This window comes from Gastrolobium bilobum, unplaced genomic scaffold, assembly GCF_033153095.1.
Source record: "Gastrolobium bilobum isolate Gb01-03AN ecotype WA unplaced genomic scaffold, APGP_CSIRO_Gbil_v1 utg8959, whole genome shotgun sequence".
Taxonomy (NCBI): domain Eukaryota; kingdom Viridiplantae; phylum Streptophyta; class Magnoliopsida; order Fabales; family Fabaceae; genus Gastrolobium; species Gastrolobium bilobum.
Genome location: NW_026899316.1, coordinates 156,656 through 285,936, shown reverse-complemented (window position 1 = coordinate 285,936; position 129,281 = coordinate 156,656). Strand labels below are relative to the sequence as shown.

Below are 129,281 nucleotides of genomic sequence, written 5' to 3'. Positions count from 1 at the left end.
GAGCTTTGCCTAGCAAATCATAAAGACAAGCAAAAAACTGATTTCTGCACTGTTGAGAGAGCCGCTTGAATAGGTGGGATTGCTCTGAGAAATCGGATAAATGAAGACAGAGACACATTATCGAAGGTTGTAATAAAACCAAGGTGTTTTTACAAAGATAGTTTTGTAATTTTATTAAGTTTTCCCATTAATATTTTATCTTCAATCAAACACACATTCAGAAATTTAATTCAAATTTTCTGGTAAAATTTTGCCCAACCAAACAACTTTTTTAAAACTTTCCTATCTAACTCATTTTTCCTGAGATCCCTAGTATTTACATTTTCCTAGTATTAAAAAAAAATTCCCCAACCAAACACTACCTGAAGACTTTTTCTGTTACAGGATCAGTGTAAAGCTCTTAAACTTAAAATTTTGGAAATGATGGTACTCTAACAAATTTAGTGAATCAACATTTAAAAAAAGGGACAGGATCTGTTTACAAACTTTTTTGAATTTTTTTACAAATTACACTATATTCTCTCGGGAGAACATAGTGTAGTTTGTAAAAGTTTGTATTCTCCCGGGAGAATATAGTGTAGTTTGTAAGTATAATGACCCAAAATGGTAAATCATAATTAGAGATTTAATTTAAGGATTTAAATGCCATAATTAGGTTCAGTGAGTGATTCCGAGTATTTTGACTGTAATCATGACGATGTTATGAACAGTGCGTTCTGTCGGATAATTCGCAATCTTGGGAATTAACCGGTAGAGGTTAAATAAGGAAAATGATTTGAGAGACATAATTTGACAATTCTGAGGACAAATATGAGTTCGGAATGAAAAATTGTATAGTCTGGCACTTTCCGTGAAAATCTCGTGAATAGTGTTTCTACCGGGTATTTTGTACTGTTGTTGAGCAACCGGTAGAGTCCAGAAAATAAATAAATGATGGAATAAGAGTAAGAAAGTCCAATATATGCCATACAAGTCAAACTAGGCCCAAGAAAATGATAAGTTTATAAGTGTTAAGTTTCAAAAATAAATAAAGTACAGTTAGTGGTTCACAGTGCTTTTCGTCAAAAACGGTGCAGAAACTGTACTGTGAATTATGAATATTGTTTCTTGGGAAATAAAAATGAATGTAAATGTGGACAGAAAAATAAAAATAAGTTCGTAGCTTTAAGTTAAGTTCCGGGTCATTTTAAGTAAAATACGCGATAGAAAAATATCTGTTAAAAAAGGCCACATGTGCTAGCCTTATAAGTGACTCAGTCTCATTATCCCAAATCAGTTTCTCTCTCCTCTCACCCTCTCAAACCCAAGCCGCACCATTGGAGAAAGGGGTAGGGTTTTGAATTTCTCCTTCTTGATTCTCCATCATCTCTACTCCAAATTCAAAGACCCACCACATGAAATTGCTTGTAAACCACCCAATGAACCCATTCCAACCATCAATTTGAGGTTTTGTTGAGTGTGTGAAGAGTTATCCTCTCCTCCAAATTCGTGCACTATTCATCAAGAAGGCAAAAATGAAGTTTTTGGTGGAGATCCTTTTGGTAAAGGACTTCTAGGCTTTGGGGTAGTTGTTGGAGGTAACAAACCTCTATTCTCATGATGTTGTCTTGATTATTTAAGTTATAAATTGATAGATATGTTTTGATGGGAGAGTATTATGAGTTAAAAATTGATTTGTTGATGAATCCTTGGTACCTTGGATGTAAGTAATGAAAAGGAGCATTTTGATGCATGTTAAAAAGTAGAGAAAAATCATATGTTTTCCCTCCTTATGTTCGGCCTTTAATAGGGTAATAAGAGTTATAATGCAAATTTTTATTGTATGTCTGAAGAGGTAAAATATGTTGGAATGTAGTGTAAATGGATGAATTGGTGGAAATGCCAAAGTTGGAAAAAAGTCCTACAAATACTTGCTCTATGTTTTGAACTATAGGATGTTTAGGGGTATATATATATTGGTTACATTTTATTCTAATAAAATGTGTTGCATTTTAATGTACCCATAGATGAGTTAAGAAGTGAAATGACAGGAAAAATGGTTGAAAAATACCTTGAGTCCCTAAGGGTATGCCCGCGACTTTAAAGAAAATAGCGTGATTTATGTGGAAAATTCTTAAGGAAATGCTTGATTAAATTAAAGAACGTCAACAGGTATATAGAGGTCTAGACTTGTGTATTGGCATAGAATTGGCAAAAATATAAAGAAAGGAAAATAAGCGATAAAATGTATGCTTATGAAATAATCATGGCATAGTATCATTTTATTGATGCATTGTAAATTATTCTCTAGGTGTGCCTAGGGATTGAGAAGGATCGGAAATCTCTTGAAGCGATAAAAGTAACTTGTTCCACAAGTAAGCGTATCGGTAAAGCTTCAAGAGGTAAGCTCTATGTTTAAGGAGTCTTTTCCTACTTGAGTGCTCCACCATAGTTAGTGAACTATGGTTGGACTCTATGACTGTATTGATACTCTGCATAGGTGCATTCATATAGAGTTATTTGATGATATGATATGTTATGATATGAAATGATATGAAATGATCTGATATGACATGATATGATATGACTGGTTCTGATATAAATTCTGTATTGACTTCTGGTACACTGATGTCTTCTTAGGACTTTCATGAGATTGACTATGTACACCTCTGAGATACTCTGGTTCCGCTTGGGGTCATCCCTTGGGAACACGTGCGTTGAATTCCGCTTGGGGTCATCCCTTGGGAATTACAGCGCACACCTCTGTTATGATATGGTTATATGTTCTGTTCTGTTATGATATCTGTTATATGTTGTACTGGTATACTCTATATCTTACTTTCATGCAGGAGTGAGCCAGTGGTATGGAGAATTCTCTATAAACCTGGAGCTTACTGAGATTTGAAATCTTACCCCTCGTTGGGGCAACATTTTCAGGTGCACAGACTTCCGGTGAGCCTTCGTTAGGCAGGGACACGACACGGGGCTGAGACGTTTGACGGATCAGTATTTTGAGTAGCTGTAGGCTACTAATCTTTTTAGAGTGTACCTATGTATTTCGTATTTCCGTAGTGATGGATCATTATGTTAGATCCTGTATTTTGTATATGACCTGTATATGTCTTGTACATGTCATTCAGTGGATGCATGTACCTTTTGTATTCAGGCATGTTGATATGACTATGTAGTATTCAGTTATGTTTCTGTATTGGACTGCATGTTGTTAGATTAGTGGCACGGAGCCAAATTCTGCATGCTCCCATGGATGGGTATCTGATTATATTGCATGACTGGTACTTCTGAATATGAATATTATTGAATTGTCTATCAGGAATTCTTGGGAGTGGGATTGGAAAATCCCCAGTCGTCCGATTTACAGAGGTTACTCTGTCCGATTTTTTTGTTATACTTTGTATGAAGCTAAGAAGAAAAAGAAAAAGTTAACCCGTATTTCCGTAAGATAAGTCTTCTGCTGTATCTGTTTATATCATATGTATGTTAATTGAACCGGCTCGAGACGGAGATGTTACATTTATGGTATCAGAGCGGTTTCTCTAGGAGAGCCTGTGAAATATTGCATAAATTGTTCGGGTTATTATGTTCTAGAGTGTTTTCCTTGGAGTACTATGATATGCATGTCTGATCACTGAGTGTGAGCGTAGCTAACTCATTCCTTTGTGTGAAATATGCAGAATTATGGTTCGCCCAAGAAGGACTCCGGATCCTCCTATTGACCCGACAAATCCAACTATAGCTGATTTGGCTAGGCCTCGTGTAACTCATCGGGGTGGTTCTTTACAGCGAGATCCAATGATAACGGCCTTAACTGAAATGCAGCAAAATATGGCTGCAGCTAGGCAGCGAGAGCTGGAAGTAATGATGAAAGCAAATCAAGATCTGATAGAGGCTAATAGGGTGGCCAATCAACAAATGATGGAAGCAAGCAGACTGGCAAATGTTGAAATGATGAGATTATTATTGGCTGAAGTAAGGGCTGGTGGACAAGGTCCACAGCCACAGCCACAACCACAACCACAACAGCTTGTCCCTCCTTCTGAAAATCCCATTGTGGTGGAGGGTGAAGGAAATAATGATATGAATGAAGAATCTAGTCACAGGGGTGGTGTGACACAGCCAACCACTAATAGAGAGCAAAGAGAAAGAATGTTTAATGCCTTCCGAAAACATTCACCACCAAATTACAAAGGAGGCATTGATCCGATTGCAGCAATTCAGTGGTTAGAGGAGTTGGATCGCATTTTTACTGTCATGGAGTGTGATGATCAGCAGAAATTGTTGTATGCTTTTTATATGTTGCAGAATGGTGCAGCCGATTGGTGGAGAAATACCCGTCAGCCCTTGGAATGTCTGGGTCATGTTATTACTTGGCCTTTATTTGAAAGGCAATTCTTGCTGAAATACTTCCCGGCGGAAGCCCGGATAAGGAAGAAGGGTGAATTTGAAGAACTAAAGCAGGGTCAGATGTCTATTGATGAATACTTGAATAAGTTCAATAAGCTGGCCAAATACTCTCATTTCCAGAGAGCTCCACCTACAGAGGATGACTTGATTTTTAAATTTCATAGAGGATTACATGATAACATCTCTGAAAAACTTGCAAGTGACTCATTTGATACTTTTGCTGCACTTGTTAAAAAGTGTAAAAATATTCAAGAATATTACAGAAGGAAGCACAAGGACCAAGCAGCTTCTAATTCTGGTCCTAAAAGTAATACTGGAAATTCTAAGGGAAAAGGTTTGTAGGTGAAGCAGTCTGATGGTAAGTTCAAGAAGATAGGGAATTCAAAGCAGGGGAATTTTAAATCTGTTCCTCAATGTTTTATCTGTGGAAGAGCCCATGCAGGGGTCTGCAGGAAAGAAAAAGGGCTTTGTTATAAGTGTGGTCAACCCGGGCATTTTATTAAAGACTGCCCCTTTAGTGGGGGACAGGTTTCTGCAATTCAGGCTACCCGGCCCCTATGATGATTGAGGAGCCATCTCTACCTCCTACTGCCCGAGTGTATGCAGTGACTCAGCCAGAGGTTGAGAAATCCTCTACTTTGGTGCCAGGTATGATTTCTATTAAAGATGAACTACTTAGTGTATTATTTGATTCTGGTGTCACACATTCTTTTATTGCTGATTATGTAGCCGACGCATTTGGTCTGCCTTTGACAATAATGAAAACTCCTATGCGTATTGTTACGGCTGTGGGGAATGTTTTTAATGAAAAGTATATTTGTGAAGATGTGAAATTCAAGTATGAAGGCAAGGAGTATTCTGCCGATTTTATTGTTTGCATCTTGCATCTGTAAATCTGATTTTGGGAATGGACTAGTTGTCTAAATACTGTGTGAAGATTGACTGCTGTAGTAAAACCATTTCTGTTTCATCTCATGATGAAGAAGGGAAGTCTCCTTACTTATCTGTACTTCGGGTTATAAAAGCCTTAAAGGAAGGAGATTCTGGGTTTATTACGTTAGGAGGTCTGGTAGGCGCCATTAAGGAGCCAATTTCTGGTATTCCGATTGTTTCTGAATTTGAGGATGTCTTTCCGGATGAAATTCTGCACTTTTCTCTAGAGAGGGAAATTGAATTTGCAATTGACTTATTGCCTGGTGTGGGACCTATCTCTCTTGCCCCAAACCGGATGTCACCTCTGGAATTATCTGAATTGAAGAAGCAGATTGAAGACTTATCCAATAAAAATTTTATTAGGCCGAGTGTGTCTCCTTGGGGAGCCCCGGTGATCTTTGTTAAGAAGAAGGATGGGTCTATGAGATTATGTACAGACTACCGGCAGTTGAACAAGGTTACTGTTAAGAATAAGTATCCTTTGCCGCGGATAGATGATTTGTTGGATTAGTTGCGGGGTGCGACTGTATTTTCTAAAATTGACCTCCGGTCCGGGTATCATCAAATCTGGATAAAGCTGGATGATGTTCCGAAGACAGCTTTCAGGTCCCGTTATGGGCACTATGAATACCTGGTTATTCCTTTTGGGCTTACAAATGCACCAGCCGTTTTCATGGGTTATATGAATCGGATCTTTAAAGCCTATCTGGATCAGTTTATGGTGGTCTTTATAGATGACATACTGATATATTCAAAGAGTAAAGAAGAGCATTCTGAGCATCTAAAGGTTGTTTTGCAGATTCTGAGAGAGCATCAGTTGTATGCTAAACCGTCAAAATGTGAATTCTAGCTTTCTGAGATACAATTTCTGGGCCATGTCATCTCATCTGAAGGAGTGGCAGTGGACCCGAGCAAGATTGAAGCAGTGGTAGAATGGGAACGTCCTAAAAATGTTACAGAGATCAGGAGTTTTCTTGGTTTGGCTAGATATTATAGGCGTTTTATTGAGGGATTCTCACGGATGGTATTACCTTTGACACGGTTGACCCGTAAAGGGAACCCATTTGAGTGGACCCAAGAATGTGAAGTGAGCTTTCAAGAGTTAAAAAGGAAGTTGACTACAGCTCCAGTATTGATATTGCCGGATCCTACAAGTAAATTTGTGGTGTATTGTGATGCTTCTAAGTTTGGGTTAGACTGTGTGTTAATGCAGTTCCGTCAGGTGGTCGCTTATGCTTCTCGGCAGTTGAAACCGCATGAGGAGAATTATCCGACACATGATCTTGAGTTGGCAGCCGTAGTGTTCGCATTGAAAATATGGCGACACTTTCTATACGGGGCCGATTTTATTGTTTACAGTGACCACAAAAGTTTAAAATATCTGTTTGATCAGAAGGAGCTGAATATGAGGCAACGCCGATGGGTGGAATTTCTGAAGGATTATGATTTTGAATTGCAATATCACCCTGGTAAAGCCAATGTAGTAGCTGATGCTTTAAGCAGAAAGGCGCTTGGTATGGCCAATTTGATGATTTCCGAGTATAATTTGATTGAGAAATTCAGGGATCTCCACATTCCTGTGAATACAGAAGATAGTCCGCATTTATTGACTACTACGGTAGTCCAGAATTCATTAGTTGAGCGGATTGAAGAAGCTCAATTGCTTGATGAAGAGATTCAGTCTATGAAAGAGCAGGACTTTGTGTCCACTGATAGGTTCGGTCTTAAGTTTTACAAGGATCAGATCAATGTTCCAAAAGGTCAGATGGTAGATGAGGTATTGACTGAGGGTCACATGGGTAAGTACACTATCCATCCTGGTGCTACCAAGATGTACCAAGACTTGAAACGAAATTTCTGGTGGTCGGGAGTGAAGAAAGACATTGCTCTATTTGTGAGTAAGTGTTTGACATGTCAGAAAGTTAAGATTGAGCATTAGAGACCTTCTGGATTACTGCAGCCCTTGGATATTCCGGAATGGAAATGGGTCAGTATTTCTATGGATTTTGTAGTGGCATTACCGAGAACTCAGGCTGGTTTTGATTCTATCTGGGTAGTTGTTGACAGATTGACAAAGTCTGCACATTTCATAAGGGGATCATGTATTTATCCGTTTGTCTCCGACTACGGGTGTTGGGCGTGCTCTAGGAGTGAGGAAGTTGAGTCCTAGGTTCATTGGGTCCTACCAGATTATGAAGAGGGTCGGACCTGTGGCTTACCAGCTTGCCGCCACATCTGTCAAATTTGCATAGTGTTTTTCACATCAGTCAACTTCGAAAATACGTGCCGGATGAATCCCACATTGTACAACCGGACAATATCGAAGTAAGAAAAGACTTGAAGTTTGTTGTGGGACCGTTGAAGGTTCTAGCACGTGATGAAAAAATGTTGAGGAAGAGGACTATTCCCATGATCAAGGTACAATGGGAAGGATTAACTCCTGAGGACGCTACTTGGGAGCGGGAGAATGAGATTCTCCAGCAGTACCCTGAGTTTGACGTCAGGTATATGTTATATTTGATATTTGATTTTGTGGGCAAAATCCTTAAAAGGTGGGGTGAATATAATGACCCAAAATGGTAAATCTTAATTAGAGATTTAATTTAAGGATTTACATGCCATAATTAGGTTCAGTGAGTGATTCCGAGTATTTTAACTGTAATCATGACGATGTTATGAACAGTGCGTTCTGTCAGAGAATTCGCAATCTTGTGAATTAACCGGTAGAGCTTAAATAAGCAAAATGATTTGAGAGACATAATTTGACAATTCTGACGACAAATATGAGTTCAGAATGAAAAATTGTATAGTCTGGCACTTTCCGTGAAAATCTCGTGAACAGTGTTTCTACCGGGTATTTTGTACTGCTGTTGAGCAACCGGTGTGGAACCAATGCACTCCATGAAAAGAATATAAAGGTTCAACGATTTCGATGATAACAAACAAGCATGGAAAGAAAGCTTCAAGGAGCAACCATCAAAAAGAAGTCTAAACAACATCAAGACTCAAGCTTCAAGAGACGTCACTAAGTCCAAACTCAGAGTAATATATTGTAGGACTTAGGATTATTCGTAAATTGATTCTTTACAAGAATGAAGCTCAAAGTTTTTTTTTTAAATACATGCATTAAATCATCGTTTGACATTCAAATACATTCTTAACATGAAAACATACTTTTCAACATTCATAAAATGTTCAAACAATATTTGAAAATGATGTGAATCAAGAGAAAACCATTTTAGGGCGAAAACCAACCTTTCAACAGGTTGGTAATCGATTACCAAACAATGGTAATCGATTACCCTTCATGGTAATCGATTACCCACTCAATGGTAATCGATTACCTACTGTACAGAGACAAAAATAACGGCTATAAAACGGCTAGTTTGCGAAAATGAGTAGGAAAAAGGCCATGGGGGCCCTCTATAAATATAGACTACTGTTCCCATTGATGGGACACACTTATTGATCATCATTACTCATTAATTCTCATCCTATTTGCCTTATTCTTGTCTTCTTGATCATAAATCCTATTTGAGTTTTATTCTTGTAAGAGTGTCATATACCCTTGTTCTTCAACTTGTGTTATTTGTACTTTGAGAGTACTTAGTCATTATTAAACACCTTCCTTGATTACTTGAGTAGCTAGGGGAGTGAACCCTACACACTTGAAAGGTCACCAAATTCCTAAGAAAATTTGGAGTGAAAAAGTGTAAGGCATCAAGAGCCCGAAGTCTTGAAAAGTTGTAGTGGTTTGTCAAGCACCCTCAAGCTTGATAGTTAGTGAAAAGAATTGATCGAGTGGCTTCAGTCTGGACGTAGGTCCAGTGGTGGTGACCGAACCAGGATACATCTAGTTTGCAATCTCTCTAACCTTAATCTCTTTATTTAAGTATTAAAATTGCATCTTAGATTGTCTTTATATATTCACTTGCTTACTTTGTTGATCACTACACTTGCTTTTACTATTAGACACTTCTTTATTAAATCACTTTATTGAAGAAATAGTCTGTAAAACATCAAAGGAGGTACTTTGCGAAAAGATTTTGTAAAACTCAATTCACCCCCCCTCTTGAGTATTGAAGCCACCTGTCCAACAACCGGTAGAGTCCAGAAAATAAATAAATGATGGAATAAGAGTAAGAAAGTCCAATATATGCCATACAAGTCAAACTAGACCCAAGAAAATGATAAGTTTATAAGTGTTAATTTTCAAAAATAAATAAAGTACAGTTAGTGGTTCACAGTGCTTTTCGTCAAAAACGGTGCAGAAACTGTACTGTGAATTATGAATATTGTTTCTTGGGAAATAAAAATGAATGGAAATGTGGACAAAAAAATAAAAATAAGTATGTAGCTTTAAGTTAAGTTCCGGGTCATTTTAAGTAAAATACGCGATAGAAAAATATCTGTTAAAAAAGGCCACATGTGCTAGCCTTATAAGTGACTTAGTCTCATTATCCCAAATCAGTTTCTCTCTCCTTTCACCCTCTCAAACCCAAGCTGCACCATTGGAGAAGGGGGGTAGGGTTTTGAATTTCTCCTTCTTGATTCTCCATCATTTCTACTCCAAATTCAAAGACCCACCACATGAAATTGCTTGTAAACCACCCAATGAACCCATTCCAACCATCAATTTGAGGTTTTGTTGAGTGTGTGAAGAGTTATCCTCTCCTCCAAATTCGTGCACTATTCATCAAGAGGGCAAAAATGAAGTTTTTGGTGGAGATCCTTTTGGTAAAGGACTTCTAGGTTTTGTGGTAGTTGTTGGAGGTAACAAACCTCTATTCTCGTGATGTTGTCTTGATTATTTAAGTTATAAATTGATAGATATGTTTTGATGGGAGAGTATTATGAGTTAAAAATTGATTTGTTGATGAATCCTTGGTACCTTGGATGTAAGTAATGAAAAGGAGCATTTTGATGCATGTTAAAAAGTAGAGAAAAATCATATGTTTTTCCTCCTTATGTTCAGCCTTTAATAGGGTAATAAGAGTTATCATGCAAATTTTTATTGTATGTCTGAAGAGGTAAAATATGTTGGAATGTAGTGTAAATGGATGAATTGGTGGAAATGCCAAAGTTGGAAAAAAATCCTACAAATACTTGCTCTATGTTTCGAACTATAGGATGTTTAGGGGTATATATATATTGGTTACATTTTATTCTAATAAAATGTGTTGCATTTTAATGTACCCATGGATGAGTTAAGAAGTGAAATGACAGGAAAAATGGTTGAAAAATACCTTGAGTCCCTAAGGGTATGCCCGCGACTTTAAAGAAAATAGCGTGATTTATGTGGAAAATTCTTAAGGAAATGCTTGATTAAATTAAAGAACGTCAACGGGTATATAGAGGTCTAGACTTTTGTATTGGCATAGAATTGACAAAAATATAAAGAAAGGAAAATAAGCGATAAAATGTATGCTTATGAAATAATCATGGCATAGTATCATTTTATTGATGCATTGTAAATTATTCTCTAGGTGTGCCTAGGGATTGAGAAGGATCGGAAATCTCTTGAAGCGATAAAAGTAACTTGTTCCACAAGTAAGCGTATTGGTAAAGCTTCAAGAGGTAAGCTCTATGTTTAAGGAGTCTTTTCCTACTTGAGTGCTCCACCATAGTTAGTGTACTATGGTTGGACTCTATGACTGTATTGATACTCTGTATAGGTGCATTCATATAGAGTTATTTGATGATATGATATGATATGAAATGATATGATATGATATGAAATGATCTGATATGACATGATATGATATGACTGGTTCTGATATAAATTCTGTATTGACTTCTGGTACACTGATGTCTTCTTAGGACTTTCATGAGATTGACTATGTACACCTCTGAGATACTCTGGTTCCGCTTGGGGTCATCCCTTAGGAACACGTGCGTTGAATTCCACTTGGGGTCATCCCTTGGGAATTACAGCGCACACCTCTGTTATGATATGGTTATATGTTCTGTTCTGTTATGATATCTGTTATATGTTGTACTGGTATACTCTGTATCTTACTTTCATGCAGGAGTGAGCCAGGGGTATGGAGAATTCTCTATAAACCTGGAGCTTACTGAGATTTGAAATCTTACCCCTCGTTGGGGCAACATTTTCAGGTGCACAGACTTCCGGTGAGCCTTCGTTAGGCAGGGACACGACACGGGGCTGAGACGTTTGACGGATCAGTATTTTGAGTAGCTGTAGGCTACTAATCTTTTTGGAGTGTACCTATGTATTTCGTATTTCCGTAGTGATGGATCATTATGTTAGATCCTGTATTTTGTATATGGCCTGTATATGTCTTGTACATGTCATTCAGTGGATGCATGTACCTTTTGTATTCAGGCATGTTGATATGACTATGTAGTATTCAGTTATGTTTCTGTATTGGACTGCATGTTGTTAGATTAGTGGCACGGAGCCAAATTCTGCATGCGCCCATGGATGGGTATCTGATTATATTGCATGACTGGTACTTCTGAATATGAATATTATTGAACTGTCTATCAGGAACTCTTGGGAGTGGGATTGGAAAATCCTCACTCGTCCGATTTACAGAGGTTACTCTGTCCGATTTTTGGTTATACTTTGTATGAAGCTACGAAGAAAAAGAAAAAGTTAGCCCGTATTTCCGTAAGATAAGTCTTCCGCTGTATCTGTTTATATCATATGTATGTTAATTGAACCGGGTCGAGACGGGGATATTACAGTAAGAGTTTGTAAACAAAAAAGTTTGTAAATATAACCTGTCCCTAAAAAAAAATGCTAATTAGTTTTTAAATATTTTCTAAAATAAAATTGCTTAATTTTTTATTTTAAATTAAAATAAATTAATTTAAACACGATGTAAATTTTGTCTCACAATTTTTTTATATGTAAAAATATTAAATGTGTTAAAGAAAATACTAAAGTGAAATATTTTTTAAAATTTTAAGTAATGAGATATTTATTTTAAATTTAATAAAATTTATATATAAATTATTTAAAATTATACATATTTACTTTAAAAAAATTATTCAATAAACTTAACTTGAAAATATTAACCTTGTTTCATAAACTTAAATTATGAATTGGACTAGACAGTTTATTACTTTTTGAAAATATTATAGTTATCACAATTTTAGACTTATAAGTTTACAACTTATTTGGTTATTGTTAGATTAATTTGAAATCAATAATTTAAAAAAGGAAAATTTTAATTCCATTAATTCCGAATTATTCTAACTATAACCAAATAAGTTGTAAGAGTAATGAAAATATAAAATGATGGTAAGTACAACAACTCTTTCTTAATTTAATAAAGTTATAAATTTTGTTAAACTGTAGCAAATTTGGTTATATTTTTTTTTATGATTTTAGCTCATATTTTATTTATAAAAAAATGCTATAATAATATTTTAGAGCTTTAATTCTTCGTAAAATAATTTTTTAAAAGTTTTTGTATACTAAAATTTTATCATGTGGCATAAAGTATAACTTGGACTTTTTTTATCATATATAATGGTGTAATATAAATGTTAAAAAAATAACAATTAAATTATATATGTTAAAAAAATTACTATGTTTATTCCATATATAGAGTATTAAAAACATGTTTCTACATTTATTAGATTAATAATATCTATATTTAAAATTTTATTAATATCCAATTAACTTTAGATCTCGAGCAGAATGAAAAATATATATATATATATATATATATGTATAATGATAAAAAATAATTTAATTGACTTCCCTATAATTGAATTTAATTGAAGAATCGGTAAATAAATAAAAAAAATACTATTTGAATTAGAAATATATCATTATATAATTATACAATTTTTAATGGATTATAATTACGATAATATACAATATTTATATGAAACACGAAATAGCAATGCCATGGAAGAACTTGTTAAGTAAAATTATATACGAATGGACTAATTAATAATCACTGTATGAATCAATTAGTCTAGACTCAAATCTGTTGATAACTCTCGAATGAGAGTTAATTTGATATATGTATGATAAATTTGCTCAATAAATTTTATATAAAGTTTCTTAATTGCATGATAATTGATCTGAATGTTGCATATTCGTGATTAAGTGCTTTAAGATAATTAAATATGGAAAACAAGACAATATTACTTGATTTTTGTGTAAGAATAAATGACTAGTTGAGTGCTTTGTCTTTGCAGAAAAAGTTGACGCCCGAATGCTGTAGCAGAGAAGCTGACAAAGTAATAATATAGCAATTGGGACGACATAACAAGAGGATAGGGGAACAACTGAAATTCAAATTTCAAAAGTTTTAGTTATTTTTCCAACAAACGAATAAAGCACCAGCAAACAAGAGATAAGGACGTTTTTGAAGATCAAATCACATCTTACATCCCAACAATCAAGGATAACAAACTCTTATCTAATCAGCAACAATATTGGCAGAGTAAATTCAAGAAGATCAATATTTTATCCAATCAAGTGCCAACAGCCCTAAAAAATAAGGATAAGATAAGGTTGCAACAACACAATTCATGGATTTTCGCTCCAAAAGCTGAGGTCCAAGTAACCAACCACTTTTTCTATTTAAAGAGGATTGTCGTACGAATTCAGAAGGCTGGAACGAAAGAATGTAGTACCTCATCACATTTAGAGAGAGAGGGAGAGTTCCCCGGAAGTTGAAGTCAGAAAGCAGTGTCTTGCTATAGCATTGTTGAGGAGAGGAACCTGGTCGCGACATAATTTTGATGCAACATTGTTTAGTTTTCGAATTTGTCTCAGTGTTTTCTCTTCCCTTTTCTTTAATTGTTTTTTATTTCCACCATGAGCTAAATTGCTCCTTGGGTTGGGTGATAAAAGTACCTATAATGGATGCCTAAGCTTTGTTGCTATGAATGTTTGATTAGTTTTTCAACAAGTTTGCTTATTTGTATTCATGCATGCATGTCGATAGATACATATATGACATTGAGAAGGTTGAGGCCGAGAGGTTTCCGAATCCAAACCCTTGTTGAATTGTGTGGATTAATTAGGTGAAGAAAATTAACTTGATTAAGTTGTGGGTAGAGAGATCATTTATACCACATAACCTTTGAATTTGGTAATTAATTTGGCCATAGAGATATGAGAATTAGTTATTGGGTATATATGTTAGGTTGGTCAAAAGCCTAGTACTTTAATGTTTGGTTATTAATTAAGTATTGTTATAATATCATTTCAGTATTGTTGTATCAGGGAAATTGAACGTGACATATATCTCATCCATCACTTTAATGTCTTAGAATTAACTTACTGTTTTTTAGTTTAATTATCTTTTATTTTACAAACCCCACCATAAAAATTAATCATTTTATAGTTTCTTTACTTAAATAATCGTTGCTTTATAAATCATCTCCATGAGAACGATCTTGGACTCATACATTCCTCTATTGTTTGTGACACGTGCACTTGTGTATTTATGTGATTCATTTAATTGATTGCACATTGCACAACAAGTTTTTTAGCGTCGTTGCCGGGGATAATTGTATAAAGTTATTTTTATTTGAGTAAAGAAATTTTCTCTACTTTCTATCTTTTCTTTTCTCTTCTTTCACCTTTTTTTTCCAGGTATTAATTGCAGCGTATGAGCAGTTCTTCATCCGAGCAGGAATTGAATTTTGATCCTGAGATTAAAGGGACGTTTCGAGCAAAAAGGAGACGACAAAGATGCAATACAAGGAAACGGTGAAGGAAGTGGACCTATACCTACCAATGAAGGTCAAGCTCAAGTTGAGATTCCAATCAAAGCACATGCAATTCATACGCTCAATAATTTGCATTCTGGAATCGTTCAACTTGATGTAGCAGCCGAGCATTTTGAGCTGAAGCCAGGGATGTTTAACATGCTGCAGACCATTGATCAATTCAATGGACTGCCTAGTAAAGACCCTCACCTTCACCTCAAGAATTTTATGGATGTAACAGACACTTTCAAGATCAGATGAGTCACATTTGATGCTCTGAAGCTGAAGTTGTTCCCATATTCCCTCACCAACAAAGCTAAAGCATGGTTGAGCTCTTTACAACCACACTCAATCCGAAGTTGGGAGGAGTTGGCTGACAAGTTCTTAATGAAGTTATTTCCTTCTATGAAGGCAGCCTAATATAGTAATGCTATTTCAACCTTCAAGCAATTGCAAAAGGAATCATTTTATGAAGCTTGGAATAAATTTAAAGAGTTGTTAAGGAAGTGCCCCAACCATGGCATTCCCTAATGGATTCAAATGGAGACATTCTACAATGAACTTAATGGACCAACAAAGAGCATGTTTGATGGATCATCTGGAGGAGCCCTTTTAGAAAAGACATATACAGAAGCATATGCAATTTTTGAAAGGATGATAGTCAACAACTATTAGTGGCCTATGGAAAGAGCGAGTTCAACACCAAAGAAGGTTGTTGGAGTTCTCGAACTTGATGCTGTAACATCACTGTCAACACATATTTCAGCTTTAAACAACTCTATCAAGACGCTGAGTCTGTCTACCGAAGCTAAGGCACAACCAATCAATGCCATAAATGATGCTATATCATGTGTTTTATGTAATGGTCCCGTATCTATGATAATTGTCCATAGAACCGTCAATCTGTTCATTTTGTAGGTAATTACAATAGGAACAACAATTCATATTCAAATACCTACAATTCCGAATGTAAGAATCACCTAAATCTTTCCTATTCTCAAGGACAGCATAAAGGACAACAACAAGTATCCTTAGACGGTGGAAAAATGTTGAGAGTATTTTTCGGGGAATTTTACCCTTTGTATATCGTGCCCTACCTTTGCACTGTGCGAAACAAAATCAATTTGCTCGACTGAAACTCCCCTTTACTTATCCAGTGTTCATAAGCTTTCAATTTGCTCTGAAACTTGGCTAATCGAGTTGCTCGTAGATGTTCGTCGCTGTGTTTGACACCGCATTCGAACTGCTTCCACGGTGAGTTCTCTTCCTTGGCTCCCTCTCACTCATACGAGCTGTCTCCACGATTTCTCACTCGTGTGTGTACATGATATGGCATTATTTTCTCTTTCTATATGAAAATGGGGATGGCTTGTTCCCATTTGTATTTGGTCATTCGAGATCCAAGTCCAACATTTTGTCTTTTTTCTTCTTCTTTTCCAAAAGTGGAGTTGCGTATAAAGGAGGTGTGCCTTATTCATTTCTTTTGTTCCCATTTGTATTCTCTATGTTCTATTATTTACAAGTTATGGATTTGTGTCTCATGACCTTTACCTACATGGGTATTTGAGTGCTTCCATAAAGTTTCCTGGGGATTACACTGTTGGAGTGGTGATTGCTTTTTTATGTGAGTAACTAGTTCAAAATTCAAATACCTGATCAAATATAAAATTCAAATAACCATTTTCTAGCATAATTTGAAGAAATTATGGCTATCCATATAGATTTTCATCATTTACACTATTTTTCTCCCTATTATTTTCTTTCTTTTTTCCGTTATATGAGTTATAGACCAGATAGTTTAAATTGACTGCAGCTGGCCATCAAACAAGGTTATAGGCATTTTGATGTTGCTGTTGCATATGGGGTAGAGCAGTCAGCAGGGGAAGCCATTGCAGAAGCACTTAAACTTGGACTTATTGTTTCTAGAGATGAACTCTTCAGTACTTACAAACTTTGGGTCACTGACAATCATCTCGAACTTATTGTTCCTGCTTTATGCATTGTGGTCTGTGGAGTAGTGCAGTTCTCTATCATACAAATTGTAATTAAACATCTGGTGACTTGGCTTTATGCAGGATTGTGGGCAGCCTGGATTTACCTTGGCTGAAAGAAAACGACTTGGTAGTTGGTACTAGGATTAAGAGAGTGAGTAATCTCATTATTCATTTTGTTCAATGATTTTTGTTACCTTTGCATCAACATGGCAAAACCTGATACGTGAACATGTTATCATGCAGGATTGGATTCTTCCTTTCACTCAAAGTTGTGACACAGAAAGTTGCAGTCTATCTAACTTGATGATGAGATAGATTGTATGGATCCATTTGATGTTTGTTCTGTCATATAGCATTTGGTACAATTTGTAATGCTTGATTTATAATCAATTTTCATAGAAAAATGATTATTGAGAAAAAGTACATTCCGAAGTTTAGTACCAAAATTTCTGCACAAGAATAACTACATGGAGCTAAGTTATCATGGTCTGGAAATCCAGTTGGAAAGTAAGAATTTGATTTTATTGAGTTTTATACTGTGTCAATTGATTCTCAACATTAATGCTTCTTAAAAATTAAACGGGTGATTACATGAAGCACTTGACTCGGGAGTCATCTCATAAAGCATCTGACTCGTTTTATCAAGACATCAAATCCTAATCTCATGGTAAAAGTGACTTTTTTTATTCAAATCCTTTTGATTCATTTTCATTTTGATGTCTTGTCTGTAATTCATTTTGTTTATGCACTATTATTTCTAGTTGGAAAACATGGCTCGTTTTCTTTGTGAGTTGGGAGTGATGCATTATGCCACCTTTAAGTATTGCCCATCAATGGTTGTTGCCTCAGCTCAACAATCTTTGCAGCAAGATGCACTCTGAATAAGAGCCCCATTTAGAATGAGACTCTTAAGCTACACACTGGTTACTCAGAAGAAGAACTTATGTAAATATCCCTCCTGATATCCTTTAGTATTGTTATTCATTATTATCATTATCATTATTCAATTGTTGAATAATTCTAGTTGAGTTTGTTGGTTCCAAACAGGGTCCGTGCTAAACTACTGGTGAACTTTCACTCTTCTGTTGTTGGGAATGGAAAGCATAAGGCTGTGTGCAGGAAGAACTCTGATCCTAGGAGAGGGTTTGTTGCAGTGCTTCCACCTGCTAAAGTTCTTCTCCCTGAAAGTTCTATCTCAATTTGCCCAAAACATTTTTAGAGTTTTATGTGGGATTATGCAATAATCATTTGTTATTGTATACCTTTTATGTGCGATTTGGCAATAGAATTCATTATATTTTTCTTTTTTACAAGTTCATTTGTACTCGTTTTATGTGGTATTGGGCATTGTATTATTTTTGTGCTCTTTTACAAGCCTATTTGCGCATATGAGTAACACAGAATTTGTCTTACAAATTGCTAGTTTTCTTTTTCTATTTTTCCTCACCTTTCTTATGGGTTCTCAAATCATTTTAACACAAACTCCCTCTAAATTACTTAACCCAAAATTTGATCAAATGATACGAATTTTAACCCTTTCTACACTCAATCAATAGCAGAAACCAAGTAATTTGGCAGTTTCAATCAATGGCAGTTTAAAAATTAAGTTTTTTGTAATCCGAACCGAATTATACCGAATTATTTTATCTTATTTAATATGGCTTTAATTTTCCCGAATCGGTATATGATTAAAATCAGTTTGTGCTTAACTACCATAAAATACTTAATTTTTAAGCTTCTTATATTTGTTTCAAATTACGATAAATATAATTTTTTAAGTTTTCATTTTCTCAAGAAAACATTTATATTTACATGTATAAAGGCAATATTTATTCCGTATCACATCATGCGTTGATATCTAGTATCTCCGAAAACATCTTTCATGCTCACGCAGTACTAGATTTAGAAATGTAAATGATTTTTACCATTTTACCCACCTTTTATGATTATTCTCATTTATATACTTTTTTTTTTATTTTTAATAAAGAAATAAATACTCCTGTAATAAATAAGTAAAATATGCTCGAAATTTACAAACCAAGAGCACATGTATCAATTGTGTATTAATTTTATGCGAATATTGTATTTATTTTACTTTCTATAAAATCTATAATTTTTATTATAAGTGTTAGCGTTGCTAAGTTTTATTTGAATGATTTATTTTATAATTAAATAAATCGAAATTAAATGTTTATGTTTTATGTTTTCTTATCTGGGATGAATTTAAACGAAATTAATTAAGAGTTTTTAAATGAAATTAAAATTTTCTAATTCATTTTATCAAAATTAAATGAATTTATTTAAAAAATCATGTTTTTTTTTTGTTTTATAATTTTACGACAAAATGCAAGAGAATTGCTGTCGTGTTGATTTTTTGTAGTTGAAGTCATCGTTAACTGCATTAAATCGATTGCACAAAAACGACGTTTCGTAAACATCCAGCTCGTCGTGACCGCACCCAATAGATATCGTTTTAAGCATAAACTTCCAAGAACCTGACCAGACCCAGTGCCCATTCCATGCCCGTCTTTGACGAGTGCTTCTTTTTTCCCCCTTTCTAGAAACACGAATAAAATAAGGGTTTGAATTTTATGATTTAAAAAAATATAAATTATGTCATTTTAAAAAGATAAAAAAATAAAATCATAAAGAAATAAATGTTTTTTTATAATTTAAATTTTAAATAAAACAAAATATTATTTTATATATATATTTTAAAAATATAAATTTACGTCATTTATTCTCCTAAAAAATAATTGTATGTAATCTTTCACGTCATTGGAAAAATGATAAAGCTAACAAACCCCATAAAGTAGAAGCAGAAAAAAGGCACACCAACTTAGATTCATGCTTTTTAAAAACGAAAAAAAAAAAAGAAGGTCAAAATTCATTTCGATTGCGTTTTTTCAATTAGCTGCAACAACTTCTCAACTCGTCGTAACTCATGGTCAGAGTCACACTTTTTTTTCCCTCCTTTCTCTCTCCTCTCTCATAACATAACCACAATGATGAACAAACCATTCCTCTGCTTGCACGTCCTCTTTGCCTTTCTCGCCGTCGCCGGAGCCTCCTCCGTCGACGGCGCTGAGCTCGACTACTCCAAGCTCTCCGGCGTTATAATCCCAGGCTTCGCATCTACCCAGCTCCGAGCATGGTCTATTCTCGACTGTCCTTACTCCCCGCTCGATTTCAACCCTCTCGATTTGGTTTGGCTTGACACCACGAAAGTACGTCGCCATCTCTCTCTCTTTCCGTTGTTTTACGTCGTTTTGCATCCTACTGCATGAGGATCGAATATTGCCGTATTTGGCTACGGCAAAAAAAAAAGAAAAAAGAAAAGCACGAGAGATTTTTATTTTTTTTTCACTCCTTGATCGATTTGTGATAGTTTTGTCAATTCCTTACGTGTCTATATGTTGACGAAGATGTAAGTTCTGAAAGGATATAAAAACATTGAAAGAATTTGTGCATTTTTGTTCTGCTTGGAACCTAGCTCCAACACTGTTGTCTCCTCTGTTTGTTTTTCTATGTCTGAAATTAGCATTACGAGAAATGACTTAAAGAGTTAAATGTACAGTATACGAGTGTAGTGTTTTCAATTCATTTGTGCTTGCAGCTTCTTTCTGCTGTCAATTGCTGGCTTAAGTGCATGATGCTGGAGCCTTACAACCAGACAGATCACCCTGATTGCAAGTCCCGTCCTGATAGTGGTCTTTCCGGTATTACAGAACTTGATCCAGGTTATATAACAGGTGTGTTTTGAATCTCTCCATGCTGCGTATAATATGCATTTGTCTTGTATTTATCGTAGTTTTTGTTATTTTATGGTTTGACGATGTAATTTTTTATTGGCAGGTCCTCTTTCGTCAGTGTGGAAAGAATGGATTAAGTGGTGTATTGAATTTGGCATAGAAGCTAATGCAATAATTGCTGTTCCTTATGATTGGAGATTGTCACCATCCATGCTTGAAGAGCGGGACCTTTACTTTCATAAGCTAAAGTATGTCTACTACATCTTTGCATATGAGTCACTGTAGTTCAGGCAATTATTTTCTGCTATGATTTGGATAAAATTGCTTGCTTGTTACAAGTTGCATTCAAATTTTAAGGAAGTATTATTGTATCTAACTAGATCATCTATCCCAATAGTATAACAATGTTTTCATTTGGCTGTTTTTTACATTTTGCTAAGGGGCTGCCAATTCGTTTCTGCTAACCAATTAATTTTCCAGTGCTTAAAGGTTACTTAAATGCATACATGATAGTGATAAATCTAGCTGAATTGTCTGTAAAATTTTCTGTTTGCATCTATGCAACCTTCATAAGCAAATAGTATCTCCATTATAGCTTTAGTCTATGTTTGGAAGTTTTAGAGAGAATGGCATGAATGGAAAGGGAAGGGATGGAATTGAAAATAGTTACCTTCTCCATGTTCTTGTATGACTTATGTGGGAAGAAAGCAGAGGGTAAAAGGTTGCAAGTGTAAAATTTTAATAGAACCCTTACACTCTATTTAAATAACCAAACTTATGGTTTAGAATACTAAATGTTTAAAATAAAATAAAAAAACTACTTCCCTTCATAAGCCCCTCAATTTGGAGGGGAACTACAAGTGAGTGTTGGAGGAGGAATAGTTCTCCACACATTCATAAATTTTTGAACTCCAAACTAAGGAGTTGTTTCCATCTCACCCTACTTATTACCCCTCATCTGAATTAATTCTTAGATTTCAAATTCTTCAAACAAAAATAATTGCATGACTGACAATGACATAATAAATTGGTCACACTGTCTGTTCTTGAGAATTAGAGTCTGATTTAATCTAAGACTAAGAGTATTCTTAATGACTTTAGTTTATTCTCCATGTATCTTTGTAAATCTTGGCATTTGGTGATTCTGATAATCCATATAAACACGGAATTTACAAATATACACATGCACATTTGAAATGCTCTAGTATGATATATTGATAAATATTGGTTAACAATAAATGGTTAAATTCTAATAGTATCTGTACACCAGAATTTGGATGCACTATTTCGAAGCTGTAAGTCAATTTTATTTTATTTTTCCTCAAACTGTCAGGCGATTAGATGAAATTGAAATTGACTTGTTAGTTACCGTGAGGATATTTATATTTTTGAAATTGTATTTCTCTTTGCAGATTGACATTTGAAACTGCTTTCAAACTTCGTGGTGGCCCCTCTTTAGTTTTTGCCCATTCACTGGGTAATAATGTTTTTCGATATTTCTTGGAGTGGTTGAAGCTAGAGATTGCCCCAAAACATTATATCCAATGGCTGGATCAACATATTCATGCCTTTTTTGCCGTTGGTATGATTGATTTGTGTGCATTTGTTACCCTTTAAAGGTATTGCTGATAATGATAGTTTAAAAAGCTGATTTTCCTTCTTTGGTTTGTTGTCTCAGGAGCTCCCCTTCTTGGTGCAACTGAAACCATTGAAGCAACACTTTCTGGATTCACATTTGGTCTTCCTATTTCTGAGGTTACCTTTTATTTTTGTAACTTCTCTTTTCATTTGAAGGGATTAGTATTTCACTATTTCTCATGGTGTAGAAGATAATTTTATCTTCTACACACACATAAAAATGTGTGGGGTTCATGTTTTCTTTTTTTCTCTCTTCTTGTCACATGGCCCCTCATGGGCCCCACACACTTTTATGTGTGTGTAAGAGATAAAATTATCTCCTACAACATGAGAAACATTAATCTTCACATGTTGCCAATTTGCCGTCACCCGTTTTTTGCTTTTAGTTCTTCTTGATCACTAAAAAGACAAGCTAGAGCTATGCGCAGCTCCGTAGGAATTTTGTGACTTTAATAGGATGCATGCAACATCTCATTATGCTTTTGTCTTATTACGGCAGCTGGACTTGGGAACTATGTAATATCACATCTAATCAGTAACTTTTGGCATCCAGGCATTGCTTGGGCTGCTTGCATTATTCAGCCGCTTATCAGCATCATAGAACTTCCTTGTTCATTATTCATTTGTGGTCTTGCCTTTTCTCCATAATGTGATTGCAACACATAAATTGTAAATTTCCAAATGTTCTCCCTATTGTCATGTCCCGCTTCTAAATATTCACCTATATGATGGGAGCATGACATGGATGGATTTGGAAAATTGCCTATACTTGCCATTTGAAGTGGGCAGAGTGTCCTAGATTCTGGGATTTAGAGCTTGTACACTAAATTTGGAGAGAGATTATGTTCATTTTCAACTAAAAATTTAGGTTAAATTCAAAGAAATAATTTGCAGTAAGGGGGAAAACAGAGAAGGAAACTTGCGTCTTGATGAAAATGCCCATTATCATCCTATGCTTGAGAAACTGGAAACCAAGCATTTTACTATAAAATTACTTAAATTTCTGAAAAATGAAAAAGAGAAAGATAGAAAAAGAAATACTCCGGATTTTCTAAACCTAGCCGGCATGTATTTTTTTCCACTAAAACCAATTTTTATTATAAATCTATAAGAGAATTGCGAAATTCCAAGATATTTATAGTGTTCTTCAATTAAGCAATGCTGAACTGGTGAGCTACTTCTCTTATACATGACATGCTTCTACGTCCTTTCTTGGTTGATTCAAATCCAAAACTCTTTAACCCTGAACTGCTGATAGAAAAATCTTTCAGATGACATGAAACCTTCTCTCCTTGCTATTATGCATGCATGCTAGAAAAGACTTGTCTGAATAGCTAGCTGGATGTTCTGTAGAAAATAGCAGCTTGAGTTCTTAGTTGTGCGTCATGATTGTCAGGAAGTGATTGAAGTTGCATCTTGTTATTCTATCATCCTCCGTACCCGGTAGATAATCAACACCCAGATAAACATCAAACTGCTATGGGTTGATGGATGGATTGATTTGGACATTTGTTCCATGTTTAATATTGCAGTTTTATAATACATGCTTATCATAATTTTTTTAAGGTATCAGGGAACAGCTCGATTGATGTTCAACTCCTTTTCTTCATCATTATGGATGATGCCTTTTTCCAAGTACTGTAGAACAGACAATAAATATTGGAAGCATTTTTCTGGGGGAAGGCATGTAGGTCATCATCATACATATCACTGTGATGAGCAGGAGTTTCAGTCAAACTTCTCTGGATGGCCAACAAAGATAATCAACATTGAGATTCCTTCAACTCGGGGTAAGATTTGTAAAGAACCATTTTAATTCAAAATTTGAAGCTGTTAGGTGAAGCCGTATTAATGGTTTTATATTATATTTTTCTAACATCATTGATGATTCTTATACATGTGCTAGTGGGCAATCTTGGTATGGTGCTAATGGATTCTAACAACCTATTTGTATTTTCTGCTAGCAGGATTTGATGCATATCCTTCGTTTTCCGAAATACCTCAGGCCAACTTGTCCAACATGGAATGTGGACTACCTACTCAATTATCTTTCTCCGCTCGTGAAATAGCAGATGGCTCCTTTTTCAAGGCAATTGAAGATTTTGACCCAGACAGCAAGAGGCTATTGTACCAGTTAGAGAAGTGAGTGTTATCTCAATAATCATTAGAATATATTTTGCAGGAATATTTTGATCATCTAAAAATATCAAATGCCAAAACTTGAGACTTCTGAAACTTTTTTTTTGTTACTGTATAGAATGTATTAAGTTACCATAAAAATCACTCCCCATTAAACCCCAACTAGCGAGGGTGGAGTATGACAACCCTTATACACAGTGTTACCCTTGCATATTTGCAAAGAGACTGCTTTTTTATTCAAATTTGTGTCCTTTTAGTCATGAAGGAGCAACTTTACCACTATTCCAGGCTTGCCTTGTTGTTCAGGTTTGATATTACTATAAACAGCTTAAATACTTACAACAATGGAAATCATCTGACTGAAAATATGTTCTTACGATATTGTTCTGATGAAGTAAAATATGCAAATAAAACCCCATTTGCCAAAAGAAAAAGTTGTAACTTATTAATTTATAAATATGGTTACAACCAAGAGGTTTAACAAGGAACAGTACATTGGGTGCTTTCATTAACAAGGAATTTATGATTATAAACAAAGAAACAGATGCATCTCTAATATCTGTTTTATTATCTATCCTGAAATAAAGGTTTTGACAAGAATGTTTTCTAAGAGCAAGTTTCCCTTCCTATTATAAAATTTCTAATTTCATGTACTTTCTTTTTTTGGAACATTATTTTACTGATAAGCAAGTTTATATTGTTATTTGTAGTTCTACTATTAAACAGGCATATGTTTGATTGCTTTAATGTTTCAGATCATATCTTGGTGATCCTGTTCTTAATCCACTTACGCCTTGGGAACGGCCACCAATAAAAAATGTCTTCTGCATTTATGGCACTGATTCAAAGACTAAGGTATAATTTATTTCTAATGTATAGCTCAACTGCAAATACTAAAGAATTCCATTTTAGTGAAGTTTGGTTATTGGTTCTTTCAAAAAAGAAAAATCTGAAATTGATAACTTGAAAGTGATGAAACTCTTGCACTAGCTTTACTATTCATTTGAATCCCATTTTGTAGTTTGTTTGAGTTTTGAACTATGTCACGGTTATGTTTTAATTACCATGTCTGACATTGCTATTTTGATTTTTTTTAAGTACCAAATATTGGACCAAAATATATGGTGCACCTGCATGCATAAACAGTGAGTTTTAATTGGTCTTGAAAGCTGCGAAGTGCCCCAATCTTTTAATTTTTTGGGACATCTCTATATGTGTTAAAGTCACATCACAAGTACGAGTGATTTTTTAATTTGATCATTTTATACTCCCCATCATGTTTATTTGCAACTCTTTACGTTATTGCTTTCCCTCAGTATGGTTAGTTTTGTTAAGCAGAGGCCAAATGTAGAAATGATTATTCCGGCCTCTCCATAACCTCGAATATTCAAAGTTCTACAGAAACTTTCGAGACATTCAATGCTTGTTTCTCTCTCTGTGTAAGTCAGTTTAATAGCATTTTCTTCTTTGGTCTTTGCTTCTTTGTGCTCATTGTTGAATATCGAATACTTTCTAGTGGTATAGGGGTGACACTGGTTTACTGATACCATAATAACTTGCAGTTCTCACAGCTAAAATATTTGTCTGTTTTATTTAGCTTCATAAATAATGCACGTTGTCAAAATCTTTGCATGTTAACTATTTTTTTTTCCTGATTTTTCAACATTTACTTGTTTCCTGAGATTCTTTGGGGAGTCTGTTTATCAGAAATTGCGTTATTTTGAATTGTAATTCTGCAATCTGAACTATCAAAAACAGGTTGGTTATTACTTTGCCCCTAGCGGCAAGCCTTACCCTGATAACTGGATCATTACGGATGTCATTTATGAGTTTGAAGGATCTCTAATCTCAAGGTAACGGTCAGTTTTTTATTCGGTAAAAGGGTTTTTTTATAGTTGTAAATGAAAATTCTATTACTCTCTCTCTCTCTCTCTCTCATTCTGTAGTTGTACATAAAGAAGCATTTCATGTTTTATAAAGTTACAAAAATAGTTGCCTCTTCTGCACCTTGTTTTTTTGCTCATATGGTTTTGGGGCCTGGAAGAATACCATCTTTTCCTATCTGCATGTTCAAATTCTTTTCTATTCTTTTCCTATGTTCTCTTCTGTTTGGTTTTTTATCTTTCAAGGGAAAGGGGAAAGGGGGAAGAGGGATTCATAGAGAAGCATATTAACTGTGCAAAACAGTTATCTTGTTAGTTGAACTTGTGTGCAGAATATTTTGACACTGGTAACTCCTTTTTTGCTGTTGTTTTGCAAAGCATTGGTTAATATCCTGTGTCATTTCTGTGCCAATTTGTCATAACCAGTTCCTACAAGAAGGAAATATAGACTAGCTTTTGTTAGTCATCTTCCTTGTTTTTGTTGGGGGGAAGGGGGTAAGGTTTGTTGGTTAAAATTTTGTGTGTTAATTTTGCAAATTAATGTTATCTTTTATAAAACGTGTATAATGGGTAAATAGTTGTTAGTTTGTTACTATTACAGTTATTTTTTTTAAACATTTTTCTGGATATTCTATTTAAACATGTTAAAGTGTTTTTGTCTCAACTTTCAGGTCAGGGAATCTGGCTGAAGGGAACCCTGGAGCCACAAGTGGCGATGAGACGGTAAGCTTAAATTATGTTTCCTTTACTGTGGTTGTGATTATATAGGAAGGCATAATATATTGACCTTCCTGCTTATGTATTTGTACCCTTTTTGGTATTGAGAGCATATCATCTTCATTCAACAATTGGATTACCATAAAGTCAACCCTTTGTAGGTACCATACCAGTCCCTTTCCTGGTGCAAGAATTGGCTTGGACCAAAGGTGAACATAACAAGAGCTCCTCAGGTATTCCAGTCTAAAAATGATTATGTGCGAGCTATGTTTGATTGTTCTTTTTATCTGCAATTAAGTATGATTTGTCATAGTTAGGAAGATTTGCAAACACGTGTCAAATCAATAAATGATTAGTTTGCTGGGACTTACGGTGTTGTATTAATGTTGCATGTCCTTATCTGCTGGACAGATAATTGTGTCCATGAGTCCTAAGCCCATAAGAAGTGTTTGCTGAAAATGTATGATATTGATAAGGAAAACAACATGGAGTTTGTTTTACACTTCATTATGTGTCTAGTGATTTAAAACGTTGCCCCCAAACGGAAAAAAATAAAACAATTTCTACTGTGTTTGCGGGAAACTACTCTAGCATCCAGAGACTCTAACCCTGTTAGTTCTGCATATACTTGTGAATAGCCCCGCTTTAGCGCGCTATAGCGGAGTTGCGTTGCGGTGCAGCGGTTGGCAGCCACTGACCGCACTGCGACGGTCAGGCGAAGTGTAGCGGATGTAGCGGCCACTATTGCGCCGTAGTTTCTGCAAAAGTGTTCTCATCGTAGAAGAAAGAGATTTGCAACTTAGATACAAGTGAAAGTGAAGATGAAGATTTTGATGTTCATGATTTCAATTATGATTATTCCTTAAGTTCTTTTATTTTGACATTTCACTTAAGTGGCAGTTTGAATTTTGAATAATTTTGCCACTTTATTTTGTTGTTACATTATTTAAGACTTTAATTCCTTCAATTTGCTTATGATTTGAATTTTAATGTTTGAAATTATTTATGTTTGAGTTTGAGATCCTTCAAATTTGTTTTTTATGTCACATTTTCACATTTTAAGTTTTGTATTTGTGGAGTACAATTTACTGTATCACTTAGGTACACTTTGCACAGTAGCGTTGTACTGCTACCTGCTATAGCGCTATAGCAGTTTGGAGGGTCAGGCGCTACGCGCCGTTATCCGAGATTAATAAGTATCTAATATAGTGAAAAGGTCATTGAACTTGTTACCTGTATGTTCTCAACCATTTGATTCAGTTTCTGATTTAATAATTTCCTGCAATTAACATCTCAAACTGGAAGCCATCAATTTAAGTCATGCATTTTGATTTATAGAAAACTTTATCTTTTCAGCTTTGATATTTGTTGTTGTCATGCTTCTGTTTTTCATATCTTCATTTAGGTTCGTTTGCATGGATATTATAATTGTATGACAATCTTTTTATTTATCTTTGTTCTGACTTTTCAGTCAGAGCATGATGGTTCAGATGTACAGATTAAATTGAACGTTGAACATCACCATGGAGAAGATGTTGTTTCAAACATGACAAAATCACCTAGGGTTAAGTACATAACATACTATGAAGATTCTGAAAGTCTTCCTGGAAAGAGGACAGCAGTTTGGGAGCTTGATAAAGGTGCATGACCTATCCTTGGAATTGTCATAGACTAACTGATGCTTTTATTTAGGATTAAAATAACGCCAACTAGATCATGATGACCATATAGAAGTCAAGGCTCATAAAATTTATAAACACTTGAAAGAATTCATTAGCAAATGATTAGGGTTTTCAACGTATGAAATTAAATATTGGGCAAGGGAAATTTTTTAATTAAATGATATGTATTATCCCAGGAAAGTATTGTTTACCTGCATGTGTCACTATTTATTGATTTCATAATAAACAATAAATTTGTCTATGCAAATCTTATACAATGAAACAATTGACTGTAAGGATACATAGAAGTAAATTGACGCAATATTCTTGTAGCAAATCACAGGAACATCGTTAGATCACCAGTGCTAATGAGGGAGTTATGGCTTGAGATGTGGCATGATATCCATCCTGATGCAAAATCAGAATTTGTCACAAAAGGTATTTGATGATACTACATTTATAAACAATTTTCAGCGATTCAGCTGAGAATCTCCTATTACTTTTCTCCATTACAGCTAAGCGAGGACCTTTAAGAGATGATGACTGTTATTGGGATTATGGGAAAGCTCGCTGTGCATGGCCAGAATATTGTGAATATAGGTTATTTTCTTTCTCCCCAATTCAAGGTTTGATTTACTTTTTGGGAGGATTATGATTTTGGAAATCTTATCAAACATATTTCCAATTGAGGAAGAATTATCCAAATTCAGAAATAATGATAATTCCATGTTCACAGAATGAGTAATGGTTAAGTAAACTGAATTAACCATAAATCCCAACAGTTTTAAATTTTTCCTTAATTGGAAATTTGGTTGACAAGGCTTTCTCAATTGGAATTATTCGTAACACTTTTTTCCTTGTTGTACTTGTTTTCTGATTTAATTCTTTTAATACATCAGATGTTATCATAATGCAGGTATGTTTTTGGTGATGTTCACCTGGGACAAAGCTGCAGGTTGAGATATAATTCAGCTGATTTGTCGTTGCATTATTTGTAAATAAGAAGGTACTTTCTATTATATTCTTTGTGGTTGCTCTTCTCCATTATTTGGATTGAATATACACTGTTTATATGATTTTAACTTTTAAATAAGATTTTGAGTTGGGTAGCCCTGAGAAATAAGATAGTTATAGATTGCTCATTTGTCATGACTCTGGGACTTGTTGAGTCATTGCCTTAAATCTGCAATTATTCGGTCTTTTGGTGATCTTCTCTCCTTTTAAGTTATTCTCTTGACTAAATTGACTTGCTATTGTCCCCCAATTTGCATGAGTAGTAAAAGTGCATAAATGCATATTTTACTTCCTTGAATAGCTTCTTTACATTGTTATGCAACATCATTGAAGAAATAAGCCATCAAATGCTGTTGCTTAATTATGAAGGTGACATATTTCTACACACCTTAAGCTAAATTAGACTTCTGATGTTAGTAAATTTAATTGATCATAAATTTCAGAATCTAAGATAGAATGCACATTAAACCACCGGGTGCAAGGCAAAAGTAGAAGACAAAAAAGTAGTAGGTTAAAGTCTATAAGTCTATATACTGTAAATAATAATAATAATAATAATAATAACAACATCAACTTTAAACAATAAAATAACATTTTCAGTAAGGCTTAGGTTCTTGCTTTCTTTTCTTATCTGACATTTCATGTTTTCAGTCACAGTCATAATATTATTTGGAATCTAAAATCGTATATATAGATTAGTGGTGCCTTTTTCTTCTTTACTTTTGCTGTTATGATATGCTTTCTCTTTTTTCAACTCAGGTGCTGGTGGGATCACCGCTTAGCAATTTATACTACTGGATGACTCCCTCAATCTGAATATCAGAATCCCTCCTGCGTCTAACAATGATTTTTGGAGTTTGGTCATTCTTCAGCATTCTAGACTTGTGGCCTGTGGGGCCACTGTGTACAAGCAAATTCTTTGTTTGCTTGTTTGGAACTTCTACTCAACCTATTAGCTCGTATTTTATCCACTTCACAATTTACACGGTATATCTTGGCCAGATCTTTGTCAATATTGTACTCTACTATTACTAGCAACGGGAACCTCATTTTGATATACTACTCGGGGCATCTGATATACATCTTCATATGCTCAGAAAAGTTACCAGTTCCTACTTTGTCATCCCTGAGAAATAACAGGCCAGAGTTATGCCGGATCTGTACATCTATATTGGTGTCAATTGGTTGACAGTTTTCTTATTATAGGAAACATACAGGATATAATGATACGCGTAATCCATTTTTTGAAGAAGTTGACGTGGGAAGTGAGAGTACGTATAGACGACAGTAGTGAAGCTGAAAACTTTGTTCTCTGCTTTCATAACACACATTTTTTCACTACAAATTATTCTACCACTACTTTTCACTTTGCTTTAGAATTACACCATAAACATATGCTGAAACTTAGGCTTTGTCTAAGATGTATAATTTGAAGATTGATAATCATGTCTTATATTGTTCGCTTTGATGTTATACGCCCTTTCACAGGGAAAGGAAAAAACAATTTTGTAATGTAATGAGAAACTCTATTTTGTAAACATGATTCATTTTTTCTGTTTCTTCACTTTTATGTTTTTGGTCTATCTTTTCCCCCCCCCTCATCAAGTGAATGGAACATAATACTACTTTTGCATGCAAACCGGGATAACTAATTCCAATCTAATCTAGGCGTATGACAAAATTTTCACATTTATTTATGAAAACTATCGATTTCTAAGATTGATGAGTATTTCTTCGATCTAAACTGCTTAAATTAAATTTAGGATCGTGTCGTGATCTTATGGTTGTATGTGTTCTAGACTGATCTTCACAACCCAATATCGTGGGTCGGCCTCCAGAGGCATATTAATGGGTCATTGTCCTGCATTCCCATAACAAGCACATAGATCTCTCACTTAGTTGTACAACTCCCCATAGTACATGGTGGTGCATTCCCTCCCTCTCTGGAGTGAGGTAATGAACAAAATGGTTATGAATCTTCTCTTTTATTAGTAGTAAATATTTTTCACCTATTTATTCTCATCTTTACTTATGAAAGAGGTATTTTGCATCTATTACTTTTAGGAAAAAGCTACTCTCATATAACATGTTGTTGGAGAGTAGCTCTCTTCCCTATACATTTATCGATTTTCGTGTAACTTAATTTTTATTTATTTTTTATTTTTTTATAAGTGAGATGGCTCTACCCATAATTGTGTTCATGATAGAAGAGAATTACTTTTCTACAATATGAGATTAATAAAGCCCTTAATTTTATGAACAGTTACTCGATTAAAATATAAATCAACTATGCTTAACACATTTTCCTCTCTCAGATATATTTGAAAACACATTGCCGCTGTGCACTAACATATTTGCCCTGAGACATATCTGAGAATACATTATGATGACTCATATGAGAGCCTTGTTCCATACTATTTCCTCTAACAGTACCTCTATAGTAATATGTTTAACCCATCAAGGAATACAGTCTTAGCTCCACTATAGGAACCACTCAATTTGGTGGAACAATGACCAAAATGCCACTGTTCACTAACTTTTTTACCCAAATGTCACGCGAACAGTGTTATTTTCCAATACGCTACGCTTACAAGTTCGCTACAATAGGTAGCGAACTTCATTTGCTGACGTGACACGTTTCTGATGGCCACCTAATTCGCTATTGGAAGTAGTGAACTATGTGGTCAAAATGTCAGTCTGTTCTAATTATTTTCATGACACATGACAGTCTCTCCCAAGTTCGCTATACAGTCTAACAAACTTGGTATAATAAAACTGACAATCTGCTCAAATAAAAATAGGACACGTGGCAGTTTTTACCCAAGTTCACTATACAACCTAGCGATCTTGGTATAATGAAAGTTGGCTCCCTCTGACCACGCCCGTCTATTCTATTCTTTATTGGTAATAGTAATTTTTTCACTTGCCAAAAGTTATTTCCTTCCTCGCATTTTCTCTCTCTTTCTTTTCAAAAGTCCAACTTTTAGTATTTAAAAAAAAAAAAAAAAGTCCAACTTTTACCATAGACACACTAACATTTCACCATCTATTTTTTTTCTTTTTTTTTTATAATGTAATCATCCTCATTTTTTTCTTCCATCTTTTTTTTTCTATCTCTCTCCAAACAAAGAAACTGAAGTGTTGGAAGATATAGGGGTCGGTGTGTGAAGACGTTTTCCTTCCGTACAGTTGAAAAGCAACATGACAACTAGCATGTAGTTCGCTGCACTATGCACTGAACTTGTCCAAGTGAACGCCTAACATTTTTTTACCATAGTTCGCTACTCTCAGTAGCGAACTAGGTACCAAAAAGATGCCACATCAACAAACGAAGTTCGCTGGACATTGTAGCGAACTTGCCCGCGTGGCATATTGAGAAATAATACTGTTCGCGTGGCATTTGGATAAAAAAGTTAGTGAACAGTGGCATTTTGGTCAATGTTCCCAATTTGGTTGCAAGAATGTACGAAGATATAATATGAAATTATTGAAGACCAACACTTAACAGATTGAGCTTTTAGGTGGCGGGATTATTGTTTACATAGTATCATAGCTTCGTGACCAGGGGTCATGAGTTCGATTCTCACTGCCTTCTAATTCCTAGTGGAATTAAGTTAGCACAAGATAAAAAAAAATATGTGCAATATCCACGCTTCAAACTCAAATGATTTTTGCGTGATGAGATATGTCACATAGATATACTATAAATTATTATAGTATCAGTAAACCACCATGATGTAGATGTTCCTGACTCAAACATTATTGCCTCCCGTGGAGGATACCTGTAATTTATCCCAAAAAAAAAATATAATATAAAACTCATTAATCAATGGGAAAGAGTCATTTTAAATGACATAATTTTATGTTATTTTAGATGAAACAACATCATTTTAATGCATATTTAATTAATTTTTAGATTCTCTCTCTTCTATGAAAGTAGGAAGAAAGAGAAAGTAAAAGAAAGAGAATATAAAAAATTATCAATTATGTACCAAAACAACGTTGTTTAATAAACATTTGAAAACCAAACTACAAGTAAATTCAACTTTTCCCTCAGTCTTTTAATAAAAATGCAAGTACTTTAACCTATCTGTGCTATTAATTCGTACAAATCATAAATGTTAATTGTTGCTTTCAAGCAATGAGTAGATAATTCCACAAAATATTGTAGAGGGAGAAGCTTTTCTGCAATATACGGAGCGTGTGCAAAAATGTTCAGTATAGTCATTTTCCGGTTCGTAAAATAAGCCATCACAACACAAGTTCACAACAGAACCCATTGCCCCTTTTGTGTATTAGTAAGCAAATATAAACCTGTAGCATCATTACCAAATATGTTCAAGAATACAACTAGGGATCTTGGGAGAAAGATAAAATGATGCATTAAAAACTTGTCAAGAAAACACGGGCTAGCTGCTCTTTTTTATCTCGAACAAATATTTGAGTTCCATGTAACACCTTCTGTCATCATCTTCAAACTGTAAGACACCAACCAAAGAGTAACAAGCTTATGCATCTATATGGATCAATTGTACAAATTACACGGAATAGAGTAAATCACACGATATTGTTTCTAACAAACTTAAACAAAATGGCCAACTAATGGAAGCTCTTTACTTTTTTCATACATTGGGATTTCAAATTTGTAATAGCCTTTAGCAAATTGAAATATAGTGATTGTAAAATATATAAATGAACATTAAATAACCAACCCTTTAGGTGTGCTTGTAAAATGATCTTTCTTCCAAAATGTCTACCTTTCCATTATCCATTTGCTAAACCAAACACACCCTCATATTGATGCTAAACTAATTTCTTGGCTGGTCTTAATATATGTCTGATGAAGATAAAACTCTCAGTCTCCCTGCTGTTATGACATTACATCTATAATGAAGAATAGCATAATTGACAGTTATCGGATCTTAGTTATTATGAGTTTTGAGTAGCACATAGAAGTTTTCCTATATTTGGGTTGTCTAGAACACCATATACAAACATGCGTATTGAATTGAATTCCCAAAGTTAAAGGAAAAAAAGTAAAAGAAAAATGGATCATAATTTTCAAGTGTTTGACAACATTGAACAAGTTTTAGATCATAGATTTTTAAATAAAATTTCCATAACATTAACTAGATAAAACTTTTTTACTGGAGTTATTCAAAACAAAGCAGATGAGCAACCATATATTTGCCTTGCAGATAGAAAATTCACTATGAAATATATTAAGGTAAGTCCACACATATATTGAAATTATGAACAAAGCATTCAATTGGAAATGTATTTTTACTTCCCCATACCTTAAGTTTAGCTGAGTAAACACCCCTTGCAAGTGCACCAGAGGGAGTGGTGTCCTCTTTCAAGGTATATACATATGGTTCCTTTTGAGGAGCAAAAGTACCCAACATTCCTTTGCTCTGATCAACTGAAAAAGCCCAAGAGTAAGATCAATTTCTAATAATATATGTCAATAAATAAATGCAGTAATTCAACTTCATTTTCATGTGCAAATTATGTTCTCATTTCTATGTTGTACCATACAGATGGCATAAGATTCCTTCATTCAAGAAAACAAGCTGTTGTTTGAAAAGTAACGACGATTAAACATAGCTTGAGACTTTTTTCTTGGAGTTAACCCAGTGTTCTAACATAAATTGCTGGACTGCTAAAACTGAATTAAAATTCAGTATCTCCTAGAAGAAGAGAGGAAGCCCTACCAGACATCATTTACTATTCTACAAGCTAGTTTGCCATTTGTGGTGCTCCCTTTGTCCTTCCAATGGGGTTAATAACACCTAAAAACTTCTCCCCTCAGTAAAACGAGAAAGGACCTTAATGATCACCAAAAACGAAGAATGCTATACAAATAGACCAAATAATCAGTACTATTACCAACTGCTTTTCGAAAATATCAAAACACAATGCCTTAAGGCATTGTATCCGGCAGCTGGAGGGAATTAAGGTTCTAGACCCGATCTCATGAACTCATCAAAGTGAATATTGCATTGATCATTATTTGCATTATCCTATATAAGTGAAGAGCCAGGTTTTAAACTGAGTTATAATAGAACAAGATATTCATAGTTTCAAACCTTTGATTTTTATAAGTCAATCATAATAAACGTACATATTGAAGATTATCTAGCAACAAAGAAAAGTATTAACTACACCACCTTGAAGCCCTCCTTTCCACACAGTGTTGGAGTATGTCAAGCCAGACACAATGTTGTGCAGAACACTAAATTTAAGCTTAAGCTGATAGCGAGACCCCTCCCTGAGAGTGAACAGAGTACGACCATTCTGATTTTCATCCACAGGTAAAGGAGTAACTATTTCACCAAAATCCTCAGAGAGAATTCCAATGGAGAGGAATTTTACTTCAGGCTCCAATTGATCTATAAAAGAAAAAATAAAAAAAAACTAAAGTAGAACCAAGCAAAAAGAGCAATGAAGTATAAAGAAGAATTATAAACAAACTCCTCAAACAAACCTTCTAAATCACTTTCCAAGCAACCTAACAGCTTCTCCTTCCACCTCCTCAGGCTTTCGTCCTCCTGCACACAGGCACACAGCACACGAATCCTCAAAATCAGAAAAATTAGAAGTAAAAATCACTATTTTTTTGTTACATTAGCTTAAATCACTTCATTAACGAGTGATATCATCAACCTATGAGAATCCACTTGGATATCATATGCAGTATTTTTTTAAGGAAAATTCGATACATTGTGAACAATTAAGCCACAGCTGCTTGAAATGGATATTTTGCAAATGGTTTGAGAGACTTTGCAAATACTTTAAATTAGTTGAACCATTTTGCACAAAGCTTGCAAAGTGTTTCACCATTCCATTTTAAATACTTTAACTAGTGAAAATTCAGTTTTGCAGTTCAAGAGAGGATTCTTAACAAAATCCACAAAACCAACAATCCATTCAAAAATAAGAAAAATTCAATCTTCCAAAAAACCCACAATTTCAAAGAAATTGGGGGAAAAAATGCAGAACCAAAGAGAGGTGAAAATCATAAAGACCTTGTCCCTTTCGATCTGCTCCTTGAGAGAAACAAGAGGACCAGGAACAAAGACACCATTTTTATGATCCCCAACGCCTTCAACTTCATCTTCCTCTTCCTCTTCCTCTTCCACCTCTTCCCTACCATCATCAAAAACTTCACTCAGTTTTTCAGTCATTTCTTGTTTGCTTGCATCAAAAACAGAAGCAGAAGAAGGGCCTGGTTCTTCTTGTGCTCTCTTCCCATTCCCACCCTCCATTTCTCTCTCTCTCTCTCTCTCTCTGGATTTTTGGCACAATATTCAAAGAGACAGACACAGAAGTAGTCAACAGAAAAAGAAGTGTTTCATATGTGACTGCCACATTCACATTGTCTTGGCTTTCTCAGTTTCAGTGTTGACTAAACACACTGTACAAATGTTTTTTCAGTGCTTTATCTGTTTTCTATATGTTTCAGCATTTTTCATTCCCATTTGTCCCTACTTTGTCGGCGCAAGAGTAAAACTTTGGTACCTCCAAGGTATCCAAGTGGATACTATCTTTTCTCACATTTGTTAAAAAAATTTATCACTTTTGGAAAAAAAAAAAAAATTTCCCACCATTGAAAAAAAAATTCCTCAAAAAAAAAATGTACCCAATTTCATATATCCGATACACGGAAGCTGATTTTCTCATGTGCTAATTAACATGATCATGTCATATGAGGAGGCAATCATGGATGAGTTAATGGTGATAAGGAAAGAGAGAAAAAAAATATAAAAATAGAAAGTTACATAATCATCACCGTTGATTTAATTATTAATGATTAAGATCCTCCCACCACGTAACATTATCACGTTAAATTACACGTGACAATATCCATTTTCACCTGTACACTCACAAAATTATGGTCCGCGCATGCCTCGCTCACTGCTCCCTCTTCTTTCTGATTTTCGAAACTGCCAATTGCTGCTTTTTTTACACACTCCTTTTGCAATTGGGTCCTTCAACAACATTTTATTTTCAAATAAATATAATGAACAAAAAAATGAAAAAATATAAATAAGAAATAATTTTATCTTCTATATACACATATAAAAATGCTATGTAGAATTATGTGAAGAGAGGAGAGAAAAAAAATAATATAGACCCTATATAATTTTTTTTGGTAAAAAAAACTATTTTTATTTAACATGCACAAGCCGAGTCGGCCGACGGCAACAGCGTGTGTGGTTGACCAAATGCAACCTAACTATTTTCTTCTCCACAAAATGTGTAATGTCCCAAGGGGCGACTTCACATACTTTTATGTGTGTGTAAGAAATAAAATTATTTCTTCGACATACGAAATATTAATTCCAAAAATATATTCTATGAACAATGTATTTTTTAGTTTTTCTATCATTTCACAATTTAAAAATAATAAAATGAAATTCTAATAGTATATTATGTGAATCTCTATTGCAGTATACATCAAGTGCATCATATTTCAAAATTCAAAGAAATTGCATCGGTTTTGTACAAATTTAACCTGTTCAAACTTGTTGAGTTGATTCAAACTTTTTTTTTTGGGTTGGTGGGGTCATCTTGTGAGTCCAAATCTGTTTGGCAAAGAAGAAATTTTTTTTTACCAAGAAAAAAATAATTTTCAAAAAAATGATAAGAATTTTTTTTTTCCTGGCAAGTTACTAAAAAATGTTTGATAGGCCAAAATCTTTTAGGAAATGTTAAGTTAATTCTACTGATGTTGTTGTGTGTTAATTTTTCCACCAAATGAGAAAAACAACTCCACCCCTTCAATGGTAATCTTCCCCAACCATTTTATATAGAAAAGCAAATGATGAGAATTTTTTTTTCATTTTTACTTCACCTCCTACCAAACATAGTCAAATAATTTTTCCTACTCGATTTTTCTATGAATTTTTGTTTCACCTTCTACCAAACACCCCCTTACTATGGTGACCGGGGAGTAATTTTGTCATTTGAAAAAAAATATACCGAAATACTAGTAAGGGGGTGTATCAGTTCATCAACCTATCCAAGTTGATTCAAATCGCAGCGACCGAACCGAAAAATCGATAACCGAATTAATTAAAACCTGAAAAATTGAAAATTGAAAAAAAATCACAAATTTTAATTGAATTGGATCATTTTTTCGGTTTGATGGGTGAGAACCGATCCAATCGAATAGATTAATTTTTCTCTACCTACTTGGGTCTTTCCCTAATCATAGCTAAAAAAATTCTAAACTCAAGACTCATTAACCCATTAGCTAAAACAAAACAAAAAACCTAACCACACCCCATAAGCAAAATCTCGTCTATATATAGTTTCATATCTCATTGTCCAAAAAAGAAAAAGATTATCGTTTAATAATGCTTCAATATTTCAAGAATTTTTTCTACAAAGCCAATACATACAAAATATATGTTATTTGCACAATAATCATCAAACCAATTTTAAGCTTTTCAAAAAACCAAAAACTGATCCAATCCAAACTAAAAAAAATTTGATTGGATTGGATCGGATTTGAAAAAAAATCCAAACGAATGGATGATTACATGATCAAATCGAAGGGATTGGATCAGATAATTTTTATTTTCAAAATCAATCCAATCCAAATTTGGAACACCCTTACTATAATTTGTTTTGGGTAATTATCTATAAATTGAGAATTTATCTCAATTGAAGATGATGTACCATACAACTTTTTAAATTTAGAACTTCAAATGTTACTCTGTTATATTATATTCTTGAAACATTTGACATAGAATATATTATGAATTTCACAAAAAAATCAATTGATGGTAGCTCAGATGAGTGCTCGGGAATTGAGCACAAGAGGATAGAAGCACGTATTCGATCTTATCTAGTACAGTCTTTGAAAAGAGTTTAAAGTTTTAATTCTGGGACCCACACCAAATCTGACTAGTCGTGAGATATCTCAGAAAAAATAAAAATAAATTGACTACAAAACTAGAATTCATACAACCATACGATATATATAATCAAAATAGATGTTAAAAAGAGTTATCTATGGAAAAAAGATAAAACATAGATTATGACTCTCACGCATGAACAAGTATTATCTATAATTTGTTTTGGGTAATTATCTGACAATTGAGATAACTACGGTTTAAATTTAAAACTTGAAACTTTACTCTGTTTTATCCTATAAACACGTGACACATAATAATAAGTATATTTGAAGATAAAGCTAAAATTCATGCAACCATAACATACAGATTAGCGAAACAGATGTTAAAATGAGATATCTGAGAAGAAGTATAAAACAAAAACTAGGACTCTCATGCATGAACAAGTATTATCTATTGTTTTGGATAATTATCTGTAAATCGAGATAAAATTCAAAGCTTCAAAATTTACACTCTGAACGGATTAGACTCACACGGTTGTTAATATTCTGAAAATCTATAAAAGCCTTCATTGATTCTTGCTTTCTCTCCCTGTCTTCCCCTGATTTCGTAATTGTTTCTTGCAGTTCCCATTGCCCTAACACCTGTGTTTAGCTTTCGTTTCTTACATTCCCCACCCATCTGTTAATTAAACCTATCAAATTGAACATGGAAGATCAGTGGCTTACCCTTTCACTCTCCAGAGTTCCAATGCCACAGCCACAGCTGCCGTTACCACCACCACCGTCGTCACTGCCACTCGCAACAACACTCCCTCCCCTTTTTCCATATCCACCATTAGAAGCAGCACCCATGCATCAATTCTCATCACCCCAAGAACCCCTTCAAGAAATACAGTTTTTCCCGCCACCAGAGACTATGTCTTTCCATGTCCACGAGGGGCAAGAGCAAAGCCTATTCGCAAACTTTGATCTTCCACCACAAGAAAATCAAGATCAAGAAGTTGTTCCCTCGTCGACCCACCAAGGACGACGTAAGCGTAAGCTACCGGTTGGGGCCACGAAGAATGGCAAGAGTGAGACAATAACACCACCATACCCTTGGGCTACTTCAAAACGCGCCACCGTTTATAGCCTTGAACAATTGTTATCGCATGGCATGAGGAGAATCAGTGGAACAGTTCAATGCAAGCGATGCGAGGAACAATACGACATTGGATTTGATTTGCAAGAAAAGTTCGATGAGGTTGGTAATTTCACAGCAGAGAACAAGGACAGCATGAGGGATAGGGCACCAGATAGGTGGATGAATCCTGCGCTCCCAACGTGTGAGAGGTGTGGCCAAGAAAATAGCTTGAAGCCTCTCATTACGAAGAAGAAGAAGACAACCAACTGGCTCTTCTTGTTTTTGGGACAGATGCTTGGATGTTGCAAGCTTTCATATTTGAAGTATTTCTGTAAGCACACCAAGAATCACAGAACTGGAGCCAAAGATAGAGTGCTTTATCTCACTTATCTGGGTTTGTGCAAACAACTAAATCCAAAGGGACCCTTCCACACCTAGATCCATTACTATTATTCATAATTCAAGCCTTTTGATTAAGGTCTTTTTCTCCATTGGCTTTTTTTTTTTTCCCAACCGGGTTCATCTAAAACTCAACTTGGTCATTTAGATACTGTAGGATCTTGAGTACCAATAAGAGAAACAGGCTGCTTAATCACAACTCTATGTCTATTCCCATGCTCGTTTTGGATTTTTCTTAATGTTTAAATTTTCTTTTATTGGATAGTGTTAATTGAAATTTGTAGTTGATATATAATATATGGTAAAATCATTTCTGCAGCCGTTTTACGTACAATGTATGGTTATGATTTCTCACATTTAATGCTTTCATCCTTTGTATGATTGTGATTCCTTACATTTAATGCTTTCAAGCATATATATGACAAGTATTTGATTACTGCACTACAACAGCTGCAGAAATGTAAACATCATAATATATACGCTCTTTTATTGGATATTTTATTATTTCGTATCTAAGCTGGTATATTTGGATATTTTGTTATTTTATTCATTTTAAAATTAGACTCCTAATTAATTAAAAAAAAATTAGACTCCTAAGTTTTAAAACTTAATATTTGGTGTATGTAATCTGTGCTTCAAATTTTTATTGTTAATGCTCATATACTTTTTTGGCGGCTAGGAAAACCCATGGTGTAAAAACTATTTTTAGTGGGCTAAGTTTATGGATCTTTTGAAACTTTACCACTCAAACTTCTAAGTATTTGTAGGGTTAAGAACCAAGACTTGACTGCGATTATCAAGTCCTTAGCTATATAACATAACCATTGAGCTAGGGGAGACAACAAACCCAAATGCATCAATGACCATATCTAAATGCTTGACCCAACCAATCAAAATTATTATCTCTAATACCACTATTAGGTGGCTAGATGAAGCCCATGGCCGAAAGATTAGCATCAATAGTCTGATCAATATCCATCATAATAAATGATTTTAATGCTACTTCTAAATTCAAAATCTTAAAACATTGAATTCACCTCCTACCAAACACTCCCTTTCTAGCATTTTGGTATTTTTTTTTTCTTAATTCACAGCATACATAATAAATTCATAAGAATTTAAATTCTCAATTCCGTTATCAAATGAGCCAACATTGATTGGTGTAGTAGTTTATCTTTAATGAATAAAAATATCTTTTTTTAAAAAAAGAAAACAATATCTTGAACAATTATGTATGATTATCTAATTATTATTTGGTAATGGCGTTAAAAAAAACATTTGTAGAAGACTTTACATCAAGTTGTTGAATGATTGGTTTTACTGTTATATAAAAATGGTTAGAAGGTCAAGGCATTTATGTTATAATAATGACCATAATTAGTATTCTCTTTAGGTTTCGTGCAGTATACTAGTTTTCATATTATATTGGGCCATTCTGGTAGGATTGGAGATTGCTTGGAATAAAGGTTTTAGGAACGTATGGGTAGAAGGGGATTCCCTATTAGCTCAGCATCTCATTTTGAAGGAATGCTGCCCTTATCCCATCCTTCCTCTGGACTGATTATGCGTATCGGAGACATGCTAGCAATGCATTGGAACATTCATATTTCACATATCTATCGTGAGGGTTATGGCATAGTAAATTGGTTGGCTGCCTATGCTAACAATTTTTCTTGGGCGGTTCACTTGCTGGAGAATCCTCCTCCGGAGTGTTTGCACCATCTTCTATATAACAATATGGTATAGTTCACTAGACTAAGCTTTGTGCCTAGTTTTTGTTTTTGTCTTGTTTTTTCTTTCCTGATGTTTCAAAAAAGAAGAAGAAAAAATATTACTTCTTGTGCATTTCATCATACTTACTGACCTGGGCTTTACTCACTGACCTGGGCTTTACTCTATGTTTACCTTCTCTCAACATATTTTTGACTAAAATATTCATACACGCCTTTAACTTGTGGATTAATTTTAACTACATCCCTTCAACTAAAAATAACGTTTATACGGTTACTTTTGGTTGAGTTGTAATCCCATCCCTTAAAACTAAAAATACAGTTACTGTCACAACCTCATAGCGAAAGCTTTGATGACATTCGGATCGGAAGACCCTTATAATGCGGTGAAAATAATTCTCTAGTGCTTTTCAAGAACGGGGATTCTATGCTACCCTTTGATTTGTTAAGATATTTTAATGTGATTGGAATGCAAAAGATATATAATAGAATAAAACTCTCTCATTTAGATATTTGAAGATAAAATAGGAGAAAGATTGAATTCTATTATAAATTTAGAAATTATAATAAAAATGAATAGAATGGTAATAGTTATAAATGTATTTTTTTCTTTTTTTCATATTGCCCTTATTTCAAACCTGAGAATATTGAAATTTCATAAGTTGTTCCATGTCATTTCATCTCCTATCTCTTAATTTAGGGGAAAAGATAAATGGGAAAATCTTTGTAATTGTATTTTATTCGATTCCTTTATATCCTTTACCACCAATAAAATTATAAAATAATTAATTCAGTTGAATAATAATTAATTGCATCATTTTCTATAATTAAGTAGCTAAATGAGCTAGATAAATAATCAATGAATTTGTTGCTAATTAATTGATTTAGGTAAAACAATTAGTTAATAATGTATGTTGATTTTGACAGGCTGACAATATCTTACACACTTCGGTTGAGTCTAGTGCTCTGGAGGGTATGAATATATATTGATTGTAGATATGTTTATTATAGCTATGAACAGTTGGGTCAAGATTCAAGAACCCCTTACAACAATTTTTTTTTTTTTTTTAAAAAAAAAAACTTAAAAAAAAAGAACGTTAGAGAATCCTAATCTAACACTGGCACATTTCCTCCGATTCTTTGACAGGTTTTTTACACACATCACCTTGTTGGTTGGATGCATTTCCCTGTGTTTATGATAAGAATCTTAGCACTGTTTGCTAGGTGTATATTTTTTAGAATCCTGAAAAGCTCATTTAGGATTCCAATTAACCTGCGTTTGGTAAAGGTGTTGCAAAAATTTCTCGATGATTCTAGTTTGTCCAGCATTTTCATGGTCAAAGTACCATCAAGAAATACCACAAACTAGGTGGTATTGCTGAATCCAATTTCTCGGACAAACTTGTTTTTTTAGTCAAAATTGACTTTTTTACCCAGAAATATTTTACCAACCAAATAATTTTTTGATAATATTCTCAATATTTAAGGTACAATGCAAATATAATTGTAACATTCTATTAGTTTCGCAATCCAAACCCACGATTCCAATTCCAAGATTCCAACCCCCAGTCCAATCTGGAAAACATAGTGGGTGCTTTGACACCATTTGATAAAACGTTGAAGTGCATCACCCTAAAAATTAGCTTAAAAAGTGAGAGTATTCAAGGCTTTATAAATCTCACGTGAATTGTCCATACAACCGACGTGAGACTCAAGTCTCATACATTGCAAATAAGGTCGTAACAGTTTAATGACAGTTTTAGTACTGAAGACTCAATATATATTAGTTGGTAAAATTGGAAAAAAAAAATAATTCATCTACCTTAACTTATTTTATCCACTCGTTCATGGGTAATGGCACACAGAATCCATTTTTTCAGAAAATGAAAGAGCAGCAGCTCGCAACAAAGGAAAGCAAAGCAAATCATGAAGGATGACTTTCTTATTGACCTATACCGACGTCAAGAATACATAAAAATTATACACGAATATGTATGTCAAGCGTGAGATGGCATCACAAAAATGCTTGCAGAATCAGTCATCTGAAAGGTTCAACTGGTGCTGACTCTTCAAGAAAGTTTGCTGTCTCAAAACATTCTGCAGCTTCTAACATTTTACCCTCAGCTTTGTGGAGAATGCCAAGATTATACCAAGCAGAAGCATTAAATCTGTCATGCCTCAGTGCATCCATCAGAAAGCTTCTGACAGGAGGATTTGATTGATTACTGCACCGTCTTATAACCACAGCAGCCGAGATCAAGCTAGGGACATGTCCGGGATCAATGTTCAAAGCTTCACGAAAAGCTTTTAGAGCCTCTTTGTAAAGGCCCTTTGCTTCGTACATTGTACCTGTCAAATCGAACAAAATGCATTATGCAAGTTTGAAATAACTAAAATGGAAAATTTACTGCTCACTCTCAACCCACCTCCTCCCCCTCTTTTTCTACCTTTCTCAAATTTACATGCAAGAAGCCCATTTTGGGTAACTTATCTTTGCTAAAATTAAACAATGCAAGTGACAAGAACAAAAAAAAAGTGGCAAGCCAGTGGAGCTATTGTGTTGCAGTGACCAAAGAAAACACAGCAGTGCCTGTGAGACCATTCTATAAAATGAGGGTAAAATGAAGCACATACAAGCACAAGCAACAAAACCAGAGCCAAATAGTGCATCCATAAATCTGGAATATCATATTCAAAATTAGAAATTATTCTACAAATACGTAAAAAGGGCTCCAAAGTCCAAAGCCTCTTCCAGTAACATGTTAAACTTTGTTCTCACAAGCACCAGGAAATATTTACATTCATCTAAATGAAAGAAAAGGTTTATCGGTGTAAAAAGTACTTGATCTTCATGAAATTCAATAGTGAAGACAAAAAAAATCTTATTGAAACTATTTAATTAAGGATCCCCCTGATTTACTAGTGCCACTAAGGAATAAACCTCTAATCTCGTGCAAATTACCGGAGCCCCTCACCAACTAGTTCACTCCTCTTGGCTTAGGATTCCCCCGATTTAGGCTGAAAGTTAACATCAACATCAATAATACCTTTATCCTAACTTAGTTAGGGTCGGTAGCAGCACACGAATGAAAAGTACGAAAATTCAACACCGAGCTTACAGTTAGGCCCAACCAATTCTAATAACTAACTTCTTGTTTGATCAAACAGTACACTACACTCTAATATTCAATAACATCACTTAACATCAATCATTACCAAATATTAACCGTTTAACAATTACAACCAGCTTAGCCTCATTTTATTACTATGTAAAGCACCACTCATGCATGTTTTACAGATGCTTCTAGGTGCACATTTTCTGCACCTTTTGTGGAGGCTGTTGTGCAAATAGGCTTAGGTTAGTTTATCATCATAATATTAAAAATTTGGACTAGGTTAGACCTATTTAAATGTTTTATAAGACATGCCATGCTTGACACCCAAGCTCTGTCATTTCTTGGCACCTCACTGCATCCAATGTATTACTATTACATCGCTATAAACAAAGAGTACTATATCAGACAATATCTGCCAGTTATTTTTAAGTGACTATAATTGGTTAATGTCATTTCAAAAAAATCATAAAACAATATTATATGTTTACCTATTGCATGACATCTAGAAGCAGAGTATAGTTTGATGGCCTTAGATTTTGAAAGACACACCTCTGCATCATGCCACTGTGACAGACTTATGTATACATAAGCAAGATCATGCCAAATTTCCACTTCCAAGTTCCTAGCATGATCTCTGTAGTCCTGTTACAAAGAGTATAGGGAAAGAGGGTAAGCAGCTGGAAGCAATGTCTCTTCTGAAGTGAATTTCTTGTGCAAGTAAAATTTTAAAAAAAGAAAAAGGAAAAACATAGGGGGGGGGGTAAAAAAGGTCTCCACACTTTATTTAGTGTTATCTTTGGAGCAGAACTTAGTTTTTGAGTTTTCAGATAAAAGCAGTTGCCTTAAATACATCCTTTAAGAAAAATTCCATATGCATTCCAGACATAAAATATATAAACTTCAATCATTCACTGTGGATCAAATTCATTCACCAAACATGTTTGAACATTTGAAACAAAAAAATAACCAACAAAAAATAGTCAAATCCTCTAATGGATTGCATCTAGACTCCAAAGTATGCACCTATAAAGCTCAGCCATCTAACTTTTCACTAAATAGTTTAGCAGATCTGCAGGGCCATACATGTAAATACAATAAGATGAATTCAATAATCATTAACTTAGAATATATTATTAGGCTTGATTCCTTAAAGAACATATACAAATATGCATATTTCAATTGGCATAAAAAATTAGAAAGAAATTTTTACACCAAATACATCTGGGCCCAACTAATACTGATAACTAACAAGTAACAGCTTTTATAATTTATAAAATCTTGAATTTGTAGTGCATAAGGCTTTAATCATCTATATATCCTAATACTTCCCCACCCAACCCCCCCCCCCCCCCCCCGGGCGGCCGGCCCCCACATGTGGGTTGAATACTTCTGCTGGCACAATATTGGGACATTTTGGTTCAAAATGGGGAGACAGAGATACAAGAGATTTGAACTTATAACCTGCTGCAATGATACGGCCATAATGCACTGCTGACTCTTTCAAGAGCAAAAATTCATCAAGACCAAAAGACCTATACTGCTATACAAACCCAACATCCCCAGTATTTCAACCAAATGGTCTCTTGTTCACATAGGTAATATCTGGTATAGAGGAAGAATAAATAAGTAAAATTTGCTTTAGAAATAAGAAAACAAAGAGAGGAAGATAAAAATACAGCACAATCAGAATCTGAGCTCCTCTTCAAAATCTAAGGAAAATTAGAAATAAGGCTTAATCTAATGCCAATCATGCAGATTCAAAAAAATGTAGCTTTCCACAAAATATTCACAATTTCAGATTAAAAATACTGACTGTCACATAAACATGTGAACCCAGAAGTAGCATGCCTTTAAAAGAGTACCATACTTTAAACAGTTTCATTGTTCTCCTCATTATATCCAAAGGAACTCTTTGATCCTGCTTTTTTTATTTTCAAGATATGCATCCATGTCAAACTGAATAAATGATGACCATGCCTTACACTACTCTCACTATGAGTGTTCACATCAATATGAACAGGCATGGACCATCTGGACACTTCCTTTCATCCACAGTTAAAGAAACATGGTTATAAGTTTCTGCAGCATATATATTTCACAAGTTTATGGGAGACAACATCTAGCCAATTCTGACAGTAATGATCACAAGAAAAAGGACTATGACTCAGAATTATAAATCATCCAGCATTACAACCAACAAACCTTGTATAGCTTCTTCCTTGAACCAAAAGCTTTTCTCTGAACTAGAAGAATAGCAAGTAGCTGACTATATGTTTCAATGGCACTCGTTAACTGGCCCTGTGCAGTTTGCAGTTTAGCTTTTGTCCGTAACAAATCTCCTTGGTCCCATATTCCAGTTTGATCCAAAGCAGCATTGACAATGGATTCAGCATCCAAAAACTGCTTTTGAGCTGATAATATCCGGGCTAACAATAACCACCCTTTAACATTAGATCCAACTTCCAAGTTTAGAAAGCATTCGGCGTAATGAAGTGCAGCATCCAACTTCCTTTGCTCTGCACATTCTAAACTGAAATGGTACAGTAAAAGGGGTTCACACATTCTGGTCATTCTGACCGCAGTTTCCAGGAAATGAAGTGCCTCGGACTGTCTCTCAAACCTCTCAGAATCAGAAATAGCCAATTTTGAGTGTGCTGAAAGTGAAACACCAAGTAAGCAATTGGCAAGACTTTCGAACTGATCACATCTTCCATCCAAGTTATCAAGCATTCTGCGAGCAAAGCTTACCCCATCTTTTGCAAGATCAGGGTTCTCGCAACAAATCTTAGAAGCCATTAACAAAGCAGGAACATGTTTCGGGTCCTCTCTGCTACTCAACAATTTTAGAAGAAGATTCAGTGCTGCCAAGTCCTTACCTGCCCCATAATAACAAAGAGCAAGGGCATGGTATCTTTCTCTTCGATTGATAGTCCCAGGAAGCAATTCTTCCCATTGACTGGCTAAAGCTGTCAAATCCCCTGAAACAGATAGAGCAAATGAAAGGTGGTCCAAAATTGAAGGATCCCATTCAATTTTATTTAGAGAGACTTCTCTTAGCAAAATCATTAAAAGAAGTATAGCCTCCTCTATGTTGTTTGTGGGTACAAATGAGCTGTCCATATGAGAACGAAGATTTGGGGGGATTACTTCCCCTCCGCTATATAGAAGAAAAATAACAAATTCTTTCTGTATCTTTGCTTTGGTCTCTGAATCAAGATTCCACTGAGGAAGGAGCGCATGCCGATAAGATAAAATAACTTCACGGGGACAATCAGCAAGTTTCCATAATTCTGGAAGTAGCTCAACTGCCTTACTCAAAGTCTCCTGCAATTTACATTCAGCACCAAAGTTTTCAGGCAAGCCTTCAGGTAATGAAGACTCAACTATGTCCAAAATAACTTTGCAAGTTTGGGCAGCTTCTGCAAGAGTGATTTGAAATATATATTAGATAACATTTTGGCTACTCATATAGCTCAAAACCTCATAATTCAAAAGGAATGCCCATTTTGCTTGACATTAGATAATTCTTGTCAAATTGTCAAAAGATGGATTGTGTGCCTCGATCTCTAGGTAATGAAGATCTTCTTTAGTCGTTTTGTGAAATCAACAAAGCTATTTTTTAGCTATTACGGAAAATAAAAACATTCATTTTAATTTTTTGAGGTATTCGGCCAAAAGTATAGAAGTGCTAATGTGACAGCCAAAGTAGAAGCTCTGGCATCAAAGAGAAACAATAAATTGGTGCTTCTCCATTGAAACAAAGGCAGAAGAAGAAAAATTATTTGAAGTCATGTAAAGAACCAATTCAACCGAAAAGCTTTTGGGTTGAAATGGTTCTTTATATGGTATCAGAGTCTCCGTGACCAAATGGTCACGAGTTTGATCCTCACCGTCCTACATTCTATTAAAAAAAAAAAATATTATGGAATTTCTTAGCATGGGTAGGGGGCCCGATGCATTGTCCACGCTTCAAACCCAATAAGTATCTGTGTGAAGGGGCGTGAGAGACATATAATATAAACACTATTGATAGGCATTCACTTAATAGCTTAAGCTTTTGGGTTGAAATGATTCTTTATAAGTCAAAATTATTTTTTTAAGTAAGCAAGTGTTTTACAAGAAAACAATTCCTGGAAATGTTAAAACTTCACAATACCAAACAAACACTACATTCAAATAATGAAGGCAGATTATTTAACACGATTATCAAGTCAAGTAATGACGTATATAGGGCGAAAAAAATATGTAAAGATAATCTAAGAAGCTACAATATTTCCCATTGTGATGGGAACAAGTTCTAGAGGAACACTCTGCATAGCAGATGCCTGAATTTGACTAAGCATGCAAACTAAATCTTATGGTTAAAAAGAAGAATCATAGCAGTTAAATCAAACGCATGAAACAGAACCTAATCACCAGTAAATAAGTCAGACGACAGATAAAGGACATGTCATTTTGCAGATAAAAAGAAAATATAAATGAAAAGCCACAGGTTCCTTTACGTTAAATTAAAAATTAAAGAGAGAAATTATGAACCAAAAAACCGGTAAGGGTACCTTTAAACCTCCCAAGAGCCTGCAAGCATTTTGCTTTAAGGAAAACTGCTTCCAACAGTAATCCAGCAGTATGTATAGACATTGGTGGAGTAGTATGATTCTGGGGATGTCTCTTACGGCGTTCTCTTCTTTTGGCAAGGGAAATTTTTATCTTGGGAGTCACTGCGCCTATATCTATTCCCTCAAAAACATGTAAAGCGGATTCTATATTTCCTTCCTGATATTCATATCTTCCTAACAAAGCTCTAGCTTCCTGCAGATTACAGGCATGTAGCAGATTGCATCATGTTCAATAAATAGATCGTCAATGATCAAACAACTCATGCATCAGCCATGATCTGAAAGAAACCAAGGCCTTGATTACATATACACAATAAAATGAGGTAAGATGATATACCAAAATAAAAATAAAAATGAAATAAGATGAATGATTCTGTTAAACTACTAATAGATACATGCCGAGGGCTTTCAACTAATCAACTTTCCACAGATAAAGGCGGAGACAGAAAGATCTGAAAGCAGTTATATAACTATTAATAAGGGCAACCCGGTGCTATAAAGCTTCATCTATACAGAGGATCAGGGAAGAGTCAGACCAGTTGCGTGGGTGTATAATAGGCAGCCTTATCTTGCATTTTCATGATTCGAACATGTGACCTCTGAGTCACATGGCAACAACCCCAACCATTATGCCAAGGCTTCCCTACTAATTATGAATAAAAAAAGGTGCAAACCGTGGTCCCTAACTTGCGAGGGTAGAGGTAAGAATTGTCCTCTTAACTTGTATTTTTACAAAGAGAATGTTTTCTGGACTCAAACCGGTAATAACCTTTCAAAATTTTGAGGAAACGGAATAAACTTGAAATGACTAATTGGGTGTACACAAACACAAGCATGCATATGATTAAGCAGTCTCTCTAGAGTAAGTAAGAAAGAGAAAACGATATGTCAAAGGACTAATTATTCAATATATCATCAAATGGAAAAAAGGCAAGGAATTTTCGAAGAAAAACCAACCTCATAGTTCAAGATGCCACTCTCACGTAAGGACGATTCAGCTTCTTCTATGTTGCCTGTATCCGGCCTCCTCCTCACAACTTGTCCATCACGGCCAGAATTTGCCGAATAATAATCCTTCGATGCAACAGATTCCGACCAAGGAACCATTTCATCTGCTGCTCTTAACTGCTCCCCCGAACACAAGCACTTCATTATCTTCTGCAATCTCCTCCCCTGCCTAACCTTACTCCTCCCCATGCTTTCTGTCTTTACTCACAAACCTCTCCGCTGCACCACTGCCATACATTAAATTTAAACCACAATCATCACCACACACAAAAAAAAAAAAACTCTTCTCTATGCAATTAATTCATATGGATTTGACCGAAATTTCTGATTTGTTGGTTACCGATAGTTTCCTATTCTATTAGATTCAAATTTTGAATTGTCTTTAATAAGAAACTGATAACGCTATTATCAGAATAAGAGAAGTAACATCACGAAATTGAAATCGACGCACAACGATTCAGCAGCTATTAAAATAAATATTAAAAATAATTATTTCCTACATAATTTACTGGTGAATTCAGCTGAAGACACGGTTATAGAACTCGGAAATACAGAGATAAAAATAATGGAAATGGAAAACGAGTAAAGAGAGAGAGAAAGAAGAGTAATCAAATCAATTCACCTTTTGATTTTGGAGAAAGAAAAGCAGAGGAATGAAGGGCAAGGAACATGAACAGTAATGGCCATTGCTGAATTTTCTGCAATCAAAGGCACCTTTGAATGCTTTGAATCAATTAAAGCATTGAAAGCTTCTTTATCCTCTTCGGCTTTTCCTTTTTATGATTTTTCTTCTTTCATTTTTTATTTTTTTATTTTTTATTTTTTATTTTTAAAAAATAAGTTGCAGTTTGGAAAGAATGAGAAGTGGAAAGCGTTCGGGAGAAGACATGAGTTTTTCCAGAGAGAGAGAGAGAGAGGGAACGGAATCGAATGGTTTCGGTGGGACCCACTCTGCTTTTTAGTGATGTTACCTACCACGATAATTGCTTGCCACGTGGTGGCTCTGTGCGCTGGCAATGCAACGCACATTAACATCACTGTCCACTCCCTTAACACCTACCATTTGCCAACCATAATTAATTAATGATTTATTTGTACTTTTAAATAATATTTAACCACAGTCAACGTGTGATTTCAATTTTTTAATAATCTTTCGTCGTAACTAAATTTTAAATTAACAAATAAGATTTTCGGTTAATCTACTCATCAACTGCCATTCAAAAATAATGACACGTCTATATATAACATAATATTTTATTAAATTAATATTTTAATGTATTTTTCGATGACTTCAATTTATTTAAATCTTTTAATATAAATATATTAGATATGAATATGTTTTTTTTTGTTGAAAATCTGATAATACATTTAAATATATTGAATTCATGGTCAAACTTATTAAGATATTATACTCGATAAGATATCATATTATTCATATATATTTTAGTCACTTATGTTAGTAATTAGACAATAAATAAAGGGTTTGTTTTTTCTGATGTTACTTTAGATAACTTTATCTAATGTTCATCAAAATGACGTCGTTTTGTGACGGAAATCATGGTATTTTTGTAATTTTAATTTATTTCAGAGTTATAATAGTCTTTATCACTCTAATTTTGTAATTTTTCAATCCCAAAACAACTTCGTTTCGATGAACATTAGATAAAGTTATCTAAACTAACATCGGAATTTTTTTCTATAAATTAAAAAATAAACTTTTTAATTAAAGAACAATTTTTATAATGTTGGAATAAAGAGGGGGTGGGGGAGAATACAATTAATACTTCATTAAATTACACTTTCCATGTCAGAAAAGAGTAAAAGAGATTTGCCAGGGAACTTTTTTTACTTAAAAGAAAGAAATTAATTATCCCCATGTTTAAAAAAAAATCTCATCAATTTATATTATTTTGATTTAATGAAAGTAGTGATATTTTAAAAAATCATATTAATATTATTGATTAAATATTTGATTTTCAGATTTGTTTTATAGATATTACTTTTTTTATTGCTTTACAAATAATAAATAAAAACTTCGATTTTTATGAAGTCCAAGTGTTTATTGAATAAACGATAGTTAAGAATTAGTTGAAAATGAAAAGTTCTTTAGCTTACTAGTAATAATCAATCTCAGAATTATAATTTTTTGTATGTGAAACAAAAAATACTTATAATTTAGACCCAAAAAAAAAAAAAAACTTATCGGATGTAGTGAGGGGCTGGCCAGTGTATAGTAAATGGTGATATTTACCTGAGGGGTTACTTACATTTATAGACGTGGAGATCCTCTTTGTGCTACAAATTTAAATATTTACCTCACATATTTTATTAATTTAAAATATTTAATTTACATCATAATTAAATAAATAATGAAAATATAATATTAAAAATAAATAAAATATAAAGACAAAAGATAATTAAATTGTTTACAATCCAAGCAACTTTAAAAAACAAACATCAACCACTAAATTACAACCTAGAAAATAAAACATTTACAAACAAAATAGTAAATTAAATATACTCTGTAAAGGGAAATTAAAAAAAAAAAACTTTTCCATCAAAAAAAAAAAACTTATGAATTAAAATATTTGACACAACTAATGTGGCAAGGATTGATTGGAGATTGAGAGAGTGTAGGACTTCAACCTCATTTCCCATTCCTCTAAAGGTGTCAATAGGGGTTGAATTTGATGGGCCAACTTAAATAATATAATAAAGTGTGTTGACTAAACCAATTAAATATATTTAAAATAAGTGATCATCTATTACAAATTAACTATCGCCTGCATAAGTTTAGTCTAATTTAACAGAGAGAGGATACTTTGACACCAGTGTTAAATTTGAAGTTTGACACCTCATCTGAGAGTCGTTAGATCAAAAAAGATCTATGGTGTCACATGCTTACAAATCAACTCTTTTTAGATCTAACGGCTCTCAGATGAAGTGTCAAATTTTAAATTTGACACGGGTGTCAAAGAATCCTACCTCAATTTAATAATTTACTAATTTAAAATGTAGTTGCTTGACTCGTTAAAAGACAACCCACGTGCGGGAGGTCAGCCGAGCTGGCCCGAATTGACATTTTTTAATTTTTTTTGGTTACGAAATTTACACCTTTATTTACCTGTCGGTATTTTTAGAGTCCATCGTAATAAATTCTTACGAGTAGAGTTCTGTCTTAAACTAAAATAATAATAATACAAAAAATCTGACAAAAGATTACTCCAAAAATAAAAATTAAATTAAATGTTTCACTCATAGTAAATAGGGTCAACAAAACGGACTCAGTCCGCCGGACTAACCTATCCCGTCTCATTTGGGGTTACTTATTTTTTGACAGATTAATAGTGAAATGAGTTATTATAAAATATATTCGGGTCAGTGTGCCAAGCCGAGCTTTTCAATCCACCCTCAAAAGTAGAGTAAGACAAATTGATTCATTTTTTGACGGATTGATGATTGATCTGGCCATTCACTTTATCACATCTAATATCAAGTAGGCAAAATTTTTTAAACACCAAATAACAAGTTAGCATCTATATAGCATGCAATGTGGAGGGTTAATTTAAGTGATAGAATGAATAGTTTAAAGAACATATATTTAAATCTTGGAGAGAATTTCTAAAATTAGAGCTAAATAATTATTATGCCGTTTGACTTAAGATTAATTTTATATTCATACTTCTTTTTCCGTCACAGTCCTAGAGATATAAATAAACCTGATTTGTCCTAAAGTGATATTTATTATCGAATATCTTTAAGAAATTTTTTAAGATAAACCAAAAAAATTAAAATTAAAAAGTCAAGCATTTATTATTTTAGTAACACAAAAATATTTTAATAGTAGTTTTTTAAATAATTAAAAGTGTTCAATAGAATATATTAAATACTTCTTGATAATCGGCAATACAGGTTTTGTTATATTATTTTCAAATATTTTCTTAATAATTATCATACTTCTTAATGAAGAAAATATAAAAAAAATGAATGTAGTCAATATCTTAAAAATATAAAATATATTCAATATTTTTTATTTAATAACTTTTGAATGATTATTAAAAAGAATGTGAAAGGAGGATTTAAAATTATTCCTTTAATAAAACCCTTTAATAAAATTATTGGGTTGTGCTATCTAAGACAAGCGTATCTGAACTGGCAAATACTTTTTATTTTATTTTTCTTTCAACTCCAAATATATGCCTTGAAATATATTCTCATCCAACGGTAGAAATGCTCAAAGATATATTACAAAAAAAAAAAAAAAAAAATGCTCAAAGATATAAACGCTAGAGCTTGTAATAGCAATTTCCAAAATTATATACGACAATCCTAAAACTATAAATAAAATAATAAACGTATAACATTAATTTCCAAAGAGAACAAAAATAGTAAATGCAAAATAAAGAGGGAAACATTAATAATTACCGATTTAAGTGGTTTTTCTAAAATATAGGTTTCAAATTCAAACTCAGATTTTTTTGACTATTTTTTCCTTTATTAATTAAAAAATATCATTTTGTCCCTCACCTAAAATATTTCACCAATATGTTTCTGTTTAATCGAGTACAACACGGGCGTAATCATCAAACAGTCAAAAAATGATTTCACCGCAGACTCCGTAATTTAATCGATTAAACCCCAATTATTTGATCGATTAAATAACGTCAGAAACATTTTTAAAAAAATCCCATTTGGCAGAGGGGGTTATTATCAAAACCCTAATCGATTATAACCAAACCCAAACCTAATCGAAAACAACTTTAGTCGCTCATTCCTCTCACTTATTGGTATGTATTCATCGATTTTTTATTTTATTTTTCTTCATTTTTTTGTGATTTATGGACATAGTTTAATTCACTATTATTTGGTTCTATTGGCTTGTGTGTTTTGCTTTGCTTTTTCGATTTGATGACTGTTTAGTTTAGGTTTAGGGTTATGTATATAGTTTAGGGTTTAGGTTTCATACATTTTGTTTTTTTTTTAAGTCAAATTCGATTTCTGAGTTTTCTATTTATTTTTATTTTATTTTGTTTGTTGATATATTATAATATGTGTTATTGTTAATAAAACCCTAAAATTACAGGGTTGTGCTATCTAAGGCCAAGCGTATTTGCACTCGCAAATATTTTGTACTTTCTTTTTCTTTTAACTCCGATGCATCATACATCCCTTGAAATTTTATCTCATCCTACGGTAGAAATGCTCGAAGAAATAAACGCTAGAGCTTGTAATAGCAATTTCCAAAATTATATATGACGAAAGGTTATATTTATTACATTTTTTTCTTACTACTTGTTACAACTAAATTTTAACCATTGATTTCCGTCAATCTAACGGTTATAATTTATTGGGTCATTTTATTAATTAATTATTAATTCTAATAAATTTTAATCGTTAGATTGACGGAAATCAACGGTTAAGATTTGGTAGTAACAAGTAGTAAGAAAAAAGGTAGTAAGTATAACCTTTATAAATAAAATAACAAAGGTATAACATCAATTTCAATCCCAAAACTATGCTCTTTTGGGACAAAATACAGATAACTTATCTACATTAACTGCAGAAATATTTTCTATAAAACCTATATATATAGAGTATGGTTATATTGACAAATTTTTTATTTACAAATTTACAAACTATATTATATCTGACCAATAAGATACTATTGAGTAGAGTGTTAACGGTCAAACATAACGTATTTTGTAAAAAAAAATTGTAAATATAATCTTTTATTTATATTTATAAATATATATATATATATATATATATATATATAAACAAAGGGATTATTCTCATGTGACATGAGAGAATTTTTCTCTCATGCACTCACAATTTAGAAGAGAGAAAATAGAGAATAGAGGAGAGAGAAAAAATAAAGAATGGGTACCATTTTTGATTTGTGAGTGGATGACATAAAAACTCTCTCATATCATATGAGAGTAATATTTCCTATAAACAAAAAGGAAAGTAGGTGAGACACAAAAATAGGAGAGTATCTTTAATGCTAGTGTACTACTGAATTTTCAGCTGTACTGCAACACAAATTGCGACACATAACTTAATTTTCCACATCAATTTGCTTATGTGGCATCAATATACTGCAATTTGTATTGCAATAGTACTGAAAATTGAATATTATTGTAGGACTAAAGATATTTTCCAGAAGTTGATGAAGGTCAGTTCGGGCTCCACCAACTAGTCTCAAGTTGCAAATAAAAGTGTAATAAGACTGATTAAATTTAATAGCTTACTGAAATTTAAAAGTATATATATTCTTATACGAGTTCATTTTTTCCTTTATTTTTATTAGATATTTGTAATCACTTAAATAATAAAATATGTATTTTTTACATTCCTATTACATTAAATGCATTACTTTTTTTAATTTAATAACCACATTTCTAAGAGTTTGCAAACTCCTTAAATTTTAATGAAGCATTGAACTATTGCCCCACACCCTAGTCATAGCGAATATTTATTGGGGAGCTAAGGAGTTAGTTGTCTCCCATTTTATATTTTAAAAGAGTGACATCTAAAATTGTTTCATCTTAAGAAAAGAAGAGAGCCCTGTAATCTAATCAGGCCTTAGCCCATTCTTTCTGGATCATATTGTTTCATAAGTCTTACCTTTTTTTTTTGTTTTTGGTAATCAAGTCTTACCTTTTTATTCTTTATTTTTCATGCATTATATTTTCAACATTCGATTACGAGGAATGATTCATTTACAAATTTTTATAAATTATACTATGTATTTTCGGGAGAACATAATGTAGTTTGTAAACAAAAAATTTGTAAATATAACCCTCCCCTTCGATTATCGAATGAGTACTGATGCACCTCTAAATCTCTTTTAATTATGCATTTTTTTAAAGGATTGTAAATTATGTATCTTTGGGTTTGATATTTGAAAGTATATTACTTTACATGTATCGCAAAGCTCTAATTTTTTTATACAATATTTTATTTCATTGTTGATCTATTGAAATAATCAATAAAAAAACTTTTTCTCAAACTAATTTTGAATTAAGAAATTCTAAAAGTTTGCCTGTCTGATTATGAGTTTGGTAATCAATGAAGCCTGTCCAAATTTATTTTAATTGCCACTCATCCCCCGAAACATTTTGGTCAAGTTACCTTAATATTTGATTTTTTTTTATTATTTTTTTTGCTAACAAATATTTTTTTCACATTCAATTAAGAATACTTGAAGAAATTAAATAGTGAATTTTATCAAATAAACAATTGAGAACTTCAGCAACATAAAATTTGAAGACAGCCAAGTACTCGAGTGAAAGTTCAACAATTTCCGAACCCGGGTATAATAGGATTTAATTAATAGACTAACGGTGTTATGTAGGTACTCATATAATATTTTATAATAAATCATCAATCACAACTATAAAAGATTAATTTGTATAAATATAAGTGCAATATCTATTATCATTTTCCTCCAAGGTATAAGATTCTCTAATTGAGTAACAAAATTTTATGCGAACAAATTGTACCCGCTCTGTAATTTTAAGTTTTGAGTTAGTAACATTATCATTAAAAGTATTTGAGATTTCGCCCACTGAACCTTGTCATCAAAAGCATGAAATACTCTTATAATTCAATCAAGCGAAAGAACATGAAGGAAACAGTGAAAATGGTCATGTTGCGATGTAAGCATATAAACGCTCGAGTCTGACACAGCAGGATTTTTTTGAGGAAGAATATGGATCCCACTCAATGTGAAAATTGATGCACTACATTCAACATGTGAGCCGTTGAGCGTTACGGTTGAACACAGAACACCTCATATTACTGCATTTAATTCATGCACACACTGTATTCAACATGTGAGGCGTTAAGCGTTAAGCGTTTCGTTCGAACCCCTCACAGCAATATTCTTCATATAATTTTGTCACTTACTTAGTCACCGCATTTAATTCCTTGAAAATTTGGGATTCTCTGTTCGGAAACCGGAAATTTTCCATATGAATTAAGTGTTGTGTCTAGCCAAATATATATATATATATATATATATATATATGAGGTAGGATCCTTTGACACTGGTGTCAAATTTTAAATTTGATACCTCATCTTATAGCCGTTAGATCAAAAAAGATCAACGACTCTGATTTGTAAGCATGTGACTCCATTGATCTTTTTTAATCTATCGACCATAAGATGAGCTGTCAAAGAATCCTACCTCTATATGTATATATATATATAAAGTGGGTTAGCCTATAGTAGTTAAATATGCTATTTTTTAAAAAAAAAAATTGTTTAAATTTGTAATCATAAGCCAACTGATCCTTAGATAATTTCTCATTGTAAATGCGTGGGGAAAGAGACTTAATACGAGTTTAGAATAATTTATTTTGAATAAGTAAATATTTTGATTTTTTTAGAGCTTTTTTTTCTTTTTCTTTCAAATGATTATCTTTTATAATTAATCGACTACCATACGCAAGTTTAATCCCAATCAACATAAAAACTGGGTCAAAAATATCTTTATTAACATAAAACCAAAAAAATAAAATAAAAATATCGACATACAGAACAAGTACTAATACCGAATTCACGAGGGTGAGTAATATTATATACTAATTTAGTTTATAACAAGTTCAAAATTACAGAAGAAGAGAAAAAATTCTCTTTGTTGTAATCATACATAAGCAAGTAAATCACAATATCAAAAATGAGAAAGGAGTATAGAATTTTCAAAATTCAAAATTGGTATAATCACTATTATTATATGGGAAAAGTGTTTGTCCTTTTAAATGACACAACTTATATCCTTTCATTCTCATAAAGAGGTGTGACCCACATCTTTATATTTTTCTGTCCACTCTCTCTTCTCTTTTATCTATCTCTTTCTCTTACTTAAAATGACACAACTTTATATCCTTTGAAATGATACACAATCTTTCCTTATTATATTTAACACGATTTTTATGAGTAAGCTCGTGACCTATGCTGATTCTACGAGTGGACTCAAACTTTTAAAAAGATGAGAAGTAGTTAAATTAGGGGATTTATGTTATCAAAAAAAAAATAAAAAAAAATAAAGGGATTTATTATTCTTATGTCACATAAGGTAGAATTTATATCCTACACACACAAATTCAAGATGGGTCCCACTTTATTCTTTTTCTCTCTATTCCTGAAAGTGGACCCCACCTGCACATATGAGTCTGTAGGAGATAATATTTATCTCCTACTACATGAGAAAACTATTACCTTTAAATTAATTCATTAGCACAACATGATCCATACATTCTAATGCAATAAATATATTATACCCTACCAAATTTTTTGAACCTTTTTTAGTTAAGAAAATGTCTGTAAAGAACTTTGGGATACACCACCCCAAAAGCTAGCTCAAAGGGTGATAAAGGCCACATTAGTTGCACATAACCAATGTGAAATTATATATCTCAACACGCCCCCTCACGCAAGAGCCCTTTGGGCTAGAAGCGTAGAATTGCACAGGCCCAATTTCTGATTTACCTTTTTGTGCTTTTTATTTTAATTCTACTTGAAAGTGGGGGCCGTGAGGATCGAACTCGTGATCTTATGGTCAGTTAAGCTCTGATACCATGTAAAAAACCTTGAGATACAATGTCCTAATTAATCGTAATCAGATAAGAACTTGGAATTAGACGAGAGAAAAGCCTTTAATTTGCATGTGCATTCTGTATCGCGGTTTATACAAGAATACTCAAATGCATGTATTTGAAGAAGAAAAAAAGCTAAAAGTTCTGAATACAGTAAACACAACACTTTAGAAACAAATTGCAAAAGTACTTCTGAATTAGTTCTCTTGATAGCTTAGATTACACTAAGGGGCTTTTTGGTATAGGATAATATAGTGGATGTCTAGGAATTATGAAGTGGGAATTATTTATACACACATTTGGTAGAAGGAAATAAGAAAATATGACAGGATATAGTTTAATCCCTGGCATCCATTTTACACTATCATTTCTGATTTCTGATTCTCCTTTAGAAGATGATAATCGTGAGTTCCCAGTTTTTGGATATTTTGGGTGCAATTTCTTAGACTATATTATCCTCGGAGCCCTACCCCAATCAGTCACGACATAAAGCAATGGCCTCTTTTGCTTCTCTCCTCAGCTGTTGCCCCAAAGTAGTCCACAACATCATCCCAAAAAACATTACGAAAATCCAACATCAATACTCCAAAACCAAGACGCTACTTACACGGACAATTGATCATAACATCACGGTTTCACGAAATGGAAGAAGATCAGATGGAAACAAGGTTCAATTTAGGTCACCAACGATGCAGCACGTCGTTCTTTCGTTTTGTTTTGTTATATTTTTAGTTAATCGTATTTTTTTTAAGTTATTCTTGACGAGGGTACTTTTGTCAAATTTTATATATTCCCAGCAATATTATGTTTCAACCAAACACTCATTCAAAAAAAATTAATCTATATTCCTAGTAATATTTTGTCTTATCAAACATCTTTTTCATAAAATTCTTAGACAATTTTTGTTCCAGCTATATTCCAGGTAATCGTAATTTCAGGATACAAAAAATTTCTTCCGTACCAAACGTCCCATAAGAGAAGTTCAAAATAAGGTTGTAGAGTATTAATTTCTTGACAGTTTAATAATATAAACAATGAAATCATTATTTGATATAAATAAGGTTGTAGAGTCTATAACAAAAATGCATTTTTCACACATATCAAATCATAGTTTAAGAGTAAATATCTTTTTTGGTCCCTAACAAAAAACACAGTCCCCACTTTAGTCTTTTACAAAAATAAATTAGTCAGTTAGTCTCTAACAAATTTATAGTGAACCCATTTAGTTGAAATCATGGTTCCTCACAAATTCAAAAAAGACCCATATTAGTCCCTTAAAAGAACTAAAATGGGTCCACTTTGAATTATTTTGTAGAAACTAACTAACTAATTTATTTTTTTAAGAAACTAAAGTAGGGACCGTATTTTTTGTTAGAGACCAAAAAAGATATTTATTCTACTTTAACTACCTAAAAGATAACGTGATACACCATATTTCCTATTAATAATTTATTTTCAATCGCGTGCAAAAGCCAATAGAGAAGAGAGAAACACGAATTATCCGGAAAAGGAAAAACGCACGCGTATACGCAAGAATTAACATTTTATGATTACACGAGTTCCCGGTTATGTATAAGAATCATACCTCTAGCCTTATATTTAGTGCCAGCATTCTACGCTCATAGAAAAAACACAACTTAAGCCAATTATTCATCACTCATTAATTATAGGCATTTAAAAAAATGGGCACGAGGGTTTTCTTTTCAATTACACTAAAACATTATAATAAAAAATAAGAAAACGAAGAAAGAAAACCCATACACCAAAAAGGAAAACCCAATAACACGTTCAACTTGATTTCTTGAGGGTTCGTTTGGTACACGACATTTTGTAGGATTCTTAAGAAACTGAATTTTTCTAAATTTTAAATTTTTAGATATTATCGTAAACTGGATGTAAAAATTATATTTTTGAAATTCGAGATTTCTGGACAAATAAAAATTTCTCCGCCCCGAGAGTAAAACAAAAAGGAAAATGGGAATCCATGAATCAAAAGGATTAAAACTCGCATATAATGGATCCATCATCAAGATTCAGCCACAAATGCATATTTGTGAGATAAAAAAACATAAATAACAACGAGGATTTCATTTTCTTCAATAGTCCCATTCCTTTTCTCCGATGTTAGATTCTAAGATCACACCAACCGTAAGAACTGAGCCAATTGAGTTGGGTTCACAACACCCTTCAGTTTGGTCCCATCCTTCTTCAACAATTTCGCTAGCTCCACGTACTTCTCGTACTTCCGCTGTTCCGACTCCACTCTCTGACTAGGCGCGTGACCCCACCGTCGACCCAAGATTGTACCATTCGTCAGGAATTCGTGGGCCAGGTATCCCGCCAGCAGCTGCCTGTTGAGCTTCGGGTTTGAGCCTTTGTTGCTGCTCATCATCGGCTTCGAGCCTTTTTTGCTCGGCTCCGGCCCAGTTCTCGGCTTATCCGGTTTGATCAGCCCAGGTTTCGGCTTACCCAGCTTGATCAGACCAGTTATCGGCTTATCCGGCTTGATCAACTTGGTGATTGGAGTTGTGGGAGGTGGGTATTTGGGCCTTTCGGAACCGCTACAATTGCCAGTGATAATGGGACTAGCCCACTGCACACGGCGAGAGAGAGGACGCACCGTTTTGTTATTCATGTTTCTCTAAACCGCATGTCACGTCACTGTCATGTTTTTATAACAAAAATAATAATATTAATGACAAAAAAATTCAAGGTATTAAAAAAAAAAAAAAAAGACCAATTCCAATGGTAATTATTATATTCAAGGATATGGGTCTCTAGCGAAAAATGCTGAGAGAGGACAAAATTAAAAATTGATAACAGAGAGGAAGAGGAGGATGATGATGATCTAGGTTGTTGCCGGAATCTGGTTTTTAGATTGTGTTGTGATCAACTGATCACTTGATTTTCTGGAAATTTAGAGAGAGAAAAATGAGAGAGCCAAAAAAAATGGGGCAAAAAGAGAAGCGATGATGACGAGGTAATGTCTGAACAATGAACAGAGGGTAAGTTCCTTGATATTTATAGTGGCTGTTGTTGTTAAATGCCTTTGTAAACTCACAAATATTACAAGAATGCCAGGGTGCTCGTAATGACTAAACTAGCCCTAGTTATCTATGTTGCACTAACAAGAAATATCAGACACCACACGACACGACGAAATTTTAATTTTAAAAAATGTACAATTTTTATATATTAAAATACATTTTGATATTAAATAATATTTTTAATATATATATATATATAATATATTTATATTAATACATATAACAGTCCATGATAAGTCATGTAATTAATCAAATATTCAAATTTCATAACATAAATATAAAACAAAAGTAATTTTTCATACCTTGTTAATTTTTTATGTCAAATTTCCTAACAGAAAAAAATGACTTATAAATAAATTTTGTATTTTTAGTTAAAAAAAATATCAGATGCATGTTAAAGCATTGACCGCATGTCAAAAAAAAGTTAACCGTGTATCGAAACGTGTTTGTGTCGGACGAATGTAATTTTTTTTTTACAAAAGCCGTGTCGGTGCTTTCTTGCTTAGTTATGGAGCTCATTTTCTATAATTCGATTCCTTGCCAAAATAAATATAAAGACAAAGCTAAGGTAAAAGCATTATTTTTTATTATATTTGGTGAAAAGAGTACTGAATACTCTATACTCGTAGAGCACCGAATATATTTTTCTAATTATGCTGAATTTAATTTGTAAATGATGATTTTGATTTAAGTTACCACATTTCTTTTATATTATTTCAGCGTAAGATTAATTTTTATTTATTATTGAATGATATAACTAAGATTTGACACATATAAATAAAGTTTATTTACATAATTTATGCACCTTCTTTGCTATTTCATAGATTTTTGCATATATCATAGTCCATTAAATATTCTATTTAAAATTAAATTTGATTATTTATAGTTTTTTCACTTCAACCTCCACATAAATGTCTTTGTAAACTCGTGACAATATATGAATGCTAAGGGGGTGCTCAAAATAGTTAAATTATCCCTCCATATAGTCCGTAAGAACATACGCTACTTTTTTAATTACGTGACGGACAAGTTGTCACTAGCTTACCATTTACTTGACTTCTATTTTAGCCGTGATAAGTTTACATTCCGCTTGTATAATATGATATATACTCAAATAACTATTTTTTTTTCTCTTATGAGTTTTTTGAATATTATTTAAGTGTAAGATTAATCTTTATTTAGATTTTTTTAAATAAATTATATGTATTCTCTTTGGGAGGTAATCATGTTCGGGACGAGTCTAAAATTAAGACTTTAAACTCCTTCTAAAACTTCTAAAAATGATACTAAAAGAACTGAATACAAGATTACAAAAAAAAAGAACCGAATACATGCTCTCACTCACACATGTTCAATATATACCAACTAAACTACTGTTATTTGAAATCTTTATTTAAATATCAAATAAAGATATTTGGCATCTAAATAAGGCTTTATTTAGATATTTAATGGCAAAATTGAGATACAACTCCAATAAGTAAAGTTGCAAATTAAATTACATGTCTTTTTTTTTTTTTTTCCCGGTAAACATTTACATGTCTTAATTGTCCCTAGTAATCGTTTGGTTTCAAAAGCTAGAGGTATAATAAACAACCGGAATATTAGGATTGGAGGACTGGTATGTGTTACCCACCCCTCCTTATCAAGTGCATGTATATGTCTTGTAACGCATATGACTTTCTCATTTGAGGCATCTCTTTAATAATAAATATGATCACTTTTTAAATATGTGATCATAAATACATATCCGAATATTCAGTGCATATTTATCAACAAATATTCAATGCATAGCTTTCTTTTTTACAAATATTCAATGCATATCCGAACGTTATGAGATATTTTTATTATATTATTTGCTCGTAAGATTAATCGTTATTTAAATATTTGCAGGCATAATTGAGATGCAACTCTTGTAAATAAAGTTTATTCATATAAAGTTCAAGTTGCTAACTAAATTAAAAGTCTTAGTCAACAAAGGTGGGTACAGTTGGTTAAGGGTTTGGTTTATATCCTTCAAGGGTGTGGGTTCAAACCCTGCTTGCCGATGTGAGGACTTTGTTGGTGGGTGATATGTAATCTTTCCCAGAAATCCTTAAAGAGGTTGGGCGGTCTTCCCAGACCCTAATAGGATACCGGTGTCTAACCCCACTTAAACTTTTTGTATTAAAAAAAAAAAAAGTCTTAGTTATCCCTAATAATTGCTTGATTGAAAAATCAAAACTAAAATAGGCAAGCGTAATATTATGATAGGACGATACGTAGGCCTTACCTACAGTTGCTTATCAAGTGCATGTCTAAGTCTTGTAACCAATGTTACGAGACTCAAACTCGTGATCGAACTAGTGGAGATATTGAGTCACTGGATTATTGATTTAATCACTGGATCACTGTTTCAATCGTTTAAATCAGATAAATAAATATAATTGTATATTTTATATTCAATTTTTTTTTAAAAAATAATATAATCTAATGTCATTTATTATATTAATATATATAGTTAGAAAAAAATCATATTTATAATCTAATAAAACAATTCACTTTAATTATGTTCTTATAGTGAATAAATACTAATAGTTCCCATTGATTTCAAGTATTTTCCATTTCTATGACCTCATTCTCCTTAAAGCTTCAAGTGCAACAATGATTATCATTGAGCTCACTATACAACAACTGTTTCATGTTGAAACATACAATAACAAGTGAAATGTAGGATATGGGTTTGTGAACATGACGTCTCCATACGAGATGGACCAATACTTCAAGAACTCAAAGTTCCCATACGAGATGGACCAGTACTTGCCAGTGGTGTTTTCACTACTTAGAGATGGGAAGCAACTGACGGAGCCAAAGAGTTGGAACAGAACACAAAAAAGATTGAACGAAAGAGAAAGAAACTCGAACATGAGAGAGAACCTTGGGAGAGGAGGCAACTGACAGCTTCATCGGAGTCCATGTTAGAGTCTCTGAGCATAGCATAGATCTTGTGGTCAGGCCCAGAATCACCCCCTACAACCCCTACATACCGCCATTGTTGTGGAAGACAAAGCTTAAGGGTTGGTTATTACAGGTTCCACATCGTTTAATTTATAAACAAATACATTCTTTATAAACATTCGAAGGACACAATAATGAAAGCAATTGAATTGGGACGCTGCGGGTTGCTTCCTTTGCATCTCTGTCAGGTCAACCGAGTCGTGGGTTTTTGTAAAAACTGTCGGGTGACTTGCGTAACCGATCTGATATGTTACTCAGACGGGTCAAGTGACCGGTTCATCAATTTGCAGGTCAAATCGACCGGTTCGAGTCAGTTTTAATAACATTGCTTGTAACACAAATGACTTTATCACACACACACACCGGTGTCAAAGGATCCTTCCCTATATATATATATATATATATATATATATATATATATATATAGAGAGAGAGAGAGAGAGAGAGAGAGGCAAGATCAACTTACACCGGTGTAAGAAAAATAATTCTTACACCAGATCTTAACTGTTCATTTACGTGCATCTAACAGTTAAAATTTAAGTTGATCTTATCCTATATTTTTATATATATATATATATATATATATATATATATATATATATATATATATCTATTCAAATATTGAATGCATATTTATTAGAAATTTATAAAATACTTTAATATATTTATTTATGGGTTTGATGTTTATCCTTTTAAAGGACATACATTGTGTCATTTTAAGAGATAGATAGACACAAAGAATGAGAATCATGGGGGAGAAAGTGGATAGATTTTTTAATTTAAATTTTAAGTAAAAAAATATTATTTTGTGTCTATCTCTCTCTTAAAATGACATAATTTTATATCATTTAAAAGGACAAATACTTTTTTCCTTTATTTATTTATACAGGTTTCATGGGTGGATATTTTGTTTCATAACTAAAATGTATTGAACATATAAAATGATGGTAGTTAAGTTGGTGCATGTGAGCTAGGCAGGTGAGTATGAAAGCATGTATTCAATCCTTCTCAGTACTATCTTTGGGAAGGGTTTAAAGTCTTAATCCTGGATCCGCACCGAACAAAATTGCTTGGTATGGAGGATACATGTGGTTTATCCCAAAAAAGAAGAAGCATTGAACATAAAAGCCTTTGTGAACTCGTGAACATTACATGAATGCTAACACTACTAAAAAAAATAGAACTCTTAACCAAATTTGGGACAGAATTTTTTTCCTCCCTCCTCGATAATGGTTTGAGACAAAAATATGATCTTAGTCTTTTTTTGTGACAGAATAATTTCGTTCCTAATATGTAGCTTTTGCCCCTAATGTTGCCTACAAAAAGGGTTTGAGGGAGGGTGAAATCTGTCCCTAAAAAGGATAAAATTAAGGATAGGATTTTTTGTCCCTGTTAAGCACGAAATTTTCCTGACCCTAATTAGGACTGAGTTTATGTGTCGCTATTAGCAACGAAACATGTATGCCCTTATTAAAAATGTTATGTCCCTAATAGCGACGTCGTGATCTTTCATCCTAAAATCTTTCCATACTATAGGAAAAATGTATCTTCTGTGATATGAAATAAAGTTATCTTCTGAAAGCCAAAAACAAATTATTTTTGACTTTTGGATAAAAATAAAGGGTATTTTAAAAATTTTAAAGTCTTCTTTGTATCTTAAATTTTACTTAAATACCCTATATTTTTCCAAAACGATATTATTTTGGAATTGCAGGAGATAATTTTACCTCCTTGAAAGAAGAAACTTAATCCACACACACACACATATATATATATATATTGTTCGGTCCTGGATAGATCGTATTGCTATATCGTAGGGTATGCACTCAGAGATAGTGTATATCAAGTGTATACTAGGCTTATAGTCGAGGTTCCAATCACTGCACACAAGCAATAAGCTTATAGCCAAGGGGTGGGTGTGTGCACAGTGTGGGCAGTATTAGTAAATAGGTTAAAAGTGTTTACCTGGGGTCTTTAGACTCTTATTTATAGGATTATCTTCCTAGGCTTAAGCCTTTTGAAATTCTCCCATTGTACTAGTATTCAACCCCCTTCTGTTGGGATGTGATCCTTATCTTATGCCCTTTGGTTGTTTGGAGTTGTTGAGATGTTGCTGATTCCATATCTCACTAGATATTCTAGTAGGTAGTTGAGATATGATATTCATATCCATAATATATATATATATATATATATATATATATATATGAAGTCTCAATTTGCATCTTTTATCTCATAATAAAGGCATCATACATTATGTTAAACAAAAACTTGTATTAAAATATTTTAATGCATTTGTCTGGAATATACAAATTTAAAGGATAAATATATTTTGAGCTCACAAAACAGGTTTGACATTGACTCGTTTAAGCCACCGGGGGTGGAATATCCTAACCAACCAACCCATTTTAACCTTTAGCTCGTGGATTAAATAGGTTGGATTTATTGCGGAACCCGTCAGTTTTTATTTTATTTTTTTTAATTTTAAATACTAGTTAAGAAAGGTCCAAATTTACTTTTCAAGGCTCACCGTGCTACGGTAATTAAAATTGAAATTTTACTTAAAATTGAAAAGAGAATAAAAAATTGTAAAATATAAAATCTTAACATAAAAATCATTGTAAAAAATCATAAAAAACGTAAAAACGTTTAAAATCTTGATGAAATCATCTTAATTAAAAAAAAAATTGTAAAATCATAAAGCGTAGATTTAAATCGGAACTACATGACTCCCTGCCACTGCCTTCCAAAACTCTCAACATTTTCAGAAGAACAAAAGATAACTCCTTGCTAGAAAAGCCTCTTATGTCACTAGCATTTTTAACCATACAATCTTTCTCCTTCTGCATTACAAAGACTAGATCCTGCACTCGAGAAAGACATGTGAGCCCATCTTTCATCTTAGCCATGGTAAAGAAATCTTCAAGAGTCATACTACTTCACATAATTTTTCTCAGAGCATCAAGTTCATCTTTTTGGCATGCTAGAACTTTCTCTATCGTCAAACACATGAATAACGATTTTTAAAGCCTCCTCACCAATTTTCCAATTACCACAACCAAAACCCATCTTCCCATCATCGTTGATCCCACCAAGATTAGGGTTCACTCCAACAATATTAATCACCCCAATTGCGTCGTCCTATTCAATGTTCATCATCCAAAGGGCAAAGTGGAATCCAAAGTCTCTTGGAGAGATCATAGAGTGTTCGATTTAGTGGCGACAATGTAGTAGTGACATCGAGGCCACGACATAGGAGGCAAGAGGAGATGGCTGGAGCAGATAGGCGGGTGACTCACCAATCCCATAAACAAGGTGGGTTGAGATTTTTAACCTGTTTTCATAAATATGATGGACTGGTAAACTTGTACGCGGATTGTCGACGGGCTATATTTATAAATTTTTATTTATAAACTCTTATAAACTACACTATGTATATAATATATTTTGCAAAAATTTATAAACGGATGCTCTCCCAATATCAATATATATATATATATAGGAGAATGATCCGTTTACAATTTTTTTTTATAAATTACACTAAGTATGACCGGTCATACACTCTTGAATAAAGTATGACCGGTCATATTTAGTGTAGTTTGTAAGAGTTTGTAAACAAAAAGTTTGTAAATATAACATTCCCCTAATATATATATATGGATTTGATGTTTGCCCTTTTAAGAGAGAGATAAACACAAAGAATGAAAATCATAGAGGAGAAAGTGATGGTTTTTTTTTAATTTAAATTTTAAATAAAAAAATATTATTTTATGTCTATCTATCTTGAAATGACATAATTTTATATCATTTAAAATGACAAACACTTTTTTTTTCTCTCTCTCTCTCTCTCTCTCTATATATATATATATATATATATATATATATATATATATATATATATATATATATACATTGGCTGAGATTTTCTCATGTTGCATGATAAATAAATTTATATGTTGTGACTTAACTAGGGTTGGCAAAAATGAGTCAACCCGTCGGGTTGGCTCGTAACTCGTCAAAAAATGAGTCGGGTTGGGTTGACAAAAATGAGCCGGGAAAAAACGAGGCAACCCGCGGGTCAAACGAGTTAGCTCGTGGGTCAAACGAGCTAGCTCGTGGTTTGAGTTTTTTTTTTTTTTATAAAAAATACAAAATATAATATACAAAAATGGACAAAATCCACACATGCTGTCATCGTCTTTCTTCCTTCTCTAAATCTAAGTCCCTAATCTTCTCACAACGCTACTATTTTTATATTGTTAGGCTGTGCTGGCTCTGTTTGGTTCAAATATCTCTCGATGTTGATGCAAATTTGCTGTGGAGAAAATTCGAAACTAGACCATTTTGTATTTACTTCTCATTCTGTAACTCTTTGGTTAAGCTGATGAAAGCCACATAGCTGGTGCATTAATACTATCGGTTCATTTAAATAGGATGAAAATGAGCCAACCCGCGAGCATTTTCGAGCCAACCCGCGAGCATTTTCGAGCCAACCCGCGAGTCAATTTTCGAGCCAACTCGCGAGCTATTTTTTCAAGCCAACCCACGAGCCATATTTTTGAGCCAACCTGCGAGCAAACCCTAACCCGACTCGGTCGGGTTGGGTTGTATTTTCTGGCTTGTTTTATTTTTCGAGTCAACCTTAACTTGACTCGTTTTTTCGGGTTGCACGCGATTTGGGCCAGGTCGAGTCCGGTTGGCCCATTTTACCAATCCTAGACTCAATTAGTGGTGGGCTCACACTTATTAAAAAAAAGACCAAAGAGTTTTGCACACAAATCAAAGGGTCGCAACATAGAAAATACTTCTCGTATAACATAGATAAATATTTTTTCATATATATATATATATATATAAATAAAGCAGTTGATACTAAAAAAAAAACTTGATGTGTAGAAATTTAGGCAATTTTATTTTAAACTTCACAACTTTTGCAATATCACATTGATCTTCTCGTCCAAAAAGTGTATAAGTTTGTAGATTTGAATAGGGATTCAACACTCTAGTTTTATAATAGCATTAACTTCTGTTTACTGTGTTTTCAAGGTAGCACTAAAAGTACCAGTAGCAGTTCGTCTTGAAGGCACCAATGTGGATCAAGGAAAAAGAATTTTGAAGGGAAATGCTAGATTTTTCAAACTATACCATTGAAAAAGAAGAAAGAATTTTTTTGATGGTTAATATGCTGATGATCATTAATTGGTTGAACAGGAAAGTGATATGCCATTAATAACAGCTGAAGATTTGGATGATGCCGCTCAGAAAGCAGTGAAAGCAGCCTACAAATGAAGGGTTGCTTTTCTTCAAATTTTACAAATCAGTTTAGTTACAGCATTATTCTTTTTGTTTTAAGCTTATTTTGTCGCTGCGGTTCATCCGAGAATTCATAATGACGAGGAGGGAATTGAAGCAATAAAAGTTCTTATTGAAGCTGTAGAGGTTATCAAAGCTTTTCAATAAGTGCTTCTCACGTTGTAGTTCATTTGTGTTGATGAACATAATATTATTTTGCTTCTCCCTTAGAATTCCTAGTACTGATACCATTTTTCTTTCTGGTTATTCCTGATTGAGTTTTCTCACTGCGAATTTCATGGAAACAGTTTCTGTTGGTTATGTAGGCTCATTGAGGAGCCGAAAACTATTGCCTTTGAACTGTTATTTCCAATTTTGAATATATTTGTTTAGTAGTTTAATATTATGTTAGTCTCTTGCATTACAATTTGCATTTCTTCCTTTTGTATAATGGAAAGTGTTGAGGTGCTGGAGTGTTTCTATGGTCTCCATATGACTGGAGCTCAAGAGATTCCGTATTTTTGGAGTGTAATACACGAGGTTTAAATTCATTTTAAAGTTAATGTTACAAATTTAACGTGTCATAACGTTACACATAAAGTTAGTGCTGATATGTTACCGAAGAAGCTCTCTGACATGATATGTTACCTTCTTTTCTCGCTGTATGCTGATATGGTGCGTTTGCTCTTTGATAGAACTTGGAATTTATATAATCCATAAATACTCATAGTAACATTATATAATAAGGTCCCGTACGATTACATGAAGTTCATTTTGTTTCCACTAATAATACGAGGATAAAATGCTTGAATTTAAATGATACGAAAGAGATAAAAGTACATAAACATTTTCGATGAAATTATTACATTGAAACAATACAACTTAATTAGTCAAGCTCTTCTCTGCTTTCTTCAGTGATTCTGCAATCTTACTGGCAATACAGTATGCTGTAGATTGGATGGTAACCATGGGGTTGACACCAACTGCAGTGGGTAAAACGCTTCCATCACACACATACAAACCTTTTGCTTCCCAACTCTCTGCATTCTCATCAAGTGCACCTTCTTCTTCAGTGGCACCCATTCTACAACTTGTCATCTGATGTGCAGAAGTAAATATGGTCCAGAGTTCATTCCTAGACCTTGGACCCCCAACTATTGTGGCAGTGTCTAGAAACTCCTCTAAATCTTCCTCCTCTATCCCTTTACATTTGATTCTTTGGCCATCACTCCTGTAAGTCCCCACTTCCACAGCTCCTGCTGCAACCAAAATCCTCAAGGCCTTCCTCAATCCAATTCGTAGATTTTCTTTGTCCAATTGGTCAAGTCTATAAGAAACTCTTCCTTCAGCCCTTACTTCTCCTGATCCCTGGTCTCTTACCAATGCAAAAAGGTTAGCAGTTCTTGCATACTTCACCATCCTATCTTTCACATCACGCCCTGAAATCCAGGGAATCAATGCTGAAAATGATGCAGGTCCTAGAGCAGGTGCTTCTACAATGACTCGTGGGCTAGAATCCTCTGCTAATACCTTGTGGATTGAGGTAATGATTCCCCCCTCATAGTTATTACCACTAAAGTTTATCATGTCTTCTGGGAAGTACCCCCAAGCAAATTGAACAGGGTGGAGATGGAGGTTCCTTCCAATGTTTGGATTTTGCAGTCCACTAGAAATCATTAGAGGAGGCGTGGAGAGAGAGCCACATGCTGAAATAGTTACCTTGGATACAATTTGGAGTTTCTTTGTCACCTTGCTTCTCCAACTTGCTGCAGCAATCACTCCTGAACATTTCTTTGTCTTTATTCCATCCTTTCCATCTTCCAGTATGAATTTCTCAGCTTTACATCCAGTGAGGATCACTGCACCATTTCCAACAGCATCAACCAACCAAGTGGTGTCAGTGCCCTTTTTATCTCCTGTTCTACAACCATAACAGCATGAACCACAATAGTGATCTGCTGAAGAATTTATTGCAACTGACTCAACTTTTAAACCAGTTTTCTCGCATCCTTGTCTAAGAATTTGATTTTGAAAGCTTTCCTTTTTGCATTTCTCTGTCACACCAATCCTTCTGCACACTGAGTCCATGGCTGATTGATAATTAGAGCTTCCAAAAAATGGGATTTTATATTTTTTAGACCATTCCCTCAGAACAGGATCAGGTGTTCTGATGCATGCAGACCAGTTTATAGCAGAGCCTCCACCCACTGTTGAGCCAGCCAAGATCATCATCTTACCATCAAGACTTGGCATAAGTCCACCTGATTCATATTGCGCAGTCATGGATGGACCTTCAAGGGAAGAATAATCATTGGCAACAAAATATTCTCCTTTCTCTAGTACTATTACTTTCTGACCAGAGTTTGCAAGTACTGCAGCTGCAACTCCTCCACCACAACCAGAACCGACAATGACAACATCACATTTGACCTTGTACATGTTCTGCTTTACATCTTCAGTGACTTCAAGGCCTTTCTCAGTGAGGGATTGGACAAAAGTAGAATCAGTTTCGTACATAGTCTCTATTAATCCCTCTTCAAGAGGCCTCTCCTTTCGTTTTAACTTTTCCCTTGTGTCCACTTTGTACCCCATTGCTTTCCATGCAGGATTATGCCCATTTACATCAGTCTGCAGCAATTGGAGAAAGGGGGAAAAAAGGTTGAAAGGTAAAAGCTAATTATTGCAAGGAAATTAGAAAGAAACAAGAAGCAAAATAGTTGACTTCCTTAATTGAGCATAGTATAGGGATGTTTAGAAAGAAACTAGATTAGAAAGATATTTAGTTATGACATGTGCAAGAAGTTCAATATGGATGTTTGACATGTTGATACTAATGTTTTTAAAGCTGGACAAGTCATTGAACCAATGAAGATACTATTCTAGGTTCACTAGTTTTATCATGATCGAACTTGTGATCGGTGTTTAAAAAGCCGGCTCGGCTATCGACCCGGCCGAGGTCAGGGGTCATGGGGTTACTATGCTGACCCAGTTTTATATATTAAAAAAATATAAATATATATATCTTATATGAAAATATTAAAAAACAAACCACCAATCATCAAAGATTCAAAATATACTTAACATAATTCACCAATTACAACCACAAGTCAATATTGCACAACCTAACTAAAGTATCAAGATACCAAAGTACAAAACTTATATTCTAATGGAGTCACTACGCTGACCCGGTTTTGCCTCTTTTGAGAAGGTCTCTGACAGGAAAATTTAAAGGAATTAAGAATGAGTTTTTGTTTTCCATCGATGACCGTAAGGATTTCATTTGAATGGGTAAAATTCTTACCTTTTCTAGAAGATTCACGACAGCGAGATGAAGATTGAAAACATCTAGGTCGCTAAGAGAGAAGAGAACGATTAGATTTAGGTTTGCAAGCATTTTTATTTTTATTTTTTTAATAAAACAATGTTGTTTCATGGAATTTAAAAATTAAAAAAACATGCAGTGACCCCTCCTTTGACCCCTCTGACCCGGGAGTCACTGAAACCCGGCCAGGTTTTGGGAGTCGGAGGGGTCGATACGCATATAAGGTCCAACTTGTGACTCCAACCCAGATGAGAGGGGTTAGGGTTAACCCGGGTCAACCCCCGGAGCGGGGCGGGGTTTTAAAACACTGCTTGTGATAATTAAACACATATTTTTAAATTTTATATAGTATATTAAATAAGCTAACATAATAATAAATAAAATACATTCATTATCAAGTAATATCACAACATATTAATTACCAAAAAAAAAACATATAACAACATGTTCAAAATTAATATAAATATAATGGAATAGGTTATTCTACCTATCTTTTTTCTATCTACCACTCTAAAATACTATTAGATCAGAATCTTAATTAACATTTATTTTTCTCTCTCTTCTTTAGATTCTGATCTAATGATATTTTAGAGTGGTAGGCAAAAAAAGATAGGTAGAATAACTTATCCCAAATATAACGTTCTTAATGTTAAGTACACTAAAAATAAAAACAAAAACTGAAATGACATAGTACAGGCTAATTCTTTAGGGGGCGTTTGGTTCAGGAAATTTTTTTGGAATAGTAGGGAAATGAGATAGATAGAGAAATAATTGGAAAAATAGATAAAGTGAGATAGGTAGAAAAATGTAAAAAAAAGTTGTTTGGAGTGGAAAAACTTTACTGGGAAAATTAGGTAACTTTATGAAATCAACAGTGCATTAAAAGCCAGATAACCGGTTTTCCGAAAAATCTCTCACCTTCAAATTGGGTTTCTAAACAGTGCGGATATCTATGTTTCTCATAAATCCAGACAAATTGGATAGATGGGTTTTTGGTGAAAAACGTTAAAACAAACATGGTGTTTCTAAAAGCCATACTTGAAAAAAATAGATATCCGCTAAAAAGCTTCCAACCAAACACCACCTTAAGGGCAAATGGAGCATAATGTCACAGGATGAAATTTGGGTCATGTGGAATATGTGGGCCCACTTAAATTAATAAAGAAAAAAAAATACGGGATCCACTTTTCATGTGTATGTTGGTTCTGCAACATGACACATGAAGTTTGAATTTCCCATTATCTAAAATCTCTTAACCGTTTTGATCAAATTTGGGAGATCATTTTCTATATTTATGTGCATCTGATAGACACTTTTCTCTCTTTTGTGTATAAACATCATGATTATTTCTCAATTTCTATTAGTAGTAACATAAATATTTCACAAATTTGGATGCGTTTGGCTGACCGGTTTTCTAGGTGATAAGGACTGAATGAATACCTTGTCGGTTCATCAGTTTTTAATAATTGGTTGAGAGTTGAGACCAAGACGGGAATCATAAATTTTGAAAATATCTCGTAGTCAAATAGACAAATATGTTATAATAAACCAGTTTTTCAAGTAATTATGAAATCAAAATGTTTTTTTTTAGCATGAAATGAGTGAGAGTGAGAGAGAAGCACTACCCTTGAGAAGAAATTATAGAAGCACACAAGTTTGATCAGCACAAACACTACTCGCAGAGGCACCCAATTCTTTTCCCTCGACCATTTCTTGAGAACTTCTTCTCTCTTCTCCAAGGAAATCTCAGAGAACTTGTGAATGAAAGGCCACTTCTTGTTCAAGCAAATACTTCCACAAAGCAATAATGTCCCCATTCTGAAAGACAGAATCTTCAGAACCCAATTCACCAAAGACAATGCTTCTGGCACAGCCCTCTTGAACAAGAGCTCTGCAGCCTGAATTGAAGTATTGAATAATCAAATACAAATGATCAAAATAAATACTTTATATATGTCAACCTTAAAATGAAGAAAGAAACAAAAAGAATGTATAAAAATAATGTAGGAAAAAATCACCTCATCAGGAAATGGGACCTGAGAAGCTGAGGCTGTGTAGAAAGCTGAAAAGGCTTGGTCTTCTGGGGTACCCTTGTTTAGGGTGGTGTCCAATGGCAGTGAAGGAAAAAGGGTCTCACATATGGCAGCCAATACTTGAATCTGACTTGAAGATAACCCATGATTATAACCTTTCTCTCTTCTGTTACCTCCTCTCAACAAAGGATGACAACTCTCTCCCCCTTCCATTTCTCTCTGCATTCAGAAAGATATTTTTATAAAAAAATAATAATTTTTTTTTTTTTGGTAATGTTTCTGTGATGCACAAGTTGTTACAAACTATGCCTTTTTGTAGGCAAAAATAAGATGAGAAGCAGCAGAATCAGAAAGTACCTGCACTAGATTGGCCAATTAAAGTCCTTGGGACCAGTTGTGTTGTGTTGTGTTTGTGTCCTTATTAGATAGGAAAGTGGTACAGGTAACTATATAGCCCACAGAAGTGAAGTGAAGACAGAAGACATATGAAGACTAGCACATCATCCTGCACTAAATCCAAACATGGAACTGGTCACTTCACGAGGCTTGAATTTGATGATCATGGAAAATGTGGTTGATTTCGCTTGTTAAATTTCGAAAGTAATGTTCAGGAGAAATGCCCAACCAGGACCGTAGTCAAATAACTTAATGGGTTCACGTGAAATATAAGTTACATTTTAAGTTATTATTTGCATAGAATAATATAAATCATTAAAAAAAATTTATCCAACATATTAAAATTTTGAGTTGAATTGATTCTTTATATGATATCAGAGCTTAAATAATCATAAGATCACGAATTCGATCCTCACCGCCTCTCATTTATGAAATTAAATAAGTATAAAGTAAAACAAAAACAAAAATAAAAATTAAACCTATACAATATTCACTTTCAAACTCAAATAGTTATATGGATATAACTTCTAAGCTTTTTATATTGATATAAAAATAATAAACCTTACACATATCATTTATACAAATAATAAATTAGATTCATTTAAATATACGTGAGATTAACATAGATGTAAGACTTAAATGTATATATTTATATGGATATAAGTTGATCTATACATGTATATCTATATATATTAGGGGATTGTTTTTCTCATGTTGCATGAGAAAATAAACTCTTTCTACACACACCATAAAAAAGTGTGCCATTCATTTTTTTTTTATTTTTTTTTTAAATAGGTGGATCTCATACTTGATGTATCTATGACATGAGATTAGAATTCTCCTACAACATAAGATTTATTTTTCTCATATATTACTATTTAATATTTTAAAAATTACGTTTTTAAAGGGGATTCTATTTTTTTTTTTATATTTCTGTCTATCTTTTGAACAAGTAATATAGTTAATAATTTTTTAATTTTTTAAAATAATAAATAAATTGAAAATTTTAAAATGATAATTATTTTAAAACAAATACTTTAATAGGTGAGAAAATGGATATAAAAGAAAACCCATACGTTGTCAGTAGGAGCGGTTGGCTAATGGCCGAAACAGCTAAGCTCATAAATTGCCATTTCGATAGCTCAGTTTTGTCTGAGCCGTACCGTCACTAAAATTTAAGGAGTGAATTTTGTTAGGGATAAAGTGTGTGTCATTTTAAAGGATGTAAAATTGTATCATTTCAAAATAAGATGATCCTGATTTTTTATGCATATAAATTTTAAATTTGAATATAATTTTTTATATTTAAAAACTTGACCCTTTTTACCTCTATCAACACACGTTGGTATTTGATTATTTTATTTGAGAACTACTATCATTTTAATTATTTCAAACAAAGATAATATTTTAAAATTTTAAAATGAATATTTTTAATTAAATAAAACATATAAATTGATTCATTATGAAAATGTAAAGTTTTTCATTTTAGTTGAAGGCTTGAAGATGAAGATAATAAAGGTGACAATGGGAGAGATGAAATTCATTGTTTGGAAAGGTAATAAATGTGCTAAAAAAATCTAGATACCACAAAATCTAATCTGTTTTTTTTTTAAGCTTCACAATTTGTTTTTATTTTTACAATTACAATAATTAATCTTTAATGATTAGAAAAAGTGAGAATGATACAAAGAATAATTTAATTTGAATGCAACGCACAGAAATTTTAATTTTCCATTTAATGATGTATTCTCACGTCATTCAATGAATTCGACAATTCATGAGAAGTCAAATTGTTCAAATGATATAATAATATATAATTAGAGGTAATATAAAATTCTCTTATATTACATCAAAATACATCTAAAAAAATCAGAAAGCAAAAGACTAATATTAAAAAAAGAAAGTAAAACTACTGGTCTTTATGAATCACAAGTTATCTTTATAAATAATAATTGAAGTTTGAAAAGTAACTGATCAGTCTACCAGATATTGGTAAATAATAATTACAAGATATTGTGTTGGACTTAATTTCGTACGGTTGAAGGTAAATGATGTTAATAAAAAGAAAAGTGGATGACAAGGTTGTCGAGATGTTAAGTTGCTTGGCGAGATGATTGAAGTCAGTTCAATATTCAATATAGTTTAAGTATTCAAGGATTGATGATCTTACATGGGCTGAATGTCTCTATATTTATAGCAAGAGTATGCCTTGCTCATGCTGCCTTTTATAAGGCAATGTCAATTCTCATTGGCAGAGTGTGATGACATTTCACAGGCTATTCCTTATATTAGAAGCTTATTTTCAGGCTAGTCCTAATAGATGTAGTGACGAGAGCTGATGCTATCTTTCATTCAATGGGTTCATGAGGAGGTCAAGTTGTCTTGAGCTACTGTTCTCGACAATGATATTTTCTTGATTACTAAATTACCTTTAGCTTGTCCGCTAAGTAGACGAGATGCCTACAATTTATGCGCAGGATGAATTTTATTCCTTCAAGTTAAGTTTGTGGTTCTTAAACTCTTTGGGCCTTTATTAGATTGGGTCTCCATCTCACCTCACGTAAATCAAGTCCACATCAGTACTAATAACATACTCTTTGATATTCTTTTCAATATTATTATTATTAGGTGAAATTTCAACCGACCCTGTTAATAGAGTCATAGAGAGTAGGTTTGAGTAACTTGTAGAGGTCTATATAGAATTTGAGCCAATCACAGAGAAAGTCTTGAAAAAAGAGGGGGAAAATATCACTGGCATTTTTAATTTTATAATATAAAATATGCAGAAAAACTCCTGTAAAGTAAGAGTATATCCACACATTAATTTAATAAAGTGGCACAAAATAATTTAAAAACAAATACGTCCTTACTTATTTTAGTGATAAACCTAAACAAATACAATTAAATTACCAAAAGTTTTTTTTGGGTAACATATTGGTAAAATGTATTGGGTAGTAATTTTCATATTTATTCAACTTTGCTATATGATAAGTCATTCAACCCAAGTAGTTTTATTCTCTTATTCTGGTTCCTTTTTTTTAAGGAAAAAAAAAAGGCTTACAGTATATACACATAAACAAATAAATATTTAAAGTGATGAATTTACTAAAAAAACATATATTTAAAGAGATGAATTACAATTTATCCAAAGGAGGGTAAGTCTCGAATAAGTGAATTTTTTTTTTTTAAAAAAAGAAGAGAAAATTGGCAATTCTATGTAGGTATGTCAATCGACGAACGATGTTTGAGAAACAGAAAAATCCAAACAACAACTTTTATCATTCCAGTTCATTACTCGTCCTTCAGTTAATCCTGACATAACCCTTAACCTCTCCTACGCCTTCATTTTCTGGTCCACACCTTTAGATAATAAGAGACCCTTTTGATTTTCTGGTCCACACCTTTAGATAAGTGACCCTTTTGAGTATGTCCCATTATTAAGATATTAAAAACAAAAGCTGCCGACCAAAAAATATATATATATATATATAATCTAGACTGGGGTCATTGCATGAAGTGAGGTTGTAATTCATGAAACAAACGTGGGCTAAAAACAAGTAAATCAAGGCTCAATTATCTCCAATTGCTAACCTCTACCGCATATTGCTACCACATGCTTCTTCTATGAACAAAAATTGCTGGCCACAGAATTCCATATTTTAAGATAAGATAGCATGCAACAACAATGGAATTATAATAGCCGTTGAAAGGAACGAGTTAATATAGGCTTTTCAGGAATTATTACATTCATCTTAGTTCCTCAACATAGCTTGCAACGTAATAGCTGACAAAATGATCATGTCGTTGAAGGAAATGAATCATGTGGTGTTGGACCAATACAAAATGATATAGCCATGCATAATAAAATATTCATTGATTATCATTAGATCACCAATACAGGTAAGGAAACCAAGCAGATAAATTTTTTATTACATTAATCTGTTGAATTATCCAAATGAGAAACATCAAAGAAGAAGAGTGTACTCTTAATATTGTATAAAAGGCCCAAGATCGCCCAAGTCCTTCAATCCTTCACTACATTTCATTGATTAAGCTCATCTTCCAACAACATAGTATGCAATCCACATGTTATTCTTTCAATCTGTAAACAATTACTTTATATAGTCCAAATTCCTTGCACAAAGGTAGAACCATGGTTTCTGACGGTTCAACATGACGCCACAGAAATGCACATACTGTATTGACCCCAAGCTCAATGACAAAGATTATGCTAAACCAGTGTCTAATGTAATCTTATTGTATCATAAGTGAGAAGGGGTACCAATATCAGTCATGATAAAATGGAGTTGATCTCGCAGGAACAAAACCTGTTAGACGAAAGATTGGAAAGTATCACCAAATTATCAGCGTAGCCACTACATCAAGTTCTTGTTTAGTGGCGGTCTTGGCATTAGCTGTAACTTTGAGGGAAATATATTATGAATTCTGCTTGTAAACAGTAGAAAATAGGGCACTGAAAATAGCTAAGTACTAAAATACCCTACATTTTTTTTTCTAAATCCTAAAATGACATTATTTTGAATCACAGGAAATAACTTTATCTCCTGTTGCAGTCAGGGTATCATAACCATACAAAGGTGGATTAATATCAACATCAACAACACTTTTATTCCATACTAATTGGGATCGGTGGTATATGAACCCAAATGAAAGGTACAAAGGGATAAAAAAAAAAATATACATATATATAAGGGGAAGGATATATTTACCACCACAAAAGTTTACTATCCTTACAACCAACCTAATCACCATTGATATCCGTCAATCTAACGGTTATAATTTATTGAAAATTATTGGGTCGCTTTTATTAATTAATTATTAATTCCCAATAATTTATAACCGTTAGATTGACGAAAATCAACAGTGATTAAGTTGATTGTAAGGATGGTAAACTTTTATGGTGATAAGTATGAACCCGTTTGTTTCGCCTTCCAAAAAAAGTATCTTTTATCTCTTCCTTATTTTAAAAGTGTTTTTTACAAAAGTTAAAGGTATTTATATTTTTATAAAAATATTTAATTTTTGAAAAAAATATTTGGCTTTTGACTTCTGCCTTTTTTAAAAGTTCAAATTTTTAGCTTATAAAAAAGGAGATTTTTGACTTTTTTTGTGATTTCTGTTTTTTTAAAAGTAGACATCCAAACGAACTTAAAGTGAAAAGTGCTTTTTTTTCTTTAAAAAAAGCAGATTTTGGAGAGAAAAAAGCTCATCCAAACGAGCCCTATATCCTGCCATATATATATATATATAAAAGTAATAAAAGTAAAAAATAAAAGGGGTGTAAAAAAAAAAAAAAGATGGGAAAGGATAAAAGAGATAAAAGAAAAGAAGGGGAAAAGAAGAAAGGGGGAGATGAAGAGGAAAATGACTAAAAAAGGACCATCTGGAATATAGGAATAACAACGGGTCTAACCCTCCATCATGCTAATAGTTTTTCTCCATTCCGTCCTAAAGCACACCGTTCGCCAATCTATATCCTACTCCATTAAGTCTTATTTTACTACCTTTCTCCAAGTAAGTTTCGGTCTACCTCTACTTTTTTTTTTGTCGAGTTTTTGGTAACAAACTTTTATTCTTACGGGAACATCCAGAGGCCTTCTCATTAGGTGCTCAAACCACCTCAACTTATGTTCTCTCATCTTATCAGCCACCGGTAGTACTCCTACCTTACATTGAATATCTTCATTTCTTATCTTATCCATTATCGTATAACTACACATCCACCTTAACATCCTCATATCTGTTACTCCCATTTTATGTTTATATTGCCTATGTGCTAGCCAACATTCAGCTCCATATAATATTGTAGGTCTTACTGCTGTTTTATAGAATTTTCCTTTTAGCTTAAGGAAAATTTTGCGGTCACACAAAAACCTAGAAGGACTACGTCATTTCATCCACCCCTGCTTTGATTCTATAATTTACATCCTCATCAATCTCTCCGCCTTTTTGCAAAATGGATCCCAGGTATCTAAAAGTATCTTTTTTGGATACCTCTTGACCAAGTAGATGCACAGAATCATAACCATACAAAAGTGGATCAATGATGATAAATGAAGAGAAATAAAAGAATTTGTACGATCAATTAAATAAGGAAAATAAATATCCAAAACGACAACGTTTTACTTGACAAGACAATCAAGTGACTGGACAAATACTAAATCCATATATATATATATATATATATATATATATATATATATCAAAGAAGTGGTAAATGACCTTTCCAATGACATTTTAACTAGATTATGAACAACTCCAGCATTTCTGAATCCTCAAGGGGTTGAAACTTGAGGAATTAAAATGTAGTTTTAAACTTAGTGTACTAAAATTAATTTGGATAAAATTTTCAAATATGTAAGGTGTTTAAGACATGAGAATTTTATAGGGAGAATTACCAAAAATGAAGTCCTAATAAAATATATACCATGGAGGAATAATAGCAATGTTTTTGCATAAAATCATCACATATTGTTCCTTTGTGGTTCATATTTTCATCAAGAGTTTCTTTTTAGGAGTTTTTCAATTTTTATATTAAAAAAAAACTGGAAAACATGTTCTAAAGCAATGGACGTTACCTCTTCCTGAAGTAAGGGAGGGAGATTTTCATTTGTTAGAAGGCTCGTAAATTCCACACGCAGCTTTTCTTCTTTAATGCCTGACCATGTATGCAAGGGCAATGCCAATAAAAGCACCGTTAAGACATCTGCAGTAGATGGGTGCATTCCAATGCAGTGACCTTCATTAGAAAGACACAACCTATTAGGCTTCCTTTGACACAAAGGGACCAACACATCAACTCCTTGTTCATTACTGCCACCAGTTGTAACAGTTCCAGAAACCAATGTTACTGGATTTTCACCATCAACATTTAGATGTTTCACATCTATTTGACTACAGCATTTTCCACCCGATAAACCTAGCCTACCATAACCGGACAAAAGATTTTCCCCTTGGCAACAAACACTTGCAGCAAGTGCTGGTAACATATCTTTGTCACCAAGTTTTGAAATACTATTGCAACAAGAACATTCCGAATCCAACCACCTGGTCACGTGTGTGAAGAGTGCAGTTGTCCGAATCTGTTCAAGTACCTCTGCCTGAAATTTCAAAATCTCAAAGATTATGATTGTTCATTTACTGGATTTTTTTTTTTTTGAGATGAAGTCTCTGATTATGCAAATGACACGTTCACCAAATTCAAGAGAGAAATGATTTTTCCCAAAAAGGAAAAGGAACTAGTTTCAAAACCTTGATAGCTAGCCTTCCTCTCTCCTCCTCACTCAATGTGGGATTCCCATCTTCTTGCCTGCGAACTTCAGCAACCCACGTGATGAACCCTCTTAATTCACTAGGAGGAGATTTAAATACAACAGAGAGTACTTCCTGAATTTCTTTTAGATCCTCTGACTTTATAAGGAGAGGGACGTCTTCAGCTAGAAATTTGGCAACACTGCTCCAACCTTCATGTCTACAACTCTGCAGATAGTCTTAAATTAAGTGTTTACTGAAATTTGCAAGGACAAATGATTTGCATGAAGCATAAACAAAACAAACAATCAAAATATAAAAGTTCTGGTTTACTTAAATAATACAAATGTTCAACCATGACAGTTCCTACGAGGGGAAAAAAGAGAGAGAGAATATATGTCAGGATCCCAGACCTCCCAATGATACTCCATACCTTTAACATGATCTATCGAGGGGTACGATTTCTTATTGTCCAATATATTTTCAAGAGAAAAAACTATCTTCTAGCTGAATTTACCATGATACTTTCACAGTGAGTCAGATTACTTTTCCTTCTATCTAAAATTCAGGAATTTAGAACCTTTATCTATGTTCTCCAATTGTTCGACAAAGAATACACCAGTAGTACAGTACCACAGTATAAAGTATTGAGGGCGCCCTATTAAACCTTGAAACAATCATGTACCTGAAATACAAATTTCCAAACGTAAATGGAGGACAAGACTAGATGAACAGGCTTAAAAAAACAAAAAGAGTTCATAAATTCATAACCTTTTCATCCCAGCAATTAGAAGAATTTAACGATACTGATACAATCAAATAGTAGAATTTTCAAATAGCAATCAAAGATAAGCCAAATTATGTCAGCAGAAAACTATGAATCAGACAAATATGGTGGACAGAATATAGAGATAAACAAAATTTCAGCTCATGCAATCATTATGCTTATGATATGAGATAAAGATTTTTGACATCCACCCTTTTCCCTCACTGGTTCTATAACATGACTATAATGAAGCTTATCTTCCCCTCCCAACCGCCGAAACCCCCCACAAAAGAACTCAGAAGATGTACATTTATAGATGAATCAAACTAATTCACCAAAACTTGAAAATCAACAAATATGATCTTTGTTAATCTTAAACAACAATAATTCTCCAGAGATTTTTTTTTTTTTCTGATTTCTTTTGTTTAATGTGAATAAACAAGGGCATAGATAATATTTTAGTTCTTTGTAGCATAGCATACATGCCAAGAAAAATTACCATCTTGAAAAGTTAATAAACTTAAAATAAAAGAAAGAACATCACATAAGATGAAAATCTTATCACTAGCAAAATATTGCCATTGTTCAATACTCACACAAGGTATAACAATGTTTAGTTTTGGCAAAACGAAAAGCACAACATGTTTGAATGAAATAACAACTGTAAAGGCTGTAGTCTTGACGAAATTGTACAAGAGACACTATTGACTATTATGCTTTAATTTACAATCTAAGAGTTTTTACCCCCTATGATGTCCAGTTGCTTCATCAATGGTATTCATGGCATTCCAGAGAAGGGTTAGGGGAACCCAATGAGGTGGATATTTGAAACGAGCAACATCCAATATGAGGACCATATCCCTTTCAGCATGATATCCTCCGAGTGGTGAAAAATGTCCGCTTCCAGTCTGTTACCCAACAATATGACAAATTTCCTTCATTTCTATAAACTTACTTAGCTTTCCATTTCCTACACGACAATTTACGGAAGTGGATCCTCTCATGTTTTATTTAATGTGCGAAAATCATAAACATACAAAGGTAAATCAATGATGATAAGGGAAAAAAGAGAAAAATTAATGGAATAGGTAGTTACAAAATCATCACCATTTATTTACCTTTAAATAGTTATAATTATCCCACATGACCATGTCATGTTAAATAAAACATAAGAGGATCCATTCTCACAATTTACATATAAAAGATCCTAAATCTTGAATTCATCAAACTCAAAATTGAAACAGGCCTTGAAGTGGACTTTAATGAGAACTGAAGTCAACTAAAAGAAAGCATATGCAGGAAAATTCACTGCTATTACATTAGTTATGAATAGATAACAATCAGGAATGACCTTTACAACACCTGATTGAATGCTTTCCTGTGGTAAGACACAGTCACATGAAAATCCTCAGAAGAACAAGAAGAAATCACACGGTTGCGAAAATCATGGACTGTGCTTTCATCGGATCGAAAGGCTTCAACTTTAGCTCCATTACATCGAGCCAAGCATGCAACTTTTCCAAAAGTAATGCCATGTGATTTAATTTTGGCCAAAGGCTCACAGCAATCTAACATGGAATCATCAAACCACCTCCAAGGGCCTGTTAAGTAAGTTTTTCTCTTACCCTTTAATGCTTCAAGAAATGAAAAGGTAAAATAAAAGGGGAAGGTGGCATAAAAAAGAAAGAAAGAAAGCATACCTTTCCATTTCCTACCAGGGTCAATAGCAAGGGCATTGAGGACCACAGTAAGTGTGGCGAGACCACAATAAGCAGGTTCAGATTGTGTCTGGTAGTATGATATTAACTTGAAGAAGCCCTCCATGGTTCCTTGGCCAAGAGCTTCAGCAAAGATCTTCTGCACAAAAATCCAATTCATGAGTATTGCATTTACACACACAAAGCAGAAGCAGAAGCAAAAACAAGATATTTGGAATGATGAAAAGTGTGTTATTGTTATTTACCTTGCCTTCCGGCGAAGCGAATTCGATTGCAGGGGGAGATGGGAGGGCTCTGCGGTATACACCTGGGCTTGCCATGAAATTCAATGCAACGCAATGAAGAACCTCTGCCACTGTTACTGTTACTGTTACTATTTCTTGTTCTCGTCAAACCCTACAAAACATTAAAACCTCCCTAGCCTGCGTTGTACGCCAGATTTTTACAAAAACTTTGTCAAATCCAAAACATTAAATAAGGTAGTTCTTACGCTAAAAAAATTAATTTATTGTTTTTTTAATAAAAAATTATGAATAAATAGTCGTTTTGAAATTAATTACGAAAATATAACAGTTAAACACGTTCATGGGGGCGTGACCGGTTGGAGAGAGACACACCAATGTTGGGCGTGACCGAGAAGAGAGACACGCTCAATGTTGGGCATGTTTCACCAGGTGCTGCCACGCGGCACAGAAGTCAATAGTTTGACCGTAAAACTTTGGAAGTCCATAACTTTTGACTCGGTATCCGAATTAGGTAATTTTTTTTTTTGAATCCACATAACTTTTCGAGATCTACGTAATGACACCTCATTTGGCATATTTTGTATCTCACAAAAAAAATTGAATTTACAATAATGATACCATAAGAACGTTTAAACAAAAATTAATGGACAGAAAATCACTGTTGTGATTAGAAACATTCATAATAAAGATCCTTATGATTATGGTAAGTTATGATAAGGTTAATTATGTATGTTATTGAGATATATATTAAAATTTTGAATGAAGAATTTTATGAAATTTATAATTAATAAAAGTTAACATCTGTCGGTGACAGAATATCGAATAATTTATATTAAAAATTTAAGTGAGTGCTTTTCGTTTTATTTTGATTTTTAAGTTTTTGTTCATGATTATAAAAATGTTAGATTATTTTTAGTAATACTTATAAGGTAACAAAGTCATGTCATTTTTAATAATTATGGTATCATTGTTGTAAATTCAAATTTTTTTGTGAGAGACAAAATAGGTCAAATTAGGTGTTATTACGTAGATCTCGAAAAGTTATGTGGAATAAAAAAAATTACCTAATTCGGATACCCGAGTCAAAAGTTATGGACTTCCAAAGTTTTACGGTCAAATTATTGACTTTTGTGACACGTGGCAGCACCTGGTGAAACACGTCCAACATTAGACGTAGGGGTGTAAATGGGCCAGGCTGGCCCAGCCCAGCCTACGGCCCGGCCTACATTGAGCCCAGCCCAGGCCCGACCTTTCAGAAAAATAGAGTAGGCTTAGGCTTATAAAAAAGATTTTTTAATAAATAGGCCATAGGCCAATTTTGTCAAGCCCGGCCTACAGCCTTGTAGGCTGACCTATTTAATTTATTAAAATAAAATAATAAAATAACATTTATTTTATGTGGCAAAGACACAAAGTACCAAATACTAATATCTCTTACTTTTTGTGCTATTTTATTCTATGAAAGGAAAACTTGTCTAATGTCTCCAAATTTTACATGCTGTTGCAGCTTAATACCATAGAGCAATGGGTACCTTGCTGGATTATGATGTTGCTGATGAAAATCTTTCAATAATACTCTTCTTTCCCTTATCTTGATGGTGATTTAAAGATTTTTAAATGAATGACATTCTCTTGTAGACTTTATTTCAGTATCCAGTAATTGTATTTTTCATATTTTTTCCATTTCTTTGACTCTATTCCTCTATGATATACATTCTAGAGCTGAGGTAGTATGTTGACTCTTTCTTGTTTGTCATTTTTTTCTTATGAGAAGTATTAGTGCATGCATGAATGGAGCTTTCTTTGCTCTATACAATTATTTTTTTTTGCTTAGTATATATAGTGGGAGGCCTACAAGGCCTGTAGGCCATGTCGGGCTTTCTTATTTTTGAAAATGGGCCGAGCTTGGCCTACAAATAAAGCCTTTAATAGGCCAGTAGGCCAGATAGGCTGAATTTTTTTTGACGTAGGCTTGGGCCAGGATGGCCAAAGCCCAGCCCAGCCCAGCCCATTTACACCCCTAATTGGACGTGTCTCTCTCCTTGGTCATGCCCAACATTGGGCGTGTCTCTCTCCAACTTGGTCACGTCTCATGTGGGCGTGAGTCACGCTTAGGTCACGCCCAACATTGGGCGTATCTCTCTCCAACCGGTCACGCCTCTATGGGGCGTGTTTGACTGCTATATTTTCGTAATTAATTTCAAAACGTCTACTTATTCGTAATTTTTTATTAAAAAAGCAATAAATTAATTTTTTTGCCGAGTTCTTATTAACAATGTTATTAAAACCCAACGTTATACTTACAAATTATTTTTATTTATAATTTTTTATAATATATCTCAATTATTAATTTTTGTTAATCAATGATTATTATTTATTGTGAATTAATAAATAATTAATAAATTTGATTTACGAAAATTATAACCATTAGTTAGCGAAAATCAATTGTTAAGATATAATTGTAACAACTTGTAAATAAAAATAAGGTGTAAATATAACTTTCCTCACTTTAAATATTGAGAAAGTATTGGCCATTTTAAATGATAAAAAATTATGTCATTTTAAGAGAGAGATAAACACAAAATAATTGATTACCAAAAAAAACACAAAATAATATTTTTTATTTAAAATTTAAATAAAAAAAATCACTCACTTTCTCTCTCATGATTTTCATTCTGTGTCTATCTCTCTCTTAAAATGACATAACTTATGTGGACAAACATCAAATCCTTTAAATATATATATAAAAAATAATAGCAATTCTAAATATTTTAATATAAAAAATAATAAATTACACATTATTATTCAACAAGAGATCAATCGAACATATAATACTTGTGATATTAGTGTCTATCTCTCTCTTAAAATGACATAACTTTACGAGGAAGGTTATACTTACAATCTTTTTTATTTATAACCTCTTACAACCATATCTTAACATCGTTGATTTCCGTCAATCAACGGTTATCATTTATTGTGAATTAATAATTAATTAATGAATTTAATTTGCGAAAATCATAAGTGTTGATTGACGGAAATCAACGATGTTAAGATATGGTTGTAAAAAAAAAATTGAAAGTATAATCTACCTCTAACTTTATATTATTTAAAATAACGAACGCTTTTCCGATAAAGCAATTATATTGAAAAACTTAAGGTACGAAAATTCCACGGGACAGTTCATACTAACCCCAATTCTGAATGGTTTAGCAGAACGCAAAATTATTTGTGTTTTAAAAGAATATAAGTTGTGTTTTTTAATTTTTTTTACTTTATATATTTCAGGTAGTATATAATTATAACATGTAATTTTACTCTTTTTTTCTCTTCTCAGTCACATCAACTGACATGGAAAGTAAATTTTTTATATTATAACTATGTATTATCGAAATACATAGAGTAAAAAATTAAAAAAACACAACTTACATCTTTTAAAAATACACACATTAAACCCTCAGCAGAAATGGTAAAAATAAAGGGTTATAAAACCCACAACTATTATGTCATGAGGAAAATTTCCTGCAGACATTGGATTGGTTCATTGATTTTTTTTCCCCTCTTTTTCTTGCTTCTTTTTTCTCTCTCTTCAATTTTTTATTCTCGTAACTTGATAATTATATAATCCAAAAATAAAATATGTTATCCACTGACACCACCAACTATTTCGAATTATTTGCTACAGCAGTATTTATAAACCATAAATATAGAGGTAATTATGCAAATCACGGGGGAATAGAAAGTCACTTAAAAGAGCAAAGAAAATTAGGATCTGATTGAACTTTATTTGTTTTCAAAAATTGTTTTGAATATATATTTTGAAAATCGACTTTATAAGAAAAAATAATAAAACTTGTTTAACTGGAGTTAAATTTAAAGTTATAAAGAAGTTATAATTATTTACCAAAATGCCATTAATAAAATTTTATAATTACAAGATTGCTGCTGTAAGTGTAAAGTAATTTAAAATTAAAAAAATAAATTTATTTACAAATATGATATTAATGCATTCTTATATATACAAAATTGCTACTGCAAAAATAAAAAAATAAAAACAACTTTTGACAACATCCACATGTTGTTCTGCTTTTTTAATTTTTAAAACTAAAAAACAATTATTATTTTGAGAATCATTTTCAAAACAACAATTTCCAAACAGGCTTTTTTACTTTTTTTGTTTTAAAAACTCAAAAACTGTTTTTGAGAATAAAAATCAAACATGCACATAATAGCTGCTTCCTAGAACAAGACAATTTGACTGATAGGTCAAAGGACTAATGAATATGAAAATGAATAAAAATAAGCATTCTATCAATTAAGAGCCAACAAAATTTCTTCAGTCGCATATTATCCAAAAAACTAAAACAAAACAATCTTCAGTAAGTACATCGGTTGTCGTCCTGAGGTGTCATAAAGCGAGTTGAAGGCGTTCCAAGTTCTGTAATATAAATTTACAGTGTCACGAGACCCCGGAATAGAGAGAGAGACTCAGCCTTGATATGGATGATTAAAAATGAGGGAGATACTAAGAGAAAGGAGCACCGAGATCCTCATCTACCTTACCCTCTTGACATCTCTTGAGAAGGTGTAGCTGTCGTCTTAAGTGCAGAACCTGAAATGCAAATTTTTGTATATTAAGTTTAAGTTGAAGAATGAAGATATAGTAGAATTAAAATAAGTTGAAGAATGAAGGGAAAGTGGGAAGCAAGATTAAAATATATATATATATGAGAATGGTTCTTTTGAACTCAGAGTAAGACTTAGAAATCTTACTCCCCATCTCAGCAGTTGATGGACGGAAATCAACGGTTGTCATTTGTAGTGTAATTAATAATTAATTAATTTAGTATGATTTCCTAAACTATAACCATTAGATGAGCGGAAGTCAATGGTTAAAATGAAAAATAAGACTTGTAAATCTTACTCTGGAGTCAAAATATCTCTTTCCTATATATATATATATATATGTGTGTGTGTAATTTTAACGAACAGCAAGAAATGAAAGATGACTACCTCTTCCTGAAGCAAAGTAGGAAGATTTTCAATTGAAACAAGGTCATGTATTTCACTCAAAAGCTGCTCATCTGTGATGCCAGCCCATGTTGTAGATGGTAAGGACAATAGAAGCACTGTTAGCACATCAGTGCTAGCTGGGTGCATCCTAATGTACTTACTTGGGCTAGAGCAACTGCAACATAATCTCCCAGATGATGAAGGAATCAGCACATCAACCCCTTGCTCACTGTTACCATTTACCACAGTCCCACAAACCATTGTTATTGGTTTGTCATCTTCAGCTTTCCAGCATTTCGTGCATGTTTCTCGACAGCAATAGCCTTCCGATGAGCCGAGTTTCCCACCTAAAATTTCTGCTCCTTGGCAACAAACACTTGCAGCAACGACAGGTAAGGTGTCTCCATCACCCGAAATTGGTTTTTGCCTGCCACAAGAATTTGACAAAAAGGAGGTCACATGTTTGAAAAGCACTGTCTCCTGCACTTGTTTCAATACCTCTTCCTGCATAGCAAAAAAGTTACCACGTGAGATTATTCAAGAGTAAAATGAATAAAATTGCACTAGGTTATACAATGCTGGAGAGAATTATGACAAGTTGAGATGAAACATAAAATTAAACCTTGACAGCTAGCCTTGCTTTCTCCTCTGCACTTAAACTTGGACCACCATCCTCTCGCCTCCTGATCTCTGCAACCCACTTGATGAATTCTTCAAAATTAGATGGAAGGGATGTGACTATAACTGAAAGAACCTTATGAACATCTTTCACATCCTCTGATTTTAATAGAACAGGAACATCATCCATTAGGAATTTTGCAATACTAATCCAACTCTCATGTTTGCAGCTCTGCAAGATCAGCAGAAGTACGTGATTCATCCAACACACACCAATGTGAACAATAAAAAACACAAGCACGGCATGCTGCAAACACACGCACACACAATTTTTACATTCACATTCAAATCGAAGAAGGGGACTGCATGAGAAAGATACATGTTCAATATCACACATGGTCCAAACTACAAAGTGCAAAATGACCTTCCAAATGAACTTGCCGCATACAGCATATCCAATCAAACTTCAACTTTTTTTAAAATCCTTATTAGCATCTCCATTTAAACTGATAGTAAAATAATGTCACAAAAGAAAGTATCTGAATGGATGTTTGCAAAGAAAACATTGTAATCTTAGGAATATGATGATGAACAAGGTATCTCCTCCTGACCACAATTTCCCCATATTTTTTGAAGAGGGAAACTAACAAATTCATAAATATTAAAAAAAAGGAAAATGTTTTATCCTCTGTCCAGAAATAGAAATCACTGATTCACTGTTCACTTCAAATTAAAGGTAATTGCTCACCAGAAGATCACACAAACTAGAAATAAACCAACATGCTCCTAAGAACAAGTTCATTGTATCACAAACTGAGAGGTATAATCCACAATAACATTGAAGGGGTCCCTCAGCCTATGCGGACAACACGTAAAGAAATTATCCAATAATCTAACACCCACACTGATTTTATTTACTGTATGTTGAAGTGTCAAATTATGACTCACTATATAAAGGAAAGAAAAATACCAGAGTATAAAGCATGCCTGGTTCTCTGTGAGGCCTTGATATAAGCATGAACCTGAAGAGGATAATTAGCAAAATTACGCATACAATTAACATAAAAAGACAAACAAACAATATTTAAACCATGTAACGAAAACAGAAACCATAAAGTTTTCTTATTGCTTAAATTGGATAGGTCCAGTCATAGATATATAGTTTCTCATGCAAAAAATAATCAGTTCTTTTTGTTTTTAGCACCAACCCTTGGGCAAAAGGATTTTGCATTTGTTGATCTCAATCTTCACTATCATTCTAAGAGTAGGATTAACTAGACTACAAGGTCGTTGGAAAATAGTATAAAATTTATACAAGAAAGTTTACCCTCTGGATTGTCCAGTGGATTCATCAACATAATTCATGCCTTCCCAAAGAAGTGTGAGTGGGACCCAATGGGGAGGATACTTAAAACGTGCAACATCCAAAATAAGTGCCATGTCCTTTGCAACATGATAGCCTCCGATCGGAGAAAAGTGACCTGTTCCTGACTGTCATGAAGATAAAGTAAACATTCTCACCAGTTTTTCAAGAATCATATATATGCACTGATATTGCCTACCAAAATAAATGTTTTAGGGAGAAAAAGATTCAATAATGAAGAACTATATGAACCAATTAGCTTGCATGGTGGTAAAAAATCATGATCAAAGCTTGAATGTTTTGGTATTTCATATTAAGTCAAGCTCCATAAATCATAATACATACTTGTTCGAGAGCAGCTCTGTGGTATGATGAGATTACGTGACACTCATCAGAAGTTGAACACTTCATGACATATCTACGAAAATCATCAATGCTGCTATGGCTTGCATGAAAGGCTTCAACTTTTGCTCCAGCACAATGAGCCAAACATACAAGTTTCCCAAATGATATGCCTCTAGCCTTGACCTCTTCGAGAGGTTCGCAACAGTCCAACATAGATTCATCAAACCATCTCCAAGGTCCTGTAGAATGTAGATAAATTACCCAAAGGAAAATACATCTTACAATGGAAGCAGAAAACCACATTAATTTGACTGAATCATTTCAACTGTAACTACAAATTTGCAATCCATGAGATTTTAAAAGCTCACAATATATAAAATCATTTTTGTTGCAGACCAGATATTATATATGCTATTCAATAATAGCAGCCCCTTTACAAGAAAACATCAAAATGCTAGCAATGGAGAATCTTGGAGGGGAATAGGGGAAAGAAACAATATATAAATGGATTTTGTTGCCTTCAGATCAAATAAGTAGCTAATAGCTATAACTTGGTCTTATAATGCACAAATACTTTTATTAAAAAAAACAAGGGGTTCAGCATCATTAAATCATTAATAAAAATATCAATTGAAATGAATGAACGGCTTGGGGAAATTATGATTGAGCACACCAGTGTATATATATATATATATATATATATATATATACACAAGCAAACACAAAATTGTGGCCATACCTTTCCATTTCCTGCCAGGATCAATGGCAAGAGCATTGAGGACCATGGACAAGCTCGCGAGGCCACAAAAGGCAGGCTCCGATTGTGTTTGAAAATACGAAACCAACCTATAAAAGCCTTCCATGTTTCCATTTTGAATGGCTTCAAGAAAAAGTTGCTGACATTCAACCAAAACACCAAATAAGAACAATTCCACATCATAAATATTGAATTGAATACCATACACTACCTTCTCCTTAACCTCAGACAAAGTAAAATGCATTATCATCATTCGTTCACTCATTCATTGATAAAAAAAAAAAAAAAAAAACACACCCACTTAACAATTTACAAACCTTGCCTTGAGAGGAAGCAAATTCAACAGCAGGGGGACAAGAAAGAAGGCGTCGGTACAACCCCGCCGTCGCCATTGTCTTACGGCGATACCGGTGAATTAATTAATTGTCAACACAGTAACTCAAAAAGCTTTCAAATATGACCAAAACCTGAACCCAACATCTCTTGGCTTCAGGTCCACGCTTTGAAACAACATTTGGAACCAAGTCCTCTCTGTTCACTCTACTAGATCTCACTTTTCTTATTGTCTCTCATTTTTCTTATCCTCTCTTTTATTATTATAATTATTATTATTTTGTCTATTATAATAAAAAAATTGTAAAATGGCTCGCGCGCAATATATTTTAAATTAACTCAATTCTAATTATCTCTTTGAAATAAATTGGCTCTCTTACTATCCTTACAAGTTTCGATTGAGCCTCCGGAATGCAGGCAAATTAGTAATGGTGATATATATATATATATATATATATATATAATATACATATATATATATATATATATATATTTGAATCATTAAATTCAAAGAAAAAGTTCATCAATGTTTCGGTGGTTTGTTTCAGAATCACCTATGCTCCTGTGATTTTTTTTCTCTATCACATATGCCCATATGGTTTGCAAAAGGGTATGATTTTTATCACATATACTCATGTGGTTTTTTATTTTTTACAAAGCACAGGGGCATATGTGATACAAAAAAATCACAGAGACATAAATGATTCTGAAACAAACCACACGACATTGGTGAAGTTTTCCCTAAATTCAATTCTTTCACCCCAGAGATAATAAGGATTTGTACACCAAATAAATAGCATTGGTGTGTTTATGGAGGCCAAGTTGTGTGGGTCTTGGATGTGGCTTTTATAATATCTAAGTTATCATTTATTTTACATGGATTTTTGGAACTTCAAATAAAGTTGTGAAGAAAATTTTGAATGATAGACACATTTTGCGGTTTTGATTTTCTTTCAAGATGTTTATACTTATGTTCATAGGCTATATTGTTGTTTTAACTAATACATTCAAGTTTTAGGAACTTCCCAGAAAACTAATAAGCAAAACAAGGAAAAGTGACAATTAAATGGTCTTAATTTATATGAACACCACCCACTCATAAAATAACTAGCAAACACAACCAACTTATTAACTAGAATGGAACATGGAATGCATAGCCAAAATACAAACTAATAAGAGTAGATAATAAGAGAATAAAATGACATTAAAGATATGTTTGGCTCGCCACTTTTTAAAGAAACATATGCAAATGTAAGAAGGATTCTTGAAATGAGATGTTTGGTTTAGGGTGATTTAGTGAGAAAGTTATTCATCCAATTTGCATGGATTTTTAGATTTTGGAACGGAATGATAGGTTTATTTACTGTTGAGAAAGTGTTCTAAGAGGTGGATTTTTGTTAAAAAGCTAGGTAATCTCAATGTTCACTCAAATTTTTTACTATATATTACCTCCAACCAAACATACATTTTCTAAAAGTTACTTAATTTTTCTAGTAAAGTTTTTTCCCACCAAACTACTTTTTTTAACATTTTCTTAATTATTTCACTTTATCTCATTTTCTTACTATTTCCCTAATATTCAAAAAATTTCTCCTCAACCAAACGCTCTAACAATCACAGCGAGAAAGGTTTGAAAGAGACACTGACCTTGCCTTCGTCCGAAACGAATTCCACTGCAGGAGGTGATGGAAGGGGTAGTTTGTAAAACCCATTCATATTTTTATTATTATTGTTTTCGTTATTAGAAATAAATTAAGAAGAGCTGCGATGGGAGACACTAGACAAACATGTAGAGAATGAAATGTCAATGGTCAATCAGAATTTTCAAATTTATTCTCAGAATTATAGGAATGGATCATCTTATATTTTGTTTTAATATCACAATGTGTCATATATATAAAAATTATATTAATTGATGAGTGTTGATTTGTGAATAAATAACAGAGATCTTTCAGATTATATAATCATATAAAAATAAAATATAAAAAGATCCACTCTTGAAATCATGATGGATAATAATAAAACAAAGGAATATATAACAAATTAACAATAGATAGTAATTATTTTTTGTTATAAGAACTCATTTATTAGTAAAACAAACAAAACGTTTTCCGACTAGAGTAAAATTACCAAACGGCTATAAGTTTAAAAACAAGCATTAAGAATAGGGTATAAATGAGTTAGATTGGCCAAAAAAACCTTATATTTGAGCCTATATTAGGCTTGACCTATTTCAAAATTAGAACATATTAAGGCTCTTGGGAAAGCCTATTTAAAAACTAGGCCATAAGCCAACTCTGAAAAGTTTGACCTAAAAGTCTACAAGCCAGTTTTTTTAATTTTTAATATAAAATACTATATTTATCATATATATTATTCACTTGTCCTAACCCTAATTATTTTTCTCTTTTTTTTTTTTTGGTTTACCTAATTCTTTTTCTCTTATCCACCGCTTCACGCTCTTGTCTCTCACTCTGAAAAGAGTGTGGTTCAAGTGTTTTTTATGAACATTATTTAAGAATCTTTGTATTCTTGTTAGAAATATTATTTAAAGAAGAGTTCGTTTTTTTTGCAGTTACTGCAGATAAGTTATCTGCAATAAGTCTAATACGATGTCGTTTTGGGGCGGAAATCATGGTATTTTTATAATTTTAATTTATTTCAGGGTTATTATAGTCTTTATAATTATAATTTTTTAATATTTCAATCCTAAAACGACGTCGTTTTGGAAATAAATACAGATAACTTATCTGCATTAACTGCAGAAATATTTTTCTGTTTAATGAATGAGACATTTTATCCTTTTTATTTTAGTTTAGTTTGCAATTTGATAGGCCTTCATAGGCCATGTTAGATTTTTTATTTCTTTCCAATAGGTTAGACTTAGACTATAAATCAAGTTTTTAATAGACCAATAAATCAGGATAGGATCAAAATATTTTATGTAAATTCAAGTTATTAAGAATAAAGTCTGACCTAACTTGGCCATTTACACGCCTAAGAGTAATAAATGGGAATCTTGCCATGAAAACTTCCGAAGTTACAGAGATAGCCAAAGGTTTATGGAGCATTCTGTTCTATTTTACGAATTGATTGTTGTAATGGCTACCTCTTTAAAGCGAATGATTAATGTTGGCAAATTGGCAGCACAACGTGGAATATGTATAATATATGCATAAAAAACCTTATTTACAAAAAAAAAAAAAACCTACCCAAAAAAATGTATAAATATAACTAATTTTCATATGGAAGCGTGGTTAATTATTATTCTAATAATCCACATTGACAGTGTAACTCTATTTTGAATTGTTTGAGAACAAAATAAGCAGTAAAAAGAATAGACGGATAAATGTCTAATTATATTATTATTATAGTAAAAAAATCATAAATCGTAATAATTCTTAGTGATTTTAATTAAATATCTATAAATTCGGATACAATAAAAGAAATAATAAAGTAGTATCATATTAAGATTTCATGTAAATATAGTAAATCATATCTAAATTTGTGCCAAAGAAATGCGTATCTTTAATTATTAACTATAATTACGAAATTGAAAATTTTAATTTTAATTATTTATTAAAAAATTATTTGTATATTTTTAATGAAAAAAAAATTATATATAATATTAGGTTATATATGATAAAGTTATATATAAAGCTCTCGTGAACCAAATGAAGGATATTGTAATATAATAGTGTCAATCATTTTAAAAATATTTTTTTTTGGTTCATGTTGTGCGCCAAACAAACTCGGCGATCAAAGTAATTTTCTGTAATCAGTTGGTTAATCTACCTAGCAGGCTAGCATGAGAAGCCATTTTTCTTTTCTTTTTATTTGCTATATTGATCCAAATTATCTTTTTGAGGCGCTTTTATAGTCACAGTTAAACTTCTTATCCCTCTACGAAGTTATATTTGGTAGGAACCCTCTCTAAAAATTTAATGGTGGGAATCTGATAAGATTGACCTACTGATAAAACAGAACAAGAAGAGAGATGAGAAAAAAGAATTCTTATTCAAACAATGACGATTACAATTCAGATGATTCTCTTCACATTCAACTACCTATTTATACAATCATAATCCAGCTAACCGAATTGCTCTAACTAACCCATACGCTACTCTTTGATTTACATAACAGAATACTAATCATGGTTACTGCTATAGTAACCTTGCTCCTACCATATATAGTTCTCCCCATCTAGTCTTCTCGGTCTCCTTCTAGATCTCCCTGGCATGTCTCCTTCCATCGTCTCCATTGGGCTCTTTTGCTGAGCTTGTATTTGCTCAACCTTGCTTTCCTCTTCATGTGAGTGGTTTGTGGTTGATATCACTCGATCCACTGTTTCTTCTACACACGTGTATGGACTTGTCTCACTGAGAGTTGCTGTGTCGGTTATTGGGCTTGTGGTGTTGGTTGTTGGGCTTGGGCTCATATCAACACCTCCCCCATTAAAACTAACCTTGTCCTCAAGGTTGAAAGAAGGGTATTGGACCTGAAAATCCTCCCAAGGTTCCCATGTGGATACATCAGTCGGCATGCCATCCCACAGGACTTGTACCCACTGCACTTGTTTATCTTCGAGCTGCTCCACACGGGTAGCTAGGATTTGCTTGGGTTCCATCACCGGTAATCCTCCACGGACTGTATCGGGTAGAGGCAAGGATTGTATGGTACTGTCCCCAAAAAAAGGTTTCAGTAAAGAGACATGAAAAGTATGGTGGATTTTGGCATGTGAGGGCAATTTCAACATGTATGCCACTGCTCCCACTCTTTTCAAAATTTCAAAAGGCCCAAAATATCTCCTGGCTAGCTTATTAGATGACCTGTGAGCAAGTGATATCTGTCTATATGGCTGTAACTGCACCCAAACAAAGTCACCTATCTTGTACTGCACATCTCTTCGGTGTTGATCCACCCTCTGTTTCATAGACTCTTGTGCTTTCTGCAAATTAGCTTTCAACTCTTGCAGAATGATTTGTCTATCTAATAAAAGTTGCTCCACTTCTATGGGGGATGTGGTTGAAGGGACATAATCCAAAATAGTAGGAGGGTCACGCCCAAAAACAGCCTTGAAGGGAGACATTCCAGCTGAACAATGATAAGTAGTATTATAACAAAATTCTGCCCAATGTAATACCATTGACCATCTCTTTGGGAAGTCAGCCACAAAACATCTAAGATATTGTTGCAGAATGCGGTTCACCACCTCAGATTGGCCATCTGATTGTGGATGATAGGCCGTTGTTCTCCGTAATTGGGTACCACTTCTCTCAAACAATTCAGTCCAAAACTTACTAAGAAACACCGAATCTCGATCTGAAATGATGGACCTGGGAAGACCATGCAATTTGCAAACTAAATGTGTGAATAAATCTGCCACCTTGGCAGCAGTATACTTTTGTGGCAGGGACCCAAAATGGCCTTGTTTGGATAAACGATCAACAACCACTAGAATGGTAGTATGGCCATGAGATAAAGGTAATCCTGTAATAAAGTCCATTGACAAGTATTCCCATATCCTCTGTGGTATAGGAATAGGTTGCAACAAACCAGCTGGAGGCTGAGTTTGATACTTGACTTGCTGACAAACTGAACAAGATTGGACAAACTTCTTGACATCTTGTTTAAGGCCAGGCCATTTGAAGGATGCTGTTACCCGAGCCATGGTTTTTTGAATGCCTGAATGTCCACTGGCCAGAGTAGAATGAAACTCCTGTATAATTTGTTGAACCAAGGGAGAAGAGGGATCAATAAGGAGTTTTCCCTTTTCCAATAACAACCCATTTCTGACTTCCAAAGAGCTGCTGTTATCATCAGACATAGACAGTTTGCTGTACTTCTCTTGGAAGAAGGCAGAATGCAAATTCTCTTGCTGTAATTTTTTTAGGAGATCCACTTGCACCACAGATTGTGTTGTGAAAGACAACTGTGTAGGGTACCTAGAGAGGGCATCAGCCACCCTATTATCCTTTCCAGGTTTATAGACAATTGTATACTGAAAGCCTAAAAGCTTAGCCAAGTAGTGCTGCTGTTCTGGTGTTTGGATTACCTGATCCAGCAATGCTCTTAAACTTTTTTGATCAGTTCTGATGAGGAATTTTCTGCCCAAAAGATATTGCCTCCACTTTTTAACTCCCTCTGTTATGGCATATAATTCCCTGACATAGGCAGAAGCCTTTTGCATTCTTAAGGTCAATTTCTTGCTAAAATAGGAAATGAGATGCTCTTGTTGAAGGAGGACAGCTCCAATACCCAAATCTGAAGCATCTGTTTCCACTACAAATTCTTGAGTGAAATCAGGTAAGGCCAGAACTGGTGCTGAAGTCATTGCAGTCTTGAGGTGATTGAAAGCCTGTTGTGCCTTCTCATTCCATTGAAAAGAATACTTCTTGAGCAGGTCCGTGAGAGGGGCAGCAATTGAAGCATAACCACTAACAAATCTTCTATAATAGCCTGTAAGGCCCAAGAATCCCCTTAACTGCTTCAAGTGTGTAGGGACTGGCCACTCCAACATATCTTTGATTTTATTATGGTCCATACTGACCCCAGAAACTGAGACTATATGCCCCAAATATTCTACCTCTTTTTGTCCAAAAGAACACTTGCTTCTTTTAACAAAAAATTGATGTTTTTGCAAGGTAAGCAGAACTGAACGCAGATGATGCAAATGTAACTCCAGAGAAGAGCTATATATTAATATATCATCAAAGAAAACAGCAACAAAACGACGAAGAAAAGGCTGTAAAATCAAATTCATAGTAGCTTGGAAGGTGGAGGGGGCATTTGTGAGGCCAAATGGCATCACAAGGAACTCATAATGTCCTTGGTGTGTGCGAAAGGCAGTTTTATGGATATCAGTAGGAGTGACACGAATTTGGTGGTATCACGCCCTTAGATCCAATTTAGAAAAAATTTGGGAACCCCCTAACTCATCCATCAGTTCATCAGCAGTAGGGATAAGAAATCTATCTCTAATTGTAATACTATTTAAAGCACGATAATCAATACAAAATCTCCAGGATCCGTCCTTTTTTTTTACTAATAAAACAGGGGAAGAAAAAGGACTAGTACTATTTCTAATGAAACCAGACTCAAGCATTTGAAGCACTTGTTTTTCTATTTCATTTTTTTGGAATTGAGGGTACCTGTATAGCCTAACATTGACTGGTTTGGAGTGAGGCTCCAAGTGTATGGCATGATCCAGTTGGCGATGAGGTGGTAAATCCTTTGGTTCCTGGAATACACCAGCAAATTCTTCCAACAATTGTGCCACCTGGTGGTCCAATGCAGTTTCGGTTCTGTTTGTATATGAGTCCAGAAGAGTTAATTGGAATAGAAAGGCCACTTGACCTTGCTGCTGCATTTTCTTGAACTGATTGAAGGACATTGGAGATTGATGCTTGTCCCCTTGTAGCTGAATTGAAGCATCATCCCAAGAAAACTCCATAGTGAGTTGGTTGTAATCGAGGACAATAGGACCAAGGCCTTGTAGCCATTGCACACCAAGCACCAAGTCCGCCCCTTGTATGGGTAAGACATAAAAATCAATCAAAAAAATGTGCTTCTGAATTTGAACAGGAACCGCAGGACAGAAACCTTCACACTTAAGCATGTGTCCATTGCCAACCATCACATCAAACTGTCGATCAGATGACAATGGAAGGCCTAAAGAAGATGCTACCTTCGGTTGGAGGAAATTGTGTGTGCTCCCCCCATCTATTAAGACCACCATAGCAGACTTACCAATATGTCCTGTGAATCGAAGTGTTTGTGGCACAACACAACCAGATAAGGCATGAAAGCTGATTTGGGGCGTGGATGGATCAAAGGAAGTGGGATCTTCCTGAATTGAGTCACTGACAGGCTCTGTGATGTCTGCCTCTGTAGAGAGCAACAATTCCTCATCCGGCACAATCAGTATATGAACGGAAGCTTTACATTTATGCCCAAAGAAATACTTGTCACCACAAGTAAAACACAAATTTTTATCCCTACGTTCTTGTATTTGGCTTTGGGATAAACGGTGGGTGGTAGGTTTGAATGTAGTATTCTGGCTATTGGTAGTAGAAGGTGTGGAATTGGTGGATACTGGTGGGTTAGGCAGTAATGGAGGGTGTGGGGAATATAATTTGGGGTAGGTATTTTGTATTGCAGTTTTGATTCCTGAATTTTGGCTAGGGATATAGCACTAGTTAAGGTGGTAGGGCGAAACAATTTTACCTCTTATTGAATCACAAGTTTAAGGCCAGAAGTGAAACAACTAAGGAGAAAGGATTCAGAAAGACCATCAACCTTATTAGACAAGGTCTCGAATTCCTCCTGATATTCGGTGACAGATCCTCTCTGTGTCAACTTGGATAACTTGCCCTGATAATCCTCCAATTCGGAGGGTCCAAAACGAACTTGCAGAGATTGCAAAAAGGAATCCCAAGAATCAATCTTGGTATTCTTGTGGAACCACTGATAGAAGGATAGAGCCTTCCCATCGAGATAAAAGGAAGCTATACGAAGACGTTGATCTTCCTCAATGTCATGAAAATCAAAATACTGATTGATTTTGTAAATCCAACCTTGTGGGTCAGAAGAGCCATCAAACCGAGAAACTTTGATGCGAAGATTACGCGTTGCTGCTGACTCACGATTTTGCCCTAAGTTGCTGTGTCCAGAAGAAGATGGAGATTGAGTACGCTCCCTGTAACTATCAAAGATCGCGTCCAACTTGCATGTAATTTCTTGAAATTTCTTGTGCATCTGGTCCTTCAAACCTTCCACCTCCGATTGCGTTTGGTCCAAACGATCGTCGATTGAACGAGCACGTGTCTCGGGAGCCATCATTCAAGGATGAAAGAACCACTTGATAGGATTGACCTACTGATAAAACAGAACAAGAAGAGAGATGAGAAAAAAGAATTCTTATTCAAACAATGACGATTACAATTCAGATGATTCTCTTCATATTCAACTCCCTATTTATACAATCATAATCCAGCTAACCGAATTGCTCTAACTAACCCATATGCTACTCTTTGATTTACATAACAGAATACTAATCATGGTTACTGCTATAGTAACCTTGCTCCTACCATATGTAGTTCTCCCCATCTAGTCTTTTCGGTCTCCTTCTAGATCTCCCTGGCATGTCTCCTTCCATCGTCTCCATTGGGCTCTCTTGCTGAGCTTGTATTTGCTCAACCTCTTTCCTCTTCATGTGAGTGGTTTGTGGTTGATATCACTCGATCCACTATTTCTTCTACACACATGCATGGACTTGTCTCACTGAGAGTTGCTGTGTCGGTTATTGGGCTTGTGGTGTTGGTTGTTGGGCTTGGGCTCATATCAGAATCGCACTCAGATTTTTTCTCACCTATTTAAATTGTTTTACCAACTGAGTTACATTTATTGAGTACCTTTTTCCTTTTAAGAATTGAAAGTTAAGAATGAGTTTGACACATTAATTAAATACAATTAGAGATAAAATAATTTTGTATGATTTTTTAATCTGTTAATTATGATTAATTTTTTTTTTTTTGGATAACAATTATGATTAATTTTAAATCTAAAGTATCAAGAATAATGGTATAACACCACTTTGAAGTAAAGTTGGACTTCAAAGAAATTGGATTTTGTTAAAGAAAATTACATAGTTATAAGGCCCAATTTCCAAAAGCCCAATAGTCTACAGATGGAAATGTTCAAAATATAAAATGGAAAAACGATGTTGTCTGTTTGTGGTTGCAGACAATGAAACAAGTACCAGAATTAACGGTATCTGTTTCTGAGAATTCGCAAACAGAAACGGTAATGCTCCCGTCTTGAACAGGTTCTTCTTTACAAACACAATTCTCAATTTTAACTCTGATTATTTGTTGGTTCAGCCATGCATGAACATAGATAATGTTCAAAGTCTTCAAATTGAAAATAGATTGCTATACAAATACTACGTTGTTTTCTGGCTTAGATAAGTTCTCTCTCGAACAAACCATTCCTGGTGAAGGTAGATGATTAAATTCTGATTTTATTGGTGAGATTAGATTGGTTTATTTAGATCTTAAGTGTGCATGTCCCTCCATATTTGCGGTTAATTACAGCGTGACATTTTGTAGAGATTGTGGGGTATCATAGACATTGAAATTAAATATAGATGACTTAAGAAACCGCATATTGCACAATTAGGACAATTTCGTTTTTGTTATTTTGGTATCAAATTTTTTTTTTTCCTGCATTATAAGTGATGACAATCTCACTGACATTGATATTTACAGCACAAGAATGGAAGTGGAAGGATCTGTATTCAGTACGGCTTTGGAGGGGTTGGCGAAAGTTAGGTCTGAAGAGGGAAAGATACTCACAAAACCTTTCTTAGATATATGCAATAGTTTATTACCTGTTATAGGTATGTCTTCTGCTTGAAATTTAATATCCTTAACTTAACTCAGATAAAGTGTATCAATTTTTTCCGTGGGTTCAATGACTATAGTTTCCAAGTTAAATATTATGCAGGGAAATGTATTCCTTAGGAATTACAGCAGATATATACGTCTTCATTTATTTTCATGTCTTTCTGGTTTTGTCTAGGCAACTTAAGTAACCTTTATAGATAATGGTATGAATGAAATACTACAAAATTTCACAGTTGGTGCTGACTTCTGCAGTTTATAAGGCTCTTGTCCGTAGCTGTTGACTGTTGAGGCTTGATTTGAATCCTTGAGTGATATATATAGTTAGCTAGGTAGATAGATAGGTACACATCAACTGTTAAGATTCTTATCCTTACTGAGATCAGAACATATTCTGTTTTTGATCTCTCACTATTTTTTTGTATCATTAGAAGTAGTTTTTTTCATAACTAGTATTCTGGGAGCAAGTGCTATTATACATGGTAGATTTAGAAATTCCTTTTCCAAGTGGAGTAGGAGATAGTGCATGACTTTCTCTGGGTAGTTTCTTTTAGAAATTCAATATAAAAATCATTTATGTGTTTCCACCTAATAGTTTAAATTTTTGGGAGAGTTGGTTGCACAACAGTTTCCAACACAAGCCCCTTTCCCTGGATAGTGGATAGCCTCAATAACCATTGCTATATGGTAAATTCGAGCCTTAAAGCCTTAGGAGAGACATAAATCTGGTCAAACTTCTGGTTTCTCAAAGTTTCACATTTCATTTTTCAATGGCATTAGATGCTGAATCTTGATTGTTTATGTGGTTTCAGATAAGTTTGGAGGAGCATTTTCATTTGTAAAATCTGATATTGGTGGTAACATATTGGTAAGCTGACAATTAGGTTGTTGCCTTGATTGAAGCTTTTCATTTGTCAGTTCACTTGCATGTTCTTGTAAATATTCTCTGGTAACTTATATATCTCATCTTTGATCCTTGTAGAGGTTGCAGTCTAAGTATGAGTCCGACCCTTCTGAATACAAATTGTTATTCACTGTAGTGCAAAAAGAGGTTGAAGCTAAAAAAGAAAAAGTTTCATCTAGCTGCACAAATAGCCTGCTATGGCTGTCACGGTATGTATTATTTGTGCTTTAATGCTTATATTAGTGATTGCTGAGCTTCAACCTGTTTTTGATATCTTGTTCACAATTTCATAGGAGCATGGATTTCACGGTACAAATGTTCAGCAACTTACGGGAACATGAGGATTGGAGCATGCGACGTGCTTGTGCTGATTCATACAACAAGACATTGAAACCGTGGCATGGCTGGCTAGCTAGTTCAAGTTTCGGTGTAAATTGTATTCTTATTTAATAGAATTATCAAAAGTTTAAGCTTATATTCTTAGGACAAAAAAAAGCACTGATCGAATTTCTGTCCAAATGAGCTTTTATCAAACACTCAAAAATTCAGTTGGAGAGATTTTCTTTCTTTGAGAGGATAATTATCTTAAGTATATCACAAGATGAGATTTATCCATTTAGCTTTGAGTTTCAAAATACACTTTCATGCTCTAATTGTCATTGTTGAGTCTCATACCACATAGTTTTGTCATTTATGTAGGATCTTAGATGTTTAAAATCTTGGACATATTTTTGTAATGATGGAAAAGTATAAATTGCAAAATGCAGCTCAGAAGAGGATTCTTTTAATCTATTCAGCTTTCCAACACCATTCTGTTGAATTTCAGGTTGCAATTAAGCTATTGCCAGATAGAAAAAAATTCATGGAGATAATCAGTGGTACAGGGGACTTTGATTCTGATATGGAAAAATTCTGTACCGGTTTCTCTTCAGTGCTTGCAGAGAATCATCAATACCTGGTATGATTTTTTACCATACTATTTACAGAATGATCCAAAAATTACTTTAAGTTGAAGTTTATCATATAAAATTGTTTAGCACAATTTTGATTTTATAGAATGTGAAACGGGCTTAGAAAACATATAAATTAGATTTCATTTGATGCTTTGATTTTGTTCTTATTCCAGGCTAGTGTTGGAATGAATGATATGAAAGCTTGATGCACAAACTGAAAATCTGAAGTTGACCGGTCTTCCCTTCTTTCACTACAGTTTTATTATTATATTACTTATCCTGATATTAGTACTTGCATAATACACCATGTACAAAATCTGCCATAGGTTTCTATAAACCTCTAAATGATTTTTGTATGTATTTGGAGAAATACTGATACAACTGTATAAACTTTAATTTTCATCCTTGTAGCAATTAAACATCAATATTGAAGCAATTGCAATTAGGCGTTTCATTTTGTGTCCAACTCAAACTGTTCATCCATCCTTTATTTTATGCTTTTAAGTTTTTTTCAGATACAATTTTCCTGTAAGATTTAAGAAAAATGAAAGGATGATTTCAAGTATCAATGATCCGAAAGATTTTATTTTATTTTACTTTTTTTCTTCTTCAAGAGATTCAAGTTATCGATCCCACCTTGTGCCTATATCGTAATTTCATTCATAAGCCATATAACATGTGTTGGGTTTGACAAATTCCTAATTTAATTATTGTTATAGACAGGTATTATTTTGTTAGTAGACTCTTGATTTTATAATTAATATCAAGATATGTGTATGATTTATAAGATATATGCTACATGTGTAAGATTTATTTTGAATAGAAAATTAGGAAAGTAAAAGAGAATATGTAAAGATGGTAACTTATTTTAAAATATATATACTTGTACTGAACAATAGTTTAAAGCATAATAATGAGAGTGAGAAAATTTGTAAGTAATGTTACCATGCCAATTGAGTCATTGACAGATAGTTTGTAATTTTGTCTTTCAAAATTGTGATGGAGGATAGTTTGCAAATTGCTATTTTGTAGATGGAAAAGCTGCTTCAAGGAAGATTTGCAGTTTTATTATTTATGCAAAGGATATAGAGTATGAAGACTACCAAAAAAAAAAAAAAAGGTTATAGAGTATGAGAGATTGCAGCTTTATTTAAAATAGTGTTTATAATGAATTCGATTTCTTCTTATCCATAAGTATAAATATATATTGGATAAAATCATATTAAATTTTGTACGTGGTTTGTAATTTGTATGATGTTTTCTTTAATTATAAACATTTATGCAACCAGATGAAAAAGGGAATGTGGTATTTTCCCAGCACCATGTGACAGATTGTTGGAACTTACAATTGTATTACATTTGAAATTAGATCAAAGTTAAATATTAGCCACATAATTCGATAATCAAAGTTTATATATGCGCGCTTTTTGGCAATGTTCAAATTGGATCTTAACTCAACCGATAACCCTAGCTATTTCAGTAAAATAAAAAAGTACGACAAATTGAACTTAAACCTCCCCAAAATCTCAGTATCCAACGAACTAAATCTGGGTGACAAAACCCATGGATATGAATCACATTTAATATTATATAATTTTATTTACAAACTTTTATAAACTATACTATGTACTTCCAAAAATACACTAGATTATACTATATATTTTCTGGAGTACATAGTGTATTTTGGAAAAATTTGTAAATTTTTTTTGTAAATGAATCTTTTCCCACATAATTATGCTATTTTAGTTTTTGACTTTTTATTTCTTTCATTTATAATTTTTTACTTTTTATATTTTTTTTAACCTCCGATTTTTTTATTTTTTAAAATAACAATCAACATCGATTCATTTTCAATAAATTAAAAAATACATATTTTATTATAAAATTGTGCATGATTAAAATTCCCCAAAAATACTATTCCGTAACATATTTATAAATTATCTTTTAATCTTAGTCTTAATGATAATAATTTAATAAACCCTTATGAGATAACTTTGTTCGTAAAGTTACGAAATATACAATGAGTGTACACAATTTCAAACCCAATAATATACTAAATCCTTTATTATACCGTTTCTTCCTATCAGTGGGATCCCTATTTGCTTATCCAATGGGCAATGGCCACTTCAGAAGTGGATACTTCATCCTTCCTAGGAATATTTTTTTTCTCTCTAAAAGATATTTTTACAATTCTATTTAATTTATATATTTTTATGGCTTTAATGTTTCAACAGTGAATGTAGATAAGGTATCGACATTCACTCCCAAAATAATGTCGTTTTGGGTTTAAAGATTAAAAAATTATAATAAGAAAGACTATATAACCCTAAAATAAATTATAAATACAAAAATACTCTGATTTATGTAAAGAACCTTGGGATACACCACCCCAAAAGCTAGCTCAAAGGGTGGGAGTGTCCAAGACCTTATAAACTCCACATTAGTTGCACATACAACCAATGTGAGACTATATATCTCAACACGCCCCCTCACACGAGAGCCCATTGGGCTTGAAGAGTGGAAGATGCAACAGGCTCAGCCTACCTGTGCTAAGAAAATCCACAAGAGAAAGTGGAGTGCGATGAAGCTCTAATACCATGTAAAGAACCTTGGGATACACCACCCCAAAAACTAGCTCAAAGGGTGGGAGTGCCTAAGGCCTTATAAACTTTACATTCGTTGCACATACAACCAATGTGGGACTATATATCTCAACAATTTCCATTTCAAAACGACGTCGTTTGGGGCTCGTAGATAATTTATTTATATTGACTGCAGAAAAAATGAACCTATTCTTTATCAGGAAAAAATGTTGGTCATTTTAAAGAAACCATTTTTCTATCATTTTAAGTAAGATTATTGTATTTTGGTATATATTTGATACTTTTTTATATTCCCATTCTTCCACAACATTAGAAGGAGAGAGAAGGCAAAAAATATCAAAACACAATCGTTATTAATTATTTGACTAATTTGATCGAGTCAGATAAGACCGCAAGGGCAACAAATGTAAGAATCTGCACCGTTAATTAAGGAATTTAATTAATAAATTACGAGAAAATAGGAAATGATTCCATAATTGACCCTAATAATTATTTATGAGGCTTAATAATCGTAATAAGTGCTTAAGAATGCTGAAAGTCGCTTTTCGGAAGAAAAGTGCAGATACCGGTTCTGCTAGTCGGTATAAATGCGTGCCGAAAAAGTATCCTGGAAAATTAATGTAAGTGCATGATAATTACTATAATAATATGTAGGACTTGTAAAACGAGTTTCAAGTCCAGATAATGAGAACTGGTGCTGGAAACCGGTACTGGCTTGGAAAAGCGCGTACCGAAAAAGTGCTCAGAAAATTATAAGAAAAATATGATAAATCTTAGAAAATTATGTAGTTTCATAATCCAAAGTTTGGGATTAAAATGCTAAGCGTAGCAATTAAAGTTAACACTGTGTGTTTAAGTGGCTTGGGCTATAAATACCCATTTCTAATGGCACAATGCCCTAGAAAACAGATTTTGAACGTGAGAGCGAGGGTGGCTGACTTGTGGGTTTCTTCTCCATTTTGGGTCCAAGACACTTCCTTTTTTGATTTTTCTTCACACTTTCACTTGGGATACACTTGGTGAGGGTGAGGGTTGGCCTTGGGACTACATTGGGGTGGTGTTTCTGAGTTAGAGAACCCGTGTGAGGGAGTTTGAAGAGCTGTGTTTGCTGTTCTTGAGGGGTGTGACCTTTTGTTGGCATTTTGATGCTTCAAGGTGTCTTCTTGTTGAGTAAAAGAGTCATCTTGTGTTCATTTTCGTGCATCCTCTTGTGACGGTAGCTTGAGACTGATTGTGAGCTCCAAAGAGCAACCTCTTCTTATGTTTTGGCCTTTGGTATGTATACCAACCTTTAATCATGAGTTTAATGCTTAAAAATGAAAGTTTGATGCATGTTAAGGTTAAAAGATGATAACTTGTTGTTGGGTGAGGCTTAACACATCTAGAAATGCATGATTAGGTGTTTAAAATCGGTAAAAAGGGAACCTTTTTGGGATATCTTCACGAAAATGCAGAAACTGCATTCTGTCGTGAGATATCCGGATATTTGTCGAACTGATATCCGGATATTGGATATCCGGATATGTGAATCTGTATATCCGGATATTGCATATCCGGATATGGACAGTGAGATATCTGGATATTCTGGGATTTCGCAGAACAGCAGCTGTGCTGTGTGTACAGTAGGCTATTGGGGGTTTGTGGACCCTAGTTTGATGAAGTTGAACTTCTGTATTTAATGGATTAAGCCAGAATCATGGGATTAAGGGCTTGTGGCTTTGTTAGAAGCTTTAAGACTTGAAAACGTAATGAAAAGGCGTTGTCTTAATATTGTATGCTTGTGGTGCATGTTGTTGATGTATTGTTGGTCCATAACAGATTGTGAATCTACTGTGTTTGGACTTTGAGCTGTGGACTCTTGGCTTTTGGAGTTAGCTTGCAAGGTAAGCTTTCGTGTCCTCAGTTTAGCCATGTTGTGGTTCCACCATGTCCCATGGGGGTATGGTTTATGCATGCTGTGTACATGCTTTTGAATATTTGATATGTTGATTGAACTTTACATGTAATGGCTTTTAATATGCATGTGTTGTTTCATCTTGACGGGAAGCCTGAGTATGTAGTGCCATACAAGACGGTGTACCGGGGTGAATGCAAGTGGTACTTGCACGGTGTGTAGGTGATAGACGTATACTTGCACTGTCTCTAGCCAGTAGATTAGTATTGATACACATAGCATGATTATCTGCTGCATTGCATTGTTTTAGAAATGATAAATGATAAATTTCTTTTGAACTTATATTGCACATGTAAGTGAGCTTGGGGTGGAAGATCCTTGAGGACTCACTTACTGAGATTTCTAGATTAGAGATCTTACCCCACGTTTGGGGAATGCTTATTTCAGGATCAGGTAGTATGGGTACTGATGCCTCGGGCGGCAGGAGGCCAGAGCTTAGCTGATTATGTTTTACTGCTTTATGTTAGCATGACTGGATTTGGGATGCTGTTTATGTTTTCCGCTATTTATGATATGTTGTTGTTGAGACTAATGTTGGGCATGTTGCCTTATTTGAGTGAGCATGGGGATTGTCCATGACACTTTTGTTAGTACTTTTAGATTGGAGATGTATAAACTGTTAGATGGTCCGGTCTGCATTGTTGTAGTTCCGTGACTAGAGCCACACTTATATCATCTATGTTATAAGGTATTTCAGTTAGCTGTTTTATTGCAATTACATACAGGCGATGTTTTATTAATTGATTATTAAGCAAGTTGGTAATGTTAATGGCATCATAATTGAAAAGAAAAAGTAATTCCGCATTTTAATTAAGCGCATCTTAATACGATATTATGATAACATTATCGGATATATACGGGGTGTTACAACAAAGCTCTCCTTACCAAATTTTTAACATTGTTACTTATCCCATTCTCAAACTCAAGACCATTAATTAAGTTAGAACAATCCAGAGAGCCAATTAATTCATGCAGTTAGTGATAACTCGAATATACTTAAGTTAGGTGGAGTTAACACTTTTTTAAAAATAAAAATAAAAATCTATCAAAGTGATTGAAACTACATATATTGAAGTTGATGTAGGGTGTCACACCTTGTCTAGTTTTGTTGATAAATTATGTAATAGTTTGTATAATTTTTGAAACGTTGATGCAAGATAAAATCTTAGATTTCATATAATTTTTGAATGAGATGAATCGTGATCATGACTGGTGTTATATTATCTTAAAGTTTTGAAAATTAAGGAAGTAAGATAGAAAAGTTTTATCTTTAATCTAAATAGATTTTTAAATTTTGGTTTTTGATTTGAAAAAGAAAAAATAATTTGTCATTAAATTTCTTTTTGAAAGATTTGATTGTACTTTATTTAATTTTAGAAAGTTATTTTTGAGAAATTAATTTGAATTTTTTTATTCCATTTTTGATAAAGAAATTTTGGAAAATTCTCCTAAAAATTATGATAACCTTGAAAAATAGATTTAGTCCCCATTTAAATGGTCTTTTTCTTCTAAAAAAGTATTTTTTTTTTCAAAAAAAAGTCCTTTTGAGAAAATTTAGATATTTGGATAACAACTTTTTTTAAAAATCAAAATTTAAAATAAAAGTTAAAATGTTGTTTTAATTTTATCCAAGGGTTGGTTGCTTTTGAAAAAAGCAAAAATTAAAAGATAATACAATTTTTTAAAATACAATTTTAATCTCATACTAACAATCATGTTATCTCTCTTTATCCCATTATCATCGTGGGCTTTTTTTTAAGCTAAAAATCTTCTAACAACCTATCACTTTACAACCAAATATCTTCATCTTCTTGGTTTTCATTGGTATCATCTCTTCTTCAAGGTACAGTTTTGTTTCATCTTTTTTCTCATCCCACAATTGCTATTTTTGGTTCTGACTATTCTTACTTTTGAGTTCTCATAGCAGTCCGGTCATCTCATGGAAAACAATTGAGAGAACTTAAAAAAAAAAAAAAAAATCAGTCACCCTAAACTCCACACTATAGTGCCATTAAAACGCTATTACCGTATCTTGTATAATAATGGGAAAAATGTGTATCATTTTAAAGGATGTAAAGTTATGTCATTTTAAATGAGAGAAAGAGATTGATAAAGGTGGAGAGAGAGTGAACAAAAAAATATAAAGATGTGGGTCCCACCTATTTATGAAAGTGAAAGGATATAAGTTGTGTCATTTAAAAGGACAAATATTTTTCCCATAATTAAAAATATATAATAGAAATATACCAAAATCATAGTTCTACTAATTGGAATGTTGCATTATGCATTACTATTTGTGGATCATCTTATTGAGTGGCCTCAAATCACATTCTTCAAATTTCACATTTGCAAAAACCCCATATATTATGTTAAAAAAAAAAATTTACATATGTTTTTAGTAATCTTATATATGAAAAGTGTTTTTTTTATTTTAACATCCAAATGAATTTTTTATATATAAGTAAAATTTAAATCATATATCCAAATGCAAAATAATTTATCTTTAAAAAAAGTTCTTTTAAAAAAATAATGCATAAAAAGTCGTTTTTTTTAAAAAAAAATTCATCCAAACGAATCCTTAATGCAAAAATTTAGAGATTTTTTCTGTAGGATTTGATTTTGAGAAAAAATATATAACAACTATACTTTGGGTCTTTCTTCAAAGTGGGGGTGAGCATTCTTGAACATGCTATAAGTATTTCTTCTTCACTCAAAATAATTTGGAAACCAAGGCATGAATAGATTTATTGAGTGCACCATCTAAGGCAACTTTGTACCTATTTGTTTATTATTTAGAAGCCTTTAAGGTAACTTTTCTTTTATTCTTGTTTTAGCTATTGCCGGAGTAGGCAATACATAATCAATTATCTAGTAATAATTAGGGATTTCTTTTTTTTGGCTTAGAATTAAGCTGAAAGATAATTTAGTTAAAATGTAACACCATGTGTACATCTGGTGTATTAACTCATTATGGTATTAAGCAAGGCAAAAATACTTAAGAAATCATTAATAAATTTGTTTTACTTTGCCACTTAGTGCCTGTTTGGATTTTTTTTTAAGCTATAAGCTATTTATAAGCATAAGCTAGGTCAAACAGGTTTTGGAAAAAGTTTTATAATGAAAAACTCTCTTTTTTATAATGAAGAAAAAAGCTAAAAGCTCTAAGAAGGAGCTTTTTTTTAAGCTCTTATCTACTTTTCTTGAATTGTGTGTTTTTTTTTTAAATGAAGAGTTATAAAGATAGAGAGAGAAATAATTTTCTTGAAATATGTGCTTTTAAGCAACTTTTAAGCTAAAACTTTTATGTAATTACCAAACAACTTTTAGCTTTTTTTTAAGCTCTTTTTCTTAGCTTTGGCTTATAAGTAGCTTCTAGCTTAAAAAAGAGAGGATGCAAAGAGGCTCTTACACTTGTGACTTAATCAATCACTCTCATGTAAAAATATGGATTAACTTTTTTCTTTATCAAACATGGCATTTAATTTTAATAAATATACTCATACTCATACATTCATTCATCCACTACACATCTTCAAGACTTAAAGTTTTACTAGCCATAAACAATGGGTAAAACAAGTTGGGACTCCAAATCATATTAGGAGAGACTAAACCAACTCCCATATAGTCTTATACCCTTAAAAACAAGGCACTATAACTCATTAGAAATGGATTTAGGCCTCCAATTGTCGGGGTTTGACAATTGGGCACAATTTACTAGGGTGAATTAGGGTTCCTAAATCTACAGGTAGGGTTGGCAAAACGGGCCAACCCGGCTAGACCCGGCCCAACCCACATTCAACCCGTAAAAAACGGGTCGGGTTAGGGTTGGCCCGAAAAAATAAACAAGCCAGAAAACTCAACCCAGCCCGACCTGAGCCGGGTTAGGGTTGGCTCGATAATCAACTCGCAGGTTGGCTCGGAAAAAAGCTCACGGGTTGGCTCAAAAAAAGCTCGTGGATTAGCTCGAAATGATGCCAGTGGGTTAGCTCAAAAAAATTGATTTTTGTGGAACTAGTCTTATTTATGGACTTGTACTAAACAAGTTTAATGTTCAAAATGTAAGCTTTCATCTTCCACTGATCAAAATTAAGCTAAATAAAATCAAACGGTAAAAAAAAAATGAAAAAAAAAAATACTTGACAGTAATAAACATACAAATGGACCAAAATGCTACCATATTCTTAATAAAATTTATAAGTTTCTAATTGGAAAAGCTAATTATTTACAAGTTCAAAATGTAAGCTTTCATCTTTCTTATTATTATTATTTTTTTTAATACAGTCATATTATTTTTTTTATTTTTTAATTAAAAAAAAAATACCCAACCCGCAAGCTGGCCCGTTTGACCCGCAGGCTGGCTCGTTTGGGTCTGGGTTGTATCGGGTCGGGTTGAGTCGGGTTGGCAGCTCATTTAGGCCAACCCGACCCGACTCATTTAGAACGAGTTGACTCGTTTTTGCCATCCCTATCTATAGGTTAGTTTGAGTAAATTCTCATATAAGGGTAGAATATGTTTTATTCGTGTATTTTGAATTGAACGTGATTTAATGTAATGAATTTGTCTCCTAATTGAATAGAGGTATACAAATTTGAGTCGTGAATTTTTTCCCTCCTTTTAGAATTTTTCTCATGTAATTACTTGTATTATCTTTTTATTATATTTTTTATTGGTCAAAATTATTATTGAAAAATTAGCATTGATTTAAATTTATTAAATTTAGATAATTCAATTCACCCCATTTGAGTTGATCCGGGACGAACAGTTGGGTTAGTTTGGATTAAACCAAAAACATTTTGAGGACCCAAACCGATACTTAATGAATTGGTTCTACCGGATGATGGTATGGATTGGTTTAAAATGCCTAGGGCTGTCAAAAAATTCCATAGTAGTTTCATTGCCCACAGCCCAACGACTTCCCTGCTTTAAAATTTGGGATTTATATCCCTCGTATTATAGGAATTAAATTTTTTTTGCTGTTAAAAAAGAGATAAAATTACTTTATTGGATAAAGTGTCTTTTCACTTTTTTTAATATTATATAATGGGCAGGATATACTTATCACCAAAAAAGTTTATCACCTTTACAATCAATTTAATCATTGTTGATTTCCGTCAATTTAACGATCATAATTCATTAGGAATTAATAATTATTAATAAATGCAATCCAAAAAATTTCAATAAATTATAACTGTTAGATTGACGAAAATCAATGATGATTAGGTTAGTTGTAAAGGTTGTAAACTTTTTTGGTGATAAGTATATCTTTCCCATTATATAATTTGTCTTTTTTTGAAAAGAAAAAAAAAAAAAAAATTCCTGTAACATATGAATATAATCCCCATAAAACTTCTTTATTGGATAAATGTCTTTTTTTTGTCTCTTTGCATCCATGAAATAAGAAAATGGAAAATATTCAGTTGTTTTCCTCTACAATAAGTTATTTTCCATTCATGTATTGACTATGTATATAGCCACACCTTGTGTATAACCCATAAATATTAGACATCATACATTGATCTCATTCTGGAGACATAACCTGTTAAGGCCTTGCTAAATTTAGCACCTTTTAAGATTGATTTATTTTCCTTTCAATTATTCTCATTGTCACCCCTGAAATTTCGATCAGCTTCTGGTTTTAATTGAAGGGGAAAATCAGCAAGCAAACTATTGCCGTAGAATCAACTAAATTAAAAATGGGTGTGCTTTTAAACAGAATTGATTTGTTACATTCATCCCTTTCCTCATCATAGACATTTCCATGACACATATGTCAAAAACTGCCTGAAGTTTTTATCTTATCTATTTTTTTCAAATGACATAAGACCATGTTTGCAGGTTCTGAGGAGGAAGGAAGAAAAAAAAAAATAGTAAAAATATATGACTTATCCTCATTGATGGGTTGTCTATGTAACATTTGTTCAATTCAACAATGAATGGATTCTTGGAACATTTGTATAGCTTTATATTACTTTTGTAAAGAGAATTCAAACACATAAGATTTGTTTGACATGTCCAACAACAGTAAGGTGAAGGGCCTCCTTAAAGGCCTAAGATTCATTTCTCAGATATTTGGTATGTAACGTAAATTTCCACTTCTTCTAATTAGTTTTTGTATTTATAACGAGTTATTATATCATTTACCATTCTCATGCATATAGATATAGTAGAAGAAATAATGGTGGTGATTAATTAAAGGAATACCACCACACATTCACTTTGCAGATAATGAAAAAGAACCAGAAATTGAGATTGGTCATCCCACAGATGTAAAGCATGTGGCGCATATCGGTTGTGATGGTCCCTCTGAAAATTCTCCCAGCTGGGTAAATCTCTATTTTCTCAAAAAAAAAAAAATAGTTGTTAATTAACATATTCAAACAAGTAGAAAATTAAGCCACTTATTAACTACTTAATTACTCTTTGTATAACTTTAATGCACTGTGAGAATATAAATGCTTGTGTCATTATGTGTGTCTGTTAGTGTAAATTTTGCATCATTAAAAAAAGGCCTTTGGAGCATTATTTCACTTGTTTCAGATGAACGACTTTAAATCTGTCCTAGGAATTTCATCTGCACCTCTAAATTCTAATGGAGATATTCATAGCAAAGGATCTGACAACTCAGCCAAATGGATCTCTGAAGGTACATAATGTTATGTTTTCATGCTTTGAGTTTGACATACAAAATGTCTCCTTTTGTGATTTCAAATTCAAACTAAGCCAACTTGTTTAATTTAGACCAAAATGAGTGAATGACAAGTAATTAATTAACAAAGTTATAACATTAACAAATAATGATAACTAATCACTTGTCATTCACTGATTCTTTAGCATTCTGACAAGTTGGTATTGGCTTTTCAATTCTTTTTTTTGGTTGAATTGAAACGTATATGGAAAAAAACAAGAATAAAAACCAAAATAATAATAACAGTTATATGAATCTAGTTGTTAAAAATGTTCCCACACAGATTCAATGAAAAGAGATTCAAGGTCTGCAAATTGTCAAGGCCAAGAGAAGGAGTTGCCTAAATCATCAAGGAGGCAATCAAATTCAACAGGAAATATAAGAGAGTCCCATGCAAAGGAAAAGTCAGATAGGCCAAGGCACCCAAAAAAGTCATCAAACCAATCACATCCAAATGATTCGTTCAATGGATCCAAACCCACAGAGCAACTCATGAACATCACTGATATGGATTCAATGCAACTTCATGGGAGTGATTTGCCACCTAGGAGCCAACAAGACATTCCTAGAAGGTCTCACTCCAAGAAGACAAGAGATGCTTCCAATGTTGGTGGCTCATCTAGAATCAGATCAAAAGCTCAAACTAGAGACCCCAATTTGAATGAAGGAACCCCTTCTAGATCCAGTTCCAAATCTAGGAACAAACATAGGTCTTTGGAAGAAAATGAACAAGTTGAGAGAGGATCTAACGAAGATATTTTGAGAAATTACGCAAATTAGAGTGTATTCTTATACTATTAGTTAGTGTTTCGTAGTTAATAATTGAAATTAGAATGCTATTTACCCCCTTCCTTAATTTGTAATATATTGTAGTACTCTACTTTTATCAATTATTAATGTACAGATGTTTATACAATTAGTTAATGCTAGTAATGCACTATAACGTAATTACATGCGTTTCCTTTACAAACATTTTTTTCACTACCGTTAAAGTCACTTGCACTTTTTTTTTAGTTTACACTTAAAATCATCCTCTTGTAGTTATAGTAAGATGTAACTATAGTCATCGGAATACATAGCATTATGTAACATTTATAGAAGATAACACACATAAAAGTGCGTGAGACGTATTTTTTTTTTCTCTTTACATGACGTCATATGAGTCCTATACACTTTTATGTATATGTAGAAAATAATCTTATCTAAAAACATCAAACCCAAAATAAAATATGATTGCTCAACGGCAAACTTGAATACCCAATTTACTTAACTCGAACTAACAACTAGTTATAAATAATGTTGATGTATGATTTATGCAATGTGATGTCAAATTTCAAATTTGACACTGGTGTCAAAGGATCCTGCCTCATATATATATATATATATATATATATATATATATATATGGATTTAGTGTTTGTCATTTTAAATGACATAAGTTATGTCATTTTAGGAGAGAGATAGACACAGAAAAACGGAAATCATGGGAGAGAGAAAGTGGGTGGTTTTTTATAATTTAAAATTCAAATAAAAAAAATTTATGTGTCTGTCTCTCTCTTAAAATGACATAACTTTATGTCATTTAAAATGACAAACACTTTTTTCATATATATATATATATATATATATATATATAGGCAAAATGATTTCTGCAGCTGCTGTACCTACAGCAAGCAAGGATACACGTCCGAATCTTAGGATACAGCAACGGATCCTGAGTTTTATTTTTATTTTTTTTTTAAAAAGTCGTGGGGTCCACTTTTCTGTGTCAGCTGTAGATAACATTATCTACGGCTGCTGCAGAAATGTTAAGCCCATATATATATATATATATATATATATATATATATATATATATATATGAATTGCAACTAGGAATGTAAAGTTGGGCTAAGTTTTGATTTAAATAGATCATATTTGTGTAAAATATTTTAGGTTTGGCTCCTTACCCTGGTCTGTTAATATGTGTAAGCTCAAATTATAAGTATAGTCTGACCTATATTGGAGTAAACATTAAAGCCATAAATTATTTTTATTTTTAAGGGGTAAGATATTGTAATAACCAATTAGTGTTACTACCAATGTTACTACCAATCAATTTTACCATTAGATCGATTATGTTAATTTAACGGTTATATTTAATTTCATCTTTGTATGGTCATGATTCACTATATTTAATGTGAAAACATTAAATATAAGAAATCATGACTATATAAAGGTGAAAATAAATATAAAGTATTAAATATGGAGAATCATAATCATACAAAGATGGAAATAAATATAACCGTTGGATCAACATAATTGATCTAACGGTGAAATTGATTGGTAGTAACACTAATTGATTGTTACAATATCTTTTCCCTATTTTTTAAATTAAAAATCAGATCATTTAATTTTTTTATGCTTAAAATACGTGGAAAAACGCGGTTTCTATAATGTCTTAAAAGAAAAATATATATTGGATTAGAAAAGTGAAAGAGGGCGAAAAGTTAAGAAAGTATATAAAGAAACACGAAAATTAGGATCATTGGATTTAGCAAAGTTTCCACGATCCTTCTTCCCTTTCTCCTTGGGGTTGTGCTGTGTTGTGCATCATCATCATCATCGTAATCATCTCTCTGTAATTGCCTTTGCCCAAGATTTGGGATTGGGTGTTCTCTGCTTCGTTTGATAGTGACACCTCATCATGAACATCTTCACCAAGAAACCCACCGCCAAAGGTTCTTCTTTTTACCTTTCACCAAATTCTCGCTTTCTTAGCTATTTAAATTACCGTTATGTTTTTTGATCCTCAAATTCGTTCTGTTTTGGTTAAAACGCCATGTTTTTCTTTTCACGCAGAGGCTCTTCGGGAGAGTAAACGAGAAATGGCAACCGCTACTAGAGGTATATATATATATTTCAGCATCCATCATATACGCTTTTCTTAGTGTTTGATCCACTTTAACTTCCAAATCAATCAATCAATCAATCACCTCTGAATTTTGATTATTAAGTTAGAGGTGTGAAATTTCCTTGTATGCATTAATATATGTCTCCTAGTTTTCTGATATGCTATTACTACAGGTATAGAGAGGGAAATTGGATCATTGCAATTGGAAGTAAGTATGTGAAACAGTTACTTATTTACGAGTTATCATCCTCTTCCTTAACTTTTGGTGTTATACCCGTGTAAGAATAATATTTCTTATACTCAGACTTAGCTGTTGATATCCTTACATCTGATGACATGACAGTAATTTATTGGATCACATCCATTATATAATTATTAATTTTCAATAAATTACAGTTGTATGCATGTAGATAGACTAAGATTGAATGTAAGTCTTATTATTGTTACACGGATGTAAGTTGATATTCTTACAGAGGTGTATATGGTGTATAAATGTATAATATGGGTTATTTGTGTTATTAGGAAAAAAAGCTTGTTGCTGAGATAAAGAGAACTGCTAAGACGGGAAACGAGGTATGATCTTTCGTTTCTGCTGATATTATGCAGAGTTGAGAAGCTGTGACCTTGATGTGCTGGATGGAGTTTAAAACTGGATATTTTCTTTGACCCTGCATTTCTCAGGCAGCAACTAAAGTTCTAGCTCGCCAGTTGGTTAGGCTTAGGCAACAAATTGCTAATCTTCAAGGTAGTCGAGCTCAGATGAGAGGCATAGCAACTCACACCCAGGTAGATTGTTTAAGGCTTCTTATTTATTTTTTTATTTTTTTGTGATGTGTTTAAGCAGCTATGTGCTTTGTGCTTCTTGTCTTAGCTATCCTTTTCATTTCATGCAGGCAATGCATGCCCATTCTTCTGTTGCTGTTGGCATGAAAGGTGCTACTAAGGCAATGGCTTCTATGAATAAGGTAGCTGACTCAATCTTGTATTTTTTCAGTGCATAATATGCTTGTTCAATTTTATTTTATTTACATAGAAAGTTTAGATTAGAGGAGGCACGTCCCCATGCAAAGTCTGGGAAGACTACCAACATCATCGAGGATTTGAAGTGGGATTACATAGCACCTACCAAAGAGGGAAAATTGATAATTGAACCCAAGCCACAGTTAGCGTGGGCAGAAGGTTCAATTAGTTGTGCCAACTCTTATGGGTGCTTGTTCAATTTTTTCATATTGGGCCATGATAGCAACATTTTGATTGGTTTTATTCAAAAAAAAAAAAAAATAGAGAGAAAGAGAGAGAGAGAGAGAAAAGCCTTTTTTGGGGACAAAGTTCTTATAATGTTTGACACATTGTTAATGAGTGCATGAATACATTTGATGTTTATTCATGGAGCGGTGTGTAAGTTTGTACAAGGTTGAGGGGGTGGGGCATAAAGTTGATGTTTACGGGTTGTTGTGGGGTTCGTGAGATTGTGAAGTTTCCACAGAATAGTCATGAACATCAGATTGTTCTTTTGCACACACATAGGACGGAAGTAAGACTAAGAGAAATGGATGGTGCATGTCCAGGAGAAACTAAAAGGAAAATTGTATTTCAGAATAGCCGCAATGATAACAGCAGTTCTTCTAACTTCCTCTTAGTTAAACAAAACCTTGACATTGGAGTCCATAAACTAATATCTACACCACTTTTTATCTTTTTCCCTTGTGCTAAATTAGAATATTCATTGCAGCAAATGGCACCTGCAAAGCAAGCCAAAATTATGCAGGACTTTCAGAAACAATCGGCACAGATGGATATGACTGTAAGATGATGCTTTAGTTTTACTAATTTTACAAGTTGGAAAAAACAGGAAACCTTTGTTTTTTGTTTCAATAGCTTTTGGACTTAATGGTATATGATTTTATGTGCAGACTGAAATGATGTCAGATACCATAGATGATGCATTGGATAATGATGAAGCTGAAGAGGAGACTGAAGAGCTGACAAATCAGGTACTCCTTCAATTACCATCTATTGCTTATTCTTATTCTTCTTCTTTTCTTCATTTCTTCTTTTTTCTTTTTTTTATTCTGCAATGTTTGCAAGGCTTTTTACTTGATTACTTTTCAAATACTTAACCAATTTATTTCACATGAAGCAGTTTACTAGGAGGAATAACATGTATATCTTGTGTTACAATCCCTAAGGATTAGCGGTGCTCGGAATCATAGGTCCAGTTTTGGATCCTAATCTCAGCAATAACTCACCCTGGGCTTGGGGCAATCGTGAATCAACAACAGCAACCACCAAGCCTTATCCGACTCGGTGGAGTCAGCTACATGGGTCAATAGATGCCACTGGGCTAATCCATAATCTAGTGGAGATAATTAGGGGACTAATCGTGAAAAGCTTAGGATTCCCTTATAGCCCCTAAATTAAAAATAAAATAAAATCAAGAGAAGGGTATGGCTTACTTACCATAATGTTTCCTTCTCAAGACCTGAAGCTACTTTTAAAATTCTGAATATGTTATGATTTGCTGTGGCTTAGTTTAAAATTTTTTGAAAGAATGGTTTCTGATTCACAAAGAGTAACGAGTCTGGATGAGCAGAAGTCGAAGATCTTATTGTTTGGGAATGACATTAGCTTTTGAAATTACCAAAAGAAACTGATGGCAATTTCACTTAACCTTTTTTTGGCAGGTGCTCGATGAAATTGGTGTGGATGTTGTCTCACAGGTTGGAATCTGCTGTTATTAATCTCTGCACTCCCTATAATCTGTCATAATGCTTTTGCTCAAGCTAATTTGTATTGTATTTGAACTCTTTGGCAGTTATCAGCAGCTCCCAAAGGGAGAGTCGCAACAAAAAATACTGAAAACGTCAGCAGGTATCTTCTGTCTTGCTTTAAGGAAAAAAGAAAAAAAATAAAAGTTTAGAGAAAGGAAGATATGAAATTCTGTGTAACTTGTTAAGTCATGAAGAATTTACTGTGGCTCCATATGTATAGTAGTATTGCATGAATAAGTTAAAATTTATTTAGTTGTTTGCTTTCTTTTTAAGTTTGTTTGACCTTTGAAATTTTATGCCATTTCAGCTCGGGCGTTGATGACCTTGAGAAGCGTTTGGCGGCTCTTAGAAACCCGTAATTTTTGTTTGAGATTATGTGATTCTCGATCTCAAGTTTTAAACTAGAATTCTTTCCTGAACTATGTTCTTCTAGGGATTTCATAAGTTTAGTGTGGGTATATGTATCGTTGAAATTATTATGTATCAATATTGATTTATGAAATTCTCTCGTGCTTGAGCCTTATGCAAAGGTTCTAAGCCGAGAAGGACAACTTACTTCTTGTAGTTGGGGATGAATGATAGTATGATTAAACATAGTATTTGTCTAGATGTATCACTGTTTTTTGTGTCTTCTCTTTCCACCTATTTTTACTGCTACCAAGTACATAGAACATTGCACAAATCCGAAATGGGATTACTCAGGTCCTTTGGGACATTGGACACCGGTTGGTATCTAAAAAAAAATAATACTTTACAAGAATGCCAGTGGAACTTTAGAATGACATTATTTTGGAATGATATTGATGTGTTAATATTTTACGTGGAACTTCAGAATGATCATTATTAAATGAGATAGATTCATTGCTTCTGTGGAAGGGAAATGTTGTACACTATTTAATTGCTCATGTAGACCGTGTATTATCAAGAGTTGCTTTTAGAAACTACGATGGTTTTCCCGTAAATAAATTAACCAAAATTTGAAATAACCATTTGATAAAGTGCAAGCATCATCCAGCGTCTCTTAGTTTAAATTTGATCCTTTGCTGTAATAAAAATGTTTTATTCTATTAAGAAATAGAAAGTGTCCAATTAACTTAAAAGTGTTATTCAGTTAAATAATAACTAAAACAGACAATTGTCACTGTAATTATTTGATTTCTATCGTTCCAATCTGCTCCTTAATTGAAAATTTCTTATAAAGCTTTACTAACTGCTACATTTAACAAGCCTTTAGAATTGATTTAATGGTGAAGGAATTGGATAGTGTGCATAAAATTATAGGTTCGAACTTCAATGCCACCGTTGTGTTTAAAAAAAAAAACTGCTACATTTAACGTAATTGAATTGATACACCCCACTCACTCACAAGTTCTAGACCTAACAAGACAAAACCGAGAGGAAAACAGGCAACCTCAAAATAGGTTTAGTTTGGTTAAAATTTGTATCAGTCAATTCTACAATCAAATATTGTTCACTACTTTTTTAAAAGTAAAATTTTGACAACATAACCAAATTTAAAATTCAATTATAGAGGGAAAGAAAACACAAATAAGAAAACTTTTACTTTAAACAATTTTTTTTGGGTGAAATTTAATTTAAACAATTAAGAGAAAGCAAAGTGACACTACTAAAAAAAAAAGAAACAAAAATCTCGATAAAAAAAAAATAGAACCAATAATAAAAAATAGAATACAATAAAACCAACTTTACACAAACAAATTGAACTAGTTTTAGCTTTAAATTTTTGGCAAAAACATCCCCCATGTGAGTATGAGCTGTAGAAGAAATGAGTAGTGGAAGGTCTCATACTACTTATTTAGCTTGAGACCAAATTCGAACTCGTCAATAAATTCGACTCTCATAACAAGGGTAACATAGAGACAGTGCAGTACTGCTGTGTCTCATTGAGAAAAAACAATAACAAGTGTATCATAAACTACAAAACTAGTTCCATCTATTTTTTTTAAAGAGAAAGTAAACACGTTTTTCTAGCAAAAAATTTAAATAATAAAAAAAAGAACCCCAAATGAGTTCTCTGGAGCATGTTACAGCAGCGATCTTCCGAAAATAGTCCACCTTGGTCCAGAAGATGATATCAGGAAGTGATGTCTTTTATGACATCATGGTAACTCAGAAATATACATGAACATGATTTCTGTAATGCTTGAGATCGTTGTTGAATAAACAGGTGCGTTAGAATTTAGAAAAAAATGTCTTGTGACAAAATGAAGATACTTGTCGTTACTTCCTGATAGAGAGGAGCTCAAAGCTACGCAGAGGATCATCGCGATTGGCTCTAGTAGATCCTGAGCGTGTGAAAGTTGGTTGTTGACTTCTATGCGTGGTGGATGGACGGCTACCGGTTGAGGTTAGCCGGCCGGTACGGCTGTCAGTGTGATCACCTGAGGAACTTGGCCTCGTTGATGATGAGATTATGGCTCTTCTTGAACTGCTCCCATATCGTGAGGTACTGCGTCCCTTCTCTTGATCATGATACTGAAAACACAACATAAGAATATCAACATCAACATCATCTTTATTTCAAATTAGTTGAGGTCGGAAATATACAACGTAAGAATAATTTAGAGTAATATAAAGATATATATATATATATATACATATATATATATATATATACATATAGGTTTTGGCCATCATAAGTAAAACAGGAAAATAATATAAGTAATTTTAATCATTTATAGATTCTTATTGTTGGAAAAGAATATTTACCACATCTTTATGTACTGCTACATCCTCAAAAGTCCTATGTTTGGAGTGATCACCACGAGGACTAGAACTTGTTGGGTTCCTCCGGGAGAATGCTTCAACAGCACCAGAGAATTTCTCTCGAATCTCTTTCCCCACTGAAAGAAGCAATTGCATGACCAAGTATTACACTAAAGTAAATTTGGGAAAAGCAATAGTAGTTTGTTTGACCACTATTGATGTCAGTAATGAAAATGATAATTTTAGTTGAATGCTTTCAAAATTCAAAATTCATGTCCATCCATTAAGAATTAGTAGGATAACAAAATTTCGTTGTCTTATTTGGATGAAAGAGAGTGGACCTGAGATCTTTTCTGGCTTTTGTACAGATGGTCCTGCATTCATAGCTTCCTTGCCACCACCATGCTGTTATTTAAACAACAAGTATAGTAAGTGACCTCTACTGGAAAGCAAAATCCAAACGAGCAAGATATAAAAGTACTAACCCGCCCTCTAGAGCTGCTGCTACCAACAGGCGGATACTTCAATATAGTCCAGTCAAAAACATAGTCAAATTGATAGCCTGCATTAACAATAAGGT

The 129,281-nt window shown here is 33.4% G+C and overlaps 11 protein-coding genes and 1 long non-coding RNA gene across 28 annotated transcripts in view; 6 read left to right on the top strand and 6 right to left on the bottom strand.

Annotated features, from left to right (window-relative positions):
- Positions 1-16,202: 16,202 nt before the first annotated feature.
- Positions 16,203-18,258, top strand: LOC133289523 (uncharacterized). The gene is made up of 5 exons (XR_009748499.1): positions 16,203-16,293; positions 17,115-17,184; positions 17,277-17,700; positions 17,795-17,978; positions 18,081-18,258. It is a non-coding gene; the product is annotated as an uncharacterized LOC133289523 (long non-coding RNA).
- A 1,708-nt stretch (positions 18,259-19,966) lies between these two features.
- On the top strand, positions 19,967-31,326 carry LOC133289490 (phospholipid--sterol O-acyltransferase). Of its 3 annotated transcripts, none has more exons than XM_061487443.1 (16): positions 19,967-20,260; positions 20,650-20,785; positions 20,889-21,033; positions 22,198-22,367; positions 22,464-22,540; positions 23,997-24,213; positions 24,391-24,565; positions 25,318-25,417; positions 26,321-26,415; positions 27,117-27,168; positions 27,324-27,395; positions 28,634-28,802; positions 29,157-29,261; positions 29,339-29,423; positions 29,740-29,829; positions 30,597-31,326. In XM_061487443.1, the coding sequence occupies exons 1-15, from the start codon at positions 20,039-20,041 to the stop codon at positions 29,819-29,821; spliced, it is 1,902 nt and encodes a 633-aa protein (XP_061343427.1). In that variant the 5' UTR covers positions 19,967-20,038; the 3' UTR covers positions 29,822-29,829; positions 30,597-31,326. The 3 variants fall into 3 exon arrangements, 2 of the variants coding, with proteins under 2 accessions (XP_061343427.1, XP_061343428.1); XM_061487444.1 differs by having other exon boundaries at positions 29,339-29,449; XR_009748496.1 differs by lacking the exons at positions 29,740-29,829; positions 30,597-31,326 and having other exon boundaries at positions 29,167-29,261.
- A 2,747-nt stretch (positions 31,327-34,073) lies between these two features.
- Positions 34,074-37,201, bottom strand: LOC133289511 (rho GDP-dissociation inhibitor 1-like). Its single transcript, XM_061487486.1, has 5 exons — positions 36,866-37,201; positions 36,325-36,388; positions 36,008-36,229; positions 35,135-35,259; positions 34,074-34,315 (listed from the first exon to the last, which is right to left on the bottom strand). The coding sequence occupies exons 1-5, from the start codon at positions 37,103-37,105 to the stop codon at positions 34,247-34,249; spliced, it is 720 nt and encodes a 239-aa protein (XP_061343470.1). The 5' UTR covers positions 37,106-37,201; the 3' UTR covers positions 34,074-34,246.
- Positions 37,202-40,618: 3,417 nt separating this feature from the next.
- LOC133289459 (uncharacterized) lies at positions 40,619-41,263 on the top strand. Its single transcript, XM_061487391.1, has one exon. It carries the CDS (start codon positions 40,619-40,621, stop codon positions 41,261-41,263), a length of 645 nt encoding a protein of 214 aa, XP_061343375.1.
- Positions 41,264-44,687: 3,424 nt separating this feature from the next.
- LOC133289488 (protein NPGR2-like) lies at positions 44,688-52,477 on the bottom strand. 3 transcript variants are annotated; one of them, XM_061487440.1, is made up of 6 exons: positions 52,317-52,476; positions 51,644-51,921; positions 50,627-50,879; positions 48,273-49,489; positions 46,559-46,712; positions 44,688-45,303 (listed from the first exon to the last, which is right to left on the bottom strand). In XM_061487440.1, the coding sequence occupies exons 2-6, from the start codon at positions 51,881-51,883 to the stop codon at positions 44,993-44,995; spliced, it is 2,175 nt and encodes a 724-aa protein (XP_061343424.1). In that variant the 5' UTR covers positions 51,884-51,921; positions 52,317-52,476; the 3' UTR covers positions 44,688-44,992. The 3 variants fall into 3 exon arrangements, with proteins under 3 accessions (XP_061343424.1, XP_061343425.1, XP_061343426.1); XM_061487441.1 differs by having other exon boundaries at positions 51,644-51,913; XM_061487442.1 differs by having other exon boundaries at positions 45,125-45,303; positions 46,620-46,712; positions 52,317-52,477.
- Positions 52,478-73,384: 20,907 nt separating this feature from the next.
- Positions 73,385-78,247, bottom strand: LOC133289497 (long-chain-alcohol oxidase FAO2). Of its 2 annotated transcripts, none has more exons than XM_061487461.1 (3): positions 77,970-78,247; positions 77,577-77,849; positions 73,385-75,257 (listed from the first exon to the last, which is right to left on the bottom strand). In XM_061487461.1, exons 1-3 carry the CDS (start codon positions 78,207-78,209, stop codon positions 73,512-73,514), a joined length of 2,259 nt encoding a protein of 752 aa, XP_061343445.1. In that variant the 5' UTR covers positions 78,210-78,247; the 3' UTR covers positions 73,385-73,511. The 2 variants fall into 2 exon arrangements, with proteins under 2 accessions (XP_061343445.1, XP_061343446.1); XM_061487462.1 differs by having other exon boundaries at positions 77,577-77,842; positions 77,970-77,996.
- A 3,992-nt stretch (positions 78,248-82,239) lies between these two features.
- On the bottom strand, positions 82,240-88,561 carry LOC133289478 (glutathione gamma-glutamylcysteinyltransferase 3-like). 4 transcript variants are annotated; one of them, XR_009748494.1, is made up of 9 exons: positions 88,382-88,561; positions 88,119-88,275; positions 87,781-88,019; positions 87,163-87,326; positions 86,286-86,337; positions 85,653-85,880; positions 85,449-85,501; positions 84,980-85,140; positions 82,240-82,708 (listed from the first exon to the last, which is right to left on the bottom strand). XR_009748494.1 is itself a non-coding variant. In XM_061487411.1 (8 exons), the coding sequence occupies exons 1-8, from the start codon at positions 88,454-88,456 to the stop codon at positions 82,643-82,645; spliced, it is 1,503 nt and encodes a 500-aa protein (XP_061343395.1). In that variant the 5' UTR covers positions 88,457-88,561; the 3' UTR covers positions 82,240-82,642. The 4 variants fall into 4 exon arrangements, 3 of the variants coding, with proteins under 3 accessions (XP_061343395.1, XP_061343392.1, XP_061343394.1); XM_061487411.1 differs by having other exon boundaries at positions 84,980-85,501; XM_061487408.1 differs by having other exon boundaries at positions 84,980-85,501; positions 87,781-88,275.
- A 4,087-nt stretch (positions 88,562-92,648) lies between these two features.
- On the bottom strand, positions 92,649-97,015 carry LOC133289483 (glutathione gamma-glutamylcysteinyltransferase 1). Of its 4 annotated transcripts, none has more exons than XM_061487430.1 (9): positions 96,792-97,015; positions 96,429-96,613; positions 95,718-95,994; positions 95,337-95,500; positions 94,980-95,031; positions 94,014-94,241; positions 93,638-93,895; positions 93,392-93,547; positions 92,649-92,990 (listed from the first exon to the last, which is right to left on the bottom strand). In XM_061487430.1, the coding sequence occupies exons 1-9, from the start codon at positions 96,864-96,866 to the stop codon at positions 92,904-92,906; spliced, it is 1,482 nt and encodes a 493-aa protein (XP_061343414.1). In that variant the 5' UTR covers positions 96,867-97,015; the 3' UTR covers positions 92,649-92,903. The 4 variants fall into 4 exon arrangements, with proteins under 4 accessions (XP_061343414.1, XP_061343413.1, XP_061343415.1 ...); XM_061487429.1 differs by having other exon boundaries at positions 92,649-92,816; positions 92,937-92,990; positions 93,392-93,895; positions 95,718-95,956; positions 96,457-96,613; XM_061487431.1 differs by having other exon boundaries at positions 95,718-95,956; positions 96,457-96,613.
- A 10,067-nt stretch (positions 97,016-107,082) lies between these two features.
- On the top strand, positions 107,083-109,299 carry LOC133289518 (glycolipid transfer protein 1-like). Its single transcript, XM_061487492.1, has 6 exons — positions 107,083-107,206; positions 108,023-108,078; positions 108,193-108,323; positions 108,408-108,543; positions 108,941-109,072; positions 109,241-109,299. The coding sequence occupies exons 1-6, from the start codon at positions 107,083-107,085 to the stop codon at positions 109,271-109,273; spliced, it is 612 nt and encodes a 203-aa protein (XP_061343476.1). The 3' UTR covers positions 109,274-109,299.
- Positions 109,300-119,633: 10,334 nt separating this feature from the next.
- Positions 119,634-121,090, top strand: LOC133289458 (CRIB domain-containing protein RIC7-like). Its single transcript, XM_061487390.1, has 4 exons — positions 119,634-119,697; positions 119,848-119,948; positions 120,163-120,268; positions 120,594-121,090. The coding sequence occupies exons 1-4, from the start codon at positions 119,634-119,636 to the stop codon at positions 121,088-121,090; spliced, it is 768 nt and encodes a 255-aa protein (XP_061343374.1).
- Positions 121,091-122,809: 1,719 nt separating this feature from the next.
- Positions 122,810-126,587, top strand: LOC133289487 (vacuolar protein sorting-associated protein 2 homolog 3). Of its 2 annotated transcripts, none has more exons than XM_061487438.1 (11): positions 122,810-123,030; positions 123,152-123,196; positions 123,377-123,411; positions 123,726-123,776; positions 123,885-123,989; positions 124,097-124,168; positions 124,936-125,007; positions 125,117-125,197; positions 125,888-125,923; positions 126,019-126,074; positions 126,282-126,587. In XM_061487438.1, the coding sequence occupies exons 1-11, from the start codon at positions 122,997-122,999 to the stop codon at positions 126,331-126,333; spliced, it is 639 nt and encodes a 212-aa protein (XP_061343422.1). In that variant the 5' UTR covers positions 122,810-122,996; the 3' UTR covers positions 126,334-126,587. The 2 variants fall into 2 exon arrangements, with proteins under 2 accessions (XP_061343422.1, XP_061343423.1); XM_061487439.1 differs by having other exon boundaries at positions 126,019-126,083.
- Positions 126,588-127,743: 1,156 nt separating this feature from the next.
- LOC133289502 (casein kinase 1-like protein 6) overlaps positions 127,744-129,281 on the bottom strand; it is a 6,615-nt gene continuing 5,077 nt past the window's right edge. The window contains exons 11-14 of one of the 5 annotated variants that reach the window (XM_061487475.1): positions 129,187-129,263; positions 129,043-129,091; positions 128,726-128,838; positions 127,744-128,470 (exon numbers count right to left, since the gene is read on the bottom strand). In XM_061487475.1, coding sequence (XP_061343459.1) covers positions 128,216-128,470; positions 128,726-128,838; positions 129,043-129,091; positions 129,187-129,263 — 494 coding nt within the window. In that variant the 3' untranslated portion in view covers positions 127,744-128,215. The other 4 variants (XM_061487474.1, XM_061487471.1, XM_061487470.1 and 1 more) reach the window with 4 other exon arrangements.

Excerpts from the sequence above, each read along its gene's own strand:
- LOC133289518 (XM_061487492.1), top strand. The coding sequence starts at position 107,083 with ATGGAAGTGGAAGGATCTGTATTCAGTACGGCTTTGGAGGGGTTGGCG. Across the intron at positions 108,544-108,940 it reads TAGCTAGTTCAAGTTTCGGT|GTTGCAATTAAGCTATTGCC; the intron begins GTAAATTGTATT and ends GTTGAATTTCAG. Across the intron at positions 109,073-109,240 it reads CAGAGAATCATCAATACCTG|GCTAGTGTTGGAATGAATGA; the intron begins GTATGATTTTTT and ends TTCTTATTCCAG.
- LOC133289459 (XM_061487391.1), top strand. The coding sequence starts at position 40,619 with ATGTCTTTCCATGTCCACGAGGGGCAAGAGCAAAGCCTATTCGCAAAC.
- LOC133289490 (XM_061487443.1), top strand. The coding sequence starts at position 20,039 with ATGATGAACAAACCATTCCTCTGCTTGCACGTCCTCTTTGCCTTTCTC. Across the intron at positions 27,169-27,323 it reads CCACAAGTGGCGATGAGACG|GTACCATACCAGTCCCTTTC; the intron begins GTAAGCTTAAAT and ends AACCCTTTGTAG. Across the intron at positions 29,262-29,338 it reads ATCAGAATTTGTCACAAAAG|CTAAGCGAGGACCTTTAAGA; the intron begins GTATTTGATGAT and ends TCTCCATTACAG.
- LOC133289487 (XM_061487439.1), top strand. The coding sequence starts at position 122,997 with ATGAACATCTTCACCAAGAAACCCACCGCCAAAG. Across the intron at positions 123,777-123,884 it reads CTGCTAAGACGGGAAACGAG|GCAGCAACTAAAGTTCTAGC; the intron begins GTATGATCTTTC and ends TGCATTTCTCAG. Across the intron at positions 125,008-125,116 it reads CGGCACAGATGGATATGACT|ACTGAAATGATGTCAGATAC; the intron begins GTAAGATGATGC and ends TTTTATGTGCAG.
- LOC133289458 (XM_061487390.1), top strand. The coding sequence starts at position 119,634 with ATGTCCAACAACAGTAAGGTGAAGGGCCTCCTTAAAGGCCTAAGATTC. Across the intron at positions 119,698-119,847 it reads ATTCATTTCTCAGATATTTG|ATAATGAAAAAGAACCAGAA; the intron begins GTATGTAACGTA and ends TTCACTTTGCAG. Across the intron at positions 120,269-120,593 it reads AGCCAAATGGATCTCTGAAG|ATTCAATGAAAAGAGATTCA; the intron begins GTACATAATGTT and ends GTTCCCACACAG.
- LOC133289511 (XM_061487486.1), bottom strand. The coding sequence starts at position 37,105 with ATGGAGGGTGGGAATGGGAAGAGAGCACAAGAAGAACCAGGCCCTTCT. Across the intron at positions 35,260-36,007 it reads GTGGAAAGGAGGGCTTCAAG|TTGATCAGAGCAAAGGAATG; the intron begins GTGGTGTAGTTA and ends GGGCTTTTTCAG. Across the intron at positions 34,316-35,134 it reads TTTACTCAGCTAAACTTAAG|TTTGAAGATGATGACAGAAG; the intron begins GTATGGGGAAGT and ends GGTGTCTTACAG.
- LOC133289488 (XM_061487440.1), bottom strand. The coding sequence starts at position 51,883 with ATGGGGAGGAGTAAGGTTAGGCAGGGGAGGAGATTGCAGAAGATAATG. Across the intron at positions 49,490-50,626 it reads GGCTCTTGGGAGGTTTAAAG|AAGCTGCCCAAACTTGCAAA; the intron begins GTACCCTTACCG and ends TCACTCTTGCAG. Across the intron at positions 45,304-46,558 it reads TTCTAGATGTCATGCAATAG|GTACAATGTACGAAGCAAAG; the intron begins GTAAACATATAA and ends TCGATTTGACAG.
- LOC133289497 (XM_061487461.1), bottom strand. The coding sequence starts at position 78,209 with ATGCAGAGAGAAATGGAAGGGGGAGAGAGTTGTCATCCTTTGTTGAGA. Across the intron at positions 77,850-77,969 it reads AGGTCCCATTTCCTGATGAG|GCTGCAGAGCTCTTGTTCAA; the intron begins GTGATTTTTTCC and ends ACTTCAATTCAG. Across the intron at positions 75,258-77,576 it reads TCTATAATTTCTTCTCAAGG|ACTGATGTAAATGGGCATAA; the intron begins GTAGTGCTTCTC and ends CAATTGCTGCAG.
- LOC133289478 (XM_061487408.1), bottom strand. The coding sequence starts at position 88,456 with ATGGCAAGCCCAGGTGTATACCGCAGAGCCCTCCCATCTCCCCCTGCA. Across the intron at positions 86,338-87,162 it reads GCAACTGGACATCATAGGGG|GTACATGATTGTTTCAAGGT; the intron begins GTAAAAACTCTT and ends TTTGTATTTCAG. Across the intron at positions 85,881-86,285 it reads CCTCAATACTTTATACTGTG|AGTTGTAGACATGAAGGTTG; the intron begins GTACTGTACTAC and ends GACTATCTGCAG.
- LOC133289483 (XM_061487428.1), bottom strand. The coding sequence starts at position 96,866 with ATGGCGACGGCGGGGTTGTACCGACGCCTTCTTTCTTGTCCCCCTGCT. Across the intron at positions 96,614-96,791 it reads TTGCTTCCTCTCAAGGCAAG|CAACTTTTTCTTGAAGCCAT; the intron begins GTTTGTAAATTG and ends GTTGAATGTCAG. Across the intron at positions 95,957-96,456 it reads TCCTGGCAGGAAATGGAAAG|GACCTTGGAGATGGTTTGAT; the intron begins GTATGGCCACAA and ends TACATTCTACAG.